Here is a 140,203-nt window from a genome sequence, read left to right as displayed (position 1 = left end):
TACTTAATATTCTTGGACTTACCTCCCATGGCTTGCTAGGATGAAAAATTCAGTATCACAAGCTTTTCTCCATTTATCATAAATCAGTTCTGCAAAAACAATTTTGCACATGTTACGCTTTATATCATCATAACAACATACATAATAAATGATACAAAATCCATTTATATATACACACAAACATTTAGAAAGCTCACGGCTAGAGATGCGTCCATAGTGACTAGGGTGGATATCTCGTATCCGAAAACTCGCAGTTCGCCCCGTCAATCCTCCAGGGCCCAAATAACTCAATTTTCTCCCATGAACTATTTCGGTCAATGGATTAGTTTGATCCAAAACTTGAGATAATGGATGTAATCCAAAAAAAGATTCATAAGTCGTTGTTAATGGAGTTGAAGTCACCAAATTCTGAGGAGTCGGTATCAATTTATGTCTAATTGCTCCACATATAGTTCCTCTAACCATATTTTCTAAACGAACCAGGGCCAATCCAAATTGATCTTGTAATAGATCTGCTACAGAACGAATACGTTTATTTTTCAAATGATTTATATCGTCAAGTAGAGCCATTCCAAATTTCATGCCAATCAAATGATCCGCAGCTGTCAATATATCTCGCGGTAAGTCAAATATTTTTATAAGGCATAAGAAGAAGGTTCTAGGATGCCAATAATTTGTCAGGTAAATTGGGTCATTAACTATGTGTCCACTGTGTCAATGCCACAAAAGAAAAAAGAAAAGATTGTAGGGACATATAATATTTATCATTGGCTCGTTTTTAATATGATTTTTAAAATTCCTAAATTATAATTAAGGGTGTGTTCTTTTGGGTGTATTTGGGAGAGATGATTTGAATTGATTTGAGTGTAATTTTTTAGTTGTTTTTTTGAGTGGATTTGTGGTTAATTGAGAGTGGATTTGAAAGTAAAGTTTGTGAGAATTAGTATATGATTTGATTGATGTGACTGATTAATAGAATTTGTTTAATTAATAAAAATTGAAGATTACCAAAATACCCCTAGTTATTAAATTAATATAAAATAATAATTGTTAATGTTATATTTAATTGTAAAAATGTTTATCGAGAGAAAATATTAATATTAATTATTAAAATTAATTTTAATAGTGTACAAAAATTGAATTTTATTAAAATGAATTTATTTTTAATTGTTATATTTTTGTAATATTATTTACCCTAGCATCAAATAAACATAAGATTAAAAAAACAGAAAAAAATTATCAATATAATTCCGAAAAGAAATATTAAAGCAACAAACTTTAGGATTCATTTTGCCTATTCTTCTACTCTTAATTTACTAAATAAAAAACACAAGCAGACAAAAAGGCATAATAAGAACTACTAAATAAAAATCAAGAAAGAAAGTAATGATGGGAAAAAGAGCTTGGTGGAGTGGAGAGGGTGAAAGCAGCGTCCCTGTGAAGAATGAAAAAGAAAATTGAATGAGTGTGGTGTAACCGAATACATGGAGGTGTAACCAAATACATCCCTTCACTTCTCAAGGAATCCCTTTTGTACGTTTTATTTTTTGGTTGGTATTTTACAAAACAGGGAGGACATACTTTTACAAAACAGCGAGGGCATAAATGAGATTTTACTTCAAATCATTGCAAATCATCGCATTATGCAGAGATCATTAAAGCTCATATATCTCGCAAATTATCTTAATTCCATCGTTCCAAATCATGCCAAACGAACACAGTTTTCATTGCAAATCATTCATCTTATTTTTACTTGAACCGTGACATCCACCCAAACAAACACAGCCTAAAAGTTGAGAGGTCTCCTTATTTTATCCAAATTTTAATGTTTTCTCTCTCTGTTTTTTTTGTTATGAAGACACTGGTTCGTTTCTTTAATTTAAACAATTAAGAGTTAAAAGATTCTTCTACTTAGTATATTTTTTTATGGAGGTTTTAATAATTGTATCTGATACCTTTAAAATTTTGGACCTTTTATTTTTTCAGAGATTACAATTTAATATAAAATGTATAAGTTTTAAATAAATATTTTATTACTACTTTTTAATATTTAATTTTGTAAATTTTATTATTTTAATTTTAAAACTATTCATATTTTATACTTTTATCCAATTAGTTGAGAATTTGTTAATGTGTGGTGATTTGATCTCTGATATGCTTTTATTGTGTAAATGGAATATGCATTTTAGTTTTATATCATGAATCCAACAAAGCTTGTATTATTAATTAAAATATTATTATATATTAAGTATATATAAAATTTAATATTAATTGTTATATATTATAAATAATTATTTAATATTATAATTAACATGTATTATTTATTATTAGTTTTAATAATCAATAAACAAAATATTATTGACTCACCCACGTATTATAATTATTATATATTACATGTTTTAAAATTATTCTTAATTGATTATATACAAAAAGGAGTTTTTAAAGCATTAACGGTATATATTTATTTGATGGGTGGGGTGAAATCTCTTTAATTACCCGGATATTTGATTTTTGCTGTTTGGATTTTGTTATACCATGCTATATGTATTTATTTTTTTTCCTTGCTTTCTCCATTCCTGATATAAGGTGACAGTGGAGAGTGATGGCCGGAAGTTTTTCTTCTTCAATTGAGAAGCCTGAATTTCCATCAAATCTTAATATCCTTGCCATTGATACTGACCTCAAAGTTCTTGAATTCATTGAGAAATCATGCAACGAGAATTCTCATCAAGGTTAGATATATACAATATTTTATTTGTTATCATTCTTTAAGAGAAATATTTGTGTTTTTTTCTTATGCTTTTGATTTGTGTGCAGTTAAGATATGCTCTGAATCTTCAAGTGCGGTCGATCTTTTGCTGAAGAAAGAAATAGACTTTCATTTGATTTTCATGGAACTCCATATGCCAATGATGGATGGCTATGAATTTCTGCGTTTTCTTGATAAAGAAGTAATTGATGTTGCTTTCGTCAGTAAGTAACTAATCTTTTACCTTTTTACTTAAGTTTTCAACTTTTGACTGTTTAACCATCTGCAGTGATGTCTGAGGATGATACTGACCTATCCCATAAGAAGGCTTTTAAACTTGGAGCTTGCGATTATTGGGTTAAACCCTTCTTAGAGTATGCGTTTTTGTTCGAGAGGAGGCATTTGTGTTCACCTATGATGCAACATCATTTCCACTTCAGGCGCATAAGGAAAAATATTGATAGCTTGGAAGATGATGAAATAAGTGAGACAAGTTATAGTTCTGAATTCTCTTCTGAGGAAGAAGCCGAAGCCGATGATGATACTCTCCATAAGAAAGAATAACCTAGTATGATTAACTGACTACTGCAAAATACATACTTAAGAAGTCAAAAAGCTGCCGCAGTTGAATAAAGAGACTGTGAAGAATATAAAATTACCATTACTATTAAAATAGTTCATTTCTTTCATTAATACATTGTTATTCTTATTTCCTTCATTAATACATTGTTATTCTTAGTGTGAACAGCTTCTTTAATTTATAGAACGAAGAGTTAAAATATTTTTCTACGGTACATGTTTTAATGGAAATTTAAATCAATAATTCAAATTACTATATTGAAAAAAAGAATATATATATATATATATATATATATATATATATATAGAGAGAGAGAGAGAGAGAGAGAGAGGTAGAGGTGAAGGTGAGAGGCGGGGTGAGGTAGTAGGAGGAATGTTTAATATTTTATTGATTACTCTCTAATTGTTTTCATTTTACCCATAAATATAACCTGTCTTTTTAAAATGAATATTTCGATCAAGATAGTGAGGCTAAGAGACCATGTGTACAACATAAATGTGAGCTTGACCACTCAACATAGTAATATTGACTACATGACATGCACCTTTGTCATCTGATAAGAGTTCCAAACAATCTTCTAAAACAGGACCACGACCCAATGAATACCACAGCTCCTTTACATTCCTATAACCCATCTCCTTAAGAATGGTTAATATTTCAAAATAACTCCAACGTTCTGGATCAATTTTTAAAGTTGTGGTTTGACCATAGTGGTATTTGAATGTTCCATTATTCTCAAATTTTCCCGCATGGTGAAAGACGATTTCAACGTCTGAGTTGGCCATCTAAACTAATATAAAAAATGTTTACAGTTAATCTATGCTTAACTCAAATGTTATCTACCCAAAAAACAAGTAAAACAAAGCAAAAGAACAATTACAAACACAAGAGTAGGGGGGACCACAACCACAATGCTGCAACACTGTTCATAGCACATGCACAGATAATGGGGGACAGTAAATAGACAAAGCATACACAGATAACACCCTTTCATGGGGGGACCACAACGACAACAACAAAAGCTAAACTCAAAAGCTACCATAAACGCACCTTGGAATCACGCTTTTTGTAATATCCACCAGCACGATTTCTGAAAATGCGAGTCCAAATCCAACGTACAACGATCTCTACACGATCTCTGTCTTCGCAATGTAGCCCAAGTGCGACAACGACTCTATCTTCTTTCACAGAAATCCAATTGTCCTCAACTCGCATAAATGACCCCTAAATCACATTTCCTCCAAATTATAAAACCCTAACTTAATTAAAAGTCATATTCTCTGCTACTCCCTTATTCGTCATTATTCACAAAATCAATATATTGACACGTTTCACATAACTGGTGTCACATCATTAATGCATTAACTCCGTTTGGTGATACTTAACGGAAGGGACACATTAGACACAAATTTATCTAAGTGTGGACATATTTTTTACACTTTTAAAAATGGGGACAAAATTGAGATTAGACAATGAAAATGGGGATCAAAGAGACTGTTAAACCTAAAAAAAAGTTAAAAGAAAGTTATTTATGTAATTAAAAAAAGTTGGAGAAAATTGGGGAGGTAAAAGGTGAAAATGTGGTGGTGAAGGGAGCAACCCCTGACTATCAATTAGGAATATACATTTTGGTGTTCATCTGGACCTCCAACGTCCTGTATTTCCAACTTTTGGCAATTCCTCTCTGTATCAATCAATTTCTACTTGCACCCCCATCATTTTTTAAAAAAATCCACTTTCATTTCAAATCAATTTCGTTTTAAATTCCACTTTTAAATTTCTATAAGAATTTAAAATAATATATATATTGTTTACATCAATAATATTGTAAATAAATAAATTATAATATTATTAAAGTTTGTTTTTCTATTCACAATTATTATAATAATATCAGCTATATTTATTATTATAAATAAGACTAAATATTATGAATAAAAATATTTTTATTATTACTAAAATAATAATATTATTATTGTTAGTTTTATTGTTGTAATTACTATATCATTTATTTTAAATATTTTAAATATTTTAATTTGCAAACAATTACAAGAAAGAAATAAATAAAGTATAAAAAAAAGAGATGAGAAACTTTTCTTTTATAATAAATATCATCCTATAACCTATTTTGTTATTCATAATATCAATGGAAGCATCAGAACATATCCTATCATTAAAATTGTTCATTATTTCAGAATATAATGAACAGACGATTTCACGTTCATAAGATTAGACAAGGTGATAAATTATTGAACATGATCGACATTTGAAAAACACAAACACTGCTTGGATAAACATCAAACACAACAACAGCACAAACAAACAACGTCACAGACTACAGACACTGTTTATTTCATTTTCACTTTCAGATGAAACCACAGAGAATTTAACGCCATGCTCAACGGCTCATGCCACCTTCCACTTCCGGTGCTGAAGTAACGCCACGTGTATACATTTGCACATTCCCTTCCCACCCTATGCATGCAACAACAAACAGCTCATGAAGGAAAATTATCAGAAACATTAAACAATTTTTTAGCAGTTAATTAATTACCAGCAGAGATGTCAAATCCACGAACTTTGAGCTCCCGATACTCCTGGCAAATGGCTAAATGGAGGCAAAGAAAACTGACCAAACAATCGGTACAATGGTGTCCCTCAATCCCGTACACCTCTCTCAGTTTCGCACGATACAACCACGCGTAGATACACCCTCCCAGTTGAGTCAAACCAGCTAGTAGATAGAACAGTGATCCATGAAAACAACAAGCTGCACTAACAAGAATCATTGCACAGAAACAGAAATTAAGAAAATATAATAAAGGGTCGTAATTTATTAGGTCAAATCACACACTTACAAGTTTTTCCTTTGTCCAGAATCTCAGCTACCCTTCCAAAGCTAACACAGGGGCACCAAAGAGTGAGACAACCTGCGGATAAAAGACTGAAGATCATAAATGAAGGTAGCTTAATCTGTTTGATATGGTTAAAGATAATGGAAGTGGAAAAATGAGTTGATACAAGAACCGCAGTCTGAGAAGCAGTCGCATAAACCAGTGGACCATGATCCATCGGCAACCTTCTCAGACATTTTTTAAGGGAATCTGTGATACTGTGGTGAAGCATGGCCTCAATGATTGCTGTTAAATACAGGGAAGCCAAGGAAAAATACAAATCTCCTTTTTTAATACCCTATATTAATTATGACGTGTATGATAAAAATATTTTTTGTTTTAAATCTGTATTGTTTGAATTTGAGTTATACCAATACTAGTATACATACAGGACCACAACTGATGCGAATAGTTCAACCTTGTGATTCTTCTTGAACATTGTACTTACGCAGGTTTGGAGCTTTGTGTGGAGGGAAATGTTGATAGCTGGAACTGTTGTATAACAATAAATATTTTTTATCATGTATTTGCCAAATGCTGAATCTGATTGCCCATCAGTTTTTGTTTCTTCACTGTGCTAGCACCACTAAACCAATGTCACATGACTTTGTTTACAATAATTTCTTTCATAAAATTCACCTTATTAAATTCATCGTTCACTTCTTTTATAGTTTAGAACACATATCCAACCACCTAATTCAAGACATGAAACTAGTTTCATTTATTCACTTGTATAAAAATTATAGGCATCTATTTTAAAAGAAAAAAAAAAGTCCTAACCAGGATGATAACCTGAGAAATTAGTGTTGGACAATGCAAGAAAACTTAGAAGTTTGTTATTCGTTAAAATCATTAACCTAAAATTTAATATAGTAATAGAATACACTTAGAGGGAACATTTACAGATATTGATTAACATATAGGAAAATGTATTTTTAACAATTTTTTTACAATCGCTTATGTGTTAGTTCGGTTCATTTTAAATATACGGACCAATAAAATAGTAACACATGGTCTATTATCAAAAAATTGTTAAAAAAAGTTGTTAACATATCACGTCCTACTACACTTAATAATATGATGTGTTAAAAAAGAGAAATATTGAAAGAAAGAAAAAATGTATATATAATAAGGGTGTGGATATGTATCATTGTCTCTGTATATAATGCAACCATCTTAAGTTTAAGTGTGATTTCTTTCTATATTGAAATAGATTTTTTTTAAGTTCTATATATGTTTAACTAAAACTCATTGAGAAAACTTTCATACAAGTAATCTACAAACCTAAGATGTATCAACCATATCATTCTATTGTTTAAATACATACTTAGTGATAAACTTTCAACTTTTGAATATCATTCATTGAATAATATTTAAAAGAAACACGAAAAAATATACATCAATAGATTACAAACAAATCACATAACCGTTGTATTCAGATGATATTTTAATTTAGAATTTAATTAATTTATCAGTAGGTGTTATAACTGAATTTGAGTTTTGATATGGAATTGAGCTTATTAAGAATTGTTACATTGATATTGAATCTGGAATTACAACTTAAGTTAGACTTGAAATTGAATTTGGACTTTCAATTAAATTTGGCTTTCCATTTTAGTTTTATTTGAATTTCGATAGCAGGTCGCGCGCTGGATTTGCAGTAATAGTTCTTAGTTTTTTGGTTTTTCCTTTCATTCATGATTTAATTGTTGAAATTTCTTGTCCCCGTGCATTGAATCTATCCTTTATAAATTCCATGAACAAAACAAAAAGGTATCCAACATATCTCAATCTTTTGAGTATTTTTTTCTGAAATGTATTATACAGATCATACCAAATAAACATATTCCAAGACTGGCATGGGTGCATATAATAAAAAGTACTACTGGTGAACATACTAAAAAGTAATCTAATTGTTACAAACAATGTTTAAGGTTCTACATTGTTTCTGCATTTTGCTTCCAGGCTGAAAATGATGCAATAGTACAAGAACTTGAATAGAATTGAATGCGACGCTTAACTCAACGGCTCATGCCACCTTCCACCGCCGGTGCTGAAGTCACGCCACGCGTTTGCATTTGCACATTTCCATCCCAACCTATACATGCAAACACAATCACTTACAAACAACTCGTTAATAAAAGGTTTAATGTCTCGGTAGGTCCCTATTTTCGACGTGAATCTCAAATAGGTCCCTTTTCTTTTCGGCGTCTCAATTGGGTCCCCATTTTTGTAAAATTGTAACAATTAGGGGTCTGCCGTCAAATTGAACAAACGGCCGTTTAATTGTTTGTTACGTGGCATGAACAGTGTTTTCAGTAATCACACGTGGCATGATTCCCATCTCACACTGACTTTGTATCAAACACCTTCTCTTCAACCTTACCACGTCAGCCCTATCATCTTCCACCCACTGAAACCCTAACCCTAGCCGCCACTGCCGTTCCGCTTCCGCCGCTCCCGCCAATGCCGCAAGTCGTCGCCACGGCTAGAACATCATCTCCTTCCTTTCTCACCGGCGCATCAACGGACCACAACTGTGCCTCAACCAAGACCGCCGCCACCTTCCTTCTCCTTCGCACAAGGGTTCGAAGCCACCACGACCGCCATCTGCGAGTTCGTCTTCGCATCACCAACATCTCGCCGCCGTCGCACAAAGTCACAGTCCTCTTCTCCACCACCATCAACCACGCCAGCCGCCGCGACACCACTCTTCTCACACGCAAATCATCGAACACGCACCAGCCACCGCAACCTTCATCGCGCCTCTCCTCCATTGACGAAAGCTTGGCACAACCATCTTCATCTTCTCCATTCTCGGAACCCAATCGCACCTTCATCTCGGATCATCACCTCGCGATCTTCACCAACCATGCCGCGACCACCACTAACCTCCCTCACCTCGCGAGCTTCCTCGCCGTTGCCCAACCTCCATGGCAGCCATCACACGCCACCGCACCTTCCCGCTCTACAATCGAACCTGCATAAAAACCAGACCTGCAAAGAAGAACCCAACAATCACAAATCGCGCACTGTTAGGCGCAGGACCCATGGCTTCCTCAAGCGGAACATGTTCGGGTTCATCCTCTCTGCTTCAGAACTCGGGTTGTGTGTGAGAAGGAGAGGGGAAGATGAAGTGGGAATTACCACTGTGTCCTTTCTCTAAAGCTGATTTAACTTCATAGTTTTTAATACAAAACTCTTTTTTAATTCCACGTATGATTACTGAAAACACTGACCATGCCACGTAATAAACAATTAAACGGCCGTTTGTCCAATTTGACGGTAGGCCTTTAATTGTTACAATTTTACAAAAATGGGGACCCAATTGAGACGCCGAAAAGAAAAGAGACCTATTTGAGATTCACGCCGAAAATAGGGACCTACCGAGACATTAAACCTTAATAAAACTAATTAATAAGTGTTTAAGACTTAATTAATTACCAGAAGACATGTGAAATCCACGGGCTTTGAGCTCACGATACTCCTGGCAGATGGATAAATGGGGACAAAAACAACTGACTAAACAATCAGTACAATGGTGTCCCTCAATCCCATACGCCTCCCTCAATTTTGCACGATAAACCCACGAATAGATACAGCCTCCCACATGAGTAAAAATAGCAAGAATATAGAACAGTGATCCGTGAAGAGAACAAGCTGCATTAACGAAAATCAATTTACTGAAAAAATTAAGAAAAAAGTATGGTTGGTGGAAGTTAATTATGAGGTGAATCACACACTTACAAGTTGACCCTTTGTCCAGGATCTCCGCCACCCTTCCAAAGCTAACGCAGGGGCACCAAAAAGTGAGACAACCTGCGGATAAAAAAGAGTAAAGATCATGAAATTAAGGTAGTTTAATCTTTTGTATGCTATATATATTATACGGTGAAAGATAACGGAAGAGGGAAAACGAGTTGATACAAGAGCTGCAGTCTGAGAAGCAGTCACATAAACCAGTGGACCATGAGCCATAAGCAACCTTCTCGGTCATTTTTCTGTGAGTGTGGCTATGGTGTGTGAAGGATATTATATACAGTGAAGAAGGGAAGGTCACGACAAAGAATTATTAGTACTGCGACTAAATGGCGTCAATGCATTGATGTAGATTTAAAACGATCATTGTTTGAAAAGGATCAAAATTAATTTAAATTTAAAAACACACGAAAGTAAATAATTAAACTTTTGTTGTAGATATTTTGAAAAAAAATGAATAATCAAGGTATAATTTAATGATTACATTAATAAAAAAAAAACTATATTTGATATAATGTGTTGAGTGATGTAAACTTATCTTCTTTAGAAGAACTGTATTTATTTAAGAAAATGTAGATGGGAATCAAAACGGTAAGAATTTCTGTGAATAAGAACATCTATAAATGACGATGCCATAGAGAGCTACAAAGAAGAGCAGCTTAACACGTATTACCTATTTTATGTGAACACAACAGCTATTATAATCATATGGCAATGGGAATAATTGTAGTTTTTACAAAGTGCTTCGTACAAAATCACGTTTGCGTTGTATTATTGCACTTTCAATAATTCATTATCCACTTATAATAAAGTTGAATTGTGACCATTACAAGCAGTGTGAAAAGCACTTCCACTCATTCCAAAAATTGAAGTTATTACTTAAATTAATTTCATGCAGTTTGGAAAGTAGCCATGTGCTCATGTTTTTAGCTGAATTCGACATATTGGCTACATTCGGTTAATTTTGGACATGGTAGAGGTACAACTGCCGTGGTACTTCGGGGAATCAATTTATTTTATATTATAAAGAACTTCTATAATAAGAAAGTATTTTTTAATTTTTATTTAGTTTAAAATTTGTCTTTTAAACATAGAAAATGTGTTCTTGTTTAATTGAAATATATGAGAGCATGAGCTATTGAAAATAAATTTTTTAAGTAATTAATAAAAGTCAGAATTTTTTATTTTGTAGAAATTGATAAGCTTTTCTTAAAACTTTATAAATGTTCAGATTAAAAAAATTAACTATAATGTAAGAATGGAAGATTCGATAGAACATAGACACTATCAATCATGGACTCAAACTTAATTTAGATTATTTTCAGAAACAATGAAGAGTCTGAGGTAATTAATTGAAGTAGTTTTCATCGGCATATCTTTAGGCATAATAAGGAGAATAAAATTAATATCATTTGAATCTTTCAATAATTGAAAACTTACTGACATCAACTAAATTAAAATTAAAATGAAATAAATTTTTGAACGTTTTAGAAAATGTATAATTCCGAAATAATTTTAAAATTGTATTTTGAGAATAATTTATTTATACTGTGTGTTCTAAACGCATGATAATAATAATTATCATAATAATTATAATAATGTAAAGGACGCTATATATTACGATATATATGTGTGGTACAATAAAACTAATTTCATATTTTGAGAAAAAAAAAATGTAAGTTTCTTTTTTTATAGTAATTAAAAAAAAACAAAATGTAGCTTTATTTTAATTTTCTGCTAATAGAAAATTCCTAAATTATATTTATGAAAATTCAAAAACTAAAACATCAAACACAATAAACAAACATAAACCAAGACTATTGTGATGGGCTATCACGAGGTGATGGGCTATTATGCTTTGTAAGCCCAAAAATGTTCGGCTGGAAGCACCAATTACATTTGGGCTCCTACTATTTGCACTGCATTTTTCCAACAAAGCATTTACTTAATTGTTTTATTTATTATAATATTTTTATCATTATTTTCTCTCTCTCTCTCTGTAGAATAAAAAATCAGAAATATGTTTATTTATAAAATTCCGGCCTATCTTATAGAAAATTGATCAATTCTGATGCAACTTAATGAATTTGTATGTTTTTGGTTATTATTAATGGATTTATTCATTTTAATCTAACCTATCTTACTGAAAAATAATTCTGATCTTACGGGAAATAATATATTTTATTATTATTAAAAGACTTGTCTTATTATCAATTTCTTATCTAAATAAATTTATTTTCTTTCTTTTTATCTCTATTAAGGAAAATTTTATTTCTGTCTCATTTAATGCGATCAGACAGGTCACATCTAAAATGAGTGGATGCGTTTACAAAGACTCTTTTAGTTTAAATAGTATATTAAAAGTTTAGAAAAAAAACAACTTTATAATTCAAAATAATGAAAGTAGTTTGACACTGAGCCACAAATTTACACTCACCTAAAAATTTAATAATATATATTAATATTTTACATTAAAAAATAAAAAAGTTCAATTAAAATATAAATATTTAGAGTTATGACGTGGTTTTTTTTTAATTAAAAGGTGTGAAGATAAGATACTTTGGATTAAGGTGAAAATTTTAGAGGAACGATTGGATGAATTTTTAAAGAGACGAAGAATAGATTTTGGGATTATTTAGATCAAGAGATTTGAAGAATGGACGAAAGAATTTGAAAAGAAAAATTCATTAGAGTTTGTGAATAACACGATAGATGTAATAGATTAAAAAATATTTTAATTGCTAAAAATAGAAATTTGATATAAATCTAAATTTAATTAATAGGAATTATATTAAAATAAAATTGAATTGTTATTTATAAAAAATTAAAATTTATATAAAGAAAATTTGTAAGAATAAATTATAAATAATATTTCTTTAACATATTTAAAAATTTTGACATGCTAATTATAAAAATAATATTTTGGCCTGCAAATTTTCTTACCCAAACCCTACTCTAAAATCAATGTCTGGCCCTCAAGTTGACGCTGACCTTGACAAAATAAATTATCACAAATGCAAAAGTCTTGTTTTGATTTTTCAATGACGTTTCAGTGTATATAACTATCAATTTTTCACACAAAAGTATAGCTAAAACTTCTAAACATATAGACAAGATTGAAAATTCAAATAGCTTACTAATTTTTTTATGGAGATAGATTCATGATACTTGATTATATAAATTCACTATCAGATTTTCAAACACTCTCGATATAAAATTTTAATTTTTAGTTCAGTTTAAAAACTGAGAGGAGTGCACTGCAAACTAAATTTCGTGGAAAATACCTGCGTCTGCATAAAACTTTTGAAGATGGAATTGGTCAAAGATAACACCAAACCAAACAAGAACAACCTTTGCCTAAGAATGCTTCATATTTTCTTAAGTCTGTCCCACGTGGTAAAATGTAGCCATCATGTTTGTTGTTATTATATAATGATAAAGTGAAAAAGTGATTGCACGCGCTTATCCAAAGCCAGAGACCTTGACCCGTATTATGAACGAACCACACCCAACTCTATAATATCCGCTCCTTCATCCGAAACCCAGAACCACAACACCAGTGTTAATTTCCTGCTACGGCATTATGTATGGAGCAGGTTCAGATCCGACGAAGCCAACGGCAACGGGTTTCCCCGTTAGTTACAGCACTTCAACGACATACACCACCACCAACGACACTTCTTCCTACGCGCCGCCGGCACCTCCTCAGCCCAAACCTATCGTTGAATGGTCCACCGGCCTCTGCGATTGCTTTTCCGATTGTGGAAACTGTAACTTCCACAACCTTCACTCACTTCTGCTATTCGCCACCTATATCACTGATTTGCTGCAATTCGATTGGTTGCTTTGTGAAATTTACGGTAAATTATTTGTTTCAGGTTGCTTAACGTGGTGGTGTCCGTGTATTACCTTTGGACGGATTGCGGAAATCGTTGACAGGGGATCCTCGTGTAAGAAACTGTTTATGTTTACATCTCACACCAATTGAGTTCAATACAATCTATGTCCCGGTGCGTGATTGTTTGATCTGTGATTTGTTGCAGCGTGTGGTTCGAGTGGGGCTCTGTATACGCTTGTTTGTTGTGTGACATGTTGTGCTTGCATATACTCGTGCTTCTACCGATCCAAGATGAGAAGACAGCATGGTTTAAAGGGAAATGGATGTACTGATTGCTTGATTCATTGCTGCTGCGAGCCCTGCGCTCTCTGTCAAGAATATCGTGAGCTTGAAAGCCGTGGCTTTGACATGATTATTGGTATCTACCCATCAATTTTCTTTTCAATTATTGGCTTCTTCTTCACAAAGGAATTTTCCTTTTTGTTTAATTTGTTTCGGTTTAAACTTGGTATATATGGTTAGGGTGGCATGGAAATGTAGAGCAACGAAGTCGGGGAGTGGCCATGACTGCCGTAACAGCTCCATCAGTGGAACAGAGCATGAACCGTTGAAGTGATCCTAGTATGTTAAACCTCAAGAATAATGTTTCTAGTTGTAACTAATGTCATAGTACCTTATATGTTTTTTCCCCTCTTTCTGTCTGAACATGCTCCCAGAATCTAAGCCATATACAATGTATTAGATAATTATCCTGTATTTGGACTCAAATTATTTTTATGATTTTGGCAAGTCAACGATATTTATACATTAAATCTTTGCAATAAACTCGTTTTCAAGGTAAATGCAGAAGGTTTCTGTTTTGTCTTTAGTAATAAAATAAACTATTTATGCGTTGATTAGTTGGTTTAGACTATTTTAATTTAAATATAGGTACAGTTAAAGCACTGAATTGCAGTCCATACTGAACAAAAATGTTATAAAGTGGACCCTATTGTGTTGAAACTTGCCAAACTTGACTAACTTTTCATTGTTCCTTCTTCCTTAACGAGTTTGTTGCCAATTCTTTAACAAGCTTTTCTCAATTTAGTTCCCCAAACGTAACCTTTTTCTCAAGCAAGTAAAACAAGACCTTTAAAACTTAAATTTCGTTCATTCTTTCTTGGAAAGTGGTGTGATGTTATGTATTCATCATTTTCTCTGCTATTAACGTTGTTATTAATGATGTTGGAAATAAAAAACAAGTTGCAATGCCATAGCTGGCACTTATTCAGAATAGTTGGCCTGCATTTAATGATATATAGTTGACGCGAAAAGTCTCCTTCTCATTATGCGTTTATATCAATCATTCATTCATGTTCACACTCACTCACACTCACATTCTTTATCCAAAAACAATTGCTTCAATTCCAACAATTTACGCAACTTCAGAAAAAAAGAAGAAAGCAATGAATCTAAATTAGCCAAAGAAAAAGAAAAGGACACAAGCATGAATTTTTCTATTCCATCCTCCCATCTCTGCCCATTAAGATTATGATTCTCAAAATGTAATTTAGAAGTCCATGTATTTAAGAAATTCTGTAAGTGCACCCAACACTAAGTAATTAAACAAACCACCCTGGGCCTAGTTTACTTGAGTTAGACCTAAACGACAATCTTGTTTTCTTTTAATAGAAAAAATATCATAACATAACTTTACATTCATTTAACGTAGAAAACAAGAGTAAAATAGTAAAAAAATATAAATTTTTATATTTTTTCAAGAAAAAAAATAATATTAAATAAATGTAAAAATTTTAGTTACGTAAAGTAATATTTTTCTTTAACATATATAAATGGTTCCTCACTGTAGAAGAGAAGTGTCATAATTCCACAATAAGTGCTATGTTTTCATGCAGGACAAATTACACAACATACTCACAATATTTTTTTATTTTAAAATAGATACTAATTTCCTTAATTTTTTATAAATTAATAATCTATTTTCCTCATTTTCTAAAAAAATGTCTGTTTTATATTTTAAGTGAAATAATACTCCTTTTTTTAAAATAAAGTGATACATATTTCTCTTATTTTACTTAAAATGAAATATTAATTAAAACTTAAATAAAATTAAGAAATAAAAATAAGAGTTTTAAATCTATATAATAGCTTAGGTTCTCTGTTATTTAATATCGTTTAATTTTAAAGTCGATATTAAATGTAGAATTAATGTTTGGTGAGAGGTATACTAATGTTTATTGAACTCTTAAAATTTCAAAAAATAACGATAATCTTTATCTTTTCTTTTTCTCTATTATGTGAAATCTCTCAGGGAGATATGTCAAATTTATTGGAGTAAGTTCTTCCATCTATTTTATTCTATTCTATTTTTATATTATGGTGTTTGTTTGAGCTCCAGCTTTTATTCTTTTCAATTGTATTCCACGTTATAAGATTGAAATTTTCATTTAAGATTAAAGTTTTCATTTTAGATTGAAGTTTTCATCTACTGAAGGTTTAGGAGTGTGTCTCATGCCATTGTTTTGTGTCTAAATGTTGTGTTTTATGTCATAGTATATAAAGGAGCGTTAGATTAAAAAAGAAATTAAAAAAGAAACAGATTATATTCTTACTTTTGATTAAAAGGTAATCGTATTTTATATTACTTTTATTTTTAAAAAGTATAAAATCAGTAAAATGAATCATTAATCCCTGATTCTCTTTTTTTCAATCTACTGTTTCTATAGAAATTGAAAAGTAGATATGGAGTAGAATATGATTTTATATTAAAAATTAAAAAAAATAAAAATCTGCTTTTCAAAACATGAATACTTATTTTGAAATGTTCTCGTTACAAATTCATTTTGATCTAAATAAAAAATAAAAATATACGAGGAAGCCATTTTATTAGAAATATAAAATAGGAAACAAAATTATTTATATGTAACAATTATAATTTACATTTTATCATACACTAAATTAAAGTCAAGTTTTAAATGTAAGAATTTATTAATTTAAAAATGAAAATAAATGTATGAATAAAATAATATGAAAAGATGGATATAACGAGAATTGATATACAAATATAAAAAAGTAACATTCAAAACATTTCAGGTTTTCGAATCTGATATCTGATTCTTCTTTATTTCCTTGAAGCTCATGTTTTTTTCATCCTCAACCAAAAAAGTTTAGAATCACCCACTAGCCTTTCAAACAAAACAAAAATGGATGCTTTATTAATTAAGAAGAAACGAGACTAATGTTTATGTTTTCATTGTTCTAGAAATAAGAAGCCATTAACAATAAATTAACTAAAAATTATTCAATGAAATAACTTTTAATTCAATAACTGTGCTACCAACTGAACCTGATAGTTTCTGACGCTATAAAGAAACAGAAAGCATTAAGCAATAGAAATAACAAAACATATTAGATAGAACTATTTCTACCTTCCTTTCCTGCATCGAGTTATGTGAATGATATATGATCCCGTTTCAAGACAGAGAAAATCTCATGCTCATTTTTCTTATTTCTCAGTTCACTGTTTATGACATCATTTCAACAAATTCATAACTATATGTAAAAATGTAAACTATCCTTTTTTTTTTGTAAATGTAAAAACTATCCTTTTTTGGTAAAATGTAAACTATCTGAAAAGAAAAAATGATTTGAATTTGTCAAAAATCAGACAAATTGTCTACTATGGCATCTATGTCCGGGGTTACTGTAGCATGTTTGCTTATCTCCCCAATGCTGCACACATTTTTCTCAGCCGTATTGATAGCAACCACATCTTGGGAAAAGCCACAATTCATACCTGAAGAAACCTGCAACAGTTTTTAGATCAGAAAGGTAGACAAATTTAGCTCATAGAGAAACCATCATTCTAATAACTAACCTTGTACTACTCATTTAACATACAGAAGGGTGAGTTGGATAAATATCCAAAAATCAATACAGTAAAGTTGATTTTGTACGACACAGAAGATAAGAATACCATTCTGCAATATGACTTTTTGAAGATGTTTAAATTTGATTTTGTTGATAATACATTGGTATATTGTGTATCTAAAAAAAAGGATAAAATAACAGTAGGATCTGTACCCTGTAATTTATGTAGTGAATGCAACATACTTACATCATAAAGGGTATTGCCAAGCTTGAGCTTGATTTTACCACTTTTGTATACCAGCATTTTACCCACGAAGCCAGATGGTAAGTCTTTCAACTCACAAAGCTTCTCCACTTTTTTTGAACCCCCAGGAGGTTTAGCTTTCGCATTAACATCTTTTCCTCCATCAGTACTTGATTGTATAACCATAGGCAATTTCGGAGGCAATTTAATCAAGAACATATTTGCCTCTAGGTTTTCCTCCTACCAACAATTTGTTCAAAACATTAGTATAACGATTAAAAGAAATTTAATTCATCAATTTAATATCTCAAACTTCGGTTCACCAACCAAAAAGCCTAACTCCATTGCTGAATTTGATGCATCTTCATCGTATGTTGTGGACTCTGCAGCCTCCCCAAATTCCTCCTCATCAAGAAGCTCTATCAGAAAAAAAAAATGTTGTGTGAAAGCCAGTAACCAATTAGATGTTTGGAGAATATCTAGTGTGTACCACTTTCAAAGTACCAATGAAATAATTTCTTAACTCCAGTCAGGAGAAAATGGTGAACAGCTTAGTAACTAAAATTGTTAATTCTGGAAACGAGCAGAACAGGTTTTGTTACTAAATAAACTAGCTGAAGTAAGTCAGTTTTCCATCAATTTTACTTCCTTTCTTTTTTGCAAGATAGTTTTTGAATTATACCTGGATTTCCAGAATATGGCCTCCTCACAGGAAGAGTTACTGGATAATTACTGTAATAGTCCTATAGCATAATCCAACAACCAATACTTCAGAACAAAAGATTAAGCATGAACAATTACATCGAATAATGATAAAAAGAAGATAAAACAGTACATGAATGAGAGAACATATTCGTTTCATTCAGAATACTTACCCATGGTTCTGTGTATTCTTTCTCTGCCACCGCTGCAATTAAAGCATCACGAGAATACTGTTAATAGGAGGAAGGATCGTGCAGCAAAGAGCACAACACTGTGTAGAAATATATTAAACGAAAATGTATTAATGGTGGCATACCACTAGATGCCGAATTCTGATTGATGTTGACACTTCTCCCATCCCTGGCAATACCGTATGATTTCAAAGAAGTTGATTCTCCACCATAACCAAAAGCAATTTGTGAAGCTGACACTGCACACCATAAATATGAACAATGCCAGTTTAGAAAACAGAAAACATGGTGAAAAGGTAGTCATGTCAAGCTTCATTATAAGATCTCTACATAGACAGACAAGATACTGAGTATCCAAATTACGCTACTTCAACAACAATTAAATCAATGCAGTCCGAGGAATGAAAGAATTGAGGCTACACACTTGTTACCATCATGATACATAAACTAAAGATGCTAACAAATCTCCTAAAATATCAGAATAAACTAGCCGAGTAACAGACTTAGGCATATACATTACTGCTTTTCAAATCTAGAAAAACAAACTTCAAAAAAGTAATGACAACCAGTTGATATTGAATATCTCCCAGTATCCCTAGGTTTGGCAATCTCAATATTCCACGTCACAGTTACCCACCCTAATATTCTTATAACAATTTCTTCATCATGCTTCTCTATTTAACAGTCATGTAAACTCCAAACATTTGTGTGCATATTATGAGAGGTAATATCTAATTTCATGATTTATTTCCAATAACGAATAGAACAGAAAACCAATGCTGAAGATATAAAAGACAAAGATAATCATATCAGAGAACTTCAGTAACATAGCGAACCTTTTTTCTCAACCTTGTTCCTTGCCCTCATAGCACTCTCCTACACAACATACATGGGATATATAAAATCAGAGAAAAACAAAATAATTAAGAGATACCAATGAAATTGAAGTCAGATATACATTGAAACGCCGCAGTAGATCCTTAGCCCGGTTAGCATCAGCCTCGGCATTCTCAATCACTTCGCTACAAAAACAGAACAAATAAGAGTAGCATTAAATCGAGCTGCACTACACCACAAACTATCACCAAACAAAACAATCCATACCTTTTAACTTCTTTCTTTGGAACAAGACGGGGTGGTGCTCTTGGAGCAAATTTATGCTGCAATGCCAATAACAACAGCAGATTAAATAACTTTACTTTGTGATGTAAAAAAATTGATGCATTGCAAATATTAATAAAAATGATAAGTACTGAACAAATTAAAAGCAAACCTTCCGTCTGACTTGTGGAGAAGGCTCTGAATCCATTAGAGTGTAATGCTGATCGGAAACTGAGAAAGAAAAGAAAAAGTGAATGAGTTATTCATAAAGCATGAAAACAGAGAGAAGGAAAGGAGTTTTTTTGTGCGTCATGGAATCCGATCATCGAACGAAAAAACATTGTAAGGAGAACATATTAAGAGAACGTGTGAAAGTGGGAACAGAGACACATACGTATGTGGTTTGTTTGACGAAGAGAGAGAACAATGTCTTTGAAAGCAATAGGAAGTAGTGAGCGGCAGATCCGCCACTACTTGAAAAACCTACCAAAGTTAGGTTCATATGAATCTAAAGCCCAGAAACAGAGATTTTTTTTTTTTAATTTTTAAAATTTGTTATTATAGAATTTATTTTGTTTTTGGGTTAATGGGAATATTTAATTCTGGTTTATAATTAAATTTATTTGCTATCTTCATGAGATTACCAAACCAATAAAATTGTAGAATAAAGATGTGTATATCAGCAAAATAATTATAAGAATTAGTATATTTTTCAAATATTGTTAACGTATGTGAGTTATATTTTTTTATTATATCTCTTATAAGTTGTACAAATATATATTCACTATTTTTATTTTTTTATTTTTATTTATTATATAAAAAATAAAGTTTAATGAGTAATTATAAATTATTTTGGTTTCTCGAAGAGGATTGGAGATATGAAATTCTAAAAATTCGATCACTTAAAAGATTTTGAAAATTTTTGTCTATTTATTTCTGTATTATATATTAATTAATTTCTAATGTTTTTAAAGATAATAATAAATTTTGATTTAATATATCAAAAACTTACAAACTTACATATGTTTTTTTCTCTAATATACAAAAATTTAAATATATTATAAATAATTTAATATATTATAAATATAATAAACATAAATTTACGTATATTATAAATATAAAAAACATAAATTTACCTATAAATATAATATAACAAACATACGTATATAACAAATATAACAAACATAAATCTACCGTATATTACGAATACAATAAATATAAATTTATATCGGATATTAAAAGCCATAAATTCATATCTTTTAACTTACTACAAATATCAAAAACCTAAAATAGCATGCCTAAGCCTTCTTAAAGTTTTCAATATTCATTATTTCATTCGAAGTATAAATCATTTTACTCACATGCTGTAAGAATTGTTAGTTCAAAAACCCGTTTTCATCCACCGAAAGAAAATATACGAGCTAGCTAAAAAAAAGTTCTTATAGAAAATTGCTTAGATGGTAAATATAAAAATTTATAAATTATAACTAAACGTTAACTTGGGTAAGTTTGAATAAATGTTTCAAATTATTCTAAATATTTTATTTACCAAATATTGCTATTAAAATCAAACAAATATTATAAATAAAAAGAACTAAAATTCAGTCAAATAACATGTCACATATTAATTGTTCGTTTAAGTTTCTGGCTCTTGATTCAAATATAATTTTGATAAAACGATATTAATCCAAAGTATACTATCAACAGTTTTATCTTGATTTTTCTTTAATGTTTGAATGAATTTCATTATATGCTGCTTTTATTTTTAACTTGCATATAAATTAGTCTTAATTTCTTTTCTTTTTTTTAATTTTTGAAACGGTGAGATAAATTTGCAGTGATTTCTTTTATAGGATAACGATACATGTACACTCCATTTTTTATTCTAACCTATTCAGCACCAATAAAACTTTATTTTTATTTTAAAATATAAAATGATTTAAAAAGAATTAAATAAAAAAATAAAAATATAAGTTTTTTATTAAGTATTGAATGAATATATAAAAGTTGAAAGACGTAAGTTTAATTCTAATTTTCGTCCTTATCTTTTCATTTCAATCACTTTTTCCAAACTACGCCGAAATCGTTAATTTCTAGATGTCTCTCACCACTTCCAAACTTTGAACCATTAATATCAATCAACAAAACACAAATTGCAATCACTTGCCTTTTATTTTTATTTTGTTCACAGCTTTTTATCACAGTGGTTTGCATGTGAATATCTATACGTCAATCAATTCAATTCATTCCAAGTCTTTAAGATTTAATATTTTAAATGTTTTGGAATAACAGTAGAATTTGGCTCTAAATTACTCAACTTTTTTAAAATTTTTTTTTTTTGAATTTTAAATATGTAAGTAGATTATTAGGATTTTTTTTTTCAAACTATACTTTTTATTGTTCAAATACAATCTATTTTCATAAAAAAAAAACTAAATTCTCATATATTTTAATAAAAATAATATTGACTAAAATTAACATACTAAACATTATGTTTTTTTCTTTTTTTTCTTTATTCTAATTGTATTATCTGAACATCAATTTCTTTATTATGTTATTTTTTTATCCGCCCTACATTAGTTTTATGAGTTTTTGTTTAATATGTTTGAATATATTATTTAATAATATATATATATATATATATATATATATATATATATATATATATATATATGTATATGTATATAATTTTATTTTCATGACTTTGTTTATTATGTCTATAACAATATATAATCTATATATAAGATGCCGCATTTTGTATAAATCAAAAAATATTATTAAAAATAAAACAGAAAAAACAATTTATTTATAGCAAACGCCGAAAATTTCATTTATACATGCTTATAAATAAAGTTGAATATTTGTTGAATGAGTCTCAATCCAATCCCACTTAGGGAGGACTCTTATGTTCTTTCGGTACATAATTAGTTGTATGGTCAATTTTATTTTATTGCCGTAAAATTTTGTTCTTAAAAAAAATAACAACATAAGTACCTGGGTATAATTTTAACACACGAATTTATTCGAAAATTGGATGGTATTTGAAATATTAATTCCATTCTATATTTTTCCTTAAACTAAAAATATTCGTCGAGGCCGAATTTGTTAAATGACTTTAGATTTTATTATTTTGTATCTGTTTAATAATTAGGGTTTAGATACAGAACAAGAATTTAATAATTAAGCAATATTATTTATTTTATTAATATAAAAAAAACGATGCAGTCGTTTTGTTTTTCGTTGCCTCGTCGGGTTTTTTTATTTTCTCTTTTTTGTATTTTAAGTGTATAATATTTTATTCAGAATTTGCGTAGAAGCGCAATTTCGCATGCAGAAATATTTAGTTTAAAAAGACAAAACCTCGTTTAGGTTATATCTATGGGTGAAATGAAAATGATTAGTGGACAAAAAAATATTGAACATTGTTCCTCAGTTCTACTATAAATTGTTGGGGGTGGCGCTGCCTCTCACCATTATCATATTCCGACCCCTTCTAAGCTTTGTCCGTTTTTTGTAACAGTTATGTCTCTACCAACCTCACAAGGTGCACAACCACCCTACAATCAGCCCGCTGCCACTGGTTTTCCGGCGGCTTACAACCCGAAACCCCTGGCCGAGGGGGAATGGTCCACGGGCCTCTTTGATTGCTTCTCCAACTTCAAAAACTGTAAGCTCCTTTTTGATACATTTATACTGATTTCTTTGATGTTGACCCTTTCTTACATATTGTTCATCTCTGTTTTGTTTAAGGTTGCATAACGTTCTGGTGCCCATGCATCACGTTTGGTCAAATTGCAGAGATTGTTGACAAGGGATCAACGTGTAAGAAACTATTTATTTCTGAGAAAAAAAAACTATATATGTGATGGTGATATGAAAGGGAAAGCTTGGTTTGGTTGCGTTGAAAGAGATACTAAGTAATGAATGGTTTGATTTTGTATATATATGCAGCATGTGGTGCCAGTGGAGCATTGTATACACTGGTTTCTTGTTTGCTTGGTTGTGCCTGCATATACTCATGCTTCTACCGCAGCAAGATGAGGAAACAATACATGTTGAAGGAGAGTCCATGCTGGGATTGCTTGGTTCATTGCTGCTGTGAAACCTGTGCCTTGTGCCAAGAATACCGTGAACTGGAAAACCGTGGATTTGACATGACCATTGGTACCGACCAAATTCATCACTTTATACTATTTGCTATTATCCTATAGTGCCTGTGAATAATTTAATATGCATAGATTTTATTTCAAAATATATGAAGATGATGAACTGATTTATTATTTCGTTTGAAAATGACGATCAGGGTGGGAGGGAAATCTTGAACGAGGGAACCTTGGTGTGGTCAAGGTTCCAACTGCTCCAGCAGTTGAACCTATGACTCGTGAGAAATAACCATAAGCACTATGCATGGATATCAGTTCCACATGCCTGGCCACGATACCTGCGTCAGATCTTATCAAGATCACTTATGATTAAGAATGTATTATTATCAGTTGTTATATTTCTGTTGTTGTTGCTGCTGTATGTTACATGTCTTTCATGGATATGGTATTACAATTTCTGAAGACTTTCCCAGTTATGTGAAGCCTTTATCTTCATTTATATAAAGTGTGATTTTTAATGTCGAAAAATTATAGGTAAGATTTTTCAAAGTTAAACAGTGATCATCCAGCAATATATATATTACACAATTTAATTGTCCGCGCCAATACAGTGTTTTTATGTTCCAGTGAAAATTAATCTTTTTTTTTAATTGAAGTTATTCACAAAAATAAGAAGCTTGATAAATATAAACTCCATCTTCGGCGATATAGTAATAGAGAAAGAAATAATAAAAGAAGAGAAAGATTAGAAGAAAGTTACTACTAGATATACGTAACATGTGATAAAATGTTAGTAACATTTGATTTTAGTGTTACTAGACATTATATATCTAGCAGTGAGTAGAATGAAAATATAAAGAGAAAATGAGTATGTAAATATAATTATTATAAAATGAAAACAATAAATCAGAATACAGTGGATGTGGGTATGGGGCAATTTGACCCACAGGATATTTTTTCTGCTTAAACGTATTTAATAAAAATATACAAGTCCCCCCGTAAAAAATGGGTTTTGTCTCCATGAAATAGGATCTTAAATGTAAAAAATTTATAAGTGATAAAGGAAAAAATAAATTAGTAGTAGTTTTATTACTTTATCTAGTAAATTTTATCGTTTTTGTTTCGATGATACTAAACACATACAATGATGCAATGAACAAACACTTAAGTTTTATTTGTCTTCTTGTATTATAGATTTGACATTTTACTTGAAACTTTTACATATATGTTGAGGATCATGAACAGTCTTGACTACCGCAACATTTAAGGGATTTTTCACAAAGGAACATACAATGAAATGAATACTTTATGATGGTTTGTTCACAAAGAGATGTTTATAAAATGCAAAAAGTGCATACAGGATATTGTAAAAAGTTATATGTTATTTAAATTATTCTTATATATTATTAATGTTATAAAGAACTTGTCATACTTTTCTTCTTTAGATAGGTTTAGAATTTTTTTTAATAATTGTTTACTTGATGCAATAGTGTGAGTTTGTCAAGGCAATTCCAATGTTAATGGTTTGAAAGAGATAGATTATGATAATGTAATGTCTGTCTTTTGGCTCCTTGCGAAATGTTAGAAAGAAAACACAACTATGCCTGTCTTTTCGTTCTTTCCAATGTTAATTTTTCCTTTTAGTTTCTCTTTCCTGGTCCGTCCACAAGAGATGACCAAAACATAACATTGACATTCTCTGGGTTTTTTATTCACCAAAACATCGTTCATCAACGAATGCAGTTCTGCCTTTTAACTGTGTACTAGGTTCTGGTTGGATACACGCACCAAGATGAGACGACAACACATGTTGAAGGAGTCCATGTTGGGATTGATTGGTTCATCGCTAAAACCGTTGATTTGACATGGCCATATTTCAAATCATAGAAGATAAATATTATATATATATATATGTTGGTTTTTCTTATATATTTTGTAACAACATTAGACTAGCCCAAAAGGTTGAAAAGATCAACCCAATGCATTACACTCAAAATAATTAATTTTCTAACATGTTTCCTTATTTTCTCTACATTGATTATGTTTCGTAATTAATTTTATTGACTAAATCACGTTTTGACCTTTATATGTAATTTCTCAACTTCTTGTAACATTATTTTGATTCCATATATGGTCTATTATTAATACATTTAAGCGTACAAGATTAGTTTTGGAAAATTAAAGAAAAAATAAATGGAAATTATGAGTGATCGATAAAATACTTCTAATAAGTAAACACGTGTTAAGAAAGATTTAACATAAATTAATCCTTCTACTATGTAATTTATTACCACACTCTTAACTAAGTTAAAGTTTCACATAATTTCCTATAGATTTAGCCTACCCATTTCATAATTAACTTCCTCGAGCCTGAGGAATCACACACCAGTTGCGAGAAACGGAGTCATCTATTGATTTTTTTAGTAGAAAAAAAAAATGAAGTAGATACTGTTCATAGCCACCTGGAAACTTCTACTTTGACCAAAAATCCACTTCAGACAAGAGTGGTGGACATGTGCCCTTTTAGCAGGTTTTGTCCATGCTAAGCAGAGGAAAAGTGAAAATATTTATTGTTAGTAAAGGGGAAAAAATGAAAGAAAAAAGCAAAAGTAAAAATGATTGATTTTGCATGACTGTATAAAGCAGAGGCAACCAGTATCATTCCTGATTCCATTATGTCTTTTACTTCAAAAATTTCTGATAAAAAAAAGTAAAGCAAATGTATATACTATAAGTAGAACAAATTAAGATAACAACTTCCAATAAAGTATAAAAGGAAAACCACACCTCATAGCTGTCTGGGCAACATAAATGTAAACTATTCCTCCCAAATATAATATAATACCAAATTTCATCAGTGTAAACATCATTCATGTATGTGTTAAGAATATAAGTTAAATTCTAACTACGTTGAATGAAAAAGTAGAACATTATATAAATACGAGTGATATATTAATTTATTATTTTAAAGTTTTGAGTAAAGAGTGGTGTAAATCCCTTACATAGTTATGTTGATATTTTATTGATGTTTTTGTGTTTCCGGTGAAACTCCTCGATAAATCCAACGGTAAACAGTAGTACGAAGGGGTGCTCGTCCACATGATAGTTCCTCCTACAATGTGGTTTAAGATTTGATGTTTTGAGCATATCAAAGTATTGGTAAACTTGAAATTTGCGAAGTATCTCTACCCTGAAGCAACGACCTGGAGTAGACGCATACAACAACAAATGCATGCATTAAAAGAACCACCGCAACTCAAAAACCAATACCAAACCCCACAAAGAGAGTCGCACTACACAATACAAAATTTTTGTTTGTGTCTTAATCTCGCCATACTTATTCCCTCTTACTTTCTCTTTGTTCCTTTACTCTCTTAGGGGCCCCTCCAGGGGGCAAAGGGTATTTGGTCCTGCTTTATCTGAGAAAGCAAGAGTGCAAGGGAAGAAAAGGGTTTGATGTGTGTGTGAGTTGGGAAGAAAATGGCGGGGGGTGCAGAGGAGGAGCTAGAAAGAAGAAGCAGGTTCCTTAAAGGCTTGATACAGAAGAAGAAAGCCATTGAGCAACAAGAGCAGCATGATCACCTACAGCACAATAACGTTCGTGTCAGAGCTTGTGACATGCCTCTCCCTCTTCAGAATTCTGCCTTTCGTTGTGCACGTGATCTTCTCGATACTATGCCACCAAAGAAGCTTGATAGCAAACGCCTTGCCCTCGCACTTAAGAAGGTTTCCTTTCTTTTAGTTACTGTTTCTGTTTATTTCTATTTTTGTTTTCTTTACAAGATCTGTTTCTGGATTCTGATCTTTTTCCACATACCTGGTGTGAAATCTCAATGGCTAATTTGGAAGCTTTTGAAATGGGAAAAGTGCATTGATGTGACAAACCGTTATCTCAGCTCTCCTATGTTTATTCTTATTCCTCAATTTAGTAGTACTTTATGTTGGTTGTTTGATCTTCTTGATCAATGTCCTTTTTGTTAATTTGTTTTAAAATCACGAGTTATATCAGTTGGTTTTGATTTGGGGTATTGGTATTTTTGTCGATTGAATGAACATCCTCTATAGAATGGCAAGTTGTTTGCTAGTTTCAAAATGGAACTAAGCTTGTTTGAAATTGATCTGCTATTTTATCTTTCTTGCGGGGGTTGTGGCGATTTGTTTGGTGAAGGAAGGTTTGATTTTGCGTGGTACTCAGGCTCTGTAGCTATCCTGCAGTATACAAACATAGCTTGTATCAGAAAAGATTGAAAATGACACGTTAAGCTGGTTTTACTTTGAGTATACAGATGAAGAAAGGATATTGAACACCCTCGGGAGTTGCCTTATGAGGCTCACCATGGTAACTCTGTGGTCCAATTAAGATTAAATTATCTTGTTGTAGTGAAATGTGAAGAACAATACGGTAGTAGATGTATGGTTAACAAGACTCATACTGATAATAAGAAAATGCATAAGTGGAAGATTAGAAGAATGAATAGGACACAAGCATAGTGTATTGAATTTAAATCTCACTGCTCATTTCATTCCCTGTTTGTGAACTTTGTTTGTTCCTTGCTTGAATGGGTCAGACAAAAACTTTATTGTTTTGCAGGAATTTGATTCTTCGTATGGTCCAGCATGGCACTGCATAGTGGGGACTAGTTTTGGCTCCTATGTTACTCACTCTGTTGGTGGTTTCTTGTATTTTTCCATTGACAAAGTTTATATCCTTCTCTTCAAGACAGCAGTTGAACCATTAGACCATTCATAACTTCGATTTGCAAAACTCCTTGGAAACATCAAATAATTTAGTACTTTAAACCAGCTGAGTGAAACTGCAAATTGTAAAATTTAAACACATTTGTATTCTGTGAAGTATTTGATGCACTTCAGTTTGCATTCGAGTGTGGAATTTGTTCTGACAAGTGAAAGGATACTCTTTCTTCAGCTCAGAAATAGACAACTTTACACAATTTCACTCTCGATTTCGCACTTAACAATTAACATTTGTTCATTATATACGAATCTATTATCTATCTGAGACTTTTCAATAACACAGCAGATCTTTGTTAATACATCATTTTTCTGACATTATCTTCAGCCAAGATCATTACATAGATGTTTAGATGTTTACTGTAACAAGGACTTAGGATACTCTTTCATCGTTATCTTTATTTTTATATTTAACATATAGGTATAAAATTTGTCTCGTTCTTATAGGATAAATGTACCCATATTTTTTTTTTACTATTTTAAATATTAATTAAATACTTTTTCTATAAAAATAAAAATAATGATATTATCAGATAGTTAATATCGAATAGTACACATTTATTTTATTTCAATGTCAAATATGAAAAATATAATTATATAAATATTAAATAACAAATAAATAAAGGCTATCAAATGTGTCCTGTCAATTTATATTAAATACTAAAGAAAAGTTAATTTTAAATTTTAAATTATAAACTAAATATATTTAATAATTTAAAATGGAGACGGAAATAAAGATGAAATTAATAGGTGTTAATATTAAGATAAGTATGAAAAGAGTATGAAATATATATATATATATATATATATATATATATATATATATATATATATATATATATATATATATTTCAATCTTACATTTAATTTAAAAATTAAATATTATCTGTATCTAATTAAGGTGAAATTTTTTTTGTCAAAATCGAGTCTGGGTAGTGTTAAAAAGGAAGATTTTGAATTTTTCTTTTCTTTCCCTCATGAAACTTCCTTGTATTATCCATGATTTTATGCTATTTTAAGCATAAATATTGATAATTTTTAATGATACCATAATTTCATATTTATAATTACAAATATTAATAAATCATGATATTTAAAGAATCTTATTAAATTGTAATTTTGTTAATATACTTATTTGGTCCGGTAGGAACAGTAGGATAAAGGGGTACTGAACATTTGTGATTTGTGGCTGGGATACCTTTAACCACATCTAGCTAACGTGTCATGTTGATATCTCATCTTGTTTTCTTGCCAATTCCATCACTGATATTAAAATCCCTTAAATACACGCAAGTTTATTTTCCTTCGGTGAGTGAACCAAACATGGCAGAATCCTCCAAGGCGGTCAGTTTAACTGTTGAACAGGAACAACCTGAAGCAAAGCCTCCTCACGAGGGTTTGTTTCTGGTCTTGACATATCTTCCTGTGTACGAGGTTGTGCTCATGTCTCAGGTTTGCACATCACTGAGAGATGCAGTCAACAATGACATATTACCATGGTTGAATGTTACTGTTGAATGGCCTCTTAATTGGCGACTCAACGATGAGATTCTATTTAAAGTCGCCTCTAAGGCCAATGGTAGCCTCAAAACTCTCACTCTCATCAGCTGCACGCGTGTTACCGATGACGGGCTCCTGAGGGTCGTGGAACAAAACCCTCTCATAAACAAGGTACCAATAACTAAACCCACACATTTTTCACTCACCATCTTTTCCTAGTTCATTGTTGTGCTTTAACTATGCAAAATCTTGGTTTCTGTATTATCTGAATGAATCTTTGAGGTCAGATTTTCCTGTTTATCAAGTAGGACAATGTTGATAAATGTATGGAATTCTGTGTAAAACTGGTTGTAGGGGTTTTCTATAAAATTGATTGAAAAATGAAAAGTTACTTGACAAAAGGGCGGCTTGTACATCTTGAAAACCATGTCTGGATCTTCAGATAAGCTAGAAACTGAATGCATATAGGAGAAAAAATCAGGCTTTGATAAATTAGAAGGTTTACTTATCTGAATGAATCTGTGAGGTCAGGTTTACTTGTGTATCAAGTAGGACAATGCTAAGAAATGATGGAATTATGTGTTAAACTGGTTGTTGTGGGGATTTTCTACAAAATTATTGGAGAAATGAAAAGTTATTTGACAAAATGGTGGCGTGTACATCTTGAAAACCATATTTAGATCTTCAAATGAGCTTGAAACTGAATGCATATAAGAGAAGAAATCAGATTTGAAAAATTAGAAGGCTTCGCAAACATACTAAGATTTAAGTGTTGTCTCATTTATGGTTTCATTTTGGTGCAGCTGCGTATACCAGGGTGCACAGGTATAACCCCTGAAGGAGTTCTCAGAGCCGTGAAAACACTATGCCAAAAAAGCAATTGCTTGAAGACCTTAAGTATAAATGGCATTTACAACGTACAGAAGGATCATCTTGACATGCTTATCATGAACCTGAGAAAGAATCAACCAACAGAGGAGCAGCAAAAGCAGCAGCCTGTCTACTATCATGAACGAGGTACCCTTTCGGTATTTAAGCATGAAGAGAGCCAACGGCTCATTGATTTGGATATATGCCCCAGGTGCTCTGAGGTGAGGATGGTTTATGATTGCCCCAGAGAGCCTTGCACGAGGAAGGAATGGCCACTATCCCCGTGTAGGGGTTGCAAATTTTGCATTCCAAGGTGTGAAAACTGCGGTGGATGCATCGAATCCGGAGAAGTGGAAGAGGGAGCTTGTGAAGACATATTCTGCCTTGAATGTTGGTTACAGCTTCCAAAATGCAGTTTCTGTAACAAACCATACTGTAAGCAACACTCAAATTGGTGGTGCACTTCTTCAGACTCTTCATTGATCTGTAAAGTTTGTGATGAAAACTCTCACGGATATACCTATACTGATGTTCTATAATGAAGTACAACTTGGGATAAGTTCCCGTAACTTCTGCCACGCTTATGGCTGATGACTGATATTATTTTCGATGTTGTCTGTTGTGGTAGCCTTTCCCTAAATTCATTCAAGTCGTCACAAAAGAGTCCGATTCATCAGCTCTGTACAGTGTCAAGATCATCATGCCAAAGTATTCCAAATGATTCCATAGACAAAATAATTCAAATTCAAAGAATAAAATTGTTATTCAAAAAGAAACAATGCGTACAGCAACGATATCAAATAATTACTGTCTGTTTGTACAAAATTCAATGGACAACTCATTACAATTGCTGATATACATGTTGATCAACTGGACAACTCAAATAATTTTTAGAAGGAACTCTAAATAAGGTATGTTGCGATGCAATCTTGCATAAAAAAGTTGAAGAGAATGCCTCCATTAATTTATATATTCAGTTCTCTACATAAATGCACATAAAAGTAGAACAACCAGACCCAACGAGCTTGTGAAAAATCCACCGGTGGAGTGATATTGTAGCAAGTATCCCGAACTTGTGGAATTAGATGGGGCCAGTGATGTTCCATTTATCCGGGTTCCCTTTCTCCCATGACTTTATTTCACCATAAATATGCAACCAAAGAAAAAGAAGTTATTTAACAGCTCTTTGAGAGTTGAAAGAGAAGGGATTGGGAATATACATTAATAAGACAGCGCCTATATTCAGGAAAGGAATGGCAACGAAACACAGTAACAGAAGCTCTAGAATCATACCTTCCAGGAAATATACAAGAACCGTGACCTGTAAAAATTGTAATGCAAATATCAGTTGAATTATAATGCTGAGCAACTTTAAACAGAAAATTGATTATGCACACCTTCTTTGATGTATAACAATTCCTAATTCATCTAATATGTAATTCTATCAAACCTGGTTATTGTGTTGAGGTGCAAGCCTGGATACAAACATGCATGTTTAATTATTGCCTACAGATATGGTGTTCTAGTGAATGCACACACATTTGTATCCAACTCATATATTTACTTAGGAGTATGTATTTCCATACTTGGGTCTGTGGTAGTGATAGATGCAACGCCTTTGAAATCACAACTACCCGGCGATTTATCCATCTTCTGATAGTATGCATTGAAAGCATACGTAGAATGTGAAACTACATTATCCGGTTGATAACATGTTTGACCCTGCAGCAAAGGGGAACAATCCACCTTTCCCGGTCCACAAGCCCAATCAAGTGCTGCCTGTAACATCTTAGAGTCAGCATTACTCTTTGCGACACAAAAGGTTTGGTTTGTTGTATCATTTGCAAAAATAGTACCGGCACCAGTCAAGTGTAAGGTATACACCGGTTCTCCATTGGCATAAAATAGCCCCCAGTTCTTTTCTGAGAATGGACCGGATCTTAAGTCTTCATTATAAAGCTCATAAATATAGGTGCTAACTGCAATTCCAGGATGTTTAGGAGTCCCCGTATTGTTAAGGACGTGTCTGATCAAGTTACTGTTGTAAGTGTTGGCATTATCAACAGTTGCATCAGGTTCAGATGAATCACCTTTGGAGGGCCATCCTGACTCAGTCACCACAATAGGGATATCGGTGAAGTTCAAATCGGACATTGCAAAATAAGCAGCATCAACAACTGCATCAAAAACATTAGTATAATGCAGCAGAGTGTTGGAATCAACAGCTTCCTTATTTGGAGGTAGGGGGCGGAATAAAGCATAATCTAGTGGGATTGCATCATTGGCCTGCTGGTAATCATAATATGGATACACGTTGAGCATAAGATATGAACCTGTTGATTGCAAAAATTTAAGCATGGGAACCATGACTGAATTCCATGTACGGTTGAAAAATGCCTGGGAAGGAGGGAAAGAATCAAGGATGATAGAAGAAGAGTGCGGACTAGAGACTTTAATTTGCTGATCTAGATTAGCCGCAACAAGAGCAGAATGAATGAAATTTATGGCAGAGACTAGAATAGGGGCTGCATTTGGGAGAGTAGTTAGAACCTCAGATCCAACACATATGGCAGTGATGTTAGTAGCAGGGATATGAGCTATGACATTTCGATTAACCCAGTTTGCTGCAGTCGCGTTGGACTGACCAATGCCAAGTAACTGGTCATTGGGAACAGAAACAGTTACACGGATTCCTGTCTTGGCAAGTGCACGAAGTAAGTCTCGGTCAGCATCATAGAGTCTCACATGTTGGATACCTTGAGCCTTCAGAAGAGCAACAATCTCTGTTGGACCTGGCACGTCAGTTATATCTACACCAATGTTGACACCAATAAATGCATCTGTCAAAAAAAAAAAAGGAGCGTATGGATGAAGGACTTTCATTTTAACACGAGTTTACTCGAAGTCACCATGTGATATTGATCATAAACTGAATAAAAAATGTCAGCAACCATCACCAACAGATAAAGAGGTAGGAAAGAGAAAAAAAAAAGTAAAGTTGTATGGTAAATCCAAACACGAAAAAGGATGTACAACTTAGTCAGATATGGAATAAATTACAAGAGCAATGAGGTATAAATCCTCGATCTAAATATAATATACATCAAGTAAATAAAAAATGCCTGCATTTTCAGAAAAAAATATATTAACAATCAACAACAAACCTTCAGAAATGAAATAAGAGGAACACTGGAACATTAGATGCAGAAGTAAAAGTTATGATTTACTGACACGTGCTTACCCTTTCTAGATCCTGGATTTCTCTATAAAAATCTCATAGAACTCATTGAGCACGTTTCATGTTGTAATCAGTGACAACCCCAGCAGGTCGGTAGGGTTAACAAGAGTCACCAAAATTAAAATTAAATATGCAACGTGACAGCCAAAGAAATGTATGTACTTCTTGAGACATACATGGTTCAAGAAAAGAGAATGGAGAATGATTCACTTATCTGACAAGTCGGCTCTATAACTTTACTGTTTATAATATATACACCACCTGTCCTGTGAAAAGATTTAGCCTGCTTATAGCAATTAGCGGCTGTGCTCAGCTTCACAAGTGAAATAGGAAGCAATAACATTCAAGAACTATAACTTGTTCCAGTTTTTCGGAAATAAGCTGGTATATCACAACTAAAAGACGTGAGACATTATATCCACGACTAAAAGTGAGATAAGTTTATAACCCTGACTTCTACAGATCCTAATTTCAAGAACATAACTTAGTTGGAATCAGTCTTACGTACATCATAATTGCAGGTAGTTCTGTCATAATCAAGCATTTAGGTTCCCTGTCAGCGATACTATAATAATAAGTCTGACAAGGGTCTGTAGATGACCAAATTGTTCATGTAGCTACCTAATAATATCCTTATATGCAATCAAATTAGAATTGGCCGTTGACAAATCAATTGCATTGGTCATATTTGATCGTGGGTACATAAGCCATGACAACAGTTGAAGTAAGCTTTTTTACCCGTCACTCCATGTGTTTCTTGTTCTTATCAGTGAGGTAGGACCTAAGAGACGTGCATTAGCTAAAAAGGATGTTTAACACACTCATATGATGCTGGTTAGTAGGTTACGCATTCACATCACCAGCACCTAGTTCTTCTAGCCGCCAACATACACAAGAGAGAAATTCACTTTTTTAGCAAACTACGAAATAAAATGTTGAAAATTTATTTGGCAACTCAGTCAATGGGAACTGAAGGGGTCGCGCCACATCACCAAGATCACTTTCTAACTACCATGCTTATTAAATTCCAGAAGTGAAAGTATTAACAGTACGTTACTTGCACACAGAAAACCATATAAAGACTGGAGTATTCATGAAGATTACTTGTATTCTTCTGTGTAACCTTAATTGACTATTCTAGGACCAGAACGCACGTTTCATGATAATGCATTTATTTATAAATGGTAGGTGGCAGATTGTCCCATTTACTCTTGTGGACCTCTGTTTAATTTTCTGGGCAGTTTCAAAACTACAATTAGACAAATGTGAATAAACCTATTTCAACATTCATATCTGGTTTTCTAAAATAAGGGTATTTTAGTACATTTTTTTTGCAAAATGCAGTTAACTGCCAAATGCAACAGAGTAACAGTGTGTGATGAGCTGGGACGCAACAACATTGCTCCCACCAAAGACGGGAAAGGACAGATCGCAAGCTCTGTACAAAGTAAAAGATTTTCTGGCATAAAACCTTTTACTTTGAACAACAATAACTAAAAATAAAAATGAAAGTGACACTTACCATTTACAAATCCCCCCTCTCTCTCCACTCTTCAAATTTCAAAACAGTAATGTAAATGCAATCCAATAGAGAAACAAGAAAACATTGATCAAATCTTAAACAATAAGGAATTAACCAATGCCACTTTCAATGGCAGGAAGAACTGGTTATGTTAGGATGAAGCTGATATAAATAATGAAGGGAAAAACAAAAACCAAAGTCCAACAGAAGAAGAAAATGAAACTTAGGCATTAATATACTTTGGGGGCGTGAACAACATAGATAAATTAATCAACAACAACTAAATGGAAACTAAAAAAATAAACACAGATGCATAACTTACCCCCAGACCCAGATGCAGAAATTGAGAGTGACAGCATGAAGAACAGCAGCAGCAGAGCCATGAGAGTTGAATGTGTCCAGCAGTAGCATAAAAGGAGCACTGCTTAGACTGAATTTCAAAGGAAACCCACACAAGAAAAACTGAAAAGAAGGGAAATTGAAATGAAAGAAGAGTTGAAATTTGGGAAATGTCCTAGCGAGTGCGGGAAAAGCAAACGAAATGAAAGTTTGCTCCTTTTGAGAGAGTGGAAGCATGTGAGGTGGAGGAGAAAGAAACAAGAGAGAGAAGCATAACTTCTGCTGGTGTTTATTGAATTTTTTTACTTATAAATAAAAATATTATACAAAATATTGATATGAATGATTTTTCAAAATTTTAGGTAATTTATATACCAAAAGCATTCATTAAAATAATATATTTTTATTTTTTAATAACTTTTATAAAGAGTCTCATTGAAGATACTTGTGACGGTAAAGATAAAGAGTTAGGATTAGCACCACGTCAGGATATGTCTCTCGGTGTGAAATCCAACGGCTGTAATGCACGTGCGCCAAACTACAGAAAAGTTAGATTTTTATTTAAGAGAAAAGGTGAGGGATACATTACATATATAATTGTTGTTGTTTTTCTCTTCATTTAATTTTATTGTAAACAGATAAGGGAACAGAAAAAATAAGGTGAGAATAAGATATTCAATTATTACAATGCTGAAAAGATATTGAAATTATTTGAGTTCAGTCTTCCTAACTGAATAAAATAATTTATTTGGTCAGGTAAAAGAAAAATGATATTTGACATATATAAATTTTGTGTTGATATTATTATTATTATTATATGTAAAAATACATACAAATATTACAATAACAATATTATTATAATGTTTAGTATGCTTGTTGGACTTCATGATTTGTTATATAAAAATTGTGAAAATTAAATATTTCATTAATAAGAAAACATAAAAAACTATAGTCCAAGTTATTAAAAAAGTATGATAATTAAGGATCATCTTCGTTACTTCAAAAATATTATTGTTGAGTTTTAATTTCAATAACATTTGTCGCATTTTATCTTTCATTTTTTATAACTATGAAATTGAATAAACTTAAAATAAATAAATAAATCTGATAAAAATATAATAAGTTTAAAAAAACTTGATTATCCTAAAAAAGTTATGTTTTCAACTAGAAATACTAATAACTACTGTTCGAGTAAGAGATTGTTCTTGTAATTGTTAGAAAAAAATAAAATAAAATAAAAACTAACTTATAATTTATGTGTAAAAAGTTGCCTTAGATGTGTAAAGTGACGAAGTAATGAAACAAAAACAAATAAATGACCGCAAATTTAGAAATTAATTAAAAATATAATAGATTTTTTTTATTATAGTTAAAATTGGAGATTCTAAATTCACTACAAATAAAACAAATTTATAGTGTGTGAATAGATAGAAATCTTATTTAATAAATTATTTATAGAATTCGATTAAATTTAAAATCTATTTTTAAAATAATATTACAATTATTTAATATTAGATATCACAATGCAGGTTGTATATATGGCACATTATATAAATTGTGAGAAGGTTAAGACGAGGACTTTTTATTCTAAAGTGCAAATTACTTTCAAATAGTATAACCTTAGCATTTTTTTTTTCTCTTAGCTCTATAACCAAAATATATAAATTGGTTTTATATTGTAAAATCTTTTTCAAGTTTTTTTTTTTGTTTAATCAAGTGGGCGAGTTGTTTTTCACGAGAATGATATTATGATATATTTTTATATTTATTTGATACATAATATAAAGTAAAATGAACATAAAAATATAAATTTTTATATTTTTTTATGAAAAAGAAAAATAAAAAAATATTGTCAAATAAATGTAAAAAAGTTTATGTATGTTAAAAAATTACTTTTCATCTGTAAAAACAAATTGTTGAGATTAGTATGAACTATGTGCGAATTGGGCACGTATATAACTTTAAGAACAAAATAAATTAATATGGACATTGAACATAGATTACTTAAGAACTGAAAGAAGTAATAGAGTGGTTATGCCTAATCGCTTATATAGCAAGTTAAGTTCAGAGAGAAGCTACTATTCAACAGTTCCTCCACAGACAAGGACTGCAAGAATGTCTATGGTGCAAAATACATCTGTTTATGCATGATCATGACATTTTTTAATTTTCTAACATTCATGACATAAGAAGGTGGATCCTACAAGGCCAAGTGGGCCCAAGAATCTTTGGGCCCAAAAAATAATTGAAGGAGTGATGTAATATTTGACCATTAAAAAAAGTAATGTTACACAAGAAAAAACTAAAAAAAAATATATTTGACACTTTTACATTCCCTTTTGAGATTTAGTATAAAAGTAAAATGGTCATTCAAAAAATAAATTTTTATATTATTTTTCAAGAAAAAAATAAAAAATAAAAAAAAATAATGTCAAAAAAACGTTTACTATAAACTAGTGGGATTGTAGTTGCTACCAATATTCTTAAATGAATCATAGTGGAGTAGAGAGCATCTCGTCACTCTTATGTTTTTGTTCATATATGAATTCACTTCTCCAAACCTATTTTTAGACCTCAAAAAATATAAGTCTAATTATTTTGAAATAAGTCTTTCATGTTTGAAAATTGTTCCCAGATGGAGACCTTTATGTAATTTTCAAAACTGGTAGATTTTAAAATGAAGAAAAAATGAATCGGAAAAATATTAGAAAGAAATTTGTAAAAGAACAACACTGGGCAGAGCATGGCTGTCTAGGGGTCTTTGAAAATGACTTAAAAGTGTGACACACAAAAATATCACCTCAAAGCAAAAATCTTAGCCACTCTGCCAAAAACATCCAATTCAACGTTTTTTTGAAAATGTTATTAACTTGGCCTTTTTTTTTTCATCAAAGATATTTTTTATAAACATATGCATCTGATTTGACATTTTTAATAACCTTCTGTTTATATATTTAAAAAAAATTCTATTATGCATTAACTATGTTCAACTTCATTGATTAAACTTGTGATTATTTTAGCAAAATTCAGTTGAAAGAGGTGAAGATAATTAATAAGTACACTAGTATTCTATAGCCACCTTCACCTGAATGTTGTTTATGATATTATGATTTCAGAGACACCCATGCCCTGCAATTTTTGAATTTGAATTTTCTGCAGAAATAATGATAGTGTTCCTCTATTAAAATATATTAAAAAATTAGGAATGGTAGAATAATAATAGAAAAAATCAGAAAGAATCTACACAAGAATCTATGCTCCAATTTTTTCCCCAGCTAGTAATACTTTTAGCAGTTCATTTCTATTTTTTAAGATCCGTTTGGATTGCCATCTCAAATGCTTATATATAATAAATAACTTTTAACATGCAAATCAACATACCAAATGACATTTCTCAATTTCAAGAAAATGAAATTTTAATATATTTCTTATAGTAAGAAAAGAGGTAGATGAATTTTTTGTTTCTTTAGGTTTTTTCACAAAAAGAAACAAGAAATAAGTACAGAATATAAATAAATATATAAACTGGGCTTTTACACCTCAAATGTAAACAAATAATATGAGTTAATAGTTGTCGATTGCTATGTAGGAATCTAAAATTCAAGCAACCTTTAAAATAACAAGGTAAAAGCCCTACACAACAAAAATAACTATGGTAATAACCTATCTATGAACCGAACGAAGTCTGGTACTTGAGAATAATGTCAGCATAAATTGTGATCAACCAAAATATCAGCTTACAACACTTTCAGGTTACTAGAATATTGTTTCTCAGAAATAGTTTCCTAAAGCTGGTGGCTACTATCCTTGCATTGCCGAAACAGTACTGGTCGCAGCACCTGCAGAAAACATGGCACCACCAAATTCTGCAGGGCCACACTCTTCAGACTTCCTGTTAAGGTTGTATGGTGCTGCACTCGTCACCCTGCAAAACCAAACACAGAAACCTCGTAAATAATTTCATGTAGTCTTCGTTACACTAACTGCCAGGTTAAGCAAGGAAAGCATATAACAAGTCCATGTAGTATAGTCATTGAACCAGAAGTTTAACAGTCCAAGGATGATAAGCATGATTTCCTTATGTCAAGAAATATATTACGCCCACCCAAGTAAGAATGCTTATGAACTAACCTTTCTTTGCGTTTTTCTAAAAATCTAGCCAAGGATGCTTTCCTAGCCTGAGGTACAGCTGCATAACAGATGGTTTGTAGAAATCATTAAACTGAAACAGGTGTAATGGTCAAACACAGATAATATCAAGACCATCATTAATGTATAAGTCTACATGACGATCAAGACCACACAAATGAAGATGAACTAAAGAACCATCGTCTGCAAAGAGTGTGAGAAATGATATCCTCAACATACCTGATGTCAACATAGTGGCTGCACTGACTACCTTTGGAGGGTCCACATTGCTAACAAGAGTGGTGGGAACTCCAGTTGTTTTCGCAGCAAGAAATTCATCAGTGCTGGTTGAGCCACTCCCTGATTGTGCTCCAGTATGTGAAGAAACAGATATAGGGCTCGAAAGGCCAGAGCCGGGTGGCGTATTTGCAGGCTGAGTCGCAGGCACACAGTCGCCAGCAGCCATCTTCGAGACCGGCACGTGAACTTTTGGCTGGACCATGCTATGAGCTACAGATACGCTACTGCCAGCCAACAACATGATAGCTTGAGCCTGCAAAAAAATGGCCCCGTTTAAAAGCTTAACCACAATCAAGGCTTGACCAATAGATAATACACGATATTGTTTACCTTTTCAGCAGAGATATCATCAAAGACTTTGACAGTTCCCCCATAGAAGATGGTAAGTTGGGCAGAAGGCGGAGATGGTTTCATACTGTTACTTAAAAACAACGTAAATCAAAAACAGAAACAAGCTTGTATACTATCACACAATTCAATTCAATTCAAGGATAAAACTAAAATTACCATGGTTCAACCATTCCAGCAACAGCACCAGCGTTGGGAATAACTAAATGGGGCACAGAAACAGGTATTCCCCCAAGGAATGACTGCTTTACACTGGTGCGATTCATATTCTGGCCACCAGTTGCAAAATGATTATTCAGGAATGGATTCCCCATGGAAACTGAAATTGCTTGATTGGGAACCGAAAACATCTTCACATCATGAGGACGATGCACAGAATTCACATCATGTTGAGTCAGCGAAAAATGATGACCACCTTGCCCATCGTGATTGAAAGATTTCTGAATAGTTGTAATAACAAACAATCAATGGATGAAAAGGCAAAATAGACATCAGCTGATACTGGTGTTTAGATGTTGAAACACCAGGCATGAGAAGTTGCACAACAATCACATGTTAGGTACTGATCCAAAAGGGCATAGGACAGCCATAAGCAAAAGCAGAATTTTTATAAATTTTTACATGAAAGGGAAGGAGAAAGACATGAAGAGCTATCCTCTTATTTTCGTAGTTGACTTAAATTAAAGTACAAATAATAATGCCCAAAAAACAATTATACCCCTTTTAATTTAATTTAATGTAGCATCTAACCTGGGTGTCACCGGCAGAGCGTTTGTGACTAGACTCAATTGCATCTTGACTTAAGATAGATAAAAGACCAGCTGTTATGGGACCAGACAACATCTTCTTAGTCTTATCATCTTGAGAAGCCTTGAAAGACATCAAATGTGGAATAGCGGATACTTTGTTCGAGAAAGGCCACTGTGCAATGGAACCCTTTGTGAAACCTACACATACCCACAAAAATCGCCATCAACATAAGCTAGGCAGACTTTAAACCTGAGTTAATTGGCCAATAGACCTTAAGGGATAAAACAAAAACAGATATTAAAACAAGTAGCACAATTAGGACCTAATGGCCTATGCGCAAATCTCTGTATGTATTTTTGTTTAGAAGCACACCCAAATCAACAAAACCAGTAAGAACTTGACAGCGATTTCTTTCTCCAAATTCAAAATTTCACAAGGCACTCATAAAGTACTTTAAATATATAAACAAAAGTAAGTCACAGCTTAATTACTTCCACTAGTAAAATCTAACTCATGAATTCCGAATAAACAAGGAAAGTTTTGAACCAGACAGAGAAAAACTTACAAGTTAAAAAAAAGAGCAAAGAAAAAGAAAAACTATTATTACCAAGCAAATCTATGAACACGAAAATAACTTTTTAACATAAATCAACCCACATGCAATCAAAGAGTAAGAAGAATTGAATCATAAATTGAAAAAAGAAACTCCGGAAGTAATTCACAAGGAGTGGAACTTTGCAAGAAAGCAATGAAATATAGAAATTTAAGAATGAAAGAAAAAGTTGAAACATGCCAGAGCCTTCGTAGCCATCAACGTTGATCTCCTCCTTCACCGGAGTGGGTGGTTCTTTCGAGTTGAGACCCATGAAATCTCTCTCCATTTCAGAGACAAAAAGCACAACCCAGTGAAATTTTAGAAAATATAAAATTCCTCTTCCTTAGAATCCAAAAGAGAAGAAGCAACCCTTGTTCTTTACTCACAACAAGAAGAACAATAAGAAAAACGAGAGAGACAGAGAAACAAAGAAGAACAAAGTAAAAGGTTCCAACTACATCAGAAAAAAGGAAGTCTAATGGGGTAGTGTTTCACACGAGTTTCGTGAGATCTTAACCGTTAAATCGTATGTTACAAGAAAAGAAAAGACTGGTCATAAAAGGAGATTGGTTTACCGGTAATCCGGTGGAGTGACTGGATAAACAGGTAAAAGAGCACGTGCGCAATCCTCGGATTGATTATCAGGAAGAAGAACCTATGAGACTTTGTCGGTGACAGTAGTGTTCTGTACTGACACCTGGTGAAATAGCGCACGTGTGTACGACACGCAACGGCAACTTTAACTCGTGTCACTGCAGCGAAGAATAAAGTAATATGTATCCTTTCTCTTCTACTTTCATTGATTCGTGTGGTTTACTCATATGTTAAGAGAAAATCTTATAATTATTGTAACCAGAAGAAAACAATGTCACATAAATCTTTGATATAAATTCTCCAAATTTGGTAATTAGTTCATGAATTTGATGTAATATTACATCATTACATCAAATTTAAAACCTAATTAATGCTATTTAAAACAGTGAAGTCAACCATTTTTGGGAGTGAGCTCATTTAATGCACAACTACTGTTTCTTTTTTCTCCATCCTTGTTTCTTTTTATTATTCTTTCATTCAACAGTGAAAGAAAGATTAATCTCCCAAGACTTTGTTTCATTTATTAAATGAATCACTGGCCAAAACTGTTGCTTCTTTTATTTCAGAAACAGAAGTAAGAAAAAAAAGAAAGATGAAGTATGATTTCATAAAACATAAATATAAACTTTTATTACTCAATTAATTGAAACAACTTTATGTACAATTTTATAAGGAAAAAATGTTACTTTTCAAGATTTTTGTGAATAAAGAAAGTTCGAAAGAGTACCACTGTTAGCATAAAATTTAGTGAACTAGAAAAGGTTTTTAAAAGAAAATTTTAATTTCTCAAATTTAATGATTAAAAATTAAAATTTAATAACTTCAATTCAATTTTATAAAATGATTTTGTAAATAAAATTTCCAATCATTTATATAGTACAATATTAATAAGTGGTTTGACAATAGAAATTTAATAAATATTAATTTTTTTGAAACAATAACTAATATAATAAATTTAAAAAATATAAATATATTAAGATATATTCTAATTTATAATTTTAATATTACGTTAAGAGATGAATTTTGAGTTTAATTTATTATTTTATCTATTCATATTTTATAAAATCATTTTATATATATTTGTCATGAAATATCAACAGATATTTATTTTTTAAATAAAAACAATTATCATGCATCTTTGATGTATACTGGGAGATGAATGGACCTACGTGGAATTTCTTGTACATATATATAGTTTCTAAATTGCATTTAGGTAATGTTATGAGAAAGAAAAAAGATTTTCAGGATTACTTTGTCATTTGTGTACAAATTTTATTTAGTTTAATATGTCATTATAATAGGAGAGATATGTTTATAATTTAATATATAATATATAATATAGAATGAGTTATATATGAAGAAGTATATCTATTTATATACTATAATATTAATGGGTAATTTAATTTTGAGTAGCATAATATATATAAAAATAACCAATTTTTTATAAAGTTTATTAAAATATATTTTAATTTATGATTTTAATATCAAGAGAAATTATAAATTTAACTTAATATTATATTTATTTATATATTATGAAATGATCTTATTTAGATATAAAAAAGAGTACTATTATTTTTTTTAAAACCAAACAACATTAAAAAAAAGTTAGAATCATAAAAGAAAAACAGCATAATATAATTTAGTCTTAAAATGTAGTCCATTGTATAATAGTAAGCAACTCTCACTGTGTGACCAATTAAATTGGAAAAAAAATTGTACACAAATAACAAAATAAGCCTGAAATTTCATTTTTCTGGTAACATGACCTAAATGCAATTTTAATTCTATATAAATAAATTAGAAATTCCACACAAGTCTATCCATTTCCCAATATCAGTCATGCATTGCTTTGGACAAAAGAAACACCAAATCATTACCAAGTTCAACAAACAATTGCTTGTTAAACAAATTTCACAATATTTGATAAGGTATTAAATTTAACATATATTTAATAATATTATCTTATATATTTTTTAGGTATACCTTCACATATAACCTCCCCTCATGACCACATGTGGAGGTTACACAAGTAAAGCTACTAAAATCATTTATTTATAAATTAAAAATAAAAAAAAAACTTTATATTATATTGTGCCATTTTTTTATTTTTTTCATGAAGTGCATGTGTACATTGATATGTTTTTTGGTGCGTTATGTTAAGTATAAATTAATTATCGCCTAACCACTAGTTTTTTTTTTTCTTCAACTCTGCCATGTGAGTTTAGTATAGTATGTGAAAAATATAGTTATATGTTTATGAATTAACTCAATGTAAATTATATATAAAGTTATAATAATAAGTGAAGAGTATAAATTATAAATGAAAAGAAAAATGTTTCCATATTCCATAATTGTGAATATTTTACTAATTTTTTTTATAAATTATTACATAGAAAATATTAAAGTGATACCTTATTTTATATACGTCACTAAACAAGATTAAATTGATGCTGAAACTTATTTTCATGTAATTATTTAGTTAATGATATTTCGATAATATTGTTTAGACAATATTTTAATATTATTTATATGTGAATTTATGATTGGTTCACAAGTAATTTTAAATCAATGTTTTCAAAATATTATTATCTAATTGTTTATAAGCAAAGCAAATGTGACAAATGACTAAAACAATGGGAAGGAAACCATGTGCAGCGGTCCCACGTTCTCTTCACCAAGGCTAAATAAATAATCCAATTTGTTTATTTTAAAATTTATTTAACAAAAATATTCAAATAATATTTACAGGTGTGAATATGTTATAAATAAGAGTATGACATCTGTCGTCTTTATATATCTGTAAATATATATAAAAGTATAGTTTTTATTGTGAGTTAAATATGTAAATTTTATTATTTTAATCAAATTATATTAAAATAATTAAATTTATATGTTTTAAAAATAAATGGCTAAATTAGTCTAAAATTTTAAAGAGAAATTAATTTTAATTTCAGTAAGGAATAAAAAATCATTTAACCCTTTTATTATTTATTTTTAATTGTTATTTTATTTCTTAGCTAATTCAAACAATATCGTATTATTTAATAAAATATATGATAATACAACTTCTCAAGTTAAAATTAATCATTTTAACTCTTTAAGTAAAAATAATCACTTAATTCATAACTTTTATCATTAAATTTTTTTTTATGTTTTAAAAAATTATAATACTTTAATATTATAACGGAAAAGCGAACAAATATTTATACACATTTCCTTTGTATATATAACAAAATCTCAGACTGTATAGATTATACCATAAATTTAAGGTATACATCCAATTTTAATTCCTATTATAAAAAAAATGACTATATCTTAATTTGGTTGTTTAATGATTTTTATGAATTAGAAATATGGGTATACAAATAGTAATGTTAACATCTGGTTTGATAAGGCATACTAAAAAACAAATTAAAGAAAAAAAACATATCCTATATACAAAACTAGGTCGCATAATTATTTTGAAGAATAAAAAAGCTAAAAAATAATCACCACATGTATGATTGACGTTGATTTCCGACATTTTAAAATTATTAAAAAGAAGTAAAAGTATTTTTATTTATTTTTAATAGCGTGGTGTCACTTTCTCTAAAGATGGAAAGAATCTTTCATCATCCCTTGGCATAACGTGTGAATATATATAAATATGTATGAGTTGACACAAACATTAATGAAAAAAATAATAAAATACCTTTTTTCTTTTCATGTTCTTTCATTTGTTATTAAACCCATGACTTAAAAGTATATTCTCTTCCGTCACTTTGATTTCAAACTTTTTCTTCTTTTCAATGAAATAAATAAATAAACAGATTTAAAAATTAATTTTAAATAAAATAAACCATTTAAGACTTTGTTTTTAACTTGCGTTTCTCACTAATTAAAAAAATATTTTATCTGTAAAAACTAATAATAATTTATAATATTTAAACATATTATATATTACTGTTTTGAGAAAAAAAATATTTTGACAGTTATTATATTTTATTGTAAAATTATATAAATTCGAATGAAATGAAAAGTTATCTTTTTTAAAATTAAATAATTTATATAGTATGTCATCTGATAAAAAAATTGACATAACTTTAATATAAAACTTTCATATCAACTAAAATTAATACTAAATTATAATTAATATATATAAATAAGTGATTTGTAATTCTTATTTTATAGTTTTATAGCAAAAATGTCTCTACCTCTTCTTCCGATATTGAAGCCCAATGTAAATGATAAATTAGCTCATGAATCCGTTCAAACCTTCAACCACCAATAAGAAAATAAAAGGAAGCATGGAATTCTTTTCTCTAAAACCTTTTTAAACCTTAAATGCAGATTTAATCGTATACAACTCATCATGTATAAGAAGAATTCCAAGCACGTTTTTTCTTAATATACTTTGAATACTTTATTTAGCTTGTCAACTACTTCATTTCCCCCACCAACCTTCTAATATAAGTTTTTTAATATACAATTATAAAATTGACGTTTTAAAACAAAAGCAGGAGATTTTAAAAAGATTTCAATTTAATGTTGATTAATGAGAATAATTTTGTTCAACAACGTATATGTTATTCTAAAAAGAATATTAATATCATCGTCTATTATCACTTTAACATACTTACTTGATTACTGTGTTGACTAGTGGTACTGGTCACAAATCACTACTATTAATTTAGTTAAGTAATAGTGAGATTAAGAGTTAATGATGGTGAAATTTAAGTTTAATCAATTTTATAAAATCAATTCATAAAATAATGTTTGCACTTATTTATCTTTTATATATTGTCCATTGATCTTATATTTATTTGATGTATAACTTTTAGTTGAGAGAGTAGTGGGAAGTGAAACCTCAATACTTATTCTTATGATAATAGTGGGGAGTGAGCTCTATTTATCAGTTTCTAGTAGTAAGCACGAGGAGTTTTAGTTTCATGGAAGAGAATGATTAATACATTTTGTATGATGGTATAACTGGTAAACTTTGCCTGTAAGTGTATCTAAGAGAGCAGTTAGTAGTGAATTTCGTTTATAAAACTCTGGAAACAGTGATGAGTTTTAGCTTTAGGGGTTGGTAATTGCTCTTGAAAACTAGATATTTGTTTAGTTTTTAGATAATGAAAGATTGAGAATTTTGTGAGAGAGTATGACAATTGCAAAAGTAGCTTATAAGATAACTTTGTACGAGTCTATGACTATTTTTGAATTGATGTATTAGATGATTTGTGGGTTGAATTGGTGTATGAGATTATTATTGGTTTTATTGTTATTTTATTATGTGTTTTGAGCTATTATGTAAGAGAACAAGTGTTATAAATGACAGAATATGATCACAAGTGTGGTTAAAATGTTAGTTGAAGAATTTAATGTGACTTTTATAATACTTAGTTGTAAATTGTGATTTTAAAGTTGATTGTTTTTTATAATAAAATAATTAGATATCATAATTAAAATCACTGTTACTTTAAATTATTGTTTTTGTTCTTAAAATCAGTGTTCCAAAAGGAAAAAATTTATAATATGGAATAATATACGTAGAAGTCAAGAATAGGAAAGCTAAGAGGTGGTTGGGAAGGGAATGAATGTTTGGCAGACTTTTTGAATTTAGGGTTACTATTTGAGATAGAAGTGGAGATGCAGATGACATGCATTCGTTTTGCTAATAGTTAATAAAAGCTCAGTTACTCCAATCATTTGCTTTGGTCTTCATCACTTTTCCATAATAAATAGTGTTTTACTTACTCCTTGCAGATAGCATGTATATATAAATATTTAGAGAAAGTGTGTCCCGCCATCCACGTGAAGAATTAACAGTGATGGATGAATGTATGGGCGTTGATGTGTTTGTCTGCGGATGCAAAAAAGAAGAAAAAAGGGATAAAACAGAGCAAAAGCAGATGTAATCTAGGACTGTCTCACTCTAAAGTTAGTGGCAAATGGCCTGTCCCAATTATTGATGGATGCAGAGAAGCAATCCACAACAACAAACTCTGTATGTTAATACTTTCTTTAAAAAAATTATGCAAATGTTTGAAAAATAGAATCCCGTATAGTCCACGAATTTAACATACAGCTGGTATTCCAAACCTTTCTACCATTAAAGCACGGGAAGACCCTATAATTGCTTCATCACAGTGATTTATTTGTACTGAGATATATCAAAGTATGACAGTTTAATTGAAAATTGTCAACTAAAAATGAGTATAAAAATTTGTATATATGTCCACACCAATTAAAAGAACCCTGGAAAGAACAAAAATATTGTTCATACAAAACTAATTGCTTAACTATTAACAAGTGGTTCACTGATTTCAAGCAATTCGTTTTTGAGACCTGTGAAAACAACAGAATCTGTTTCCAAGGGCTTGAACTTAATTAGAGCTGAAGGTACCAGGTCCTCTTCCTCTATTGTTTTAGGATTTTCCCCTGCTTTTGGAAAATGAGGGATCACACGCCGTTGGACAATTACAGGATGCATTAGCTCAAATTCCAAACCTTCTTCCTTTAGTGCTGAGCTGACAAACTATTACATGTCAAAATAGAAAACTGCTCAGTTGCTGACTTGAAATAAACAGAAAGACAAAACATCTGGGGAACGAAAACAGAACAAATGGTCAAAATCCATTCAAAATATGCTACAAGCGTTTACCTACCAATGAAAATTAGGCCAGGTTATCCAATTAGAGACGTGTGCGTAAATTGCAATCGTAAAAATCTAATTGTAACTTTAACACGTTAGGTCTTTTAAGCTTGTAAGTTAAGGGGTGGGTCCTCTTGCATGGAGAGGAACAAATCCTAGCTTACTGCTATCCCATCGCTTGAAAAATATGAAGCGGAGAACTTTTTTATTGCAATGAATAAATTCCATGGTTGAGTGCAAACACAAATATAAAAAATACATTACCCGCGTTTTGCTATAATATGCATTAATGGAACTTGTACGTTCCAATGAATAATTTCCATGGTTGAGTTCAAAAGAGAGCTCTAAATTAGATTACTGATGTTTTGCTATAGTATTGTATCAGTGAGACATAACATTGCAATCATCTAATTGTAAATTTCAAAATGTTGACCGGGAGACTCCTGCATGCAACCAACAATTTCCCAGGTTGAGTTGCAAACAGAGCTCCAAATTAGACTACTGGTTATGATTGTCAGAATGCCTAAAATCCTTTGTTAGAAGCAATCAAGTTACACATGACATAGCAAAATCTACTTCGCTGTTTCTAAGAAAAGTTTCATGCCGAGCAGTAACGTGACATTTATCTAAACGTTTCATGTCAAGCAGTTAAGTGATATCTATCAAAGATACCAGTGTGAATCATTTAGAACCAGAAGTAAAGCAAACTTGATACATTACCATATCACTACATGGACAAAGTCTAGGTCAAAACAAATGAAAAAAATTGAACAAATCAAGTAAGCAAAGGACAAACCTCGTAGAGAGCAGTGGTTGGTTCCCACGGAGCAAATACAGCTTGAAGTACAACTCCATCGGGAAATTGAATTCTGATTATAGTTTTTGTGTATCTCTTCCTGGAAGCTTTTGCTTGTTTTTCTTTAAGTGACTTGGGGATCAAAAGCTGAGAATCTGCAAGCTTTTTTCTCCTTAACTCAGCTTCTCTTCTCACCTCTTCGGATGAAAGGCTATAGAAGGAATCTGGTAACTCAATTTTAGCTGCAACACTTTCAGGGACAGCAAAGAAGACCTTCACCTATAAGAGCCATTTTAAATGGGAAAAAACAGCGTATTCAATCTAAAATTAGTCCATTACGACTATATCATTGTTAAAAGTCCTAAATTAGGCAACTGTTTTATATGCCAGCGATTAACAAAGTATATCCTTCTTTAAATTAGGGTTTTCTGTCTCTCTGCCTTTCCTCTTTAAGTAAACAGATAGAAAACTAAAACAAAGACTGAAAATTACTGGCATTCAAGTCAGCAGGTTATCGCACACACTCCAAAAGCTATATTAGCTTGGAATTATAGGGCTAACAAACGGAGAAAAAGAAAAAAAATTAAAGAAGTTCTATGAGGCTTCACAAATAACATTTTGGATCCTATTTGTCCATGCCTGACTTAAAATCAAATTACAAATATAGCATGCAAGATATACACACGGTAAATTTCAACCTTGCATAAATTAAAATTGATGCAATCCGTTTTGAAGCACAATAGAGACAAACTCAAAAGGTAAAATATTTAAACATCGACTTTTCATTTTTGAATTATTGTATTAGGAAGGGTTTTTCTGGGGGTGTTTAAATTTGGGTACCATTATAATAGCTTGCCCAATTTAGTAGTTTTGCTTAACCTTTTTCTGATTGTGAAATGAAATTTTTTAACGAAGACTCTGGATTATTGTTATCTGCCTTCTGCTTACTCTATCAACCTCAAATGATAAAAATTAATTAAACCGGAAGATAACGACCTAGTTATCAATCCTAATTTTCAGAATGTCCATATAACCATAAACTACAGCTTAAAACAACCTGCAATTCACTGAGGCCCTAACTTTTACGTCCAGAAACACAAGCAAAGACTGAGGATAACAAAGAAATCTTAGGTTACAACTTTATGCATGAAAGTTAGAGTTGGACACCAAATTCAACGGAAATGATTAGTTAATGACATTACACGCTTCATATCCTTTTCTTAACTCCGCTGTTTGATGTTTCTAATCCAATTAATGAGATTAAAACCAAGCAGCGGCTTTGTAGATCCTCAACATATTCTATTCTCAAGCACAGTTTCCAGCCAGAATACAAATTGAAAACAGAGCAAAATTCGGATAATGTCTAGACTTAAATGCAAGACACACTGTTAAAAGAAAATGAGACACCGTTTAATGGACTTAGTTTCTCCATAGCGCCGTTTCAGAAGCATTATCAACACAATTTTACCTGTCTGTCGACTGGCTTTCGCTCGACCTTCACACCCGTCTGCGCAGAATTTGCAGACGCCGAATCCTCTCTCTTTGGAGGTGCTTGCTGCACAAGTTGTGATTCCAGTAACGCAATTGCCTTCTTGATGAATTTTATCTGCTCCTCTCTGGGAACCTCCATCACTGCCCATGTCTCTCCATTCTCCTCCCTGAGTTCAAACCCCAGAAAACTGAGCAACTCAACCCCCCCAGCAACGTCACCAACAGCCTCTTTTATCTTGGGATTACTCATTCTGATCCTCCTAAACTTCACATTCTCAGGTTCCCTACCAATATTCCTCAACAGTTTGAGAACAATATCAACCGATCCCTCAGATGGATTCCCTGAAACGTAAGTCCCAACACAAACCTCCAATTCACCATCAGTGTTAGACCCAATCTCACTCTCCGAAACCCCGTTTCCATCATCACCTATAGGCTCACGCTCAACAAGGTTACTCAAACAAACATCCACGTGTTCAGACACAGCTTCTTCAGACCCGAAAGGATGTTTACAAACGGGACATTCAAACACGTTTAGTGAATACCCATTTTGAGATCTGTTAGAATTAGTGACCAAAGAATCAAACGGGTCAAACCCATCACCATCTTTGCGAGGCTTCTCGGTGCTTCTACTGGGCTCGGTATTGTGGGGAGAGGGTTTGGGATTGGTTGAAGTGGGTTTGGGATTGGTCGAGGAAGGTTTGGAATTAGGGTTGAGCGAAGGAATGGGGCGAGGGGTAGGATTGGAATTGGCGGGTGTAGAAGAAGAACCGAGGACTCTACCTTGGCCCTTGAATTTTCCAGATGATGAAGAGGAGAATTGGTTGTTCATTTTCTTCATGAACCCTTTAACCTTGTCTTTCATGTCGCCCATGGCTGAAAACCAAAATTCTATGGAATACAGTAACAGATCAAAGGGAAGAGTTAAAAGAAGAGATCAGTGGGTTGAAATCGCGTAAATTTACGATGAATTTTGGGGAGATTGAATATAAAAGATACACAACTAATCAAGAAACTGAACAAACATTAGTGGGTACAAGAGGATGAGAAGAAAAACGAAAAGAGAAACCATAAAAATAGAACCTTGCGAGAAAACACAGAAGAGAAGGATGTGCAGAAGCTGGGGTTGACTTAACACCGTTTTAACTTTATGAGGAAACTTGTCCAATAAGGTTGAGCCACCTCATAAACATCAATTTCTCAGACATTCGACCTCTTTTTATTTATTATTATTTTTCTCAGTGTTAGGGGTCTCTGAATAAAAGATAATCGCGTTTAAGTGACTTTTAGACATAAATTAATTTTCCGCGGGATGCTTGAATAAAAGGAGACAGAAAACTTGAAGTTAAAAGAGTTCATTCAATTAAAATAATTATATGTTACTTGTTTCAGACACATGGTTACACAAACTTACATATATGACTTGTCCAATCTAAAATGTTTTCTTTGGACAGTTAATTAGTTCACTTCGTTGAAGAAATTAATTAATTTAGTTAGTACTAATGTCATGACATACTTTTATTTTATTTTATATTGATTTAATTTTTTTTGGACGGTGATGTATGTGCTGTTTTACTTTTTTAATTATTACAAATTTAAATAGTTAAATTAGGAACATCCGATACTTAAATTAATTGTTTGTTTTAATTCTAGGAACTTTATGTGTTACCTACATTAAATATTTGTATCAATTTTCACATAATTAAAGTAAACGTTTAACTTAATTTTACAAGTTTTATATTTGGCATGCATATTAATAATTGAAACTTTACATGTAGCTACACTGAAATAGTAAATTCAATTTAATACAATATATATATATATATATATATATATATATATATATATATATATAATGTAAATGTTTTCTTAAAATTTCAAAATTTTAAAAGATGTTATAAATTCGTTCTTCAAAATTAAAAAAATTGAAAATAATGATAATCAACTTTGTTATGTCTTCTTATCTAAAAAGTATGATAAATGTTCTTGAAATTGAAAATGGTTGTGTTTAAACTGATAACTTAAATTTTTCATTTTGATAATTTCAAATTTGTTATAAATGATTTCTTAACATGTGAAACTTAAAGAAAAATAGAAATATCTTGTTGAAACGGGAACCGAATAAAATTACGTAATTGCCTTCCAATTTACTAATTATAATTATTTTAAAAAATACGTAACATTTTCTCTAATTTAAGCTATTAAAATGTTATAAATACTTCTTAAAACTAGAGCGATTTCAGTTAAATTAGTAACTAACGAATATGTCTTTTTTAATTATCTTTTGTTCACGTATGTCTTCTAAAAGTAAACAAAGTTTTTGTTTTATTATTTGTTTATTCTATATAACTGCAAAACATTTTTTACAAGCTATAAGCTTTGTTTGATCTTGTAAATCATCTTCGTAAATAATCTCAATACTTCCAACGATTAGTCTTTAACCCAAAACATGCTCTGGTTCACCAAAAATAAATTACTGAACATAAAAAAGGTTCAATTACCATGTGTTGAACTTATGGGCATCAAGCACCATTCACGCCAAAACAAGAAATAACAAATCTTGGGCTGAAAACTAAGGGTTTATGAAAAACAGTATGAATGCTTTAAAAGTGTTTATGAAAAAAAATTCATAAAATTCAAATTTGATATATGGTACCTAACCATGTATGAAATTTGAATAATCTAACCATTGGTTAGATTATTGAGCATAGCATTTAAGAAGCTTTTAGCGGAAGACAACTAAAGATATGGAAAAGCAATATATTAAAGAAAATAAAGCAAAGGAAAATAGCAGAGCATTACAGTTAACATGTCAAAGAACTTTAACAGAACAAGATTCTGCTTGTTGCTTCACCTTCAGGATTAGAATATATCCACTTGGTCAAAAATGGGAACGAGCACGAAAAATAACAATGCATGATAAACCATGTTAACAATTAACATTAAGCAGCTTATACTATTATAGAGTGTACCAAAAAAGAATTTAGAGTTAAAATAAAACTAACACCAGAACAAAATTTGGTTTAGCAGATAATAGAGTGGTATATTCAAAAATGGGAATATAGCTCATTACCTCTTCAATCTTAAAATCTCTACAAAATAAAAATTCTAGAGTTAAAACTTGAAGCCTACATAGAATTTGAGTATAATGAATCCTAACATTCTTTAGGGTCACGCGAGGTTCAATCATTGCAATGTTAGAGATCCCATTCCTAATTTAAGAGCTCTCAGCACTTGAAAAAGAGAATCTGATAGCAAGATGGTCGAACTCCTTATACGTAACCGAATTCAATCAATCAAAATCCAACTTCAGCTGCACATGTTGTTGAACAAAAATTAACAAATTCAGGTTTGACACTTGACAATTATCGTTCTATCACACTCCAATTGACGTGTTGTAACGTACAATGTGCATAAATTCCCATGGCAACAAACAGCAATAACAATTGATAATAACGCGCATAATCAAATTAAGCACGCATTTCAGATAACACCGAAGAATAATCGAAATCACGCTTTCCTACGATACAAGAGAGCGACGAGGTACACGCGATTTGATCCCGCAGCAGAAAAATAAGAAAATCCCCAAAAGAAACCCTAGGCGGCGAAAGTAGAAGTTGCATAGAAAAAAGTAACACTAGAATAAGCTCAATAACTGTCACGGTGCAAACATGGATTTAGAAATTAAAAAAAAAAAAATAGACGTAAACGAATTCTTCCCCGCAGAAGTAGAAGGCAGAGCAAGAGAAGACATATTTGTGAGGGATGGAATAACGGACTTATCTGCGGTCGCTTCAGTCGCGATTCTTCAAGCGTTCGAGGCGCTGGTTGAGTTGTTCAATCTTGACGACGAGGTTGGTGACGGAGTAGAGGAGCCAGTAGAAGAGGAGGGCGGAGGCAATGAGAAGGGCGTTGCGCTGACTCTTCATGATGGATTTCTGGTGGCGGAGGTGTTCGGAGGGGGTGCAGGATTCACCCTCACAGCTGGGGCGCGTCTCGTACTTCCAGTAAATGTCCATGAGGAGGAAGAGGCAGAAGGGGACGACCGAGAGGAACGGCTTCAGCAGGTTGCGGGTGACCGCGATCAGACCTTTGCGGAGGGCGTCGAGGCCGGGGATCGTGAGGAGAATGACCATTATGGCCTCTGCGGCGGCAGCGTAGCCTAGCACAACCCACTCTAGCGCCATCAGATTAGATCTCAGCTTCCGATGATGCTTCTTCTTGTTTCTTCTTTCTTCCTTTACAATTACAATGAAAGAGGTGCTTCTTCCACGGACAGACACGCAAATTAAGCGTTTTATAGCCCACCGTTTCGCATTTCCATTCAACTCCCAGCAGACACGTGCTTCACACGTCACACACCACCCTCCCCTAAGTAACCCACTTCTTCCCTGACCCGTAAATCACTGAGGCCTCAATTTAAGAATGTCTTTTACTTACTGCACCCAGTGTTTCCTCCTTATACTCCCCATCTTTTTAAATACTCACTTTACCCTTTTCTATTTTATCCCTTTTAACTTTTGCTCTCCAATTCTATCGCTTTCACCTCGTCCATTGTATTGTATTTGGGAAAATGTATTATTGGACATTGTTGTTTTATAGACAATTTTAAAGTAATTTTTTTAATGGATTCAATGCCAAAAAAGATTTCACTGTTTGCAAGGGTACTAGGTGCATTCTAAATTTTGTAAGTTGTAGTTATATTAGTGTATTGTATATGACTACGTTATCGTTAGACTCGACAATAATTTCCTTTAGCTGACTACATGTTAGTTTACTATGCTGACATATATCTAATATTTTATAATGATAATATAGTGATTGTATTCTCCATAATCAACTACGATAATTTGATATTAACAAGTAATTAAGCCACATGACTTATACCCATCTAGGTAAGGGGACCATAATCAATAGTATAAATGATACATTTTACAAGATATGTTAATTACATTCATTAATTGTTACGTTTATTTCTAATTGGCATACCTTTCAGACTTGAGCATTGAAGTATGTTTGCATACATAATCTTTACCCGAAATAAGGAGACCAAGTATTCTTAGAGAGGATGAGTACCTCCTAAGTTAATGGCTTGAAGTGTTTAAAGTGATTTTTGAGTCTCCACATGATATATTTAGTTCTATAAGAACAATTGATGTTCACCATGATGCTCAAACCCGTGACCATAAGGTTAAGAGCCTTGGTCTACATCGCAACCACTATAAATGTCATTCGTGCAACTCTTGTTTAGGGGGTTGATAATGAACAAAAACTCGTGTAATTTGTAAGTAGGACCCTCGCTGAAACCATGTACTAGATGGTGGAGAAGGTAACGTTATTTCTTGTCATGATAACGAGGATGCTAAGACCTTATTTTCAAGGCACACCATATTTTTCAATAATTACCCTATACATAAGATATTGCAAAAGTTGGACCTAGTAGAAAAGATGTCTTCATGATCGGTAGAGTTATCATAATTCAACATCCACTATGAATCGAGAGGGCCAATAAAAGTATTGTGCCTAGAGAACTTTACTAATGAATTACAAGGTGTTCAAATACTAGAAACAAGCAATGGATATTGTATGTAGATAGTTCTTCCAATCCGAGGGGAGTAAGAGCTATTATGATATTTGAATAACCAAATGATGTGTTGATAGAAAAGTCGTTGCAGTTCAACTTCAAGACATCCAACCACCAAACCAAATATGAGGTTGTAATAGTCAATCTTACTTTAATTAGAGAAGTGGGAGCGAATAAATCGATACGTGAGATCGTCAACTCATAATAGGACACTTGACATGGGACTATTATGTTAATGATGTTTTATTATTGCAGTGCTACCACTTTGTCAAAAATTTAATTAATAATTTGATCGAGGTGAAACCTAAACATGTTTTTACAAAAAAATAACACAAGTATAGTTTCGTTCTTCAAATTGGCGGACACGAAAAAGAAGAAATTATAAAATTCATTATTATAATAGATGTTGTCATTACCATCCACAAAACCTTCAGTGTCTATTTGATCCTCTAAGAATATATTTGATATTATAAAAAAAATAGTTTAACTTTGTAATTACACAAGTTAAACAAACTGCTAAAAAAAGTCATGCATTGTGAAATTATAATCCATGCTTAAAAATTATGAAATTTGTAACATAAAACTGGAGTCAAAAGTATAATTTCATATTCATCGATCATGAAGTATGGGTAATGCAAAACTTGTTTTAATTATGGATCACTTTGTCATGAAATAAGTTGGAATGTTTGTTAGGAATGTTTGTTATTTAGAAGAAATGATTATTTGTTGGAAAGTTGTAATTTAATTTGACAAAAAGTATCAATTTTAAAATAAAATATCTTACAGATTTGATATATTATCTATGATACGAAAGACATGAAATGTGACTAAAATGTAGATGAATTAATTAAAAAAGATTGTAGTGAAACTTTCACGAAAATGTAATTGTTTACTAGAAATTATGATAAATAACATGTTATGACGTCGGAATGTATTTATACAAATGTTTAGTAATTCAAAAAACCTATTTGAATGGGATGGTGAAATAACATTAAAATTTGAATTTGTTATTGTCACATAGAAGTTTGAAAAGAAAACATATATGTTTTAAAGATGTGAAAGTGATGAAAATCCCCTGAACCCAAAAAATATATCACAAAACGGAAGGTGGCTGTAGTTGAAAGTCTATGATTGCTTGTTTAAACTGGGCCATAAACCAATGATTGTCAAAAATAGAATGTGCTGTGATGAACTTAGAAAACTGAGGTGGGAATAGAAAAGCTGAAACGACGTTTGAGGGGTGCACGAAATATTTATGGGAGTGCACGAGGTAAAAGCCTTCAGACTTTCTCCTTTTACTTTTCTAACCACAGCCCTCTATTTTACTTATGCCCAACGTCATGATGAATCCCAAAATCTTTCATCTGCACTAAAATTAATAAATAAATATATAATTGTCATAATATTTTAAAAAAGGAATAAATAATTTTAAATTGAGGAAAACAGTAGAACTTACAGGCCTTTCCATTTAGGTATGATTATCGAAAAAGACTTAATAAGAAGCTTCGAGTGGTACTCTTGAAATGAGATAAGAACTAATCAAAAGCAGAATCTTACCTTTTCCAATAACGCCATTTTGCAAAACGAAGAAGCAAGTGTAAGCCACCGTTGCTTTACACGCCTTTTTCAATATCTTTCTCAAAGGTGCAACGAGCCAAAACTAGTTGTTCCGTAATTCGCTATGCGAATTATAATGCTACAATCACTTTTGGTAGTTTCTTCGTCTGTTTCATTTCCCTTATCATCTCCTCCACTGTTACTTTTATTTTTTTATTACCCTTTTAACTACTACTCAATTCATACCAACAACTTATTAAAGTAAACATATTATTTAAAAAAAATATATATAAACAAAAATATGATATTTTCACACACAATTTTTTTACATTCATTTAATATTATTATTTTTTTTAAATTACATAAATGTCACAATTATACAGTCTTATTAGTCTTTTAATCATCTTTCATCTCCAGTGTGTTTCGATCAAGAGAAAACAAAATCCAAGTTGAGAGCAATAAAATTTTAAAAATTGAGAAGTGAAAAAAATTGGAATTTATAAAATAAATTTAGGTTACATAATGCGCAATATTATGATACAAAATTGGTAGTTGAGTTAAAGATTTTATAATCATCCTCCTTTTTCTTTTTTGGTGAGCCTGCGTACTCTCGTCTTTATTTTAACGTTCCTCTTTGCTCAACGCCGTCGTTTCTACTTCCTTAATGTAAAATAGAACAAAAACGACAGAGTTTTATAACCTTTGTGAAGTATGGTGTGGTATGTCGTATATTCTGCTTAAGAAAAGAGAGACAAAGAATGTTTCCATAATTAAGATTAGTAAAAGGGTTAGTAAAGTAAGTAATGATGTTAAGTGGAGCCAAGAATTGCATATACTAGGACAAAAATATGTTCCTTTTTCAAAAGCCAACCCCAAAAGCAATCGATGATGGAAAAGGAGTTAGACCAAGATGGGAAGAGAAGAACGAAGAATCCGGAGCGATTTCATCAACATTGTTTGCTTCTGTTAATTATTAGTACCTTATATAAATATCTAATCCTTTCTTCTCTTAAATTAATGCCACAATGTTCCATTTCTCATCGTAGAATAATAAAGTGATGATGATATACTTCCTTAATCATTGCAAGATCATGATTCGGCATCCTTACTTGGTCAGTATTCAATGTTTTCTTTTATCAGAAAAACGTATCGCATGAAAATTGCAGGGATATATGATGAAGTTAGATAGCAAAATTAGTGAAATTAATCATTACAATAACTCTCGATTGATAAAGAAAAAGGTGTACATGTACATCTACTTTCTCATCTGGTTGTATATTTATTGAAGGATGAAACAGAAATCATAAATTAACACCTGCAGCTGCACGAGCACGAGCATATCTGGTATGGGATGATTATAATGACCATTTCATAAGTCGCAAATGATAGCAAACTGGGACAACGATTTGACAGAAATTTCATCAAACCTTTTTCTTATTATCACTTTTGGGATCGAAAGTAAGGCTCTTGGTGGTGATTAACATGAAAAGTAAGAAAAAAAACTCTGATTATTATACCCTTCAAAGCCTATAACAAAGCATGCATGCTGCAGTTTTCACTAAAGCGTTCAGTATTTGTACACGTTGGTGGAGACTAGACAAGAAAACGAATGGTCACAGAGAGTGGAATCTTTGAGCCTTTTTTCTCCTTATTGCAACCCATTGTGTGACTTGTTTCATGGAACAACTTTTCCGTAACATCTTTCTATCTATACCTTCACTGGTATTCTTTATAAAAGGAACCAAGCACGAAACTTAGAAGATAAGAATAAGATGGATCGATTACAAAAAGGAAATTCGAGACCGAGGGACTAAGAGTAGCAAAAGAACTACCGAAAGATAAAGCAAGGGCAAAAGTTCAATCCCAGAACTGTGCACATATTATGTTGTTTATTTACCACCTGCATAATTCAGATAAAGAGATGCATTGTCACAATATAAATAATCAAACACTTGAAGAAAATACAGTTAGATGCATAGTAACAGGAACCATACCTTTCTGCTTTTCGCACACTTTGGACAAGAAGGAAAGGAAAACGATGATCAGAGCAACACCGGCAATGAGTCCAATCAGTATGGCGAGTGTCTTCTCGATCTCATCATCATTGTGATTGCTGTCATCTGCATTGTTCATATTAAGTAAGAAAATTGGTAAAATAGCGCTGTAAGAGTACACACAATGAAATTGAGTTCTTTTATTCCCCGAATTCATCACCGATCTTGTGTTCTGTATTAAGTGTAATATGCTTTTTTATTCTGTTCAAATGGTAATATATTATCATAATTCTTGATGAAATCAAAGGGGCACATCATCATCGTCCAACAGTTGTTACTGGAATGTTTGTGTATCTATTTACCGAAACACTTTGACGAGGCAAAATCATGGTAGACCAAGCAAAAATTTGCACATCTACTTTTTCCCTTTTATATTCCCAGTATCAATTATCATTTATTCTCCTCGTTTGCTGAGCCTAAAGAATAACTTTCGATAAAGAATATAAAAAGGAGCACTGCAGCAGTGAAGCACATAGAAAATTCAGATACATACGTTCTTGAAAGAAGAAATGATGACAATCACATAATTTTGAATAAATAATCAGGTCACTCGCTTAAATTAAAGCCAAAAAAGTTAATAGTTACACGAGTAATCTAGTGAACCCATCACTGACACTTAATGGAAATTTCCGATCTAGGACAAAAATTGATACCAACGAACCAAACAACAGACACCTTGTTGCCCACAAATACTGAGAAAAATGTACGATCTGTATAAAAATACTTTTTATCATTTATTTGATCAAACAAAAAACCGTAGTCTTACTTACCCTGTTCTTTCTCCCCTGTTCAAACATAAGTTGACAGTATCACACAGAACAGAAAACATTTTTCTCTTGTAAAAGGAAACAGAGTGTGGAAGTAAATTGAGTTTGAATACACGTTACCATTTGCCAGATCAGTTATCAGTTTCCACACCCAACTACGTACCACCTTTTTGAAGTGTGAAGTAACATCATAAAAACGAAATTCGAAAACTATTTAAGCAATGTCAATTTGTTTAATTAATTATTATTTTTTAAAAAAACATAAAAAGTTAGAGAAATGATTAGTAACACACAAGGAAAGAAAGTCGAAAGGGATGACCACACCACCGCGCGCGGTGGAGCAGTTTTTACGCTTACCGTTATTATTAGGGCGCGAGTGAGAGCCACCCTGGGAGTAGCGCGCGTAGCATTTGGCGAGGTACATCTCTGCCCAGGGGGAGGGCCCACAGTCGGTCTTGAGCCGTTGGATGGCAGCGGAGAGACAATCCTGGCACTCGGTGGGACTCAAGTCACCGGTGCACTGTGCCACACCCTGAAAATCCCCATACGAGCTTGTCCTGAAGGTCTTGTAAGTCCCATCGGGCGTCTGCAAATACGCCAGCACAGCGTCCCTCCGAGTCAACGCGTCCGAGGTCAACCCAACGGACGGCCCACATTTCTTGGTCACCACCGTCTTGTCCTCCACCCCGACAAACGTCGCATTGTCGTACTTCACGAAACAGCCCTCGAGCTGCAACGCGCCGCCGCAGGAGGCGAAGCAGAGCGTGCCGAGCTGAGTGACCGCACGCGCCACGCAGCGCGAACACTGGTCGTTGTTGAGGTCGCCGCGGCACTGGAAGAGGCCGTAGACGGTGTCGGAGGACGCGGCGGCAAGGGTGAAGTTGTTATAGTTGGCGAAGGAGGCCGAGTTGATGAGCGAGGTGAGGAGCGAGTTGACGGTGCTCTCGTAGGGCGAACCCGGCGTGTACTTGGGCTGGGAGCAACCGCCGAAGACGAAGGTGTCGATGGCGGAGGAAGAGGGGGTTGCGAGGACGGAGAAGACGAAGAGGAGAAGGAGACGATGCATGGTTGGGTTTGGCACGGTGCGTGCGTGGAAGCGAAGCGTGGTGTTGTGTTTTGGGGAGAGTGTTGTTGTTGTTACGGTGAAGGTTGCTTCCGATAGAATTTACGTAAGGAAGTCACCAAGTTGATGCAAGAAGAAGCTATTTATGGTTGTGGAAACAAAAGCAGGAAAAGTAGACTCTGTTATGTGCTTTAACTTACTAACTAATAATCTATGCATATGCATGTCTTCGTTTCTTTTTATATATATAGTACAGCTACATCACAACTATATTTAAATTATAAAAATTCACTGAAAATTATTAATAGATTTTTCTTACATTTTGAGAAGGTGTTGTTATATTTTAGGAAAATATTATATAGTATGAGTCATGAATCGAATGATGAACAAATACTTACATATCATATGAATTGGTCGGTGACATCATAAAAAAAAAGTTAATACTAAAAATAATTACATTAATCTTAAATGAATTATCGGATCCATAGATAATTAACCTTGAACCTGTAAATATATATTGAATTTTGAGGGGGAGGAGGTTGGGTTGAGTTAATGGCAGCGTGTATTGGTAGTGTTGTAGTGAGCAGATTAAGGTTGAAGTCAAAAAATGGTTAAGGGGGCTGGTAATGGTTGACTAGAAAGGCAAAAGGCTGGAGTCAGTTTTACCTACTACTACTATTATTTTATGGACGGAACACACTCACAAGATTTTTATAACAACTAATGTTTTAAACAAAAACTAACATATATTATTAATGATTGATGTTTATACGTATATAATTTGATAGGTGTGGTGATAAAAAATTGGTGAAATTGTAATTTAGATGGGTCCTATGTGTAAAGAGAGTGAAGTTGGTATGAGAGTGCACATCGCATTCAGTGGTATAGACCACAGTTGTTTTGCAAAATTTGTTGGTCCTTGGATTTTGTAATTGATAGGAACAGTTTGTTTGAATGGGAGTGTGTGACATTTGGCATATATATTTCCTTTTCTTTTCACGACATCACTAATTATTTGGGTCTTCCACTGTTAGACCACCACCACCTACAATTCAAACTAATATTAAATCTTCAATCTCATTTCATCACAAACATTCACTTCCAATGGGTGATCCAGGTGGAAAGGGATAACATCAAAATAACAACAATAATTATTATATTTTTTCTTCAAATAATATATTTTTTCTAAAATAAAATAATTATGTACTCTATAACTGTCCGATTAATATATTTTTTTAATTGATCAATTAATTCTTATAAAATTCGTCATTTTCTAAAACTTCATAATAACGTGGACTAATTGATTGTAATTTTCTGTACGGTATTACATGTAAAACCTAATATGATTAATAAAATAAAATATACTTATAGGTTATTGAACAGATCAATTCTAATTAAAAATTCATTACAAAATCTATAAATAAAGAGATCAACAAAACTCCCTTTAAGATTTAGGATTTAGAGTTTAGGATTGATGACAGATACACTCCGTTTAACTTGAAGAACAACAAAACTCGATGAAAGAAAACTAACAATTAAATGTAAAGAAATAATTAAATATAGAGGGATAGTTCTTGAGACAAATGTCTAAAACAAATTATATAAAGTTTCACAAAATTTAATATAATTCAGTAATTTCAATATAAATATATAATTCCAAGGTTTTTTAAAAATATAATATGGACATGCTCCTACGTATTACTTTTTCATTAAACGATTTGTTTTTATTGTTTAAGTTTTCATCTAAATGACATGTATATAATTTGTCCAGGTTGTGATGAGATGACGTAATTAATGGATGGTTGTGTTTGCAATTGGGATTTTAAAGATGCAGTTGGATCCTTCAATGAAACCTAACATTCTTAAACATCCACAAATGCTAACATTTCGTTTCAAAATTTCAATTTATTATACCTCTCTAAATAGATAAAGTTAAATTACTTGAGATTTGCACATTATAAGAAAATAATATTCTTTTAAAATAAATTGTAATTGAAAAATATTCAGTAGCGTGTATATTAATTTTGGCTGAAGAAATATGGTCTATTCAAACACATGTGAGCTCAACCTTCACTTGAGCATCTTTCATTGGAACTTTTAGTTTCTGCAGAATATGTATATTACAATTTACTACACAACTTCCTTCTATACAAAGCCAAAGAGGCATATATACATATATTATATTTATATATTGTAATTATTAATTCTAAAAGTGAAAAACATATTTTATTATTTTTATATAAAATCGTCATTTGTGATATATTGAGAATTTATTTTATAACAAATATATATTATGAAATAAAAATTGATTTGTAGAAAATAAATTATAAATTCTATTAAGATACAACTATTAATTTTGAATAAAAAACAAATATTAAAAGTGAATTATTGAGCGAAAAAGAAGTAAAAACAGCATATTTATGTATACAAACCTATAAGTAACTTATTTAATTAAATAATAATCATATTGCTTAATTAAATTGTGTACCTAAAAATATAAATATGTTATTCTTTACCACTTTAATTATATTAATTAATATTTTCCCTTTATAGAATTAAACAACCATACGAATGATAAAAACTAAAAAAAAACATAATAAATTTATAACTAATGAATGTTTAAAAAAAAGTCACATTTTGTAGTGAGTAAAAACATATTTAAATTTGTATAGTTTTACTCTTGAGACTTTAAGTAAAGAAGACCATCAAAACTATATAAAAGGCAGCATTAGTGACATATCTAATCGACATGAAATCTTAACAAAAAAAAGTACATCTTTTGAAATTTCCTAATTTAAAGCTATTATGTATTATTGACATTTTTTGAGACATTTAGCTGACCTATTAAGTTCCTGTTTGAACATAGTAATAATTCATTATTATTATAATAATAATAATAATAATAATAATAATAATAATAATAATAATAATAATAATAATAACCTTCGTCAAGATCTAATTATTATACCCACAAAGAATCATAGAATCTCTATCGTTGCCTTGCCACTTTTTTTATTTTGGTCCATTATTTGTACAAAATGCACATATAAAAAACACAACCTATGTTTTATCTCATTTAAATACAACTTTAATGAAGTATATTTTATCTTATAAAAAAAATTAACAAAATTATGAAGAAAAAACATAAGTTAACCGAAAAAGTTTATTTTGAATGACTATAGAATTATTTTGTTCGACTCTAAATTTGTTTATCAATTATCTTACGTTACTAAAAAAGAGAAAAATATATTTTAAAGTTCTAAGTAATATAAAACTACAATCACATAATTTATATTGGTAAAAGAATTGAATTTGCAATGGCATTTGCTAGCTGGCAATTGTAATTGTTTGAGGTTGGCCCACAACACAACACAAGAACCCCCGTGAGTCATAAAAAGTAGTTCATCAAAATTATTTGAGGTAGATGGACATGTCCTTATTCAATTTAATCTACAAAGCAACAATTATCATTAAATTATTCACATTTTTATTTTTAATTAATATTAAATTATTCATCTTTTATTGGATAAATTCCGGAGGATTTCAAATATAAATGATAAATGTTTTCATTATTATATTTTCATTTTTTAATCTTATGTCAATTCTTTTTATTTATTTACGAATGCTCGGTTAAGCCTAATTAGAGTCATTTGATGATGTATGTGAATATTAAAAACATACTCCTATTTTCCCATTATAAAATATTATAAAATCATTGGATTTAATTGGATAAATATATACAAAAAATAGAAAGCAATAATAAATATAAATAAAGTTCACACTCAGTTTGGTTGAGTCTAGAACAAATCTAAGATGAAAATAAGGATATATAAAAAGACATGGCATGAGAAATAATTTTGGAAATTGTAATTTTCATTTTATCAATTCAATTTTCTTTTTATTATCTCTTTTAGTCTCTTATATATATATATATATATATATATATATATATATATATATATAATTTCTACTTTATTTATTTTATTTATATTTTACTATCAAAACACTTTGTAATCCATGTGTTCATTTTTCTTGAACTAAGTAAAATTTAGTATTTTTGAATCGGGGTGAAATATACTATTTATAAAAAAAACATTATAGTTAAACTAAAATAAGAATATATTTATTATTTTTCTTGAAACTCCTTCTCTAATTCTTTCTTTTTATTCCATCGAACGAAAAACAAAACAGAGAAACATTCTTTTTGTAAAATGAAGACTCGTTTGTTTCAATTTAAAAGAGACGGAAAGATACATGAAAGAAAGAGGGTGAAGTTTCTTTCTATAACATATTATCATTACTTCATATATTTTTAAGGCTGTTTATGTCATTTTAGTTATATCTTTTGTTCAATCAAACAAAAAATAGTGATTTGACTTAAATGACATGCAAATATAATAATAAGTAAAAGTATATGTTTTTTAATAATTCATTATTTGGATTGATAGAGAAAGAAAAATCTAAATCCTCTTTAATTTTGTTAAAGAAATTTATGTTATACATTATATAATGTTGGAAGTTTTAAATTGAATAAAAATAACACTAACTTATATTATATAATAAAATATGAAATTGAAATATAATTAAAGTTAAGTTTCTTCTCATGTTATTAAAGTTAAGTCTATTTGGTTTTAAAGTCTATTTCTTCTTACATCATAAAAAGAAACTATATTTGTTTTTAATTTTTCACTCTTTTTTTTTTATTTTCCCTTTATTTTTAAAGCAAATATATGAGAAGCTTACAAAGAAGTTGAAAACTTGTGTTACAATTAATGCAAAAGGTATTAGAATTGATTGATGTTTACGCAGTTGTAAGGACAGATTAGCTGAAAGTGAATAGAAGATGTTTAGTGTCTAAGCATAGTTGTTAGTTTTGTGCTAATCCTATAGTTGGCAAAAAGCACATAATCATTCACACCAAACAAACAAACATGAAATTTGCTAGAAACACAAGATATTGCACAAAAAAGGCATCCAACTTAAGCGTGACAAATTCTTACCAAAACCCACTATTACAATAGTTATTAGAATTGGACAAAGACGTTTCTCCGTCCCTCCAATATACGTTAGAGTGAGAAGCTTCGTTGCCTTCTAACTGTTCGAGAAAAAGCCTCAATGGTCAATTCAACCCGATCGAAGCTGACTGATATGGATTACATTACTACCAAGAAACCCTCATGCACGTCACTACGATTTTCCACGGATAATAATAAATTTGAAAAACCTGCAGAAAGACCACGCCATTTTAAGTTTCAACATTTTCAATTGGTCCTCAAGCATGTGATGTGCTTCTGAAAATTATGCGAAAGATTGACTCATTCGCCAAGTTATTCAACGAATAGAAAGATGTATGTGTGGATGAAATTAAGATAAATTAAAAGTTCTATTGTGTTTTGTATTTTAGTGTCACAATTTAGCATGAAAAAAGATCGCAAACACTAGGATGCCCTACCATCACAGGGGATTAGAGAAGGGGAAATAGTAAAACAGACACAACAACATGTCACCTTCAGTAGACAACCCAAATTAACTTTAATTTTGGAGAGGGTTCTTTTTCTTTTTATTATTGTTTGTGAGAAAATAGATAAAATAAAGATGTGAAAATAGATAATATGACTGAAACTTTGATCTCTTTGATCCTTGAAAATTATTTTCATATGCTTTGTGTATTTATACATATATATGAGTACAAGATAACGAAGAAATTTGTGAGGGAAACCTGTGTTTGATGGAAAAGTTTGATTAGGTATTCCAATTTCCACCTATCAAATATAGCATGAAAAGAAGAGAAGCAAAGCACCCAAACAACTTCAATTATTTTGTCTTCTTTTAACTTGTCGGGCAATAAGAAAATTTATTTATTTATTCCTCATCACATAAGAACAAAAAATATAAAAGCTCATAAATTAATGGCCTAGACTTCTTTTGATGAACAACATTCGAAAGTGGAATTTCTTTTCGTGCTTTGTCTGTCTGCATTTTCGTTTAATTATAGAACCATTACATTCATCTGCAGTAATCAAATTCCACAGCCATAGGGTGTAATTTTTCCACTGAAATTTAGACTTTTTCAACGTTTTTCTTCCTCAAAAAACCAGTCTCCATTTTTTTCTTTATTGCCCGATCAAGTCAACCGTCAAAGGGTGAGTTCGTTGATCATCATTAAAGTAATTAACTAGTTTGAAATTTGATCACCTTAACTTGTCAATATAGATAAGAAATTCTGCAAACTTAATGAGTAGTCAATTATGTGGCTTTGGGATTGCAAATCTTACGTCTTATATACTTTCATATGAATCCGTGAAATTATGATAAAGTTTGGTCCAAACACTGAGGTGAGTAGAAAGATTTCCATTTTGAGATTAACATAATAATTGAAGTTGATATTGAAAGAACACAAGAATTTATACTTTTATGATCATTTTATTTTTGTACGTGTGTCAAATGAATGTAAAAATGTGTTATGATACCATTAGACTTTATGTAAGGTATGGTTGTAGTTGAATAAGATGAAGTTGATTGATGTCTACGTATGAAGCAAGGTCCCATAATTGACTAAATATAAACAGAATTCCTTCAAACACGTCTAAGCACGATCTCAATATACATGGTCAAGTCATTGTACGAAGCATGACACATTAAATACATCTCTCTTTTTTTTTTCTTTCTTTTCCCCCAGAAATAGTAAAAAAAAAAGGGTGAAAGTAATCATGGTTTGTTTCAATGATTGAGCAGTAATATATTTATAAAACGCTTAAACATTCGACGTATTGTTTAAGTTTCAATCTTTGTTTCTCACCACACAGAAACAGAAACACAAACGGTTGGTGGGTGCAGTAGCTGATTGGTGAGGAGTGAGCATTGGGTGTTCCATCAAAGGAAAAAGAAAAGCGAAAGAGCATTGAAAGAGAGAAGGAAAGTCACCTCAAGAGTTCAATAATGAAAGGGGCAAAGCCATTGGTTTCATTGATCACTATGGAAGTGAGTGTTGTGTAATATTTTTTGTTTACATGACAACTTATGAGGATTTTTGTCTTTGACTTGTGATGTGCCTCCACAAGAACACATCACTACAACTCTACATTAGGCTTTCTGCCTCAACTTCCGACCAAAAAGCCAATTTCATTTTGCCCCTACGGATAAGGTTTTGCTATTGCATCACTGATTTATTATGCTCAATCAATCAATAATAATGAATTTATTACCTTTGCATGAATGAATGCATTGCCCAATTTAGCGTTGATTGAATCTCTGTCTGCATTCTATATGGTATCATTACCCTAATATATATACACAAACTTCAAGGATGCGATGGGAAACATGCACATAAATTATTGAAAACCAACCCATGCTGCTATTGCTAGCTACATAAGAACTTTGGATTCAGCGTATCCACAGCCACGTGAAACTTTCATATATCAGTCTATTCATTCTATTAATGCAACAAAGGTTTCACTACAGCAAACCCCATGAAGTAAAACTTGAGTATGTTAAGAAAAGAAAATACAGGAACATAGATGTTAGGGTTTTAAAGGTTAGAGACTACAAAAGCAGAATCAGACTAAAATCAATTAATGTTCTTTTGTTTTTTCTCTGGTGAGTGCTTAATGGTATATAAAATGAATGGATGGACATTTTTCCTTTTCTTTTTTCTTCTGTAAATCAGTGCTGTAGACAGCTCCACATTTGTATTATCACTTGTACTCCAAAAGACTCGTATACTCTCACATGTCCCTGCCACTCATTATTATGAATAATGTTTGCTCAATTAAATTGACAAAAATGTCTTCTTCCCCATCTCATCATGCCTTGTATCCATCTTCACAATTCGTATATATCACCATGCTTACAATATCAATCATCATGTTATAATGTATTATTCCTTTTCCCTCTCTGACTATCATCAATTCCTGTTGCCATGTATATTAACTATTCCATTTTCCATAGATCCTGTGATTTTATGCTTTAGATTTTATACTTGGTTGTGTACTCCCACAGTACAGTGCAGTCTATTCCACACCATCGACCAACAACATACTGGAAGCAAATGAAACACATGTACACATTGTATACCTTCAAGTAAATCAAGGCCAAATCATTCAATATTTTAAGTACTATAATGTTTCAATTTTCAATTCTTTTTAATCTATGCACCGAGTCATTTTCACAACTATTGGCCAAACATGATACAAATACCATCTTCTCTGTCTTCCCTTCTTTAAATTGGAATTATTGTCAATGAAACAACGCAAGTGGATTTGGTAAAACTCACCTTTGCTCTTTCCCGCAAAATTCATGACTTCAAAAATAGTGTTTTTTTTATCAACTGGAGTAAGTTTTCCCTTTTACTTATTGCCACGATTTTTTTTTATCAGAGAACCTTCCCTCACTCTTTCTGTGTTCACTTTTAAATTCAATTCTTACGAACCTATGTCTTCAGATAATGATTGCTATGACATACGACATTTACCATAATTATGTGATCCATCTATGAAATAATTTTATGGGTTGAATTTCTACTTGATTGCCTATTGTCAGCACAGCCACTCGCACGTCATTTCCAACAATGTAGTGCAAGGAATTTGAAGGTCTATACGGAAATGTAGAATGTTGGATTGTCAACAATTATTGCAGTTTAAGGGTTATAAGCTTTAAACATAGGAATTTGGATTAACAGTTTTTGCATTTTCATAGTGGGAAATACTAGAAAATTTTGTTGTGAACTATCTTAAGTTGGGGCTTATGGTATTCTGGTCCGGATCCTGAGAAATTAGATAATTGAATAATGTGTTTATTGAGATCTAAATCGTATCTTATTAGATAATTTAGTCACCCCTATTTGAATCCATTAAAAGAGGTGGAATAAATAGAAATGCAAACAAGTTACATTATATTATATTCAATTATACTAACTATTTTTTAGATTAGACAACTAATTGAGATATTGATTAAGAAATCAATGGATTAATTATTTTGACAAGTAGAATTAATAAATAATATTAAAAGTATAATTTTAAAAATTCCCAATACAATTTCATTAAAAGTACTTCTAAGCTACACCCTTTCATACGGTAAAAACATCATGATTTTTGGAAACCAAGTTGGAAAAACAATTCAATGACAAATTGAATGTTATCCCACAAGACTAGGATCAAAGTACGTATACGGCTCACACCTACACAAACGAATACATAACACAGTTCCACAAATTAGAATCCACAGTAAAGACAGCTTCAACACCGTTCACAATAAATTTTCAAGGATACGATGGTCGCTCTTTAATTGCTCCAGGGTTCATAAGCAAGTAGTCCATAATTACATTTATAAATGTGTTAACCCACAAAAGGGATTATCGATCGAATACAATTATATACATTATTATCCTTTGATTCTCACCTGAATTACATGATACAACATCTCAGGACCAGCCCCTTTTGGTCAATCCTGCCATCTTCGTTGCCTGAAAGTCATACACATGATTCAGCTTCCACATACAATTCTTAAGATTCGTAAGACAAATGCAAACCTTCTCCAACAACCGAGTACAAGTTGCAACAATCATATCACGGCAGCTTATAAGCTAGTCATCACAAGCTAAGAGATAGGAGTTTAATATTTTTTTATCTAGTTTATGTACATTTTCTTATTACGGCTTACTAAGCTGTTGCAACCTAAATGGGACTGGATTAAATGAAACCAATCATCAAATTTAGTAAATAATAACTGTTACTTTCCATTACAAGTAAATTTTATTAACCCGACTATTATAAATGCATGACCACATATATATACATACATAGAATTAAACATTCATAGATATGTAATCAAATTGCAACTGTTTACTTTATTTTAGAAAATATGCAAGTTAAAATAAATCGGGGGACGAAATATCAGATAATTTTTCAATCATATGAAATTTTGTAAACTTGATATACTCGAGATTTGACAATACAATAGTGTACATTTGAAATATACTTGTCAAAGATTCAAGTCTATAAATATCAAATCCAGGGAATACCCACACGGATGAAATACACTGTGTCAAGTAACAAAACAAGGTAAATCCAATTACTTATTGATATGAAACTACAAAAATCCAGCTAACTTTGTAAGCGATCTCTCCATACAACATAAAACACTAAATTTAATGAAAAAACACAGCAATGGATAAAACAAAGATGAATTATAGAAAGGCTATTTAGTAACAACAATCAAAAATAAGATTGACACACCTTCAGGTGGCTGAGCTAGCTTCCGATTTTGCGGAGACATCATTTCTTTCTTCAATTGCATCAAAATGTCTTCCATTGTACACTCTCTTTGCCAATTAGCAAGCATAGGAAACAGATGTGGCTCAACCTGGAAATTCAGATATAAGATCGAATCCAATCACACAACAAAAAGGAATCCTTAATAAAAATGATACCTACCACTCCAGTTTCGTGATTGACACAAGTCATGTTAATCCTAGTCTGAAATCTAACAGATGGTGGATTTTCAGGATAACCCTTGCCACAAAATAATTTCAGCTGGTAGATACGCCCTTCATGAACAGTCTGGTAAAAGAACAAGATGGCCAATTCATCAAAAATAATATTTTGTTTTGGCAGATACTATTTCTACATAGCAACAACAAGGCAGTACGCATAACCTCTTCATAGAATTAATTAATGATTAATTAAACAATATTAGTAGTTACTAATACAATTTAAACAGTGGCTAAGAGAAAGAAATATCTGAATTACATGGTGTACTATAAAAAAGGGCGACTCCAAAGGAACCATCGCCCATAAGGCCATAACCATTTAGTTACCAAAGCAATGTTCTAGGAAACCAAATCGCTGATACCAATACACTCCCCATTCTGATTAAAAAATAATCAGTTCCCAAATTAGACACAGACACCAAACTTAGCTAACACAACAATGATGAAGTGTATTTTCATAAAAATCGAAAGGCATAAATAGAGAGCCATACTGCCTTAGGCTAATAAATTTCTAGAAAAACAATAAGTTCAGCAATTTTGCCAAGAGGTTTTCACTGCATCAAGTGTACCAGAGTTGATCCAAAGAACAGAACAGCTTACACCAGGGGGGCCAATAATAGTCCCGGTCCATGACTGCATGTATATATCATCAGCATCATCCATTCCATAGCTAACGGTTCCATCTCCAATTCCCTTCTCACCTCTCTCTAGTTCTTCCAATAATCTGAAATTCCTAGGAACTGCATACATAAAACAGAAATTTTAACATAGGAGTAAAACTATAAATCTACATTCAAGAAAAAAGCAGTTGCAATCAAAGATGAGCACAATTCAATGATCAGTGATAAATTACATTTACAAGTTGGAAAAAGGGGATAGTGTGCAAATCAATTCACTAACATTATGTTGCAGTCCATAAATCTGGAGTATATGTTTGTCACTACTGAACATCTCAGTTCACACATCCACTATAATTCATAAAAGGAGAATGAGTGGATCCAAATACTGTCAAGTTTAGTAGCAAAGTTATTGAATTGTCGGCTTGATTTTAGCCCGAGAGATCAAGCTGGCATTATAGTATACCACAAGTGAACAAGCTTGCCTGATTTCAGTTCAAAAACAAGTGAACTAATTTTAAATTATTAATAATATGTCCTTATTGTCGTGTGACCCATTCGGACAAAGTTCATATAATTACTCCTCGTCAATTATAAGGATCCAAACGGAAACACTTAAACCAATTAACCACAAAGGAAATATTTTTAGACACTAGATTCCCATGAAATTTCCTAGCAGACAACAAGATCCCTCCTATAATTTCCTGCTCCAGACCGTAGAACGTTTATCATAATCTCAATTTTGGCACCACCTCCCCAGAATCAGTGTATTTGCAAGGTTGCAATCATAGTAATAGTTTACGTGTAGAGAGAGGATTTTAATTAGAGAAATTAATAGATAATTACATCACCACTCCCCTCCACAGTTTTTCCTAATTTCACTTCCATTCTTTCAATCTTTGTATTTAAATTATTTTCTAACCTTATAACGTCAAGGAACGATGACAAAGTGAGTGGCATAGTAGAAGACAGGACAACAATGCAGCAAGATACAATTAAATATTCAGAGAATATGCTAGAGCATGGTACCCAAGTTTCCAAGCTAAGTTAACGGAACAGCAAAGAACTTTATGTACAATCTCAGCAAGCAACAACACTAAAAGAGGAAGTATTCTCTAATAAATAGAAACAAAGAAAACTCAACCCTTACAAAAATAAAGGCTTTTTATTTCTATTTTTTTAGCTTTTTCTGTTTGTTTATCATACTGCTAGTTTCTGGTTTATGTTAATGATATAGCACATACATATTCAACACGATCACAACTAAAGACACAGTATTTGTATCATCATTGGGCATACACAACAGCTGAACTCCTAGACCAACGAACCCCGTTTGGAAGTATATAAAAGAAATAGATGCAAACAGCGGTTGTAGATTATATTCAGAACAAGCAGAAAGTCGTCCGCAATTAGAGTAAAGAGAGAAACAACCTCCAAAAAAATGGGAAAAAAGAAAGGAAAGAAGAAGATAAAGAGATAACAGGAAATTGAGTACTGACCGACGACAGTAGATGGTTCGGAACCCATTGTTGAAGATGAATTCGAATTTGGAAGAGAAGAGGGTAGGGTTTTAGAATTGTGGGGATAGAGAAGAAAGTCACAAAGTTAGAGAGAGAGAGAGGGCGTGAATGTGATCCTGATTGAAGATGACTGAGACTCAAGTATAACAGCTGTAACAAAAAGTAGAAGTCCGTTACACCAACACCAACAACACGTACTACTCTATCTATAATTAATTAACTAATGCTAACAATTAATTTATTAATATAGTAATACTTAGTGCAGTAGAGTGTACCAAGCCTACCCTACACCTACGTTAATTGCCACTTCAAACTCCTTAAACTAATTGGGCTTATGCTACTTAATTAAGTTCCAACTTTTTGTTAACCAATACAATATTTATCGCATTAGAAATGTATAATTTTTGCATAGTTGTTTTTAAATAATTAGAATTATTTGACGCCTCAATTTTTATCTCTTATCCTTTTAGAATAGATATTATTAGCGTGACCTAATTAATTAATTAAAAAGATTTTTATTGCATGTTTATTAAGACAACTTCTGTGTGTTTTTACTCAATTCTCATTTTTAGTACAAATAAAAATAAGCTTTTCCTTTTACTTCCGACCTGTATTAAAAATACAAAATATAAAAATCATTAAATAACTATACTTTGGTTCAATTTTGAATGATAAACTACAAAATTAAATCAATATTTAAACCATACCACATTAGATAAACTTTAAGAATATCATTGACATTGTTTCAACCCCAGTTGGAAAAGGCTAACATGAATTGATTTAAGAGAACTTTAATCCATGTATCTATATATGTACGGAAAGTGAATAAGAAAAAGAAAGAAGCCGCAGACGTTTATATAAATTAAGCCCGATAGAAAAAGAACGAAGGACCATCAATTTTAAGTTTGAATTGAACACTTGGCAACTTGATATTTTTTTTATATATAAAAAAATGTAATTTCCTCAATTAACATCCTTAACTGAACATGAAATAAAATGTCATCAAAACTTGCACTCCCTCAGTATTGATGTTAAAATGATATCTGAACTACAAAGTTGAGTTGAGCCTTGAGCCTTAAGGGTATAACCGTTTACGAAGTTCCTCCACAAATTGTGTTCGAGGAGTCTTTATATCAATATTGGCCTCCAGATCTTTCAATTGCACCACACCTTCTTCTTTTACTTCCTGCTCATAAACAAGTACCATCCAAGGGATCCTTGATTCTTTTGCATATTCGAAGTGCTTCGTTCTTCTTTTATGGACCAAGAATTCTGCTTTCACCCCGGCATCCCACAGTTCTCCGGCTAGCTCTGCAGCAAGTGTTAAATCATTCCCCAATATGCTCACTAGAACTTCTGTCTTGGTTGGACGAGCCATCTAACACAAACCACAGAAAATTAAGACATACTACAAAATGGAAAAAAATAAAAAAATAAAAAAATCTACACAATAATGCCTAGACAATGCCACCGTTCAATCTTTCTTGGCCAGGAAAGTCGACGGTGGTGTTGCCTAATTTCTCAATAGACATTCATCAAGTCAAGTTCAACTAACTTGAATCACAAACGTCTCTAGTACGTAATGCAATCATGCAAACTGCATATTTGCATATATTTGGCTGTTTAGATTGATTCATTGTTAATAAATGATAAAGTTGATTTCTACAAAGTGAACTGGCTCGTACTCAAATAGTTTAGTTTTCTAGGCCTTTTATGATGACTCAACAGCTTAAAACCAAGTAAAACCCTAACTAAAATTACTGAACCTGGATTACCTGAATAAGAAAATATTTAATTGTTTAAACATAAGCATCTAAACAAGTTACTCATCACTTATCAAACATTTTGATCACCTGGTTCTGATCCTTTTGTTGTTGCTCCATTATGGCAAACACTCTCTCAATTCCCAGACTCACACCAACTGCCGGCACTGTTTTTGAACCAAACATCCCTATAAGGTTATCGTATCGCCCACCAGCAGCAATTGAACCAACCTGCTTAAAACACATTTCCATTGCCGAATAGAAGTTTAAAATCTCAACAAAACAATGTAAATGGAACACAGGCACTGAGTAATTGCACAAATATGACAACCATATATACCACAATAGTACACACTACAAACATGTTTCAGATGATAAGAACCTTGGGTAAAACACCATATATCCTTCTCCCATAAACTTAAGTGGTTTTGGGGCTCAGAATGAGAACCATAACACCGAACATCAGAAGTTAAAATAAATATGCCAGACAAAACAGAAAAAGAAAAGAAACCATTTACACAGACAGAAACATGTAGTGTGTTTCGATTTCAATTAGAAAATTATGTAGAGCTGAACAACAGCTAGATTTGGAAAAAAAAAAAAAGGTAACACATTGTAGCCAGCTGGAGTTTGAAGAGAATTTTGATTCTAAGTAGATCTGAAAAATAACATCAAACATGTTCAATAAGTGTTCAATGGAAACTGAAAATCGGTTTTGCTGTTCCAAGGAATCCAAGTACACCTGTAAAATTAAACTTCATAAAATATTTCCTCCAATTGTTTTCGCCATTGTGCCTTCTTTATTTTAAATGCGGTTGTATATTAAACTCGGACATCATGTTTCAGACAACCAGGTTCACTAGGTTTAACTAGCAAATAGCAATTCCAGGTAAGTGCCAGATCCATCTAAAAGAATAAGGAGCAGTGCTAATAATTATTGCTCGGTTCTTTTATTGTGTTATTAAGCACAATCATCTAATTAACTGCCCCCAGTCCCCCCAAAAACTTGAAACCTAGTCAGATGGGTTGAAACTTGAAACCACGTACAAACCAAAAAAAATATCAAACAGCAAAAAATCCAAATCATCCGGAACCTAGTCAGTTCTTGCTTGGATTCAACCAACACATCATCAAACCCAAAATCCTAAGTCAGCAGTCTTCACAGACCCCACATATAGCCAAGACAAGGAATTCAACATCCATTATCTTGCCTCCTATAGCTAATCACCCCTATGCTCTATTCCAGTCCTAACATCTCAGTGAACAATTTTCAACCTAAATTTCGTTATGAAAGTTGGGGGCATTTAATTGTACTTCTGTTTCCTGTATTTTAAAACAATGTGGTGGTTTAGTAATTAAAAAGTGAAAATAGGAAACGTAAAAAGGGAACAGAGAAACAAGTAAACACCCCCTAATTTCTCATCCTAACAAATCAAAAGCCACCAGCAGTCTGACATAAAACTTAGATTAACTTTGGGGGATCAAAATTAACATATTTCATATAAATAAACTCTTTCAAACTTAAACGCTATTTCATATTTTGCAATCTTTTTCTTATGTTTAACATAGAAAAGTTTTTTAAAAAAAAAAAAAAACTGTTTCACATTTTGTTTCATCTTGCGTTTCAATTGCGCATTTAAAATAAATGACTAATTAACATGTTTAGCCTGTCGCAGTTTGTAATGCGCAACACAGGGAACATCCACTATACCTAAACATCCATAATATGTTCTGCCCCTTAAAGGATGACAAAGACAAAATTTCCAGTATAATAATCCAGTTTTATACTGGAAAGAAGAAAAAAAGACATGAAAAATACCTGAGTGCCTCCTTTAAAAACAGCTTCAAATATAACTCCAGTATAATAATCCAGACCTCTGGCAAGACTCAAGTCAAAAACCACCTTATCAATCCGTTTTGATTTTTCAAGAGCTATAAATAAAATTTCCAGTTCCTTCAATGCTTCAGAAGCTCCTTCGTGTTTAGAGAAATCACTACCCTCTTGTATAAATTTAGATAATAATGCTAAAGGAGATCCTTTTTCCTTAACAAAAGTTTCAATTCTGTCAGCTGTCTCAGCAGTTAATCCTTTTTCTTCCACCTATAGCATCACAGTAAAAAAAGCACATTAACATAATAGACTAACCATGAAGTTAAATTACAAAATTAACTTCCAGATACTAATAGTTAATATGAAATGGTGTGAATTTTAACGCATTATACCTAAAAGTACGACAACAATAATGACAAATCTCAATGACCTAAGCCAGCGAATGGATGATACCTGTATACTTCTATAGATATATAAATCAAGAAACAAAATTCCTTTTTGGTTTTATGGGAAACTGCAAATTACAAACACAAACAACATATGCATGCATAGACACAAACAGCATATGTGCTTACCATTTCTTTTTTTATCTGTTGAAAAGACTGCTTGTCCAACTTGTCAATGCTTGAACATATTGTCCTAAACTTTTCCGGAGGAACACCGCATATTTGCATCATGCCATCCAGTAACTTTCTATGATTCAACTTTATCTGAGAAAAAGAGTCAAGAAAAAGGTAAAACATAAAAAACACTCATTCTGAGCCCGGTATTAAATATATTTTTAACCAATAAGTAGGAAAATAACTATGGATAATGTGACGGAACATGAAATAATAAATGATGGTTGATGCCAACTTAAATTTATGAACTCAATAGCCAGTACTACGATTTCACAGAAACAATACTTTTAAAGAATGAATATCATAGAAATCTACCTCATATTCCCCAATGTTCAGCTCATCAAGTAGTTCAGTCAAAATCCTAACGACCTCAAAATCTGGGCCCATTTTTTCAGGTGGAGTACCAGCAATATCAAAGTCACATTGATAAAATTCACGGTATCTTCCCTTAGATGGGTTATCCCTTCTGTAAACCTTAGCTATTTGGTATCTTTTGAAAGATGTCAGACCATTCATAGCCACAAACCTAGCAAATGGAACTGTCAAGTCGTACCTCAAAGAAAGAAGCTCCCCACCCTGTCAAAACAAGTTGATTATAAATTAGAAAGAAGTTGAAATAAAACTCTTTTGAATTTAGGAAGAAAGGGGCTACCACTCTGGCTTAGGATCCTAACAGTGGTACCTAAAAACAAGTCTGTATTCAGCACTGGAAATTGAACAAAGAAAAACTCTATACGGAAACATATACACTGCTCTAAGAATTTTGAACTCCGTCAGTTTATCCTCATAATATCATTGTCCAGAGATAAGCGAAGGCTTCGTCATAACTAGCAATAAACATATTTACCTGGTCAGCAAGATCATAAATCAACTTTGAATCTTCTCCGTATTTTCCCATGAGAGTTTCTCGCAATTCAAAAACAGGAGTATCTAAGGCAGTGGCGCCATGCCTCTCAAAAACTTCCTCTATTATTGAGAAAGCTTTCTTTCTAATCGTCATTTGTTCTTTAGCAAAATCACGAGTCCCCTGATAAATTGTATAGAGGAAATAAAGGTAAGATTACCAACAAATATATCCCACTCAGAAACATACATCCGTTAAACAAATCCATTATCTATAGACAACAAGCACAAACTACAGCCAAAAGAAGGAATATTAGTTCAGCAGTACAAGTTGTAAAAATACGGTTATGTATGATTCAAAGGAAGGTCTTGAGCAAAATGACTTAAAGTATGACCTGGACAATGAAGACTATCATTCTAATGTCTGTATCAGAGCGAACTATGGCTAACAAAAATCACTATAAAATTACAGATGCATTATCATCTAGATGTTTCCACTTCTTCTCATAAGCATATACATCCAATACCTGCCCCCACCTGGTCAACCCAGAGCATATTACTGTCATTTAAAAATTCTAATTGACTATTCTATTTGTAAAATGTCACTAGCAACAAAAGAACATCATGCACATGTATTCCATTGTTCTCTGTCCATCAGATACAATTAAGCCATTTCCTTTAAAATTGTCAATGAGTACACAATTTCAAATACATTTCAATTATTCAATACCAAAATTTCAGCAACTCAATTACAAGATTACTTGGCTTATATTCAATTAAATTTAACCAATAAAGTGCTCAGACATATATTTTTTCCCGGGCCATAACACAACGGAGTGAAAAACTTAAACAGACTACAACACACCCAATAAACACAAAGTTAATGAAATCAAACAGGCAGACAAACATAAGAGAAATTACCTTAGGAATCTTGGGCAATCTTCTGCTTTCATTGCTCTCCACAACATCCTTGACTTTCAATAAAAATTCGTTAAACTCGGGTTTGGTCAAATCCAAAAATGATAGAAAATCTGCCACCCAAGTCCCCAAAGCTAACTTTCCACGACTCTGTAACCTCTCCTTGAACAATGCCAAAATCGAGCTAGTCCCTTTCCCCAAAACAACTTTCTTCTTCTTCTTCTCTGCTTTCGAGTTCTCCTCTACTTTCGGATTCTCACCATTTTCCTTAGCACCTTTTATCACCTCATTCAATTCAGCAGCCTCTAGAACCGCAACCGCCGTCACAACTTCCCATGCCACAACTTTCCAAACCAACCCCAACAGCACAAAGACCTCGTGTGCAAACTTACCATACTCCTTTCCCAAAAACAAGTTAACAGCCTTGTTAAAACCACTGCTCAAACCATCCCCAACGGGGCATTCTTTCCAAAAAATTTCCCCAACACCCAATTTCAAATCACCACCACCAATACCCTCCAAATTACTCTTCGCCCGTCCCAAACTACACTCGCCAAGTTCACGCAATGCTGCCGCCAACGGCAGCAGAACGGTGCACACAGCTTCCTCACTCCCAATCGCGCTCTTAACCCCCGAATTCAACTCAACACGCATCCTCGAGTGCACGGACTTAGCATGCTCCCTCACACTCCCGTGAACCTTGGGAACCCTCGCGACGGATCGAACCTTCTCCTTACCAACCGACTTGGATCCGTTGAGCAGAACCCTCAAGTCCGCGGCAACGCCAACCTCCTCCTTCGAATTATGCCCATCGCCAGAATCCATCAAATTGAAGGCTGCCACGTCAGCCTTCAAGGCCTCGCAGGAGAACGCGGCTGCCACATCCGCCAACGCGGACAGCGCGGCGGAGTGATGGTCGAGAATGGCGGAAATCCCGAGCAGCGTGGAGCATGTGAGTTCATCTTCCGTGACGAGGTCAGCGTCATCGAATCGGAAAGTGCTAGGATTGGAATTGAGAGTTTCGGCGAGGACAAGGGGAGTCCGAGAGGGAGCGTTGGAAATGATGAGGCTGTTGAGAAGGACGAGAAGAAAGGCTCGGGATTCTTCTAGGGTTAGGAAATCCGGGACAGTGATGTTGTGATTAGACGAAGACGACGTCGTTGTCGCGGTGGTGGCCTTCTTGGAGAAGGAGGAGGATGAGAGTCTATCGAGTGCAGTTGAGTCGATCCGCACTTGCGAGAGAGCTGCGGCGACGGCGCAGACGGTGGAGGAGGAGAGAGAAGAAGCCTTGCCCCCAAGCGTGACAGAAGCTTCAGCCATGACTGTGTGAGTGTGTGAGGAGTGAGAAATGCGTGAAGCGAGGGTTTAAGTTGGGTTAAGTTCCGGTTGCAGGGTTTTCTTTTTTATCCTAACATTTTCTAATTCTTTCTCCCAACAGTTAAAACAATAAAAAAAGAAAGGTATAATACTTGCTCCAAGTTTTGGTTGGAAATATTCTAAATGGTTCCAATTTTTTTTATATTGTTTAATGTAATTTTAAAGAATGTAATTTGTGTTTAATTTGATCCTTTTTACAAATATCATTTAAATAGTTAACGGTCAGATATTCAGATGTGTAATTACAGAGTGAAATGTCATGTATTGACTTAGGTGGAGTTCTTTGTGGTATTGTGAGTTGGAAGGCAGGAAGAGGCCAAGCAGTGAGGGAGAAGAAGAAGGGAAGCGAACGGCTGAGGGGGTGAGGCTACCGAACAGTGGAGTTGATGGAGGTGTGTGCCGCGGCGAATTTCTGGTTCTTTGGTTTGCAGGTTTGGGGTTGGCGAAGATGATGGAGGTGTGTGTCACGACCGGCGCATTGAAGAAGGGAGAGTGGTAGTAGTAGCGGCGGCCATGGAGATTTCGCTGTTGGCTATGAATATTATACGAAACTCACGATTTAGGTTGGTGCTAAAGGAGGGAGACTCGTGATTTGCTTTAATGACGTCACGGATGGAGATGTGGTAGTTGCAAGTTCTCGCGATGAGTGACGTGATTGTTACGGTGACAACGGTCTAAAATGGGTTTTGTTGCACAGCAGTGGTGGCGGCCTAATGTTTTAGAAGCACAAGGAAGATGATGCGCGAAGATGGTGGTTTGGCAAGCTGCAAAGATGGTGATTCAACAATTAGGACTTAGGTGGTGAAGAAGATGATGAAGGTGCGAAGATGATGGTTGGCCATGACCATGGCGGCGGCGGTTAGGGTTAGGTGGTGACTAGGATTTCTGTGTAGGAGAAATTAGGATTTTTTGAGATAGGAGATGATGATGACGTGTCAGAGTCTAAACATCTGACCGGTAACCATTTACACGCTGTTTACAAAAAGGACTAAATTGAACATAAATAACGTTCTTTAGTACAATATTGAATAGCAAAAAAAAATTATGACCATTTAGAATATTTTCAACCAAAATTGGGACCAAATAGGTATTATACAAAAAGAAAAAAAAACGTTATAATTCTACCTCAAATAATTAATTTAGTTAGATGAATTTTTAAAACAATATTACAAATACAAATAATAAAGAGCACCCGTACGTAAATTTCGTAGTAGTCTATAATGCATCTTATCCAACATGTTTCAATATAAGTGAATATAAGTGAATCTAATCTTGTATGAAGGCAGTGTGTCTAAATCAATTTTGCATTTCAATTCAACACGTGGCATTCAATAAATCAACATTTTTTTAACTCCTAAATTCTTTTTCAAGTCGTGAAAAAGTTAAAATTCAAGAGATAATATGCAAGAATTAATAATGTGATTAATGTTTTTGAATTTTAAAATATCTTACTAATAAAGAAATTGACTTCGATAACACTTTTATGAGGTGTGTGTGATATAATAACCGAGTTATAGATAATTCACCACAATTAAGATAATTATCCAATTTTGTGTTTTATTTTTTTTTCTAACATCGTATTCAATGTAATTATTTATTTCTTCCTACCCAGTGGCTCTATTAGCAATTAAAGTATATCTAATCAAACTGTACACGTTATATTAAGTCTTAGAATGACTCAAATTAATATGATATTTGTTTGAAAACTTACTTGCATAGGTTATTTGATACATAAACTATATATGTAGAACTTAATATTATAACTAAGATCGCTTAAGAGCAAGGTTGACCTTTAGGTGTGAATAATTCAACCTGATCGTTTGATCCTATAAAACAAAAAATAGAAAATTGATGTCCTTATAAAAACAATTCCTCCTTGATGAAAATAAGGATAAAAACATTATAGTATTATTAGGAATTTAAGGTGAGTTAAAATCTTAACTCATATAAAAATGAGTAAAATATCTAATATATATATATATATATATATATATATATATATATATATATAAGCATATGTTCAAAAATTCATTATTTTAATATTTTAAATTGAAAGTAGTGTTTTGAATTTTAATGTATGTTTGTTTGCAAAATAAAACCTTCACAATTATATCAAAGTTAATTGATAATTGATCTTGGTGACATCCCACGAGTATGTATAAAGTAAGGGAAAAAATCTTAACATTTAAAGTTATTTGATATCGAAAGTCTTCTGTTTTAGATGTCAAATGGAAGACATTATAAATCATGAAAAAGAGGCTTCATCCATCCTCCTAAAGTAAAATTTATACTAGAAAGCAAATGGCTTATATACTAATTTGTTTTTTTTAGTTAAGTATTTTCAATGCAGTCTTAGTTTTTTAATCTTCTTAATTCTTGTTAATTTTTTAGAAAGTCCCCTAATTCTTGTTAACTTAATTTATTTTAATATCTTGTACAAATACCATTTAAATATATATCCTACTCACATCTTATCATCTATTTGGAACCTTGTTAGTACTAAATTAAATGAAATTAACAAAAATCAAAATCTACTGGGAAAAAAACAAAAGCCAAATTTATATTCAAGTCAAATTAAAATAGAAGAAACATTGAACACTTTGAAAATAGGGTCGGAAAATACGGTCGAAAAATAGGTTTATTTTTATTTTCGTTTCATTTGCTCTTTTTTAATTTTTTATCAGTTTTTTTTTTTAGGTTGGGTTAGAAGGCCCATAAGGCATGAGAAGTAGAGAGGTTTCAGTATGGCGAGTTACTCTCTCTGTTACCCTATATTCTCCTTACTCTTGTATTCACTTGAGGTCATTAAGAGAGATGATTTAGGAGAGAGTGATTAAATGAATTTGAAAGTAAATTTTATTCTGTTTATTTTAATGGATTTAGAAGTAATTGAGAGTGAATTTAAAGGTAAAGTGAGAATTGGTGTACGATTTGATTAACGTGACAGTTTTAAAAAATTTGTTTAATTGGTATAAATTAAGATTACCCAAATGTTTATAATTATTAAAGTAATATAAAATGATAATTGTCAATGTTATATTTAATTGTAAAAATGTTTATAAAAAAATTAAAATTAATTATTTAATCATTAAAATTTAAATTTAAGAGCCATTTAATATTATCAAATTTTTTTTTATTTATTTAAAGATTAAATTAGAAGGTTTCTAAAGTAAAATCTTAATTAGTTTTTTATTCACTACCACTTTCACTTTTTCTCTTTCTTTTCAATTTCCACGTCCGTTAACACATAATCTAATTAATGTCTACAATTTTCTTTGCTAATAGTATCACGCGTTGTAACATCTCAAAATATAGTGATCACCATAATCAGAAGTAATTACATTAATCATTAACACAGTGCAGTCTTTACAAAAAGATGCGAACTTCAAATTGTCGAACGGCTTAAAGTACAAAATTTAAGATTGCCAGCGGTATCCCAAGGTTCTAATACTAACGGTTACACAACCCGCAACTGAACTTTCAAAAGCTAAATAGAAAAACTAAAGACTACCACATGTCGAGCACTCTAAGGCTCGACCTTAACCTCTACTTCAACCAGATTGGCATCATCCAAAATTTCTTCTTCCAGCGCCTCTTCCAGCAGCTCACCTCCATCTGCTCCCATCCACACGGATGATCATCGCAAGGACAAGACGGACGTACAATGACGATCGACAACGCAAGGAAAAGAACACAGGGTAAGCTTATTGAATTTAATTCAAGTAAAACACACATTTCATAAACATAACAATCAGATCGATATTTCTCAACATATAATTTAACTCATTCAATTACTCAATCAATTCCTGATACTAGACTGACCGTCCGGACTGTATGAATCTTGTGTAGCTACTACGTTTCTTGCACCCGGGTGATGTGATAACTGAATTTCTCCTCAGCTGCCACCCGAGGTTAGTCCGTTCCATCCAAAGTAACCCTAAGGACTAGGACCTCCTGCCGTTCCCACACATGATGTACCCCCTCTACGTGAGGACGAGTACTCACGGAACATCAGGATGAAACGTCGGCCAAGCTTTGTCCACATTCATACATTACAATTCAATACTTTCATTCTAGAGTCGTTCCTCCCTGGAACGCTCGTTCCAATTCCACAACCGTTATTCATCACATATACTGTTCATCATTCATAATCTTTCAGTCCAAGTACATAAAATCACAAACGCCCAGCCCTCTTTATAACGAGGACAAACCGTGAGGAACGAGACTGAAGAACTTACCCCGTTCCAAAACAGAATAGGACCGACTTCCAGATAGATGGATGACCTGTATTAAGAAGGGTGCTCGTTACTGTCGGTCGACACAGATGAATGATCTGTATTATCAAGGGTGTTCGACACTGTTGATCGACACAGATGAATGATCTGTATTATCAAGGGTGTTCGACACTGTCGGTCGACCCAGATGGACGATCTGTATTATCAAGGGTGTTCGACACTGTTGATCGACACAGATGAATGATCTGTATTATCAAGGGTGTTCGACACTGTCGGTCGACCCAGATGGACGATCTGTATTATCAAGGGTGTTCGACACTGTTGATCGACACAGATGAAGGATCTGTATTACAAGGATGCTCGACACTGTCGGTCGACACAGATGAATGATTTGTATTATCAAGGATGCTCGACACTGTCGGTCGACACAGTTGAATGGTATGTATTACGAGGGTGCTCGACACTGTCGATCGACACAGATGGATGATCTGTATTACAAAGATTTTTCAAGAGAAGAGTAAGAGCGCTTGGTGTAAGACCGAGCACTACCCAATACGATTACTATGTGTAAGATCGACACTGCTCATTATGAGCTCTAAGTAAAAGACCTACATAGCTCATGCTCGACCAGAATCCTTCCCAAATGAAAGTATTCCAATTCAAAGAAGTTTACTAGAACACCAAACGGTCGAGAACCGTTTAATGTCGGACATACGTTATCATAGGGAAGTTGATATTCAAGTTTCACTTACATTCACTCGCTTCTAAGCATGTATATTTCATATTCACACGTATCACCCATATCATACATTTCAACCAACATATATCATGTTCATGCAGTACCGCAACGTTCGATCATGCATACTCAACCAATATACACCTCATACTTACGATCATATACCAACAATCAAATAACACAGTTCATACTTCATGCGACACACGTAATGTTCATACAGTACAAGACAAACATACGAATTAAATTTAATAAGCTTCCCTTACCTGGATAGCAGTGTACTCCCAAAAAGCAAGGTTTTTGTTCGACCTCTAACAGCGTTCTACCCTCAGGTTTCGCTCAACAACTTTCACTTAATCTAAAACATCAGAAATCAGAACAACTCAGACCTATAACCCATGCATGCAACCAGAACTTGGGTTCGCATGAAACTAAAAGGTCGAACGGTTAGAGACGAGAACTTACCAGCTCAGATCCCAATTCTGTTCGGTCCAGAATGACGCTCACGTCTCCAGGAACGTTTCTACTGTTCTGAAGCGTGATCGGAGAAGAAAGTGATGAGTTACAGTAGAGAGAAGGTGAAGGCTTCTAGAGAGAAGGTGGAGAAAATGGAGAGTTGAGTTCTGAGGAAGAAGAAGAGTGCGTGCAGGTGAGAGAGAGTTTTTCAAAAACTCAGTTTTGTTAATTTCCACGCCCAAACGAACGAGCGTCTCCTCTGCTGACACCTGCACTCCCACTTCTGATTTCAGAAACTTCTAACGTGACACGTGGCGCTCGTGCATGCAGTGCAAAGTGCGTTTTTAATGACTCTGAACAGTGACGTGGTGTGCAATAATTGGGATTTGACCTATAATTGTAGTGCTGATTTCCTAGGGTCTTACACGCGTCCCCTTTACCTTTTCTACGTCACCACCATATATCATACACTGTGACTTTGAATATAATAATTAATTACCACATTGAGAAATCCCTGTATCCACATATGTTGATGAATTACCACATGAAATTTGTTGTTCAAACTGTCAACTTCTTTCTATTACTTTTAAAAAAATATGACAAAAGTGTCATATATAATATAATATAACTAAGCTTTCAAGAATAAAGAATGAAGAAAATGAGAAAATGAAGAATGATGTTAACTATATGGATATTAAAAAGAAAGAAATAAAGTAAAAGTGGGTGGAGAGGGGGCTTGCATATGAGAAAAAGAGTGGAAGTGGAAGTGAAAGTGGATTAGGGTTTTAAAAAATAAAAAGTAAAATAGGTAAAAGTGAAAGCAAAAGGGATAAAATTGAAATTTAAAAAAAAATTAGAGAGGTGGAGGGAGAAGATCGGGTGTGGTACTGATCAGATAAAAGAAAAGGGTGTGTTTAGGCCTTTCTCCTCAGTCTTTTTTTTTCCAATTTTTGTTTGGGCCTTTATCCTCTCACAGGCCCCGCTTTGGGTTGCCTGGTGAAGCTTCTTCACGCCCTTTCTCTCTGTCTCACACGAAAAGGCAGCTAGGGTAACACCTTTCTTCTTCTCCAACCAAGAACTCCAACAATGGGAGTTTTGCAGCGCGCACGGGGAAAATTCTTTCCCTTTCTCTTTGGTTCGTGCAATCTCTTTTTCTTCATGGATAAACCTAGCATTGGGGTCTTTTTGTCGCGTCGCCGGTGAGCGATTTATCTCCTTCTCCATTCTAGGGAGGTCGCGGGGCAGAAAGGGAGATACCCTTCTTTTTTCTCTTTCAGTTTTGGACTGCTTGCAGGGGAACCAATTTTCTCCTTCGTCTTTGCTCCAGATCGCGCATCCAACCCAGCTTGGGGTTTCTTCATCTCGCGTGAGAAACCAGGAGAGCAACCTTCTTCCACCAACGAACATGGTGCCTGCAGTGTGGTCGACCATGGTGCCTGCAGTGCGGTCGAACATGGCGCCTGCACCTCCACCTCCAAGCTTGGTACGAAATGCTCCCCGAATACCATCACGCTGGAACGTCAAATGCCTCCCCTGGAACCGAATATCACGAGTGGGAACCGAATACGACTTCTTCACAAATTGTTCACACTCCTGAATCGAATATGAAGGTTGGGAACTAAATACCCGAATATAACTCCACTGTTCTTCCTATTCTTTAACTTTGAACTCTTCATCTTCAACCATCATCTTAAAATCAATTATTATGTTAGCTTGGTATTCAATGTACAAAGGGTAAATTAGACATTATAGGGTAAATCGTTCCAAATCTCTGCACTCCCGTGGGTGATGAAAAATTCTCCAAACCCGCAAATCTACAGCTTTCTTTCCTCACATTCCGACTAAAGTGAACACACATTTCATCGTTCTTAAACGCTCGTGAACAGTTATGCTCAAGTTAACACAGGCTATAAGTCTCCAATTTTTCTTAAACTCCAATCCTACTTTTTTTTTTTACTTTTATCTTTACTTATTTTACATTTTATTTTTTAAAACTCTAATCCCCTTTCACTCTTACTCTCAGCGCAACCCACTTTCCCTTTCTCTCTTTCTCCTCAATTCCACATCTGTTACCAGCATTGTACATTTTCGTCGTTTCTTCTTTTTGTCTTCTCTGCGTTGGTGGTGCGCCGTTTGTGGCAGTGGTTGTTCGTGCGTTTGCTCTTCAACAGGTTAGTGGTTGTTTCCTCTGATTGTATGCATGATAGATGATAGACTGTTTGATGCATTTGGTGTTTGCGGTCTTCTGTTACGGTGTGTTGTGTGCTTTGTTGTTGCTGTTGTTCATTCTGCACTGCCGTTGTGTGTTGAGTTTTTGGCGTGAATGGAGCCCGCGAAGGCCACAACGGAAGTCGGATATCCGTTGGGCCTTCAACGGATAACGACATTCTTCGTTTCTTTCTTTTTCTCGTTTTTCTCTGTTCTCTCTACTCTTCTTCTTTTTGAAAAAAGATCCATGCCAGAAAGAGAGATTTTTGGCACGCGGAAGGTGAGAGTTGATCGCAATAAGGAATTCAGATCAAGGTATGGAGAGCTAAATCCAATGTTCTTGAATTCTTGTATTTTGTTTGAGTTGTGTTTTGATTCTAGACTCGTCAGGTTGGGTGAAACAATAGCGAATGTGAGTATTCTGTGATAAACTGTTATTATGATGTTGGGTGATAAGTGTGAAAAAGAGTTATTTTTATACTTATAAATGAGCTCAATCTTGTAATTATTCATGTTGTTCCTCATTGAAAAGTTGTAATAGGTAGTAGATTGTTATGTAAAATATTGTACAGGAAATTATGTATTATTTAGACTCTGTCAGTCAATTTTCGCAAAGCGAAAGCCAAAATTCGCACTGCCAAAAGAAGGAAATTCGCATAGCGCACCAATACATGTGTGCTAAGCAAATAACATGAGTTAAAGTGCAGCAATTAAGAAAATTCGCATAGCGCACCAATACATGTGCGCTGAGCAAATTAATGAAGTTAAGTGGCTTTAAAAGACGTGACAGAAAGACAAAAACATTCTTCTGACAAAAGTTCCGGACAAAAGAAAGAAACATCGGTTTAAGGTAAAACGGATGTCGACATCCGTTTTTCCTTAAACGGATGTTGACATCCGTTGAATGATGTTGACATCCGTTGAAGGATGTCAACTCCGTTTACATTTTTTATTTTAGGGTTTTATTTTAAGGTTTATTCGAATACGAGGAAGCACGACACACACTGCACCACGAGAGCGACATTGCACCACGAGAGGGAGACTGCTTGATAATTCTTTCCACCACCACCAACCTTTGCAACTTGTAGTATCTCATAACGACTTAAGAAAGAGAGGAAAAAATATAATGTTAAAATGAAAGAAAAGTATTTTACTCATGTACGGAACTAGAATAGGTTATTAGTGAAATATGTTGTGAATGGGTAAAATTAAAAAATAATAACCCGAAAAATAAAATTTTACTGAGAGACAAAATAGTAAAGGGGAGGTGGAGGGAGAAAGGTGTGGTGGTGGAGGGAGCAACACCCTATATATATTTTTGTGTGTTGGGCTCACACTACAAGAAAATTGTATTTTATATACGGATTATTACATACGGATTTTAATCTGTATGTATTAAACATTTTACATACAGATATTATATACGGATTTTTAATTAATTAATAATTAAAAAAACTTTAGAAAAAGCCCCGATCTTCTTCTAACTTTGAAAAAAAAACCTAACTACAATTCTCCAAAATGAGTCCCTCACTCACTGACCCTTCCTTCTTCCTTCATTTCGGATAAAACAAAAAACCACAAATCCTTTCTTCTTCCTTTTTCTCAATAGAAGAAACCCTCAGATGGTTTTGTTTCCCATCTCACACCCTTACTTCTTTCTTCTTCCTTCCCTCCTTGTAGCCACGCGTTCTTCCTTTGCCACGTCTTCATTCAGACCGCATCATTAGCCACATTCATTTTCTTCTCGAGAGCTCACCATCAACGGTAAGCTTTCTTTCTCTTCACAGATTCATTATCTTATTTCATATTTCTTTCCTGCCTCAGCCTATTTAACAACAAAATTCCTCTTCCACCGATTATCTTCATCTCCTTCTACGGTTTCGTCATCCTTTCACCATTTTCTTGAAGTTTCACCGATTAAATCCTCTTTTACTCCGTTTAAAAGCTTTTCCTCCGATTGAAAATTCTTTTCCACCGTTTAATCTCGTTTTGAACCTATTAATCGGTTCATTTTAAGTTTCCTCCCTTTCTTGGGTTCCTTTAGTCCAGATTAGCGTTCCTACTCTATTTAGTGTTTCTGTGAGTCCTATCTCTGATTCGGTTCGTTGTCCTTCAAATTCTCTCTTCTATTTTTGTCTAGGGTTGGTGTGAAGGTTATCGCCCTTAGGTCTTGGTAGAATCTTTCTCGATCTCTAATTCCCTGTTATTTCGCTGCGTTTCATTCTCGGAGAAGCTTCATGGTCCTTTAAATCAGCTCGCGTCGCGCGTTCAGTCCTCTTCCTTGGAGCCTCTTCCATCAGGTGGTATTCAGAGCTCTGATTCTTCCACGCAATTCAAAAGCTAAGTATCTCTCTCCTTTGTGTTGTGTTTTCATTTGATTCATTATTGTGTTGACACTGTTTCGCATCTCTGTTTTGATGTTTTTCTCTGATTCATGTAAGGTTGAATTTGTATTGGCTTGTTTTGTCTTAATTCTGAGTATTATATGTTAATTATGCTCATAAACTGTTTGTTTAAATGTCTAAGAGAGCTAATATGAGATTGTTCATTCTTGATAACTTATTACTCTTCATATTGAAATGCGCTCTCTGTATCCTCACACCAAAGGCATATTGTTAGGGCTCAAAGAGAAAGGCATCGACGTTGCAATCGCTTCTCGCTCACCAAGTGCTGACATAGCAATAATTTTCCTCAACAAATTGGGCTTCTCCTCTCTCTTCGTCACACAAGTCAATTCTTGTGCTTATCTTGAATTTTCAATTCAAATTTAAAGCAACATGCATTAGGTTTTTATTTCTCTTGTGAACTTTGGTTTGTTCAGGAAATATATTCTAGCTAGACACATAAAACAGATCATTTTCAACAGATTCATTCGAGAACCGTTGTCCCCTTCAACTCCATGCTCTTTTTCGATGATGAGAATAGGAACATCCAATCGATAATAATATAAACTCTCACGTTTTCTTTTAAATTCATTTCGTTGTCATCATCATCGGATATTATTGCCTTAGGTCTCTAAAATAGGAGTAACTAGCATTTTGGTAGGAGATGGGGTAAATCTTGGGTTGTTAAGGGAATATCTTATTCAATTCTCTCGAAACTGGAACGCTTTACAGAAGAACAAGCAAAAATGGCTTTCCAAGTACTCTAACAAGCTAGATACTTCCAACCCTGCTGCATGATTTTTGACATCCCATTAAGTTTTCTCTCTCAGAACCACACAATATTTTGTACCAATCGTTGCCCTTCAAATAAAATGAAGAAAACAGGGATTTGAGTTATTAAATTCATATATGAAGGAAAAGTATTGTATTACTATAATATTGATTAAGACTTTGATGTAATTTTCTTTATATTCAAAAGTAATATTGAGTTTTCTCGTTATTTCTTCTGGTCCATATTGCAGGATTGTGTTGCTACAAGATGGTACAGAGCCCCAAAGCTGTATGGCTCCTTCTTTTCTAAGGTATATAATTTGGCCAAAATTTATGTAATATATAGATCATTTATAGAGGCATATATGCTTATTTTTAGTTGCAAGGCAGTATTGTGATATTATTGTTGAGACTTGTTTGAGTTAATAACAATTTTGTAGACATCATTATTGCATGCTGCTGTATCATAATCTTAACTGGATCTGTTTGATTTTTATTCAAGGGTTGTTCCCCTTTAAATTTGCATCTGAGGGAGAAAATGTAATTTCATTTTGTGGTTGGAGAGTAATGTAGAACTATGAAGTTAAGTATGCAATATAAATGTTAATAAATTGATGGGAAATTTGGTTAGATTTTTTAAGAAAACATTTTTAGAAATATCTGAGAGTTACTTTCATTTTGTTAGAATATGCTATCTTAGTTTTAAAGTTGATTGCACGTTACCTGACTGGATGGTTTGGTTACTTTTTGTTTTGGAAGGACTTTGAATAATAGTAAGTTTATTAATGATTACTAGGTGAGTATAGTAAGTTCAATAATATGCACATTTTGACGAAAATAGTATGCTACAAAAAGTGAATTTAGAGTACAAAATAAGGTTGAATATATAAAGGTTAAGTCAAACAAGTTTAAGTTTAATATTTCAATGATATTCTTATTGATGTTATAAAGTAATTGTTCTTTATTCTTATGACATGTAATCTTACATTATAAGAGTTATTATACAATATCTTAGTTAATTTTTCTAGATTTCTATCACATCATTCTTAATATATCTGTGCAATTTTACTTCAATAAAATGATTTTAATATATCTGTATAGCTATTATTAATGTTGTAAGTTGTTGTCTTAATTAATTCTTATGTTCTTTTGTAATAGCTGCAGTTGAAGCACTGTGAAGATGGTAGAGAAAGTGGAAGAGTTTAACATGAAGTGAGTGATAGAGGAATTTGAGAGGGTGACAAATGATGCTAAGAGGTTTAGGACTGCAAAAGGAATAGAAAATTAGGATAATTTTTTTTTTATAAAACTACAAAGTTACATACGGATTTTTCCGTATGTAATTAATTTTTAATTATATATGACTTTTACATGCGGATTTTCCGTATATAATTATATACAGATTTTATATACGGATTTTTCCGTATATAATTACATATGGAAAAATCCGTATATAAATTATATACGGATATATCCGTATATAATTTATCTACGATAGTTTTATATACGGATTTTTTTCCGTATATAAGTCGTATGTAACTAAGTGTTATATACGGATTTTGACTGTATGTAATTCAATTTTTTCTTGTAGTGTCAAACTTTTTTTTTGTGTTGGACATGATATTACTTTAAAAATTGAATGTGTTATGATGTCGAATGGTTGATTTGAGTGCGTTGAGTACATTTGAAGAATTAGTCTGGACTGATAATTGACTCTGATGGTGAATAGTTGTGATTTATAGAATGCAGATGTTTACAGAGGTTTTTGAGGACGTGTAAACCTAAGAAAGAGGGGATGGAATTTCATAGGGGATTTTATGATGTTTATTTCATTGTGTAATTTAAAAGAAGTTAATTTGGGTTTTAAAGGAATTGTAATTTTTTTTTTCTAAAGAGAGTTCCACTTTTTATTTGGTTTTTGTGCTATCAGGAGTTTGGCCCTCAATGAGTACACAAATGAATGTTCCTCAAATTATCCACCTTGTTGTCATTGATGATGATCCTACTGCACCGCATCATTACCCATCATGCAATCTGTTTGGTATAATGGTTAATGTTTTATTTATGACAATAAACTGTTGTATTTTTCTTATCCTTCAATTTGAATCATGTGTATCATGTGCAGTTACGACATTCTTAAACTCAGGACAAGGTTGGAAATATGTGCTGGAATGAAAAAAATCCAAGACACGGATTGATTTCATAATGATGGAGACTCTTATGCTGGCTATAGATGGCTTTGCCTTCATAAACTTGCTTAATACAAAACATATTAATATACCTGTTCTTCGTAAGTCGCAATTTTCTTTATCAACTTTTTAATTGATAAAAATTTAAATTATTTTAAAATAATTGTTTAAATTGTTAAATTTTTTACATATGCAGTAATGTTTAAGGATTACAGTGATACTTCTCAATTTGAGGCCTATAAGTTAGGAGCATGCAATTATTGGGAAAAACCTGTGGTTGAGTTACACCTCAAAACTATAAAGGATAAAATTATGAGGGAAACCATGAAATTAAAAAAGAGAAGGATAACATGGACAGACGAAATGAAACTTCAATTTGATGAAGTTATTAAGCGTATGGGTCTAGAAAGTATGTATTGTTTATTTTTTTATCCATATTTGTCTTTTTTTTATGTTGACTATCTTACTATCTTACCTGTTTTTTAGATACTAAATCAAAAAAAATACATGAAGCGTTGAACATCCCTCAGTTGCAGGTCAATCATGTATCCAATCATTTAAGGGTTTGTTTTTATGTGCATTTCATTTTCTTTTTCACTTCTGAATTATTATTAACAAAACTTAAAATTTGATTGACAGACCTACCTGAAAAAGCTGAGAGAGGAGCAACAACAAGAGTAACAACAGGAGGACCAACAACAGCCACATCTTTGAACATTTATCTTCTATTCTTCTCTATTAAAGTGAGGGGCATAAAAGGAAAACCACATAACGTTTTAAACGTTATGTGACACTCTGACAAGAGAGAAGCACACTTCTAAAGATCCGAGAGTTAGAGAGAAAGCAGAGAGAGCCACCCTTACGTTAGGGATTCACACCACCACACTGGCCGGAGAAGCACACTACTCACCGGAGTATTGTAGCACAACACAGAGAGAAAAATAGAGACACTCACAAGGTACTGAATTTCAAACTTTTCACATTAACAAATTAGGAATGTTTTTACAATATTTATAAACCTGAACAATAAAGTGTTTTCTGTTTTATTTACATTCTAACATTCTCTTCTAACAATAACAAACTGGGCAATTTCAAAGAAAAAATATTAATAAAAGTTTTGTTCCAAAATAAAATATTGAAATTTAGTCCAAAATTATAAAATATAACCTGCATTAAAATTTCTTATTTTATAAAACGTGAATTAAGTAATGTATGTATTATATGTAAATGAAATATTTGTGATTTGATTAAGTTGATGAATTATATATATATATATATATATATATATATATATATATATATATATATATATATATATATATATCAATAATCAGTATAAACTTTACTATTTCTTTTTCATAATTCTAAATCTACTTATATTTTTCAAAACATTATTTTCTTAATTTTTTTATATTTACAAAAAATGTATTTATTAAAATAATTTTATAAAAATATATTAATAATTTGAGTTTTAATTGTCATTTAATCACATAATATCTTATATGAAAAAGGTGTAGAGAGACGAAAAGCATTATTAAATGAAGTTAAGTGGCTTTAAAAGACGTGACAGAAACATTTTTCTGACAGAAGTTCCGGACAAAAGAAAGAAACATCCGGACAAAAGAAAGAAACATCCGTTTAAGGTAAAACGGATCATCCGTTTTTCCTTAAACGGATGTTGGCATTCGTTGAAGGATGTCACCTCCGTTTACGTTTTTTATTTTAGGGTTTTATTTTAAGGTTTATTCGAATACGAGGAAGCACGACACGCACTGAACCACTCCACGCACTGCACCACGAGAGCGACACTGCACCACGAGAGGGAGACTTCTTGACAATTCTTTCCACCACCACCAACCTTTGCAATAGGTTATTAGTGAAATAGGTTATGAATGAGTAAAATTAAAAAATAATAACCCGAAAAATAAAATTTTATCGAGGGACAAAATAGTAAAAGGGAGGTGGAGGGAGAAAGGTGTGGTGGTGGAGGGAGCAACACCCTATATATATTTTTGTGTGTTGGGCTCAAACTTTTTTTGTGTGTTGGACATGATATTACTTTAAAAATTGAATGTGCTATGATGTCGATGGTTGATTTGAGTGCGTTGAGTACATTTGAAGAATTAGTCTGGACTGATAATTGACTCTGATGGTGAATAGTTGTGATTTATAGAATGCAGATGTTTACAGAGGTTTCTGAGGACGTGTAAACCTAAGAAAGAGGGGATGAAATTTCATAGGGGATTTTATGATGTTTATTTCATTGTGTAATTTAAAAGAAGTTAATTTGGGTTTTTAAAGGAATTGTATTTTTTTCTAAAGAGAGTTTCACTTTTTATTTGGTTTTTGTGCTATCAGGAGTCTGGCCGTCAATGAGTACACAAATGAATGTTCCTCAAATTATCCACTTGTTGTCATTGATGATGATCCTACTGTTCTTGAATTCTTCAAGAAATACTGCACCACATCATTATTCATCATGCAATCTGTTTGGTATAATGGTTAATGTTTTATTTATGACAATAAACTATTGTATTTTTCTTATCCTTCAATTTGAATCATGTGTATTATGTGTAGTTACGACATTCTTAAACTCAGGACAAGGTTGGAAATATGTGCTGGAATGAAAAAAATCCAAGACACGGATTGATTTCATAATGATGGAGACTCTTATGCTGGCTATAGATGGCTTTGCCTTCATAGACTTGCTTAATACAAAACATATTAATATACCTGTTCTTCGTAAGTCGCAATTTTCTTTATCAACTTTTTAATTGATAAAAATTTAAATTATTTTAAAATAATTGTTTAAATTGTTAAATTTTTTACATGTGCAGTAATGTTTAAGGATTACCGTGATACTTCTCAATTTGAGGCCTATAAGTTAGGAGCATGTAATTATTGGGAAAAACCTGTGGTTGAGTTACACCTCAAAACCTTAAAGGATAAAATTATGAGGGAAACCATGAAATTAAAAAAGAGAAGGATAACATGGACAGACGAAATGAAACTTCAATTTGATGAAGTTATTAAGCGTATGGATCTAGAAAGTATGTATTGTTTATTTTTTTATCCATATTTGTCTTTTTTTTATGTTGACTATCTTACTATCTTACATGTTTTTTAGATGCTAAATCAAAAAAAATACATGAAGCGTTGAACATCCCTGGGCTGCAGGTCAATCATGTATCCAATCATTTAAGGGTTTGTTTTTATGTGCATTTCATTTTCTTTTTCACTTCTGAATTATTATTAACAAAACTTAAAATTTGATTGACAGACCTACCTAAAAAAGCTGAGAGAGGAGCAACAACAAGAGTAACAATAGGAGGAGCAACAGGAAGACCAACAACAACCACATCTTTGAACATTTATCTTCTATTCTTCTCTATTAAAGTGAGGGGCATAAAAGGAAAACCACATAACGTTTTAAACCTTATGTAACACTCTGACAAGAGAGAGAAGCACACTTCTAAAAATCCGAGAGTTAGAGAGAGCCACCCTCGTGCTAGGGATTCACACCACCACACTGGCCGGAGAAGCACACAACTCACCGGAGCAATGTAGCACAACGCAGAGAGAAAAATAGAGACACTCACAAGGTACTGAATTTCAAACTTTTCACATTAACAAATTATGAATGTTTTTACAATATTTATAAACCTGAACAATAAAGTGTTTTCTGTTTTGTTTACATTCTAACATTCTCTTCTAACAGTAACAAACTGGACAATTTCAAAGAAAAAATATTAATAAAAGTTTTGTTCCAAAATAAAATATTGAAATTTAGTCCAAAATTATAAAATATAACCTGCATTAAAATTTCTTATTTTATAAAACGTGAATTAAGTAATGTATGTATTATATGTAAATGAAATATTTGTGATTTGATTAAGTTGATGAATTATATATATATATATATATATATATATATATATATATATATATATATATATATCAATAATCAGTATAAACTTTACTATTTCTTTTTCATAATTCTAAATCTATTTATATTTTTCAAAACATTATTTTCTTAATTTTTTTATATTTACAAAAAATGTATTTATTAAAATAATTTTATAAAAATATATTAATAATTTGATTTTTAATTGTCATTTAATCACATAATATCTTATATGAAAAAGGTGTAGAGAGACGAAAAGCATTATTAAATGAAGTTTAGTGGCTTTAAAAGACGTGACAGAAACATTTTTCTGACAGAAGTTCCGGACAAAAGAAAGAAACATCCGGACAAAAGAAAGAAACATCCGTTTAAGGTAAAACGGATGTCGACATCCGTTTTTCCTTAAACGGATGTTGGCATTCGTTGAAGGATGTCACCTCCGTTTACGTTTTTTATTTTAGGGTTTTATTTTAAGGTTTATTCGAATACGAGGAAGCACGACACGCACTGAACCACTCCACGCACTGCACCACGAGAGCGACACTGCACCACGAGAGGGAGACTTCTTGACAATTCTTTCCACCACCACCAACCTTTGCAACTTGTAGTATCTCACAACGATTTAAGAAAGAGAAAAAAAAATATAATGTTAAAATGAAAGAAAAATATTTTAGTCATGTACGGGACTAGAATAGGTTATTAGTGAAATAAGTTATGAATGGGTAAAATTAAAAAATTATAACCCGAAAAATAAAATTTTATCGAGAGACAAAATAGTATAAGGGAGGTGGAGGGAGAAAGGTGTGGTAGTGGAGGGTTGCAAAAATAAAAGTTTTATTCCAAAATAAAATTTTAAACTTTAGTCAAAAATTATAAAATATAACCTGCATTAGAATTTCTTATTTTATAAAACGTGAATTAAGTAATGTATTTATTATATGTTAATGAAATATTTGTGATTTGATTAAGTTGATGAATTATATATATATATATATATATATATATCAGTATAAACTTTACTATTTCTTTTACATAATTGTAAATCTATTTATATTTTTCAAAACATTATTTTCTTAATTTTTTTATATTTACAAAAAATGTATTTATTAAAATAATTTTATAAAAATATATTAATAATTTGATTTTTAATTATCATTTAATCAAATAATATCTTATGTAGAGAGACGAAAAACATTATTAAATATTTATATATATATATAATTCATTATATATAACTAATGTTTTTATTTTCCTTTACAGATATTTTTGTATTCAACTACGAAGAAAAAAAAAAGATCAATTTGTACTCTAACTTGTATTTTTTCACTTTTAGTCGCAGACACGAATTCAGATATTGTGATGTAAAAATACATTTGAAACAAAAACGCAAACTTGATAGATGGGCTTTTGGCATGGCTGATAAGGTTTTCTTTCGCAATCCATTACTTATAGTCCTAGCTAGAAGATATCAACTAAAATCAGGACATCACTTCTTTTAAAAAATTATCAATAAGTTATTTATTTAATATTTTTTTATTAGCTTAAAACTAATGAATTAATAATTAAAATAACTGTTTCTCTAGAATAATAAGTTGAGACAAAACCGCCTTTTTAGGGTTTTTAAAAAATAGGGGATAAAATAAGTAAAATTAATGTGAGCTAAAATTTTTCATAAAAGTAAAAGTTTAAGCTTAAAAAATACAAGGAAAAGTTGACTGCTTATAAGTGATATATATATATATATATATATATATATATATATATATATATATATATATATATATATATATATATATATATATATATATATATATATATATATATATATATATATATATTAGATTTTATAACGGATTAATGACAATAAATTCCTGAACACTGTCAATTTTTGAAAATGAGAACAATTTTCAAAACAATTTTTTAAATAATATTTCTGAAACGTGTTAAATACATTTTGAAACATGTTTTTCAGAACATATTTTGGAAATAAATTTTTCAAAATGCATATAATATTTTTCGAAATAAAATTTTCAAACTACTTCTACGCAGTGATTCACAATCAAACACCAAAACTTGAGCTGATCTTATTTTAAAAATTAAAGTTAAAATTATTTATGATTATTATTATTATTTTGGTAATTATCTAATTAAAGAAATAAACAAAAAAAGAATGAATAGTGATATACTTTCTACTGGAGCCTACTCCTGCTTCTATCTCTCTTTTTCAATTATCACTTCCGAAATTGTTAGATTTCCACAAATGGGACTCACATCAGTCAGAAGCCACCTCTAGCCAGTAGCTGGGAATTTGGAGATAAATTACTCAGCGTGATCGCGGTGAAGTCAGGGTGCACTTAAACGAAGATAAAGAAATGAATATGGACAGCAACAATATCCCTTGCAGAAATAAAAAGTTAAGAAGAAATTTGATCTGTACACAATTGCTATAGAACTGATTAGGGGCTTCTGTTTATACTAATAAAGAGGTCACTAAATTCGTCATGCGTCTGCATTATATATACGACGAAAAAAATAAGAGGGCTCCTAGTTGTGGCAAAATTTGAATTCCTATTTTGCTATAAAGTATTTACAAACTATCTACCTCCCATCAAAAGAAGCATACTAAGAGCAGCTGGAGTTTGACGTCTCACACTTGATAACCCGGGTATTATAAGAGCCACAAAATTCACATTTGTGGTACAACCAGTGGAAGCGTGAAGAGCCCTTCCGATCGCAGTCATGGCAGAGTATGTCCTGCATTTTGTTATTACATAACAGGCTCAACAGACAATCATCTTACAAATTCTTTGCTCCTCAACTAAAATGCCAAAATTCTTTTTCTTTTTCCATAAAATCCACATTAGCTTCCGAAAGGAACTGCGTGAAGAGTAAAATGCAAGACAGACAAAAAAGTATTCACCTGACAGCGTTCCCTGTACTCTTCAGGAAGCTCCTCAGCAGCCAATAGGGCATCAAGCATACCAAAGTAAACCTAGGTAGGTAAAAAATAAGTATACCGAGTACCTCTTTAAGAACTTCAATTGATTAGACACAAATTTTCTAATTATTTCCCTCATTTTTTCAACGATTTTTTATTCTCAAAAGGAATAAAAAATTAGTTAAAGATCAGTAAACATATACCGTTGAAGTTTTAATTTTTCCAAACTTTTACGTTTAACTGAAATCTATGAAAGACTCAACTTGAGAACTCACAAGTACATGTTCGAAAGATACTAGAGCATTATTAAACTGATGGCCCTGTTTGGTTTTCCTTTCATTACTTTTGTGCATCTATAAATTTTTTCTTTTTTTTATGGGGAATAATAAAGGTGGAGAATAAGGCTTAGTTGAGTGTAAAAGAAAAGATTAATGGAAGAAAATTATCTTACCGCCATATCTCCCAATGACTTGCTGCAGATTGGACATGTGTAGTGACTGCACGTGTATGCCTAACGTAATATACCAAAATATTATCAATAAAATAATATTTTCCTAAATAAAAGGAAAATCAAAATTACATATATCTATTTTATTTCTGTCAAAACCAAACCAAATATTACTAAACCCAAAACTAATAAAATAAGATTTTAATGAATCTTTAAATTTTAAGTTAATCCCAACATGTTATCCTCTCTAAACTTGGCGATTTGACTCCGTATCATTCCCTCGTGAGGTTGGACAAACATGTGGGTGCTATCCAAGTCATGTATTATGAACTTATCAGATGCAGGAAATGAAGCATTCATATTGATGATATATTGTGCCATGGGAATGTCACTGCACAAGACAATTTAGCCAATCATTGATGCAGATTACAGAAGTGAAAGCAAAAAATAATTAAAAGTAAACCATGTTCACTCCAACTATGGTAATTTGATATCCCATTAGTGACTGGTTGTTTTTATGTGGAAAAGAGAAATAAACAATTATGATTGTTGTTAACATACTTAATTGTTAATAAACCAAAACTTATGGCAAGTGGTTTTTTACCCTGTAAGAAGGAAAAAACAGTCATTATAGTTTTAGTATGTAGAAGTTCCAACAATAGCTAGTTGTAAATATAATCATTTGAATATTTGGCTCACAACAGTCATAATTATACAACTTTCCAAGAGGTGATACCAGGAAATGAAGACACCTTTGTTGGCATTGACCATGGTGTATAACCTTCCTGGAAAGAAAAGCTAAGACAAGTTACAACAGACACCATAACATTCGTCATCGTTATATATGTACGTATATATATACACACAATCAAAAATGTGAAAATTTTCAAATTTTGACCTTTTACATGAAATTTGAAATAATCTATTTTTAAGTAGTTAAAAATACAATGGAATTAATTCATAATTAGTTAAACGATATTAGTAGTTACAAATACAATTTGAAAATAGGGCCGGAAAAAATAAATACTCTCCATTAAAAATATTGTCACTCTAATCTTAAGAACTTCCTATTATGATTTAGTTATAAAAGGATTGCAAATGGATTTCAATTTCTTTTTAAATACATTTGTGAGTGAATTCATTGTTTCCAAAAGGCAAGGTACTTATTAGAAATTAGAAAATAATATTGCCAGTTTTTGAAGAACGATGATTTTTCATAAATAAACCAATAACATAAACGAGCGTAAGTTTATTTTAAGCATAACTGTTTAAAAATGTCGTGTGTTTTTCTCATCCAGAACGAAAGCACCACACATTGATTTTACAACCTTAACGTAGATGAGAAGACTATTTACATCTAGGTTTAAACCAGTACAAATTTGCGCATCTAAGTTAGATTTAGCAGGTTCAAAAAACAACGAAGATTGGCGGTTGGTTCTATGAAGAACCCAATTGCTTTGAACAAAACGTAACTTCACAAAGACACTAAAATCTTCAATCTATAGAATTAAATCATGATAACAGTAACATAGATAAGTAACTGAAATAAAAATGGTATATATATATATATATATATATAATCGAAAGTCTTCTGTTTTAGATCTCAAATGGAAGACATTATAAATTAATGAACAGATATTAAAAGAGGCTTTCTCCATCATCCTAAAGTAAATTTTATATAAAAAGCAAAAGACTTAGATACTAATTTGATTTTGTTAGTAAAGTATTTTCAATGCGGTGTTCGTTTTTTTTTTCAATCAAGTCCTAATTCTTGTTAATTTAATTTATTTTAATCTTTTTTACTAATACCATTTAAATAGACATCCTACTCACATCTCATCATCTATTTTGAACCATGTTAATACTAAATTAAACAAATTTAACAAAAATCAAAATTTACTTGAAAAAAAAAACCAACTTAATATTTAAGTCAAATTAAAATAGAAGAAACATTGAACATTTTGAAAATAGGATCGGAAAATAGGTTTATTTTTATTTTCGTTTCATTTGTTTTTTTTTTTATTTTCTTAGCAGTTTTTCTTTTTTTAGTTACGGGCTGTTAGGAGGCCCATAGGCATGAGAAGTAGGAGTTAATAATTTTTACTTTTAACTATTTAACTTTTTTTTTTTTTTTCTAAACCCTAGTTCCCATTTAACTTCCCCTTTTTACTCTTCCATCAGCCGCATCCAACTTCTTCCTCACAGCACACATCAAAATTGTTCTCTTCTGTTGGAATTCATTTTCCATTTTTGATGCTTCTAGGTGTGCTTTGCGGAGGGTGTTTTGTGGCTGGAGACAGGTTAGTTTTTTCTTCTTCGTTTTTGCTGTTTAGGTGCTGTGAACATGCTGTTTGATTTTGTTTAAGTTTTGTTTCCTGTATTCGTGTGAAGAAAATAGGAGGAGAGGGTGTGAACGGATATGGGATATCCGTCTATGTAGGTTCGAAACATTGAGTAATGAATTGTTATGTGTTTTATAAATGTTCAGAATTAGTTTAGTGTAAGTTAAGGTTACTGGTTGTGACTTAGTCGAATTAATTCATGGATAAAGTTGAAGTGAAAATCTTATTTAAGAAAGGAAGAAAGAAGTTTTTGTTATATTGTCATGAACATAAATATTATATACCGATAATGATGTATACGGGTATACTGTAGGTATTATTATTTTGTGCTGGTTTTTATTGAATGATGATTTCTAGGCTGGTGAGCTTGGTTAATATTAATGATACAAGCCTTGGTTGTGTACATATTCATAATATTATGATATGAGATGGGAGATGGTTTTGTTATGTGAATTGATAATTGTTTGAAACTAGGTAGATAGAATATAATTATAAGTATATTCATTGCAATTTACTAGCTAATCTGATGATTAAATTGTTAACTGCCATCTCGGTTAAACCCGTTTTTCATTGGAATTTTTGGTATTTTAAAGGGCTGCTGGAATATCTGATGTTAAGCTTATAGAATCTAATTATTGTGGATATACCTTCTTTAGATGTTCTATGCAGATTTAAAGGTAAAAATCTAATGACAATAATGTTTGTTTACGTAATTATTTTTTATCAAATATATTCTATGATTTGTTACTGGATGAGTGGAAAAGTATTATTGTGTTTAAAAGTTGCTGTTAGACTAAGTATAGACTAAGTATAAATATTCAGGATATATTGCTTAGTGTACTCAATAAATTTTAATTATTAGTAAACCATTACTAGTGTTGCGGCTTATTGGTTAGGTAAGTAGTCTATGAAAATGTGTAGAATAAGTTAACATTGGTTGCTCATGATAATTTACTTAAAATTTCTTTAGTGTTAGGATATTTATCCTATTTTAGCATCATTATATTGTGTCTAGGATTACCCTATATTGTTTTTAAGATTACCCTATTTATCATGATTATATTGTGTCTAAGATTACTCTATTTATCATGATTATATTGTGTCTAGGATTATCCTATTTATCATGATTATATTGTGTCTAGGATTATCCTATTTATCATGATTATATTGTGTCTAGGATTACTCTATTTTTCATGATTATATTGTATCTAGTGTGACCCTATTTATCATGGTTATATTGTGTCTAGGATTACCCTATTTATCATGATTATATTGTGTCTAGGATTACCCTATTTATCATGTACTTTTGTATCAATTTATTTTTATAAATAGAAGATTGTGAGAGGGATCAATCAAGTCTTCTAGAATTGTTTTATAGTTTAATTCTCAAGGGTGTTAGATTGATGATGTATGTGTTCAATACTACCTTGAGCTGGTTTTAGTGATATAATTATTAGTTAACGTTTTTCAGAATGCGAAATTACATGTAGACATGATATTACTTTAAAAATTGAATGTGCTATATATGATGTTGAATGTGAGTGTGACTTGGTTGAATTAATGTGGACAAAGTTGTGGCAAATGGTATATATTATGTTAAAGTGTGCTAGTTTATATACGAGCATGATTATATTTTATGACTGTTCGAATCTGTTGGCAGCTTGTTTGAAACAAACTTGAAAGTCAAAAACAATTACTTTAAAGTAGTAAAATGGAAAGCTATGTGTCTAACGTTTAAATAATATCTTTTTGTTTATTATAAAAAAAATAGAAATCACTGGTAGTTGGAGGAGTAGTTAATGCGAATAAAGTTAAGATTGGTGCACAACTCTTGACGACACAAACATTCCAATTGGATTGGATTTGGTTTCAATAGACTTTAATTTTATGGGTAAAGTAGAAAAAAATAATATATATATATATATATATATATATATATATATATCACAATAATAATAAGAAGGAAAAGTTATGTATATTTGTATTAATTTTATTTATTTATTTATTACATACTCAATAATGAAAGAAAATTAATTAATTTGTTGACATTAAAATGATTTGTTGTTGTGCAACTGTGTTAGTATTGGGAAATAATTATTTGAAATTTGATAGTGAATCTTTAATTGATTTGAGTGTTAAGTACATTTGAAGAATTAGTCTACACTCATTAACCTACGAGAAAGAGGGGATGACATTTCATAGGGTATTTTATGATATTTATTCCATTATGTAATTTAAAAGAAGTTAATTTGGGTTTTAAAACAATTGTATTTTTGTTTGTAAAGAGAATTTTACCTTTTATTTGATTTTTGTGCTATTAGGGGTCTGGTTGTCCATGACTACATAAATGAATTTTTTTCGTATTGTCAATCTCATTTTCATTGATGCAGATCTTACCGTTCTTGAATTCTTCAAGAACTACTGTTCCTCGGTATTATCTAACAATCCTTTTGTTTGGTATAATGATTAATATTTTATTTATGACAATAAACCATTGTCTTCTTCTTATCCGTTCAATTTGAATCATGTGCAGTTACGACATTCTTAATCTTAGGAGAAACTATGGTGCATGTGATAGAATGAAAGACAATAATTGATCTAATAGTGATGGAGATCATATGTCGTTTGTAAATGGTCATGAATTCATAGACACACTTAAAACATATTAATATTTCTGTTATCCGTAAGTTGCAATTTCTTTATCAACTTTTTAATTGATAAAAAATTTAAATTTTTTACAATAATTATTTAAATTTTAAATTTTTTTACCATAATTATTTTAATTTTGAAACTTTTTACATGTGCAAAAATATTTGAGGATTATAGTTACTTTTCTCCATTTGAGGCATATAAATTAGGAGCATGCGATTATTGACGCAAAACTTTGGATGGTATTACCTAGGTTATATGAAGAGTAAGACAATTATGAACAAAGCTTAATTGGAAAAAAAGGAGAAATGAAGAAAGAAAAAGGATAAAATGGACAAAGGAGAGCTTCAATTTGTTGAAGCTATTAATTGGTTTAGGAAGTATGTAATATTGTTTATTTTTTATCTATATTTGCTTTTTTTTTTGTGTTGACCTTAGTTGTTATTTAGATGCCAAAGAAAATATATGAAGCTATGAACATGCTTAGTCTAGAGGCATGTAGTCAATTAAAGGTTTGTTTTATGTGCATTTCATTTTCTTTTCAACTTATGAATTATTGTTCTCAAAACTTAAAATTTGATTGACATACACCTACAGAAAAAAATCTGAGACAAAGGCAGCAGGAGCAACAACAGTCACATCCTTGAACATTTATCTTCTCTTGTAAGAGTAACAAGAGTTGTAACACTAACAAGATAAGAGAAAATAAATGTTCAAAGATGTGACTGTTGTTGCTCCTATTACTCTTGTCTAAGATTTTTTTCTATGTCAATTAAATTTTAACTTTTGTTAACAATAATTCAAAAGTTGAAAAAAAGATGAAATGTACATAAAAAAACTTTTAAATGATTGATTACATGCTTGATCTTTTGACCAGACATATTCAATTGCTTCATTGATTTTCTTTGGCTTAGCATCTAACCGTCAACATCACCAGAAAAAGGAAATATGGATAAAAAATAAACAATAATACATACTTTCTAAACTAATAGCTTCAATAAATTGAAGTTTCATCTTCTTATTTCATTTTATCATTTTTTTTTCTTTTTCTCTTCTCTTTTTTTCTCATTGAGCTTTCTTCATAATTGTCTTATTCTTCATATAGTCTATGTAATACCAATCACAGGTTTACGCCAATAATCACATGCTCCTAATTTATACACCTTCTTAAGGTGAAAAGAGTAACTATACTCCTCACACATTACTGCATATGTAAAAAATTTAACAATTTAAATAATTATTGTAAAAAGTTTAAATAATTATCGTAAACAATTTAAATTCTTTATCAATTAAAAAGTTGATAAAGGTAATTTCGACTTACGGATAACAGGAATATTGATATGTTTTATACTAAGTGTGTCTATGAATTCATGGCCATTTAGAACTTACATTTGGATCTCCATCACTATTAGATCAATTATTGTCTTTCGTTCTATCACATGCACCATAGTTTCTCCTAAGATTAAGAATGTCGTAACTGCACATGATTCAAATTGAACGGATAAGAAAAAGACAATGGTTTATTGTCATAAATAAAATATTAATCATTATACCAAACAAATGGATATTTAGATAATACCGATGAGCAGTAGTTCTTGAAGAATTCAAGAACGGTAACATCAACATCAATGACAATGAAGTTGATAATACGAGGAAAATTAATTTGTATAGCCATGAACGACCAATTCTTGATACCACAAAAATTAAATAAAAAGTGAAACTCTCTTTAGAAACAAAAATACAATTCCTTTAAAACACAACTAAAAAGTGCACACTAAGACGACTTAATTATATTTTTGTATTTCAATGATAAAGAAGCTCTTTGATCAATTTTTTTTTTCAATTCATGACCTTGCTGCATATGTTTCTCCAAGATTGTAAAATTTAGATTTGTTTTTCTTAAAGTTGTTTATAATATTAACTGAAAATGAATTGAGTTTGGGTTCAGGTTGTTTTCCCTGATTATTGATTTGTGTATAATGTTCAATTGTTTATAACGTGTTTGTCTTGTCCTGCCAAAATTTTTGGGACAAGCCTGATTGATTTTATTGTTATTGCTGATTCACGGTTAGTACTGAACTGCTTGGATGAAGTTTTTCTTTCTTTGTTGATTTATTTTTGTTTTTGGTGTGAACTGTATTTACCTACATCCTTGGAAATGATGAGTCTGAATGTTACAGTGGGAAGGTTATCCAGATTGTGAACGTCACCTCACAGTGGTAACATAATTTGATTGATTGCATTGATAAATTAATTTTGGATCACAATGCTTTTACCCTCTTACTAATTTTACCTATGCGTTTTTTTTATGCATCTCAGTTTGACCTTATTTATCTATTACTGTTAATCCTCATTCTTTATATTGCTGCTTTCTTTATTCAGTGTCCACAAATTCACTTTCAGCTAAAGTTTATTCAGTGTCCACAAATGTGTTATATGGACTATAGGAAGATGTTGTATGGTGGTTATATATATGAGTGCACGTGTGTGAGAAACAAATTAGATATTTTCTGGTGAATCTAATGTCAAATAATCCTTACAGAGAGAGTATAAAGATATTGAAAAGCCATAAATTTATTGACTAAAGAATAGATTTCCAGGTTGGATGATGGCACACAAGATTTCATATCTTATTAACGGTCATGCTTAAGAAGATACAAAATAAGACATTGATATTGTCAAGATCTGTATTATGAGTTTCATGTATGATGTGTGCTATGATTTTCTTGATGTTATTAAATTAGAAAATATAATTGTCAGTAACAATTGTATCCAGTTCAGGGGAAAGTTGGAGCAGGATTGATTGGTCTGAAAATGGAACAAACTTATTTAAGATAGGTTATTTGATTAATCTTTTTAAGAACAAGGATCCACTTAGAAAAGTTGATAAAAAATTGTGTAATTAAAATAGGGAGAAGGTGAGCAAAGAGAATATTAGGAAACCTGTTTAAAGAAATCTTGATTTAAATGGATTTCATGAAATTTTGGTTTCTGATGAAGTTCACTGGCATTGATGGATCCATTTATTTATCTAACACCACCTAGTGAGATAAGGCTTGGTGTTATTGTTTGTTTTAGAATTAGCTAATTACTGAACACTATTCTTAACCCCCATTTTATTAGTCTGTAACTAAGAATATTTAATTCAATGGTGCAGTGGTTTGACACAGACAAATTACAAAGAATTGAAACTCTTTGGATAGATCTTCTTTGAAAGTACTTATAAGAGGGGGTAAATAAGTTAAAATTTCATAAGTTAAATATTGTCTTATGCAGAATTTGAAATAAACTCGTGATGAAACTAAACGAGAGAATTTCTATAATAACCTAATTATAAATTAATTTTAACTTAGAAAAAAATCAAGTTATATTACTTTCTTATTTTCTTCTCCTGTAAACATGTATTGAGAAGTTTATTCAGACATAACCTTAATATGTCTCTTTTATTACCCTTCATTGTTTACCATTGACAGACTGCATTTGTTCAATAATTTCTTATATATATGAATAATTAAAAGTTTAGGTGTTACTTACCTTGATAGCATGACATGTTCTCAATAAATGTGTGCAATTACTTTCTTGTTCTTGGCTAGTAGATTATATCCGAAATTATCAATGTGGTTTTCTATTCTCTAAGAAAACATTACTTGCATAGAATTTTGGGTTTGTATAAGTTAACCTCAAAGAATGAAATGAAGAGTAATTGCTTCAAGCAGAGTTCTCTTGTGGATGAGAAAGTTGAGTATTGTCATATTACTATTGCAAAATTCTATTAAAAAAGTGGCTTGGTCATTGCGTTGGAGGAATGAAGTGCCACAAAGTCTATTACGTTTTGGTCAAACCATGTCATTCATTTCAAATCAATTGTATATTTTTTAAAGTTTTCAAAGATCCATGTCAACTTTAAGTAAAAATAAAATATAAGATAATCCAAGTACAAGCATCTATAAGCAGTTTACCATTATCTCCAATCTTAACAAAAAAATGTGTGCTCAAGTAGACATTTTCTTAATCCAATTTTAGGGAAATAAACTTCTATCCGACTATATAACGCTCGTTGTTTTAGCCTGTAAAAAACGTCTTTAATTTATATGCAGAAAAAAAATGATTTAATATGTAGTTGGAAAATAAGGATAAAAGCATTATAGTATTATTAGGAATTTAAGGTGAGTTAAAATCTTAATTCATAAAAATGACTAAGATATATATAAGCATAAGTTCAAAAATTCATTATCTTAATATTTTTAATTGAAAATAGTGTTTGATTTTTAATATATGTTTGTTTGCAAAATAAAAACTTCACAATGGTATCAAAATTAATTGATAATTGATCTTGGTGACGTTTCACGAGTATGTATAAAGTAAAGGAAAAATCTTAACATTTAAAGTTATATATATATATATATATATATATATATATATATATATATATATATATATATATATATTTTGCTCATTTTTATGAGTTAAGATTTTAACTCACCTAAATTCCTAATAATACTATAATGTTTTTATCCTTATATTAAAAGAGGCTTTATCCATCCTCCCAAAGTAAATTTTATACTAGAAAGCAATCCCAAAGTAAATTTTTTATACTAGAAAGCAAAAGACTTATATACTAATTTGATTTTTTTAGTTAAGTATTTTCAATGAGGTCTTAGTTTTTTAATCTTGTTAATTTTTTAGAAATTCCTAATTCTTGTTAATTTAATTTATTTTAATCTTTTTTTAATAATACCATTTATGTTGAATCATGTTAATACTAAATTAAACAAAATTAAGAAAAATAAAAATCCAACTGAAAAAGAAAACAGAAACCAAATTAATATTTAAGTCAAATTAAAATAGAAGAAACATTGAACACTTTCGGAAAAAATAAATACTCTCCACAAAAAATATTGTCACTCTAATCTTAAGAACATTCTATTATGATTTAGTTAGAAAAGCATTGCAAATGGTTTAAATTTCTTTTCCAATACATTTGTGAGTGAATTCATTGTTTCCAAAAGGCAAGGTACTTTTTAGAAATTAGAAAATAAATAATAATGCCAGTTTTTGAAGAACGATGATTTTTCATAAATAAACGAATAACATAAACGAGCGTAAGTTTATTTTAAGCATAACTGTTTAAAAATGTCATGGTTTTTCTCATCCAGAACGAAAGCGCCACATTGTTTTTACGACCTTAACGTAGATGAGAAGCCTATTTACATACTAGGTTTAAACCAGAAGAAATTTGCGTATCGAAGTTAGATTTAGCAGGTTCAAAAAACAACGTAGATTGTCGGTTGATTCTATGAAGAACCCAATTGCTTTGAACAAAACGTAACTTCACAAAGACACTAAAATCTTCAATCTATAGAATTAAATCATGATAACAGTAAGTCAAAACATAGATAAGTAACTGAAATAAAAACGGTCAAACAATCAAAATCTCTGATAAGAGTTGGTTTTCTTTCTTCAGACCACTACAAACTAAAGTTGCCCACAAAAAGTTCTCACTTGAGAGGAATAAACCTGGATGAGTGAGTAGCACCAATACCAGGTCTCCCGTGCTTAACGGGCTTGTATGAGATAGAAAACTCGGCCAAATAATGCCCAATCATCTCAGGTTTGATTTCAACCTGGTTAAAGGTCTTGCCATTGTATACTCCTATGATGCTACCAATCATCTCAGGAACAATGATCATGTTGCGGAGGTGGGTGCGCACTGGTTCTGGCTTCTCACCTGCTGGAGCTTCCCTTTTCTGCGACCAAAATAAAGCTCAGATATCAAAAAATCAATTCAATACCTACAATTAAACCTCAAAATCAAGCAAAATCGATGATTATTCTAACAAATCACCAACAATTTGTACGCAGGCAAATATTAAGTTTAATTAAGAATTTGCCCAGTATACTTCTCCACACTATATTGCTTTGATCCTATAGGTACCACTTCTAAATCACTGGAACAAGCAAATGGGCTCCTTTAGCCTCTGGTGAGATGAAAAATTTATCTGACAGTTTCTTTTACGATCGGATTACAAAGATTTGAGTTTGAGCGCAGTGAACAAAATTTCATAAATACAAAAAATGTTTGGATATTGCTAAGTAAAATTGGTTTCATTATACTGAACTACAACAGCAAGGGTTTCCCTAAGAACAGTTGTTAATATTATACCCGAAAAGTTTGTTCAGTTCCTATATCAAATAGCCTAGTTGACAAATTTGCAAGAATGGAAATAAATAAAATAATTTCACTATGCATCATGTGTGATTTGACTAAAAATGATAAACTAAATACATTTCGAGTGGGATGAAAAAATACAGAAATTTTATAACAAACGATTGAAATCATCAAAATGTTCAGATAATAGTATAAAATCATAAAACAACTTCAAGGTATACCAACTATTGGAAACAATTCGAAAGCACTGCAGCAAAACGCAGTAAAATAAAGATTTAGCACCGAAAACTTTCGTGCTATGCATAAATAATAAAGAAAAGATTTAGCAGCGATATCTTTAGTGGATTCATTGGGATTAAAGCTGGTGGTGCGACCTCAAAAATCACTAGGTGTAAAGGGAACACGATACTATTAAAACATATCCACCATATAAAACAAATTGAAGTTGAGAAAATGAAAATTGAAAGCATAAAAGCCAGATCAGAAATAAAGAGAGAAATAATAGAGTATTATACCGCTTTGCGAAGCTTCTTGATCAAGGCCATGGGCTTTCTGGTTAGACCTCTCTGGAACCTTCTACGAGCGCGAGCACTGAAAAGCTTGACAAGTTCATCTGTGGACATATCAAGAAGAGCATCGAGATCCACGCCTCTGAAACTGAACTTCTTGAATGTTCTCTTCTTGGGCTGCCCCGCTGCCGCCGCGACATCGACCTCAACGTCTGCCTGAAAATTCAATCACAGCCATGAGAACAAAAATAAACAGAGGCATTACCAATGTCATTGGAGACATGCTCACCATTCTTGCCGCTTCCTAGGTTTTCAACAACAAGAACCACGATAGGTGTTTCGATTTTGCTTAAATATGAGGGTTTTATGCATCAACCCTAAACAATATAGAGAGTGTCGTTGGTTTCTGGGACTGGGCTTCAATATTAGATTACTTCCCAGAAAGCCCATTTCACCTTTTAATTATATATAACATTGAATATATTTATTATATAAATTTAAGTTGATTAAAATATAATTTAAAATAAATATTAATATTTAGTTTGCTTATATTTTTTTAATAAAATGTGTTTTTTCACAATAATATAAATAATTCAAATAAAGAACTTTTCCTATAATTCTAGATAACTTGTATATATTAGTGTCATTCACTTACATCTCCAACCTAAATTTTGTTTTTGTCACCTCCAACCTATTATATTTGTTTAGTTATGATATTAAATGTTTAATTTATAATTTTTAAATTATGTTACAAATTAGACTTAAATATGTTTGAATAAAATTGGTAAGGAAACATTATTAAATTAATTTTTTTTACCAAAATTAATGTATTATTCATTATTGTTAATCTATTCAAACATATATAAGAATAATTGGTAACATAATATATGAAAAATTATAAATTAAACATCTAATATTATAACTAAATAAGTATTGAAGGTTGGAGATGACAAAAACAAAATTTAGGTTGGTAATGTATGTGAATAACACTAATATATATGGGTTATATAGAACAATAATAAAATATATAATTATTTAAATTTAATTATATTATATTTATGAATAATATTTTATAATTGATAATTTTTTCTAAATATTTTGTTACAGACTATTTTCTAAAGATATAATTAAAATTATAAAACATGGAATGAAAATTAGTTTGTTGTTAAATATTTAACTCAATATTTTAAAAATTGTACTACAATACAAATTTTATTTGTCCATTGTATAAATATATAAAAAATAACTTTAATTAATAATTTAGTTCTTATATTTATTATATTAATTTAATTTTTATTCAAATGATATCTTTTTAAGAGCTACAGCGTTAACATTTTTTAAAGGATGAACTTAAACATAGTATTGTTTTTTTCTTTCTCTTTGTTATATAGACTATAGTGTTACCATTCAATCTTCCAATATCTCATTCAACATTATAAAAACAAAGCAAAATCACTCAAATAAATAAACATAAATATTTGACAAAGACCATCTTCGAGGATGTCATGGTTAGATTTTGTGATTGTGCCTAAATTAAAGCTGGAAAAAAAAGGAAGACAAAAAGTAATTGTTTAATTAATTAGAGAAAAAAAAAAGACAAAATTAAATGTGAAATTTGCATATGGTAAGGGAAGTAGAAAAGAGAGAATAAATATTAATAAAATGTAGAGGAAAAGAGAGGGAAGATAGAGAAATGAAAAATGATGAAAGATGATAAATAATTAAAAAGAAAGGTGCATGGATAACAGAAAAAATAAATATACATGTGATCACATTTTTTAACACGAAATTAATATAAGGATCATATTGAATTATTTTAAATTAAATGAGATTGAATTGAAGATAAAATAAAATTAAAAATCCATGAAACAACAACTCAATCAGTATTGAAACAAAATTACCTATTAAGAAAAATAAATACTACATGATTAAAATTAGATGTCAACTCGCATCTAATATATCAATTTAATTTGATATATTACTATTTCACAGATCAAATGATATTCATACTTTTTTTAAAAAAAGTCTATATTTAAAAAGTTAACTATCAAACTACTTTTTTTTACAAAATAAAGAGTTGATAATATTGTATTAGAAAGACTTTTATCTGTTCTTAAAAAAAACACTAATAATCATAGAGAAAAATTAGTCTATGTTTATCACGTTTAGAGTTTACAGATAACGAGAAAACCAATTGGTAGGCAGTTAATAAATTTTTTGCATGTATGTGGCTATACGGTTGAATAAATAGTCGTACCAAAATAATGAATTTATATATATATATATATATATATATATATATATATATATATATATATAATAGTATTGATTCAATTAATTAATATGTTTGAACAATAACTATATTATTTTATTAAAAATCATTTAATTCAACTAGATCATAAAAGATTCAATCTTCCAAAGTCGAGGGTACAGTGTTTAAATTTTATATTAGAAAGTGTAAATTCTTGATTTTAGAGTTTTATTTTATTATTTTACATTTAGATTTTCGTATTTTTTTTCATTTGTTATGATCACTTTTCAACTATTTTTCATAATATCTTTGTATTGGTTGATAGATGCAGAAAGAAAAGACACACAAAGAATGAAACTGAGAGATACAAGGAGAAGGGCAGAGAATACGCGTAAGAGAGAAAATGAAAGTAATTCTGTAATTGAGAGAGTTGTTGTTCCAAACAGAGGGAGAGTCCTTATATACAAGAGTGAAACAAGCTCAGAGGTACAACGGTAGACTGTCTAAGATGAAACAGACATGCTTGAATTATATATCTAATACACCTCCTTAATTCAAGCTATTCAATGTTGGTACTCGAGTTTCCTTTCTTTTCCTTTATGAGAAACTCAAATTTGTCAAGCTTGAGTGTTTTTGTAAACATATAAGTCAATTGTAGATCAGTCCTGCAATGAAGAAGCTCAATTCTGTCTTTATTCACCATATTACGTAAGAAGTGAAACTTTACTTCAATGTGTTTGCTTCTTCCGTGGTTTACTGGATTCTTTGCCAAACTTATAACATATGTGTTGTCCATCTTCAACTCAATTGATCTCTCGGTTTGAACCTTCAAATCTTTCAGAACCTCATTCAACCAAACACCCTGACACATAGCATGACATCCAACTATATATTTTGCTTCGCTGCTTGATAAAGCAATCTATTTGCTTCTTAGAGCTCCACGAGACAAGCGCCTTGTTTATGAAAAAAATGTTCTCCGATGTGCTCTTCCTCTCAACCTGATCACCACCAAAGTCAGAATCGGTATATCCAACCAACTTCAACTATTTTTTCTTCATGCCATATGGAAACAAAATACCATAGTATGCGGTCCCTTTGACATATCTCAATATGCGTTTGGCTGCAGTCAAGTGACTTCTCATAGGGTTGCTAATGAATCGGCTTAACAGGCCCACTCCAAACATTATATTTGACCTACTATTGCATAAAAACCGTAAAGATCCAACAAGTTGCTTATAAGTTGTTCCATCCACTCCTTCTTCATCAATCTTTAATTTCACATTAACCTCGAGTGGATTTTTGGTATCATTACACTGAGTCATCTTGAACCTCTCCAATAAATCTTTCACGTACTTTTTCTGATGCATCACCAAACCTGCAGCAGTGTGTGAAAACTTCATTCCTAAAAAATAGCTGAGCCTTCCAAGATTTGTCATTTCAAATTATGCTTCCATCATCTGTTTGAATTCTTCAATGTATTTCAAGTTGAAACCTGTCACCAACAAGTCATTAACGTATAGACACACAATCATTATGTCATCTCCATCATTCTTCTTCACATACAGACTATGCTCTACAACACATCTCTCGAACCTGTGACTGATAAAGAATTCATCGATCCTCTTGTTCCACGCTCGAGGAGCTTGCCTCAATCCGTAGAGTGCTTTGTGCAGCTTGTACACTCGATGTTTCTTCTCCTTGTTGTTGAATCCTGGAGGCTGCTGGACATAAACCTCCTCCTCCAAAGGACCATACAAAACTGCATATTTAACGTCAAGTGCAAATAATAACCATTTCTTGGCACAAGCAATAGCAACTACTAATCGAATTGTTTCTAACCTTGCAACAGGTGCGTAGACTTCTATAAAATCTACACCTTATCTTTGAAGAAAGCCTCTTGCCACAAGTTTAGCCTTGTGCTTCAATACAATGCCATTCAGATTTAGCTTCTTCTTGAAGACCCACTTCACTCCAATGCTTTGTTTTCCAGGTGGCAGATCAATCAACTTCCACGTTTTATTCTTCTCAATTGATCTCAGCTCTTCAATTATAGCTTCCTTCCAAATTGATTGTGACAGTGCATCATCAACATCCAATGGTTCACTTCCAGCCATCAAAGCCAAGTGAATTATATCACCTTCTTCATCTACTCCAGCATCAGAATACACCTCGTACTCGGAGAACCTATAGGGTCTTGTTGTTTGTCTTCTCGGTCTTCCTATAACTTTTCCAGAGCCTGTATTTCCAGCATCGCTCTCACTAGCCTCTCCAGTTTCTGATATAGCCTGTATCGGCACATGCATCACAACTTTCGTACTCTTCAAACTTGACTGGTTGCATTTCCAATTCCAGTTATCATCTTCAAGAACCAACACATCCCTGCTTATCACCATCTTTCTCCTGATAGGGTCATAGAGCTTATACGCACCGATCGGATGATAACCAACGAACACCATAGCCTTTCCTTTGTTGTCAAGCTTTGATCTCCTCTGATCTGGAATGTGACAAAATGCCAAGGAACCAAAGATTTTAAAATGCTTGACTAAGGGTTTTGTACCTGTCCAGATTGCATGTGGCACACTGTTTGTTAGCCTCTTCGTTGGACACCTGTTGAGCACATAAACAGCCGTCGACACCACTTCTCCCCACAACCTATGTGGCACTTCCTTCTCCTTCAGCAGACACCTGGCCATGTTCATTATGGTCTTGTTCCTTCTCTCAACTAAGTCGTTGTGTTGAGGATTGTAAGGTGTGACCACTTCATGAACTATTCCACATTTTTTACAAAAGTTTTCGAAGTCTAACGAGGTGTATTCACCTCCTCCATCGGTTCTAAGAACTTTAACCTTCATTCTGGTCTCTCTTTCTACATGTTCTTTGAACTTTCTGAACGTCTCTAAAGCTTCGCTTTTCTGCTTTATGAGATACACTCATTCCATTCGACTAAACTCATTGATGAAAGAGATGAAATACCTGTTTCCCACAAACGTTGGTACATCCAGCGGACCACATATGTCCGAATGTACTACCTCAAGACATTCTTTAGACCTCATCTCCAATTGTGCTTGAAAAGTTCTTATGGCTTGCTTCCCAATAATGCAGGATTCACATGATTTCTCTAGTATGATGATATCTGGTAACCCATAAACCATCGTCTTTTTGCTCAGTTGCTGCAAGTCTCGGAAGTTAAGATGCCCGAACCTAAGATGCCATCTCTAGTTCTCAACCATATCCTTGCAAACCCGAAAAGTACAGTTTTTAAAGATCTTGCTTCTCAAGATCAATTTCCTACTTCTGTCAAATACTTCCACTTGATCATTGTTTCCCATAATCATCGTGAAGCCTTTTTCTATCAGTTGACCAATACTCAGCAAGTTGCACTTCATCTCTGGTACGAGAAGAATGTTTTCTATTGTTGCATGTTGCTCGTTTTTCTTCTTTATGATGACATTTATGATTCCTTCAACTCTCAACGTGTTGTCATCTACAACTCTGACCTTGCTTTTCTTTGATTCATCCAAATCGATCAACCATTCTCTATTGTACGTCATGTGGTTTGAGCACCTTGAGTCTAAATACCACGATTTGTTTAAAGACTCATAGCTCTCTGAAGGGGTTGTAACCATGAGAATTAGAGGTTTTGAATCAGACTATTCTTTCACCAGATGAGCCTCCTTGTTCTGAACTTTCTTGTTTTGAACTTTCTTATTCTGAATACCTTTATTTGAATAGCACTCATGTGAAAAATGTCCCATCTCGTGACATGTGAAACATTATATTTCTCCTATCTTTCTCCTTATAATTCTTTTTTGAACCACCTTTTCTCTCAGAAGAATCGCTTCTTTCTTCTTGATCATCTACTCTGTTGTCGTTCTTCCATTTTCTTTATGCAGTGGACTTACCTTTCCAATTTTTAAACTTCTTCTTTCCTTCGCCTTTGACGTGCTGGACCGTTAACACCCGATCATTGTGTTTGACAAGATTTCTTTCCCGCATCCTCATCTCATATGCCTCCAATGAGCTTTGAAGTTCTTCTATCTTGAGTTTCTCAAGATCTCTCGACTCCTCGATTGCTACCACAATGTGATCAAACACTAGAGGCATTGATCTCATGATCTTCTCAATTATCACGAGGTCAGTAACGGCTTCATCACAACCTTTCATCTGATTAGCAATCAACAATATTTGGCTAAAAAATCACTCACCTTATCACCTTCCTCCATCAACAAGTGTTCATATCCGTTGAAGGGTTTTCCATTCCTCCTTTCGCACTTGAGATGAACCTCTCTTGCTGCAGCACCACTACCACCAGACCTTTTCGTCCACCAGCACCACTACCACTAGACCACCTTCTAGCACCACTTATAGGAAACAGTTACCTTCAAACAAGGAAAGAAGCACGAGCACGGAGAACACGCAGTGAAGGAAAAATAGCAAAATGAAAGAGAAACAAATGTGATTTCCATTCGTGGGGTTGAATATCAATTTGTAGTGGGGACCGTTTTTAATAAGTGGTTGAAAGTTGTGTGAAAAGCAAATTTTTTTAACCGCGGAAGAGTAAATAACGAATGTGGTAGGGTAGGGAGAAGAGTGTGGAGGTGTAAGGAGAATCAATCTTAGCTGCAAGTTAAAATGACAACTTTTAGATATATTTTAAATGTCTATAAAAAGAAAGATAAAGCTCGCTAAGATAAATTCTATATATACATTAGTGTTTCACGTCTCGCTCTTATGTTATCTTTACTTTTCTTTATTATATATTTTTTTTAAATATTTATATATTGTAACAACACTTTATTTAAATTATTAACACCTTATTTAAATAATTGTTTTTATAATTAAGAGATTCAATGATATATTTGAGTTTATAAAATATTCTTATTTACTTTTAACTTTTGACTAAGTAAATTATTAATACTTTTTTCTTCTTTATTTATTCTTTCTATTTTCCTTCTAATAATTTTCATTTTCTTTTTACTTTTGTACAAGTTCTTAATCTATCTTTGAATAATTAAGGGTGAAGGAATTTAGTAGCTGAAATCCCTAATAGATCTCCCACATTTAGAGGTAAATATTGAATTTTAAAAATAGTTTAGGCAAGCGTGACATCGAGTTTCAAAAAATTTTAAAGCATTGGATTTCAGCGTCGAATTAAGGGATCTTAAAATTCAATTAAAAAGACGTAGTATTTCGAATTTCAATAGATTTTGAAATTTAGTATACTCCTCAACTGAATTTTGAAATCTGGTTTTTATTTTTCTTTTCTTTTTATTCTTTTAAAATTTATTTAATGGGTTATGGTTTTGTTAATTTTTATTTTATTTTATTTTGTGTGTTTTTTGTTTCGATCATTTATTGTCTCAAAAATTTAATTATTTTTATGTGTTTTTTAATTTATATTTAATGACTTTTGGTTTTGTTAGTTTTTATTTTTTTTGTGTTTTTATTTTGGTTATTTATTGTTTTAAAATTTAATTAATGTATTCTTGCATTTGCTTGATTATTATCCCATATAGTTTCACTCTTACGTTGTTTTGGTATAATTGTATGATTAAATTTTATTTTATTGTCGTGAATTTTTTTTTTTTAAAGTTATAAGAAAAGTATTTAGGTGTAGTTTTAATACACAAATTTATTCGAAAATTGGATAGTTTGTTTTCTTTTGGTTTGAAATATTAATTTAATTTTATATTGTTCCTTTAGCTATTATACTCCATACTATTCGTTGAACTAAAATTTGTTACACGACTTAGATTTTATTATCTCATTTTTTGTTAGTTTAGATGTAGAATATGAGTTTAAACATAAGGTAATATCATTAATATAAACAAATTTATGTAATAGTTTTGTTTTTCTTTTATCTTTTATTTTTTTTTCTATTTTAATTACACTATTTTATTGAGTTTGGATAGAAGCACAATTTCTCATCGAAATATTCATTTTAAAAAGAAAGGTTAAATTTATGGGTAAAATGAAAACAAGTGAGTAACCAAAAAAATATTAAACATTGTTCCTACTTGTTATATTTATGGGCAAAATGAAAACAATTAGTGAGTAATAAAAAAATATTAAGCATTCTTCCTACTACCTCACCCCGCCTCTCACCTTCACCTTTACCTCTCTCTCAATATATATATATATATATATATATATATATATATATATATATATATATATATATATATATATATATATATATATACTTTCAATATAATAATTTGAATTATTGATTTAAATTTTCATTTAAACATGTTCGGTAGAAAATTATTTTAACTCTTCGATCTATAAATTAAAGAAACTATTCGCACTAAGAATAAGAATAAGAATAACAATGTATTAATGAAGGAAATGAACTATTTTAATAGTAATAGTAATTTTATATTCTTCACAGTCTCTTTATTCAGCTATGGCAGCTTTTTGACTTCTTAACTATATATTTTGCAGTAGTCTGTTATACTAGGCTATTCTTTCTTATGGGGAGTATCATCATCGGCTTCGGCTTCTCCATCAGAGTTATTACCTGTCTCACCTTTTTCATCACTTTTTTCATCTTCTTCCAAGATATTGCGCCTGAAGTAGAAATGATGTCGATACATAGGTGACCACAACTTCTTATTCTCGAACAAAGACTCATGCTTAAAGAAGGGTTTAATCCAATAATCGCAAGCTCCATGTCTAAAAGCCTTCTTTTGGGAAAGCGGAGTACGATCCTCAGACATCACTACAGATGGTTAAACAGTCAAAAGTTGAAAACTTAAGTAAAAAGGTAAAAGATTAGTTACTTACTGATGAAAGGAACATCAATTGCTTCATCATCGAGCATTTCCAGAAATTCATAGCCATCAATCATTGGCATATGGAGTTCCATGATAATCAAATCAAACTCTACTTCTTCTTCCAGCAAAAGTTTGATCGCACTTGAAGTTTCAGAGCATATCTTAACTGCACACAGCTCAAAAGCATAAGAAAAAAACACAAATATTTCTCTTAAAGAATGATAACGAATAAAATATTATATATATCTAACCTTGATGAGAATACTTGTTGCATGATTTCTCGATGAATTCAAGAACTTTGAGGTCAGTATCAATGACAAGGACATTATAATTTGATTTTAATGGAAATTCAGGCGGGTCAATTGAAGAACTTTCGGCCATCACTCTCCACTATCACCTTATATCAGGAATGGAGAAAGCAAGGGAAAGAAATAAATACATATGGCATGGTATAACAAAATCCAAACAACAATATATATAATAATATTTTAATTAATAATACAAGCTTTGTTGGATTCATGTTAAAATGCATATTCCATTTACACAACGAAAGAATCTCAGAGATCACATCACCACACATTAACAAATTCTCAACTAATTGGATAAAAATATAAAATATGAATAGTTTTAAAATTAAAATAATAAAATTTACAAAATTAAATATTAAAAATTAGTAATAAAATATTTATTAAAACTTATACATTTTATATTAAATTGTAATCTCTGAAAAATACAATAAAAGGTCCAAAATTTTAAAGGTATAGTTTAACTAGTCTACATCCAATATCCACCTCTAACTTAACATTAACTTAAAAAGATATCAGAAACAATTACTAAAATCTCCATAAAAAAATATACTAAGTAGAAGAATCTTTTAACTCTTCATTGTATAAATTAAAGGAACGAACCACTGTCTTCAAAACAAAAAAAAACAGAGAAAATATTCAAATTTGGATAAAATAAAGGGACCTCTCAATTTTTAGTTAGTTTAGGAATTTTAAAAATCATATTAAAAACGAGCCAATGATATAAGTATTATATATGCATGCATTTAAATTTTGATCCTGACAATGTCCCTACAATCTTTTCTTTCTTTCTTTCTTTTGTGGCATTGACACAGTGGACACATAGTTAATGACCCAATGTACATGACAAATTATTGGCATCCTAGAACCTTCATCTTATGCCTTATAAGAATATTTGGCTGATTATTGTTCTCTAGCGGTGAGCGTTCTGAATGTTTATATATATATATATATATATCAATGGATTTTGTATCATTTATTATGTATGATGTGCAAAATTGCAAAATTGTTTTTGCAGAACTGATTTGTAATAAATGGAGAAAAGCTTCTGATACTGAATTTTTCATCCTAACAAGCCATGGGAGGTAATTCCAAGAATATTAAGTAACTTCTAATACTTGGTCATTAGAAAACAGTGGATCATGAATTTCAATATATGTTTTGGAGGTGACGAAAAAGAGGCGGTGAATCTCATGAGACACTGAGGATCCACAAAAGAAGCAGTTGCGGCCGCAAAGGAAACTTTGAGTAGGCTTAAAAAGAAGGGTCTATAAAGATAGATGACAAATGAAACTTAGAAAGATCCACCAAAGGTTTGTCCATGATTGGAACACTTTCCCTTAATTTCTCGTTAAGCCCATTAAATTTAAAATGAAAAAGTTAGTTTTAGAACTCACTACTAATCTACTTATTATTACCTTGGCAAACTTAAAGTATTTTCAATTTTGGTAAAATTCCTAAAGCAGGTTGAGTTGCAAAATTTAACCAACTACTCACTCTATTACTCTAACACATCCAGTCCATCATCATTTATATACTCCACATCTTTATCCCACATACCAAACTTTCTTTCCCCACGTAAATCAATCAAAAGACCAGATTCAAAAGCCATTATTGTTTTTTTGTTGTTGTTCTTAAGTGATTGGAGTGTTACGTGTAATTTGACATATTCGTTGTGCAAGAAGGACAAAATAAATCAATCATTAGAGCAAATATGAAGAGGGTTTCTAGCCCTAACAAACCCTAATGTAGCCGCAGGTATACAGAGAATAATAAAGGCAAAGAATTTGTCTCAATTATTAGCGTCTCAGAGGTTATGAATCATGCTGGTCTTATTTCGATTTCCATTAATTCCATCTCATCATAACTTTTAAAAAAAACAGCAAACATTAATTTTAATTTGGTGAAAGATGCCATGAAATCGATTCCGCAATGATTGTGTTTGGTAAACTCAGTTATAGATAGAAGGCATATATGACATAATAGATCCATCTAATTCTCAAAGTAGTTGAAATGAACACTAACCTGTCGGACGTAACTCGATTCTCTTCTTCTACACTCGATCCGCCGAAGACGGTGGCACGGTTCAGAAATGTGAGGGTTACGTGAGAAGGAGATGCTTGCAAAGATAATAGAAGTGGCCCATGAGTTGCAAGTTAACATTGCAGAAACGTTTTCATATGCATTTCCAAGATTTCATAACGCAACTTTAATTTTTCAAAAAATTCCATGACTAAAGTTAACAATTTCTTTTTAATTTTTTCTCTTTCTTACTAAAATTCTGCTTATCAAAATTTCTTAACATTTTTAACGGATTTTAATATTAACGATCGTTTAATAAATTTTTTAACTTTTTTTATTTAAAATTTAAAATTATTTAATTTTATATATTATTATTCTTATTATTTTATTTTTATAATTTTTATCATTTTTTATATTAATTATTATTATTGTTATTTTTTTATAATTATTATAATAGTGGAAATAATATTTTAATAATTATTAAAATATTAATATATATTAAATAGTTTAAAAATATTAATATATATTAAATAATTTTAAAATATTAAATAAAATTAAGAATGTATATTAAATTTTAAATAAAAATAAAATTTTAAAAAATTTACTATACAAATTTTCAAATTTATTAACATATCTTATCGAATTTTGAAATTCGTTAATATAGACATAAATTCGATTAACAAATTTTTTAAAACTTTATTTTTAATTTAAAATTTAATACAAATTTATTCTAATTTAAAATTTTAATATAATTTCATATATTAAATCAAATTTAATTTGTTTTTCTTTTATATTTTTGTTATTATTACTTTTATTTTAATTAATTTTACTTTTATTTTTATTCTTTCAATATAACTATTATAATTGTAAAAATAATATTTTAATAATTATTAATGAATGAATATATTAAATAATAACATATTTTTATTTTAAATTTAAAATAAAGTTTAAAAAAAATCTGAAACAAATTTCGAAATCCCTTAACATATTATTGAATTTCGAGATCTTTTTAACAATTTTTTTTTCAATTTTTTTTAATTAAAATTTAATAAATATTTAATTTAATTTAATTTTATAATATAATTTAAAATATTTAAATGTATTAAAATAGATTTTATATTATTATTATTCTTTGTATTTTTATTTTTTCTGTTTTTCTAATTTTTATTATTACTATTATTTTGATTATTTTTACTTTTATTTTTTTAATATAACTACTATAATAAAAAAATATTTTAACAATTATTAAATTATGCACATGTATTAAATGATATCAAAATTTTAAATTAAACTAGATTATTATTAAATTTTAAATTTAAAAACAAAATTTTAAAAGAATTTATAAACATATTCCATTAATTAAAAGATTTCGAAATCGGTTTAATGATATTTAAAAAAAAAAATCTTATAACAATCTCCATCAATTAGAAGTTTCATATAACAGATAATCAGATAATAAAAAAAAAAAATATGATAGTGTCATACATCAGATAATCATTTCTCATCTGAATACGGCAGAATTGGAACCCCTATCACAGTTTCTTCCACATCATCCTTTATAATGTCTTCTTCAACCTCCGTGACAGCCTGCACACCAGTTTCTTTTGTGCCAGCTCCTGCTAATACCCGCTATAAAGACTTATCTCAAGCTGAGATCAACGTTCATCGTGAAAAAGGGCTTTGCTATATTGTGATGAAAAATTTAACCCAAACCATCATTGTAAGGCTCGTTTCTTTCTATTACTTGGTGAAGGTGAGAATGTGGAGAATGTTGACAATAGTGGTGAGGACGTTGAGAATGGTGATAACATCTCACCTACTCCTTTAATTTTTTTTTGAATCATTATATTTTTAATTTTAATAAATATTATTTTTAATTATTTTTTTATTAAAATTATTTTATATTTTTTAACAGATTTCAAAATGTAATTTATAAATGTTTATAAAATTCTTTTTTAGATTTAAAATTTAATAATAATCTAATTTAATTTAAAATTTTAATATTATTTAATATAGGTTTGTATCTTAGTAATTATTAAAATATAATTTTTATTATTATAATAATTATAAATAATTAAAATAAAAATAGAAATAATAAAAATTAAAAAAATTAAAAATATATTAAAAAAAGATTAAGTATGTTTTTAGTTCTTAAACTATTAGACCAATTTGTTTTTAGTTCCTCTTTCAAACTAAACTACTTTTTCGTCTTTCTCCATTAGAAAAACATAATTTTTTGTCCAAAAAAACTAACAGCTTTAAAAAGAGGCTGAGGTGGCTAAGGTTTGGCCACGTGTGATGACATATTTCCTTTCTAACTTTTGTCACGTGTGATGACGTTTGATGACATTACACCTCAACTACTGTTCGGCTAAGCCATCGACATTTAACTTTTCATACTGTACAGAGTTGTTCAACCTCTAACTGTTAATTATGTGCATTTAAATCAAAGAGTTTGAACATATAAGTGGATGTTGTACAACCTGTGTTTCAACCCTGAGAAAGAAGTATGTGTTGTCAAAGGCCGAACAATATTATCAGTTAAAGGCGGAATGATAGACTAACAATATTAACAATTAGGAAGTCTTCAAACATGTAGTTGAACGGTAACAACATGTCATCAAACGTCATCACACGTGACAAACGTTAGCAAGGAAACATGTCATCACACGTGGCCAAACGTTAGCCACCTCAGCTTATCTTTAACCCTGTTTTTTCAGGACGAAAAATTAAGGTTTTCTTAAAGAGAATGACCAAATTAGCTTAGTTTGAAAAAGAAACTAAAAACAAATTCGACTCATAGTTTAGTAACCCTTAAAAAAATAATATTAAATATATTTAATTAAATAAATATTAAATATAAAATAGAAAAAGAAATAAATTCTTTTTATATGGATTTAGATATCAGATAAATAATTATAATAATAAAAATTACATTTTAATAATTATTAAGATATAAATATATATTAAATAATATTAAAATTTTAAATTAAATTAAATTATTATTAAATTTAAAATCAAAATTGAAATTTAAAAAGGTATAGGTGTCTTTATTAAGAAAAAAATTAAAAAAACATTTATTAAGATTAAAAACGAAATTATTCAAAAAGTTGGAAGTATTGGAGGTCTAGATGAAACACCAAAATGTTTTCAAGTTAGAATTGGATTTTTAATATTAGTTTGGGCCTACTGTACAAATAAAGCCCAGACCATTAATGGGGAACTATATAAATGCTCACGGCTCTCAAATTTATTGTCTTGGTCTTTGAATTTGAGTCTGAGTTGAGGAGCCAAGAAGAGGATGTCGGGTATGGGTGACGGGTACGTGGGCACCGCCCAAGACGCGGTGAGGATTCGACGGTTGGAGAAGCAGAGAGAAGCGGAGCGTCGCAAAATCCAAGAACTCAAAACCAAGTCTGCCTCCGCCAAGGGCCAACCCGGTCTCCTCCAATTCGGTTCCAGCACTTCCGAGGTACCATGTTCTTCCAATTTATGTCCTTTCTTCGTCTAGGGTTGCGCTTTTCAATCTGACAATCATTTGAACTTTTCTTGAATTTCAGATTCTAGAGACCGCCTTCAAAAAAGAAACCGTGGGTTTGGTCACCAGAGAGCAGTATGTGGAGAAGGTATGCGATCGCTTTCTTTACTTTTACATGGCATACTGGGTTGTGACTGATGTTATGTTTGTTCTTTTATTTGTTAATGTAGAGGGTTAATATTCAGAGCAAAATAGAGGAAGAAGAGAAGGAGAAACTTCAGAAGCAGCAGCAAGAGTTCGTCTTCTCCCCATTTTTTTCCCCTTTTTTCTTTGTTTATAATTACGTATTCACAATCTTCAAACAGGGAGGAGGAGCTTCAATTAGAAAAGCGTAAAAAGAGGAAGATCAAGGGCAATTCTCGACTTTCCTTTGCTGAGGATATTGATAGTGAAACCCAAGAGGAGGAGGAGGAGGAGGAACCACGTCTTAGTAAGTTGATGTTTGGAAATATTTGTTTATTTGATTTTAGGTAGATGATCACATGTTTGATTTTACATGGAGGAGTTGACGATGGGGGTCCGGAATTGATTGAGTTAAAGTTATATTTTCTGCATTGGATATAAAATTTCTTTTGTTACTAGCATACTTTTAGAATACAAACATATGAACAGATATCAGATCACATTAAAATCAGAATTTAGCTTCTTTAGAGTTGGCTTCACTCTGCCAAAGTCAATTCAGATTTCTATGTTGAAGGCTAAACGACACAAAGTTGCTTCCAGGTTTTCAAAGTGTAACCGTGATTTCAGTTATAATCAATATCAGTTTTGTCAAATCAATGTCATTAAAATTCTTTCTTGCAAGGGATCATCCAAGCACACACCAAATCACTTCACTTTACATCTCTGATTATTTTTGCAGTTTCAAATTGAGAGTTTTTCTTTGTTTATCAATGTAGCATCATTTGCCACAAGAGGTTTAGACGGAGAATTGTGAACGTGTATTGATCAATGATTTATAGAACACATAAAAAGACGTTGAACCTTGCTATGTTTCTGGCAGATAATCTGGAAGCCAATAGGTTAAGGCGTGGTAAACTTGGTAAAGATCCTACTGTCGAAACTGGCTTTCTACCTGACAGGTATGTGTGGCATCTCTTCTTTATCCTGTTCCCTTATTATTTTTTACACCCCTTCCCTAGCTATGAAGCATGGACACAACTCTTCAATGTTGTGTCCCCGTGTCAGACACTGATACTTGTACAACACCCGTATTACACATGTCAGACACTCTGCTGAAGTGCTGAATTTTAAAAATGAATTTTTGCAGCTCTAGCACTACTCTAAAATCTGAGTTAACGAGGATAGACATGGTGATTTTTTGGTAGTTGGAAATTAAAAAACTTTTTCTGTAAATTTCTATTATAGTTATAGAAATAATAATAGGAGTATTTTATTCAGATTATCTATGAATCAGATTGTTATATTTGACTAACTATTTTTACAGATGATTTTGAATATAATCTTGATTGTCAACTTAAATGATCGATGAAGTTGTTCAATACGTGTATATAACATGTGTAGGTGGGTGGGGGAGGGTGTTTGGAATGTATCTGTCGTGTCTGGTCTCTGTGTCCGTGCTTCATAGTTCCCTTGTACTTTTCTTTGTTGGTTGTTGCCCTAACGTTCGGGCATAGGAGTGCTGAGGATTCCTGTTCAGTGAGAGAGAGGCTGAGGAGCAAGCAGAGCGGGAAAGGCTGCGGAAACAGTGGCTCCGTGAGCAGGAGCAAATCCGAAGTGAGTATGCTGCATCAATGCTTGTTTCCACTGAGAATCTTTTGAACTCTTTTTGAAACCATGCTAATGAAGGGTTAACCAGTATATGGATAATGCAATATGATTATATATAAGTGGGGGAAGTTATGCTTATTATTTGCCCCCTGGGTGTACAAATTAGCTGATGCAGAAAAACAACCATTTCATAGTTTATGCTTAATGAGGTTATTTCTGTTCTTCAGATGAACCTCTTGAAATCACTTACAGCTACTGGGATGGAACTGGTCACAGGCGTGTGATCCAGGTAAGTAAAGATCATATGCTTCAACTTCTCAAATTCTTGAACATGTCTTTACTGTGTATGATCTTATGACTTGGTGCCTGAATTGTTTTATAATATCTTTCAGGTACGCAAGGGTGACAGCATAGGAGAGTTTCTTCGTGCAGTTCAACAGCAGCTTGCTCCTGAATTCCGAGAGATTCGAACAACTTCCGTAGAAAATTTGCTATATGTGAAAGAAGACCTTATCATTCCACATGTATGTACATTTTATTGGTTTTAGTTTCAGAAAGTCTGTACTATTTGCTATCTTGTTTGTGAGTGTAGTGTGTTGTGTATGTATAAGCTATGTGTTAACATTATTTTGACCAAAGGACATCTGCTAACATATTTTCCTGTTTCCATGTTTATTATAGCAACATAGCTTCTATGAGCTAATTGTGAACAAAGCTAGAGGCAAAAGTGGGCCGGTATGTTCCTTTTATTTTGTTTTGTTCTCATAATGTGCATCTTTTGTTGTTATTTTTACGAGGTGTTTTGTTCTTTTGTGCTATTCTCAGAAGGTGCATCTTTTGATGTTTTTATTTACGAGATATTTTGATTTTAGTAATATAATGATTATTTAAAAGGTTTGGGGAAGAGTACTGTTACGAGAAAGCTCCCTCTAAAAAATCATGCAAATAATATAGATGTGCTTTACATTTCCCAAAAAATATGCTCCCCTGCCCTAATTGATGCGAATATTCTTTTTGGCTCTTGTAGCAAAGAAATCCCACGTTTTTCCTGTTTAAATGTTTTGTGACAGAAAATGATAGCAGTTGTATTATTGTTTTAACATCCTGCTTGTAGGATCAATTGCATTAATAGAATAAGGTAGAATGCATTCTAAGTTTTGTGGCTATTTAGAAAAAATAAATTCGAAAATAAGCAAAAATAATCCAAGAGTGACAAATTATGTAGTAAGATGAGGAATGTAAATACTGATATAGGATTTGTGCCACAATTGCTTGCTTAACTAATAAATCTAATGTTTTATCCATGGTTATTAAACTTGGGAGTTAACTTGTTTGAGTGGACTTGCTATGAACTTGATTGAACTTGCAAATCTGCAACTGAGTTGGCGAGCCAAGAGTGCCTTCTCTCTGCTCATCGTCTCTGTTCTGGGCATTTCTATCGTCCCCATCATCGTTTGTGATTACTCCCATTTCCTTTCGACTGTGGTTTGCTCTAAAACTCTGCAACCTTCCTGTGTTGCCTTTCTGTTGCGCTGGTGAGGGTGGGAGTAATGGAAGATGTAGTTTAAGGGTGGATAGGGTTTCTTCACTTCCTTTTGGGCCTCAAATATATGGGACTCAAAGTCTTTAGACCTCGAAGTTCATTGACTTTTTGTGTTATATTAAATATCATATATATAATTAATTAAAACTATTATAAAATATATATTAGGAAAATATAAACATATTTAAAATTATATAACATGATAAACTAATAATAATAATATTTCAATTAAAAAAATTATTTATAGTATGATATAATAATAAATTATTATACTATCTATAAATATTCTAATTTTTTTATTTGAAAGTTTATGAAACTTCCACTAAACTCTCAGTTTTAACAATCTTGGTTTTATCTTCGAGTCAATTTATTTTATTTTTTACCCTGGGAGGAGAGGATGCTCTACTGATTATAGTTCCAAATTTAAATTGCGTTGCTATCTGTTTCCTTGTAATCCCTGTCCATGGCAGTGGCGGCTGATTAAATGTTAGATTTGACTAATTTCAATAGAGATACAAAATGCATAATAATAATAATAATAATAATAATTCTGCATTCAGTTCTCATGACCGGTTGAAAATTTTCTGTATTTTTTAGTAAATGTATATTGATTCAAATAAAAGTTATTCTGATGCCAAAACAAGAACAGTAACTATATTGGTTTTTTTATAGTGATAATGCTACAATTCTGTTGTAGCGTTTTATATTGTCAATGCGAAATAACATTTGCATGCTGCCATAAACTAGAAAATGTCCTTATTAGCTGGAGATTAATTTGAGGTATTAACGGTACTCGTGTTTCTATCTCTACAGCTTTTTCATTTTGATGTGCATGAAGATGTACGAACAATTGCTGATGCCACTATAGAGAAGGACGAGGTATACTTTCTTTCTTCCTAATATTTTACCACAATCATGAAATTTGGATTTTCAAGTCAAAGGAAACAAGTTCGTGTATGCCTTTGTTGTTCTAATGACTTCTCTTATGGGTTTTTGCTTAATTTTTCTTACTCTGGTGAATCTTGTTTTCTACCCAGTCACATGCTGGTAAGGTTGTGGAAAGGCACTGGTATGAAAAGAACAAGCATATATTTCCTGCTTCAAGATGGGAGGTACTAACTCTTTCTATGTCTCGTGTGCATAGTGCATGAGTCGGTGTTTGTTCCTTCTTCTCTTTTTGGCTTGAGGATTTGTAGCTACATTTGATAAATTTCTGTGACAGGATATTCTTGAACTGGCTATTTATTTTTCCTGTTTAGGTTCTGATTCTGATTACCATTATTTGCACTTTTTATTGCAGATATATGACCCAACGAAGAAATGGGAACGTTATACTATCCACGGAGATTAATTTGAGGATGCCGTATCGCTTGCATTTGCTGAATTTACCTTTAATTTGATCATCAGATGAGCATCTGCACTCCTTTGTGTTTCTATGTTTCATTGTAAAGACTTGGACCATTAGTTCAGGGAATTTGAGCGTGTTTGTCTTGTCAAATACGTTCTAATTTATTTTTCTGTCTTATTTTTCTGTTTGATAGTTAGCTTAGTTTCTTAGATGCATAATGCATCGTTCTCATGATTCAATAGCTGAGCAATAGACCCATGTATTGCATCTGTTATTGCAGGCCATTAATCTCTCGTACACAATTCAATAGTCGTAGCAAAAATAGTGTATCGATAAAAATATATATCTTATGAAGATTCTACTATTTTATGTGCGACTCAAACAACTCCATTCAGTTCCAGTGGTAGGAAAATAAAAGATGAATGGAATACAAAAGCTCCTTTTAATCATATACAATGGGTTGCTTCGTTGGAAATGCTTCAACGGTGTTCGCTTAAGCAACCCACTTTGTATTAGGTCATGTAATGTAGGTTTTTGAAGAGAGTTGACTTGAAGTGTAGGCATTTTTTTTAGGTGAACCAATCCTTTAGGTAGCATTTTAGGACTTAAAGGGGGTTTGAAGCCTTGGTGAAGGAGACAGGAAAAGGAGGAGAGAAACAGTTGGAGAGGAGTATCATTTCTTGTGTTGTAACTTTTACTTGTATAATTAGGTGTTTTGAGGGAGTCTTTGATGTTGAATCTCATCTCTTAATTATAACCTTAATTTCTTATAATGAAACACATCTTAGTTAGTAAGTGTTTTGAAGGTTTAAGTACCATTAGTTCGCATAATTTAGCTTATTTGTTTTCTTTATTTGTTAGTAGTGTGCAACTTTCAACCTTAATTTTCTTTGAGAAGTTTGATGCAAGAGGGTTAGAGATAAATTTTGACAAGGATAAACTTGGTTATTAAGTAACTTTTAGCGATTTATCTTTCTTTCCTGGAAAGAAAAAGTTTCTTAATTTAAAAATCTAAAAATAGGATGAATATGTATATAGATCTTTCTTACCAAATTATTGAATTTTAAACTAAATTATTCAAAAGTTTAAGTCACTGAAAATTTAAAGAAAACAAAAGGTTATATAAAAACAAAAATAGAAAATTAAAATAAAGGCCTAGTTTTCCATTCTAGAAGAGGAATTCAAAATTAAAATATATATATATATATATATATATATATATATATATATATATATATATATATATATATATATATATATATATATATATATATATATATATATATAGAGAGAATTAAAAGAAGAGAGAAAGATTAGAGAAGGAAGAAAGAACAAATAAAGAACGAGGAGTAGGAAAGAAGAGATTATGAAGAGAAAAAGAGAAGAAAGAGACATGAGAAAGAAATGAGAAAAAAAAGAAAGACATTGGAGAAGAGAAAATGAGAAAGTGCTACTAAAGGTACGTATAAATTCTTTAATAATATTTTATATTAATCCAATAAAAAGAGTTTTTCAATCTTTGAACTATTTTCATTATATTCTTAAACCACCTCTCATAATTCCATATTTACTTTGAAAAAAAATTCAACTTTAATTTTGCTTTCCATTATTTTAAACTTACTAAATAATATTTGAGTTAAATTACCTTTTAGGTTACCATTAACTCAAAGTAGACAAAAACACTTTTATAAAGTGAGTCTTGAAAGTTTTTGAAGAAATTATTTCAAAATTAACATAAGATCTCCTTCTAGTCTTTCATTGAATTATATTACATGTGAAACAAAAATTGATTGAAATTTTTTTAATAATGACTGTAGATGAATTTTTGATCCTGGAAGTATGATACACAAGTTAATTAATAATAAGAAAAATGTTTTGTTTTGAAGAAATATGAAGATTTGAAGACGAAAAATGTTTTGTTTTGAAGAAATATGAAGATGTGAGGACAAACATCCTTTTTTAGGAGGGAAGAAATGATTACATACCAATTATGGCCAAGCATACTTCAAAAAAGTTTGAGTTATATATACAGAGGGTGAACCCAAACTTTTATCACGGCCCATTAGGAAGTTCTTAGTAACGTTTATTTTGGATCTTATACCATTAGCCATAGGGCTTTTAGAAAGAGTTGACCTTAGGTCAACATGAGAAGCCTTGTCTTCCAAAGTAAAGGGTATGAATGTCATAAAATTTTCAAAAGGAGTAACCCTATAACATGTTTGTAAAGTAAAAAGATTCTCTTTAATAGTGGTCATGTCTCCTCTTATAATGAAAAAGATTTTTCCCTTAGTCTCCAAGTTTGTAGAATTAGGATTGCTTCTCAATTTTGTGAGACACCTTTGGAGTTTTCTAAACTTATAAATAAAGTTGAGTTTCTTAAGTTTATAAATAAAGGTGAGTTTATAAATAAAGGTGTTTCATATCATGTAAATTTACTTTTGAATTGAATAAAAAATTCACTTTTGTATTGAATAAAGTTATGTTGTCAATTTTTTTGTTATACTACTTAATTTAGGTTATCAAGACTAGAGCATCATTTCTAAGTTTTTTTAAACTTTTTTTTAAGAATTGACTTAACGTCTCTTAAGAGCGTACTCAAACATGACTATAGCATGTCTTTCTTACTTGAGTCATATATAATTTGGAGAGTCATCATCTCATCTCATAAAAACTACCGTATACCTGTCATATTTTCATCACCATCAAGTTTTGGCAAATTACTATCTATTTGGGAGTTTTCTCGAGTTATATACTTTGGAGGAGGTGCTTATCCTTGTTTTAATTTTGACAAACCGAAAAACAAACAAAAGTAACTTCCAAGCGATCAATAAATTTGAAGCAACCGAATTAAAAAGAGGACTCTAACGTAAAAACATGTTATATATCATCACATGTAAAAACAGAGGGTCTTTCAATTTGAAGAGAACATGTCAAAGAAAAATATAAAAGGTCACCACAGTGTGCAATGCGAAAGAAAAAGTAATGAAAGCAAAATAAAAGATCTTCCATGAATGACAGTCTTGTGAAGCTATTTGCTGGGACCGACAGAGATACACTTCACAAGCAGGCCAATTGGCCAAGACAAAGCTGCAATGGCAACACAAACACCCCATTGGCCCCAACTCAATCTCTCAGTGTCAGCAAACATCTTCAGAAACTCAACCAACACAACCTGAAGAACCACAGTCAGACCCACAATTACTATGAACAACTTGTTCTTACCAAGCCCCTCAAAGATATTCTTTTTCTCCAGCTTCCTTGCATTGAACTCATTGAAAACCTGGCAGAGGACAAAAATGTTGAAAATAATAGTGTTCTTCACCTTCTCACTCACATCAAAGATTGATCTTCCTTTGAATTGCAAAATCAGTAACACAAACACTTGATATAATGCCTGTGAAATGAGGTTCCTCCACATAGCTTTAGTTATAAGTGGCTCAACTCTCCCCACAGGTGGCATCTTCATGAGATCATTGGTCGGTTCCTCAGTGGCCAAGGCCAAAGCTCCAAGAGTATCCATGATCAGGTTAACCCACAAGAGCTGCACAGCATTCAGAGGCACTTTACCAGAAGAAACTGCTGCCACAAAGTTTATTACAAGTGCAGCAATGTTAACTGTGAGCTGAAACTGAATGAACCTTTGGATGTTTATGTACACACATCTTCCCCATCTTAGTACTGTGACCACAGACGAGAAATTGTCATCAAGGATAACAATGTCTGAGCTCTCCTTTGCCACTTCAGTGCCTTCTATTCCCATGGAAAGTCCAATATCAGCTTCCTTCAGGGCAGGTGCATCGTTTGTGCCATCACCTGTAACTGCCACCACCTCACCCTTGCGCTTCAAACATTGAACCATCAAAAGCTTGTCAAATGGAGATGACCTCGCCATCACTCTGATTCTATCGATCTTATCCATTCTCTCCTCAGCTGAGTAATTTCTGAACTGACAGCCTTCCACTACCGCTTCTTCATCGAATTCTTCATCAGGCTCGAGAATCCCGCATTCTGAGGCTATGGCCCTCGCTGTGTGCACATTATCTCCAGTGATCATCTTGATCTTCACTCCAGCTTTCTTGCAGGATTCAACTGCTGCTTCGACTCCTGGCCTACAAGGGTCTCTCAGTCCAAGTATCCCCAACAATGTTAGCTCAGACTCTTCAAGCTTTTCAATGTTTTCATTCCCGTTGGAACTCTTCTGGGCAAAGGCAATGCATCGCAAACTTTTGGTAGCCATGCTCTTCACAATGTTCCCAATTTGTGCTCGTTCTTCATCGCCCATGATCATGATTTCCCCCGTGTTCTCATAGTAATTTGAACACATCGCCAATATCATCTCAGCAGCACCTTTCCAGTGCGTATGCACCCTGTTGCTTCCTCTCTTCTCCTTCATAAGAATCCCACTTCTCTTCTTCTCAGAGTTAAACGTCTCCACGTGAATTATCTCACAATGCTGCTTCACTTCATCAATGTCCATCCCCAGATCCATCACCGCCCAAGAAAGCAACGCTTTCTCAGTAGGACTACCTGAAATTTCAGGCAGAGAAATTTCTTGGGGCTGGTAAACACTTCCAGTGGTATTCAGCCCAATTCCTTCCTTCAATAATTGGACTAAACTCGGCGCCAATTTCTCAGCTTCTAATATTAGCTTTTTTCCCACCCTAACCTCACTCACCTTCATCTCATTCATTGTAAGAGTACCAGTTTTATCAGTGCAGATTATTGTTGCCGACCCCATTGTCTCACAAGCAGAGATTCTCCTAACCATGGCATTATCCCTCATCATTTTCTTCATGGAATAAGCCAAAGTCAGCGTAACAGCCAATGGCAACCCTTCTGGAATGGCCACCACCACAATCGTCACAGCCGCAGCAACAATCCCCACAACCGCATTCATGACATCATCAAACTTTGTCTTTCTTCCGACAAATTCTCGGTTCCCAAGATCATCTCTAGTATTTCCTGTGAAGTATCTCACCATAGACACCACCAAAACAAGCGCAGCCACAAACAAACCAACCTTGCCAATAGCTGAAGTCAATTTCTTAAGACGAACTTGCAAAGGTGTCTCCTCATCAAGCTCTCTCGTGATCGAGCCTATCATCGCACCCCATGCGGTGTTCATACCCACAGAAGTTACAAGCATGCGTGCAAAACCATCAACGACCTTTGTGCCAGATAACAAGAAAGGGTTTGCGTCAGCGTTCACATTCACGTGATCACTCTCCCCCGACATGCTGGATTCGTCCACCTTCAACGAATGTCCCTCTAAGAACAACCCGTCCGCGGGAACCTGATCGCCAATCTTCAAGTGCACAACGTCACCCACTACCACCTCAAAGATCGACACGCTCTGGCGTCGACCACCTCGTACCACTTCAACTCCTATTTTGCCACTCTTCGCAGAAAGCTTCTTGAACTGTCTAGATTGGTTGAAGTTACTCACGGAAGACACGACAATAACGAGAATAACCGCCAAGATGATGCTTCCTCCGTCGTACCACCCCTCCTTCCACCCATGTTGCTTTATTCCAAAGCCAAGGGAAAGCACGGCACAAAACAAAAGGATGATGATAGTGGAATCCTTGAAAGCTTCAAGGACAAAGGAAAGCAAACCTCGAGATCGAGGCCTAGTGAACACGTTGACACCGAAAACACGTTTTCGGCGATCAATGTCATCGTTGCCGTCGCTTATGCCAAGCTTGAAATCAGTTCCAAGAAGTGCAGCGAGTTCTTTGACGTCCCCAAATTGGGTGAGAGAGTCGAGTCTCTTGTCCCCTACCATTTCACTGAGTAGTTTGGGATCAACGTTGGAAAGTTTGTCACTTGGGGAAGACACGTGTGGAGGACCAACATCAATGGCGCGGTA

The 140,203-nt window shown here is 31.9% G+C and overlaps 19 protein-coding genes, 1 long non-coding RNA gene and 2 pseudogenes across 24 annotated transcripts in view; 6 read left to right on the top strand and 16 right to left on the bottom strand.

The window, feature by feature from the left end:
- LOC124828722 (two-component response regulator ARR14-like) overlaps nt 1–3,446 on the top strand; it is a 4,691-nt gene extending 1,245 nt beyond the window's left edge. Inside the window, exons 2-4 of the mRNA XM_047302088.2 lie at nt 2,587–2,732; nt 2,818–2,973; nt 3,039–3,446. Coding sequence (XP_047158044.1) covers nt 2,603–2,732; nt 2,818–2,973; nt 3,039–3,313 — 561 coding nt within the window. The 5' untranslated portion in view covers nt 2,587–2,602 and the 3' untranslated portion in view covers nt 3,314–3,446. The remainder of the gene's footprint in view (nt 1–2,586; nt 2,733–2,817; nt 2,974–3,038) is intronic.
- A 1,964-nt stretch (nt 3,447–5,410) lies between these two features.
- Nucleotides 5,411–6,466, bottom strand: LOC124828724 (protein PLANT CADMIUM RESISTANCE 3-like). The gene is made up of 4 exons (XM_047302090.2): nt 6,348–6,466; nt 6,185–6,256; nt 5,881–6,096; nt 5,411–5,801 (listed from the first exon to the last, which is right to left on the bottom strand). The coding sequence occupies exons 1-4, from the start codon at nt 6,415–6,417 to the stop codon at nt 5,725–5,727; spliced, it is 435 nt and encodes a 144-aa protein (XP_047158046.2). The 5' UTR covers nt 6,418–6,466; the 3' UTR covers nt 5,411–5,724.
- Nucleotides 6,467–8,053: 1,587 nt separating this feature from the next.
- Nucleotides 8,054–10,302, bottom strand: LOC124828729 (protein PLANT CADMIUM RESISTANCE 2-like). Its single transcript, XM_088110417.1, has 4 exons — nt 10,148–10,302; nt 9,968–10,039; nt 9,665–9,880; nt 8,054–8,318 (listed from the first exon to the last, which is right to left on the bottom strand). Exons 1-4 carry the CDS (start codon nt 10,215–10,217, stop codon nt 8,242–8,244), a joined length of 435 nt encoding a protein of 144 aa, XP_087966543.1. The 5' UTR covers nt 10,218–10,302; the 3' UTR covers nt 8,054–8,241.
- A 3,141-nt stretch (nt 10,303–13,443) lies between these two features.
- On the top strand, nt 13,444–14,659 carry LOC124828723 (protein PLANT CADMIUM RESISTANCE 2-like). Of its 2 annotated transcripts, XM_088103024.1 has the most exons (4): nt 13,449–13,749; nt 13,858–13,929; nt 14,023–14,235; nt 14,340–14,659. In XM_088103024.1, exons 1-4 carry the CDS (start codon nt 13,563–13,565, stop codon nt 14,426–14,428), a joined length of 561 nt encoding a protein of 186 aa, XP_087959150.1. In that variant the 5' UTR covers nt 13,449–13,562; the 3' UTR covers nt 14,429–14,659. The 2 variants fall into 2 exon arrangements, with proteins under 2 accessions (XP_087959149.1, XP_087959150.1); XM_088103023.1 differs by having other exon boundaries at nt 13,444–13,929.
- A 2,629-nt stretch (nt 14,660–17,288) lies between these two features.
- LOC124828725 (RNA polymerase III RPC4) lies at nt 17,289–20,460 on the bottom strand. 2 transcript variants are annotated; one of them, XM_047302091.2, is made up of 11 exons: nt 20,320–20,460; nt 20,098–20,156; nt 19,929–19,984; nt 19,783–19,846; nt 19,661–19,700; nt 18,950–19,063; nt 18,807–18,838; nt 18,614–18,674; nt 18,259–18,350; nt 17,935–18,171; nt 17,289–17,623 (listed from the first exon to the last, which is right to left on the bottom strand). In XM_047302091.2, the coding sequence occupies exons 2-11, from the start codon at nt 20,131–20,133 to the stop codon at nt 17,474–17,476; spliced, it is 882 nt and encodes a 293-aa protein (XP_047158047.1). In that variant the 5' UTR covers nt 20,134–20,156; nt 20,320–20,460; the 3' UTR covers nt 17,289–17,473. The 2 variants fall into 2 exon arrangements, with proteins under 2 accessions (XP_047158047.1, XP_087966537.1); XM_088110411.1 differs by lacking the exon at nt 20,320–20,460 and having other exon boundaries at nt 20,098–20,311.
- Nucleotides 20,461–23,336: 2,876 nt separating this feature from the next.
- LOC124828730 (protein PLANT CADMIUM RESISTANCE 2-like) lies at nt 23,337–24,490 on the top strand. Its single transcript, XM_047302099.2, has 4 exons — nt 23,337–23,592; nt 23,676–23,747; nt 23,877–24,089; nt 24,229–24,490. Exons 1-4 carry the CDS (start codon nt 23,448–23,450, stop codon nt 24,315–24,317), a joined length of 519 nt encoding a protein of 172 aa, XP_047158055.1. The 5' UTR covers nt 23,337–23,447; the 3' UTR covers nt 24,318–24,490.
- A 2,682-nt stretch (nt 24,491–27,172) lies between these two features.
- Nucleotides 27,173–29,042, top strand: LOC124828732 (uncharacterized). The gene is made up of 2 exons (XM_047302102.2): nt 27,173–27,754; nt 28,620–29,042. Exons 1-2 carry the CDS (start codon nt 27,509–27,511, stop codon nt 28,776–28,778), a joined length of 405 nt encoding a protein of 134 aa, XP_047158058.2. The 5' UTR covers nt 27,173–27,508; the 3' UTR covers nt 28,779–29,042.
- A 1,018-nt stretch (nt 29,043–30,060) lies between these two features.
- MEE11 (RNI-like superfamily protein) lies at nt 30,061–31,719 on the top strand. Its single transcript, XM_047302094.2, has 2 exons — nt 30,061–30,451; nt 31,084–31,719. The coding sequence occupies exons 1-2, from the start codon at nt 30,104–30,106 to the stop codon at nt 31,687–31,689; spliced, it is 954 nt and encodes a 317-aa protein (XP_047158050.2). The 5' UTR covers nt 30,061–30,103; the 3' UTR covers nt 31,690–31,719.
- Nucleotides 31,720–31,888: 169 nt separating this feature from the next.
- LOC124828726 (O-Glycosyl hydrolases family 17 protein) lies at nt 31,889–36,530 on the bottom strand. 2 transcript variants are annotated; one of them, XM_088103022.1, is made up of 4 exons: nt 36,233–36,530; nt 32,737–33,990; nt 32,371–32,471; nt 31,889–32,282 (listed from the first exon to the last, which is right to left on the bottom strand). In XM_088103022.1, the coding sequence occupies exons 1-4, from the start codon at nt 36,291–36,293 to the stop codon at nt 32,232–32,234; spliced, it is 1,467 nt and encodes a 488-aa protein (XP_087959148.1). In that variant the 5' UTR covers nt 36,294–36,530; the 3' UTR covers nt 31,889–32,231. The 2 variants fall into 2 exon arrangements, with proteins under 2 accessions (XP_087959148.1, XP_047158049.2); XM_047302093.2 differs by having other exon boundaries at nt 32,444–32,471; nt 36,233–36,526.
- A 3,219-nt stretch (nt 36,531–39,749) lies between these two features.
- Nucleotides 39,750–42,893, bottom strand: LOC124828728 (protein TIFY 6B-like). Of its 2 annotated transcripts, none has more exons than XM_047302095.2 (7): nt 42,569–42,893; nt 41,776–41,972; nt 41,185–41,465; nt 41,008–41,098; nt 40,618–40,930; nt 40,381–40,438; nt 39,750–40,174 (listed from the first exon to the last, which is right to left on the bottom strand). In XM_047302095.2, the coding sequence occupies exons 1-7, from the start codon at nt 42,654–42,656 to the stop codon at nt 40,051–40,053; spliced, it is 1,152 nt and encodes a 383-aa protein (XP_047158051.2). In that variant the 5' UTR covers nt 42,657–42,893; the 3' UTR covers nt 39,750–40,050. The 2 variants fall into 2 exon arrangements, with proteins under 2 accessions (XP_047158051.2, XP_047158054.2); XM_047302098.2 differs by having other exon boundaries at nt 41,008–41,092; nt 42,569–42,892.
- A 6,221-nt stretch (nt 42,894–49,114) lies between these two features.
- Nucleotides 49,115–53,024, bottom strand: PUX2 (plant UBX domain-containing protein 2). Its single transcript, XM_088103021.1, has 3 exons — nt 51,863–53,024; nt 50,395–50,673; nt 49,115–49,481 (listed from the first exon to the last, which is right to left on the bottom strand). Exons 1-3 carry the CDS (start codon nt 52,757–52,759, stop codon nt 49,242–49,244), a joined length of 1,416 nt encoding a protein of 471 aa, XP_087959147.1. The 5' UTR covers nt 52,760–53,024; the 3' UTR covers nt 49,115–49,241.
- Nucleotides 53,025–55,309: 2,285 nt separating this feature from the next.
- LOC124823176 (uncharacterized) lies at nt 55,310–56,173 on the bottom strand. The gene has a single exon (XM_088103020.1). The coding sequence runs from the start codon at nt 56,070–56,072 to the stop codon at nt 55,680–55,682; it is 393 nt and encodes a 130-aa protein (XP_087959146.1). The 5' UTR covers nt 56,073–56,173; the 3' UTR covers nt 55,310–55,679.
- Nucleotides 56,174–60,442: 4,269 nt separating this feature from the next.
- PDLP6 (plasmodesmata-located protein 6) lies at nt 60,443–63,123 on the bottom strand. Its single transcript, XM_047295350.2, has 3 exons — nt 62,205–63,123; nt 61,021–61,146; nt 60,443–60,926 (listed from the first exon to the last, which is right to left on the bottom strand). Exons 1-3 carry the CDS (start codon nt 62,911–62,913, stop codon nt 60,916–60,918), a joined length of 846 nt encoding a protein of 281 aa, XP_047151306.1. The 5' UTR covers nt 62,914–63,123; the 3' UTR covers nt 60,443–60,915.
- Nucleotides 63,124–72,110: 8,987 nt separating this feature from the next.
- Nucleotides 72,111–75,673, bottom strand: LOC124823177 (ubiquitin-conjugating enzyme E2 variant 1A-like). Its single transcript, XM_047295349.2, has 5 exons — nt 75,513–75,673; nt 73,997–74,136; nt 73,341–73,466; nt 73,143–73,269; nt 72,111–72,370 (listed from the first exon to the last, which is right to left on the bottom strand). Exons 1-5 carry the CDS (start codon nt 75,538–75,540, stop codon nt 72,312–72,314), a joined length of 480 nt encoding a protein of 159 aa, XP_047151305.1. The 5' UTR covers nt 75,541–75,673; the 3' UTR covers nt 72,111–72,311.
- Nucleotides 75,674–76,443: 770 nt separating this feature from the next.
- Nucleotides 76,444–82,875, bottom strand: LOC124823175 (Class II aaRS and biotin synthetases superfamily protein). Its single transcript, XM_047295348.2, has 7 exons — nt 81,512–82,875; nt 80,595–80,774; nt 80,063–80,323; nt 79,703–79,837; nt 79,116–79,397; nt 77,387–77,527; nt 76,444–76,911 (listed from the first exon to the last, which is right to left on the bottom strand). Exons 1-7 carry the CDS (start codon nt 82,826–82,828, stop codon nt 76,609–76,611), a joined length of 2,619 nt encoding a protein of 872 aa, XP_047151304.1. The 5' UTR covers nt 82,829–82,875; the 3' UTR covers nt 76,444–76,608.
- Nucleotides 82,876–102,304: 19,429 nt separating this feature from the next.
- Nucleotides 102,305–103,202, bottom strand: LOC148205337 (uncharacterized). The gene is made up of 3 exons (XR_015786907.1): nt 103,155–103,202; nt 102,686–102,757; nt 102,305–102,519 (listed from the first exon to the last, which is right to left on the bottom strand). It is a non-coding gene; the product is annotated as an uncharacterized LOC148205337 (long non-coding RNA).
- Nucleotides 103,203–103,370: 168 nt separating this feature from the next.
- On the bottom strand, nt 103,371–103,922 carry LOC124837750 (general transcription and DNA repair factor IIH subunit TFB5 pseudogene; annotated as a pseudogene).
- Nucleotides 103,923–113,472: 9,550 nt separating this feature from the next.
- Nucleotides 113,473–115,249, bottom strand: LOC124837754 (small ribosomal subunit protein uS19x). The gene is made up of 3 exons (XM_047313215.2): nt 115,110–115,249; nt 114,827–115,036; nt 113,473–113,889 (listed from the first exon to the last, which is right to left on the bottom strand). Exons 1-3 carry the CDS (start codon nt 115,110–115,112, stop codon nt 113,641–113,643), a joined length of 462 nt encoding a protein of 153 aa, XP_047169171.1. The 5' UTR covers nt 115,113–115,249; the 3' UTR covers nt 113,473–113,640.
- Nucleotides 115,250–120,286: 5,037 nt separating this feature from the next.
- On the bottom strand, nt 120,287–121,235 carry LOC148205336 (uncharacterized). The gene is made up of 2 exons (XM_088104319.1): nt 120,974–121,235; nt 120,287–120,678 (listed from the first exon to the last, which is right to left on the bottom strand). Exons 1-2 carry the CDS (start codon nt 121,233–121,235, stop codon nt 120,287–120,289), a joined length of 654 nt encoding a protein of 217 aa, XP_087960445.1.
- Nucleotides 121,236–123,385: 2,150 nt separating this feature from the next.
- Nucleotides 123,386–126,334, bottom strand: LOC148205335 (two-component response regulator ARR14-like). Its single transcript, XM_088110406.1, has 4 exons — nt 126,178–126,334; nt 124,099–124,244; nt 123,858–124,013; nt 123,386–123,792 (listed from the first exon to the last, which is right to left on the bottom strand). Exons 2-4 carry the CDS (start codon nt 124,226–124,228, stop codon nt 123,533–123,535), a joined length of 546 nt encoding a protein of 181 aa, XP_087966532.1. The 5' UTR covers nt 124,229–124,244; nt 126,178–126,334; the 3' UTR covers nt 123,386–123,532.
- Nucleotides 126,335–129,435: 3,101 nt separating this feature from the next.
- XCT (XAP5 family protein) lies at nt 129,436–134,698 on the top strand. Its single transcript, XM_088103019.1, has 12 exons — nt 129,436–129,646; nt 129,735–129,800; nt 129,883–129,947; nt 130,018–130,142; nt 130,716–130,794; nt 131,373–131,449; nt 131,671–131,732; nt 131,836–131,967; nt 132,125–132,178; nt 133,800–133,865; nt 134,024–134,098; nt 134,287–134,698. The coding sequence occupies exons 1-12, from the start codon at nt 129,476–129,478 to the stop codon at nt 134,335–134,337; spliced, it is 1,023 nt and encodes a 340-aa protein (XP_087959145.1). The 5' UTR covers nt 129,436–129,475; the 3' UTR covers nt 134,338–134,698.
- Nucleotides 134,699–137,234: 2,536 nt separating this feature from the next.
- The window catches only part of LOC124847352 (putative calcium-transporting ATPase 13, plasma membrane-type pseudogene), a 3,244-nt pseudogene continuing 275 nt past the window's right edge, over nt 137,235–140,203 (bottom strand).

This window comes from Vigna umbellata, chromosome 1 (genome assembly GCF_029865625.1).
Source record: "Vigna umbellata cultivar VRB3 chromosome 1, Vumbellata_1.0, whole genome shotgun sequence".
NCBI classification, from domain to species: domain Eukaryota; kingdom Viridiplantae; phylum Streptophyta; class Magnoliopsida; order Fabales; family Fabaceae; genus Vigna; species Vigna umbellata.
This window is presented reverse-complemented; position numbering and strand designations above follow the sequence as displayed.

What these genes read in the sequence shown, in the direction of transcription:
- LOC124828724 (XM_047302090.2), bottom strand. Translation starts at nt 6,417, where the DNA reads ATGTCTGAGAAGGTTGCCGATGGATCATGGTCCACTGGTTTATGCGAC. An exon ending in TCTGGACAAAGGAAAAACTT is followed by an intron (nt 6,097 to 6,184) that starts GTAAGTGTGTGA and finishes TTGTTAGTGCAG; the next exon opens with CTTGTTGTTTTCATGGATCA. An exon ending in TGGATTTGACATCTCTGCTG is followed by an intron (nt 5,802 to 5,880) that starts GTAATTAATTAA and finishes TTGCATGCATAG; the next exon opens with GGTGGGAAGGGAATGTGCAA.
- LOC124828729 (XM_088110417.1), bottom strand. Translation starts at nt 10,217, where the DNA reads ATGACCGAGAAGGTTGCTTATGGCTCATGGTCCACTGGTTTATGTGAC. An exon ending in CTTCTCAGACTGCAGCTCTT is followed by an intron (nt 10,040 to 10,147) that starts GTATCAACTCGT and finishes TTTTATCCGCAG; the next exon opens with GTTGTCTCACTTTTTGGTGC. An exon ending in TGGATTTCACATGTCTTCTG is followed by an intron (nt 8,319 to 9,664) that starts GTAATTAATTAA and finishes TTGCATGTATAG; the next exon opens with GTTGGGATGGAAATGTGCAA.
- LOC124828723 (XM_088103023.1), top strand. Translation starts at nt 13,563, where the DNA reads ATGTATGGAGCAGGTTCAGATCCGACGAAGCCAACGGCAACGGGTTTC. An exon ending in CGTTGACAGGGGATCCTCGT is followed by an intron (nt 13,930 to 14,022) that starts GTAAGAAACTGT and finishes GATTTGTTGCAG; the next exon opens with CGTGTGGTTCGAGTGGGGCT. An exon ending in TGGCTTTGACATGATTATTG is followed by an intron (nt 14,236 to 14,339) that starts GTATCTACCCAT and finishes ATATATGGTTAG; the next exon opens with GGTGGCATGGAAATGTAGAG.
- LOC124828725 (XM_047302091.2), bottom strand. Translation starts at nt 20,133, where the DNA reads ATGGATTCAGAGCCTTCTCCACAAGTCAGACGGAAG. An exon ending in ATCTACTGCGGCGTTTCAAT is followed by an intron (nt 19,701 to 19,782) that starts GTATATCTGACT and finishes TATGTTGTGTAG; the next exon opens with GAGAGTGCTATGAGGGCAAG. An exon ending in GAACAAGGTTGAGAAAAAAG is followed by an intron (nt 19,064 to 19,660) that starts GTTCGCTATGTT and finishes TATGGTGTGCAG; the next exon opens with TGTCAGCTTCACAAATTGCT.
- LOC124828730 (XM_047302099.2), top strand. Translation starts at nt 23,448, where the DNA reads ATGTCTCTACCAACCTCACAAGGTGCACAACCACCCTACAATCAGCCC. An exon ending in TGTTGACAAGGGATCAACGT is followed by an intron (nt 23,748 to 23,876) that starts GTAAGAAACTAT and finishes ATATATATGCAG; the next exon opens with CATGTGGTGCCAGTGGAGCA. An exon ending in TGGATTTGACATGACCATTG is followed by an intron (nt 24,090 to 24,228) that starts GTACCGACCAAA and finishes AATGACGATCAG; the next exon opens with GGTGGGAGGGAAATCTTGAA.
- LOC124828732 (XM_047302102.2), top strand. Translation starts at nt 27,509, where the DNA reads ATGGCGGGGGGTGCAGAGGAGGAGCTAGAAAGAAGAAGCAGGTTCCTT. An exon ending in TTGCCCTCGCACTTAAGAAG is followed by an intron (nt 27,755 to 28,619) that starts GTTTCCTTTCTT and finishes ATTGTTTTGCAG; the next exon opens with GAATTTGATTCTTCGTATGG.
- MEE11 (XM_047302094.2), top strand. Translation starts at nt 30,104, where the DNA reads ATGGCAGAATCCTCCAAGGCGGTCAGTTTAACTGTTGAACAGGAACAA. An exon ending in AAAACCCTCTCATAAACAAG is followed by an intron (nt 30,452 to 31,083) that starts GTACCAATAACT and finishes ATTTTGGTGCAG; the next exon opens with CTGCGTATACCAGGGTGCAC.
- LOC124828726 (XM_047302093.2), bottom strand. Translation starts at nt 36,293, where the DNA reads ATGGCTCTGCTGCTGCTGTTCTTCATGCTGTCACTCTCAATTTCTGCA. An exon ending in TTCTGCATCTGGGTCTGGGG is followed by an intron (nt 33,991 to 36,232) that starts GTAAGTTATGCA and finishes TTTTTTTGACAG; the next exon opens with ATGCATTTATTGGTGTCAAC. An exon ending in TCTTGTATATTTCCTGGAAG is followed by an intron (nt 32,283 to 32,443) that starts GTATGATTCTAG and finishes GGTGAAATAAAG; the next exon opens with TCATGGGAGAAAGGGAACCC.
- LOC124828728 (XM_047302095.2), bottom strand. Translation starts at nt 42,656, where the DNA reads ATGGAGAGAGATTTCATGGGTCTCAACTCGAAAGAACCACCCACTCCG. An exon ending in TGATGGCTACGAAGGCTCTG is followed by an intron (nt 41,973 to 42,568) that starts GCATGTTTCAAC and finishes GGGTATGTGTAG; the next exon opens with GTTTCACAAAGGGTTCCATT. An exon ending in GCTCTGCCGGTGACACCCAG is followed by an intron (nt 41,466 to 41,775) that starts GTTAGATGCTAC and finishes ACAACTATTCAG; the next exon opens with AAATCTTTCAATCACGATGG.
- PUX2 (XM_088103021.1), bottom strand. Translation starts at nt 52,759, where the DNA reads ATGGGCGACATGAAAGACAAGGTTAAAGGGTTCATGAAGAAAATGAAC. An exon ending in GAAAGCCAGTCGACAGACAG is followed by an intron (nt 50,674 to 51,862) that starts GTAAAATTGTGT and finishes TGGCTCTTATAG; the next exon opens with GTGAAGGTCTTCTTTGCTGT. An exon ending in CAACCACTGCTCTCTACGAG is followed by an intron (nt 49,482 to 50,394) that starts GTTTGTCCTTTG and finishes GACATGTAATAG; the next exon opens with TTTGTCAGCTCAGCACTAAA.
- LOC124823176 (XM_088103020.1), bottom strand. Translation starts at nt 56,072, where the DNA reads ATGGCGCTAGAGTGGGTTGTGCTAGGCTACGCTGCCGCCGCAGAGGCC.
- PDLP6 (XM_047295350.2), bottom strand. Translation starts at nt 62,913, where the DNA reads ATGCATCGTCTCCTTCTCCTCTTCGTCTTCTCCGTCCTCGCAACCCCC. An exon ending in CTCGCGCCCTAATAATAACG is followed by an intron (nt 61,147 to 62,204) that starts GTAAGCGTAAAA and finishes TGAACAATGCAG; the next exon opens with ATGACAGCAATCACAATGAT.
- LOC124823177 (XM_047295349.2), bottom strand. Translation starts at nt 75,540, where the DNA reads ATGGGTTCCGAACCATCTACTGTCGTCG. An exon ending in CTATTATTGGCCCCCCTGGT is followed by an intron (nt 73,467 to 73,996) that starts GTAAGCTGTTCT and finishes TTCTTTTACCAG; the next exon opens with ACTGTTCATGAAGGGCGTAT. An exon ending in GCTAGCTCAGCCACCTGAAG is followed by an intron (nt 72,371 to 73,142) that starts GTGTGTCAATCT and finishes TATGACTTTCAG; the next exon opens with GCAACGAAGATGGCAGGATT.
- LOC124823175 (XM_047295348.2), bottom strand. Translation starts at nt 82,828, where the DNA reads ATGGCTGAAGCTTCTGTCACGCTTGGGGGCAAGGCTTCTTCTCTCTCC. An exon ending in TTTTTAAAGGAGGCACTCAG is followed by an intron (nt 77,528 to 79,115) that starts GTATTTTTCATG and finishes TGTTTTAAGCAG; the next exon opens with GTTGGTTCAATTGCTGCTGG. An exon ending in AACAAAAGGATCAGAACCAG is followed by an intron (nt 76,912 to 77,386) that starts GTGATCAAAATG and finishes GGTTTGTGTTAG; the next exon opens with ATGGCTCGTCCAACCAAGAC.
- LOC124837754 (XM_047313215.2), bottom strand. An exon ending in TCAAGAAGCTTCGCAAAGCG is followed by an intron (nt 113,890 to 114,826) that starts GTATAATACTCT and finishes TTTTGGTCGCAG; the next exon opens with AAAAGGGAAGCTCCAGCAGG.
- LOC148205336 (XM_088104319.1), bottom strand. Translation starts at nt 121,235, where the DNA reads ATGAAAGGTTGTGATGAAGCCGTTACTGACCTCGTGATAATTGAGAAG. An exon ending in GAAGTTTAAAAATTGGAAAG is followed by an intron (nt 120,679 to 120,973) that starts GTAAGTCCACTG and finishes CAACCCCTTCAG; the next exon opens with AGAGCTATGAGTCTTTAAAC.
- LOC148205335 (XM_088110406.1), bottom strand. Translation starts at nt 124,228, where the DNA reads ATGGCCGAAAGTTCTTCAATTGACCCGCCTGAATTTCCATTAAAATCA. An exon ending in CAACAAGTATTCTCATCAAG is followed by an intron (nt 124,014 to 124,098) that starts GTTAGATATATA and finishes AGCTGTGTGCAG; the next exon opens with TTAAGATATGCTCTGAAACT. An exon ending in AATTGATGTTCCTTTCATCA is followed by an intron (nt 123,793 to 123,857) that starts GTAAGTAACTAA and finishes AACCATCTGTAG; the next exon opens with TGATGTCTGAGGATCGTACT.
- XCT (XM_088103019.1), top strand. Translation starts at nt 129,476, where the DNA reads ATGTCGGGTATGGGTGACGGGTACGTGGGCACCGCCCAAGACGCGGTG. An exon ending in AAGACCTTATCATTCCACAT is followed by an intron (nt 131,968 to 132,124) that starts GTATGTACATTT and finishes TGTTTATTATAG; the next exon opens with CAACATAGCTTCTATGAGCT. An exon ending in CTAGAGGCAAAAGTGGGCCG is followed by an intron (nt 132,179 to 133,799) that starts GTATGTTCCTTT and finishes CTATCTCTACAG; the next exon opens with CTTTTTCATTTTGATGTGCA.